This window comes from Sorex fumeus, unplaced genomic scaffold (assembly GCF_029834395.1).
Source record: "Sorex fumeus unplaced genomic scaffold, SorFum_2.1 ptg000086l, whole genome shotgun sequence".
NCBI classification, from domain to species: Eukaryota; Metazoa; Chordata; class Mammalia; order Eulipotyphla; family Soricidae; genus Sorex; species Sorex fumeus.
In genome coordinates, this window is record NW_026606143.1 from 20,184,846 (window position 1) to 20,329,024 (window position 144,179).

The 144,179-nt window shown below is 40.8% G+C and overlaps 1 protein-coding gene across 3 annotated transcripts; it reads right to left on the reverse strand.

Moving 5' to 3' along the window:
• Nucleotides 1–15,302: 15,302 nt before the first annotated feature.
• Nucleotides 15,303–99,148, reverse strand: GK (glycerol kinase). Of its 3 annotated transcripts, none has more exons than XM_056131240.1 (21): nucleotides 98,939–99,148; nucleotides 87,063–87,136; nucleotides 84,507–84,613; nucleotides 72,970–73,047; nucleotides 58,331–58,407; nucleotides 53,365–53,502; nucleotides 51,166–51,275; nucleotides 50,110–50,176; nucleotides 48,652–48,669; nucleotides 46,239–46,274; nucleotides 45,587–45,654; nucleotides 38,818–38,860; nucleotides 38,299–38,379; nucleotides 31,553–31,631; nucleotides 30,579–30,675; nucleotides 29,339–29,423; nucleotides 28,532–28,652; nucleotides 28,270–28,413; nucleotides 24,696–24,776; nucleotides 20,405–20,491; nucleotides 15,303–18,459 (listed from the first exon to the last, which is right to left on the reverse strand). In XM_056131240.1, exons 1-21 carry the CDS (start codon nucleotides 99,014–99,016, stop codon nucleotides 18,449–18,451), a joined length of 1,680 nt encoding a protein of 559 aa, XP_055987215.1. In that variant the 5' UTR covers nucleotides 99,017–99,148; the 3' UTR covers nucleotides 15,303–18,448. The 3 variants fall into 3 exon arrangements, with proteins under 3 accessions (XP_055987215.1, XP_055987214.1, XP_055987217.1); XM_056131239.1 differs by lacking the exon at nucleotides 48,652–48,669 and adding an exon at nucleotides 62,577–62,660; XM_056131242.1 differs by lacking the exon at nucleotides 48,652–48,669.
• Between the last annotated feature and the right edge of the window lie 45,031 nt (nucleotides 99,149–144,179).

The window sequence follows — 144,179 nt, forward strand, 5'->3', positions numbered from 1 at the left end:
AGAATTTACTAGAAGAAAAAATTCTTCCACAGTTGATGGGATTTCGTGAGGCAGGGTGGGGGTGGTCACTTAGGTTCACTTATGTATGCTTTGTGGATTAATACTGAATATTGATGGCAAAGGCTACAGAGTGAGAAAATTAAAGGTCGGTATTTAAATCTGCTTGCAAAGATTCATCATGGCCATTTTTCTGAACGAAAGCAAAGAATGCAGATTTCATGTTAGATGACTGTACTTTACAAAACCATCTGCTGTCCCATGGTCATTTCTTGGTAACCTTTCAGAAAGTATCCATCCAGCTTTGGGCCCCAGAAATGCCTAAGGCTAGACAACTATTACTCTGAATCAGAAAAGAGTGACTTAGGAAGACAGAAAAGAGTCAATAATGACAGCAGGTAGCTGGTGAGTGAGGGCAAAATAAGGGCCTTCCTTTGGAATCTGCCCTGCTGGACTTAACTCTCAGTTCTGTTCCTCAGCTGCTTTTTTTCTTTTGGGCGGGGGATGGGGAGGGGAGGGGTTGATTTCTGGACCACACACAGAGGTACTCAGGACTTACTCCTGGGACTGTGTTCAGGAGTAACTCAGGGAAGGCTCAGAGATCACTCCTGAGAGACTACGTGGTGGGGGAGGTGGTCAGGAGGATGCCAAAGATTGAACCCACGTCAGCCACGAACGAGGCAGATATCCTACCCAGGTATTCAACAAGACTCACCTGTCCTTTGACCTGGGGCAAATTGCTCAACTTCTCTAAGGCACTTCTAGGGATTGTTTGTTCTTAGTCTTAGGATCATCAACCTTGAGCTCCACAGCCCCATGGCTAATCACAGTTCCTGACCACTCCCATGACTCTGAAGTTCCTTCCACCCTGCAGGAAGTAGAACTGAGTGGCCCCTCATGGGAAGGATTGGAGCTCTGAATCCTGTCTTGCCTCACTCTCTGCCTTCTTTCTCCTCCTGTAGCATAGCACTGTCCTCCCATTGTTCATCGATTTCCTCGAGCGAGCACCAGTAACATCTCCATTGTGAGACTTGTTGTCACTGTTTTTGGCATATCGAATACGCCACAGGGAGCTTGCCAGGCTCTGCCATGTGGGTGGGATACTCTCGGTAGCTTGCCGGGCTCTCCGAGAGGAATGGACGAATCGAACCCAGATCAGCTGTGTGAAAGGCAAACGCCCTACCCGCTGGGCTATTTCTCCTCCTCCCAAACATAAAACCCTTCAAGTGTTAAAAGTATGTATGGGGTTCGAAACCCTCAGCTAGGAACAAAACAACAACAAAACCAATACAATATCTTGTCATTATGAAACAGTGGGGCCAGCGAGATAGTACAGTTCAGAGGGTCCAACCAGGTTGGTTGCAAGCAAGGCAAACATGTGCCTTGACTTCTACATTGGCTCCTGAAAATGCCTCCTACAAAAATTTTTATAGCTTAGATGATCAATCATTTTCTAAATTAGTTAAATCATATATTGTTGGAATGATAAAATGGTTGTAATGCTTAGAACATGATCAAAATGCTGGAAGATCACAGTAGTAATGAATATTTGCTTGGGTCAGAGATAACACAGGGGTTAATATGCTTGCCTTGCATCTCAGAGACCACAGTTTGATCCCAAGCACAGGATATGGTCTCTAGAACACCTGCAGGGGTCACTACTGAGTACAGAGCCAGGAATAGGCCCTAAGCACAGGCAGCTGTGGCCCAAAACCTGTTGTCCCCACAAAAAAAGCCAATACTTTCTAATAACCTTGTACATTTCAATATGTAAGAAGTTAATGATAAAATAATACTTTTTTTTTGCTTTTTGGGTCACACCCAGAGATGCACAGGGGTTACTCCTGGCTCAGGCACTCAGGAATTAGTCCTGGCAGTGCTTGGGGGACTATATGGGATGCTAGGAATTGAACCTGGGTCAGCCTCTTGCAAGGCAAATGCCCTACCCACTGTGCTATCACTCCACCCCCTAATAAAATCTTTAAAGATTTGCTTATTTTTGAGCCATTAATGATAGTACCAAAATAAGGTATCATGATCAGAATTATCTCCTGATTGGTTATTTATGGGTAGTTATAAAAAAAGATCATTTCATTATAGTTTTCTAGAACCAAATAGGAAAAAGGCCAAAATATTAAAACAAGAAAGCAAAAAAATAATTTTGTTGGTATTCAGAAAATAGTTGGAGGGGGCCTCAATTTTGCCTTGGAATTTGTTGGCTCTGTTATGTCATCCCTGGAGTCAACTAGGAATGGAGGTGGTTGTGTTTGTTTGGTTTGCGGGCCACACCTGGCAATGCTCAGGGGTTACTCCTGGCTCTGTACTCAGGGACTACTCCTGCTGAGGTTTGGGGGACTGTTTGTAGTACTTGGTATTGAACCAGGGTCAGCCACGTGCATTAGCCATTGTACTGTCTCTCCATCCCTAGAAAAAGTGTTTTTTAACAGCACTTCACAACTAGTTATGCCTAATAAATTGTTTTTGATAGAACACATTTGGAGGATAATGTGAAACTAGAAGCATCCTACTTTTGAATGTTCCACAGTCTGCCACATGAGCTAGAGGAGAAGGTAGTTGGGAAATAGAAGGTATCACTAAGTCAATGATGGTTGGAGGGATCACTCGGGAGGGAGAGGTGTGCTGAAAGTAGACAAAGGACCAAACGTGATGGCCTCTCAGTATCTGTATTGCAAAACATAATGCCCCAAAGTAGAGAGAGAGTAAAAAGGAAGATGCCTGTCACAAAGGCAGGGGGTGGGGTGGGGGTGGCAGGAGTGATACTGGGGACATTGATGATGGGAAACGTATACTGGTGGAGGGATGGGTGTTCAATCATCATATGACTGAAACTCAATCATAAAAACTTTGTAATTATATCATGGTGATTCAATAAAAAAGAAGTATCCTTTTTTTTTTTTTTGCTTTTTGGGTCACACCCGGCAATGCACAGGGGTACTCCTGGCTCTGCGCTCAGGAATTACCCCTGGCGGTGCTCAGGGGACCATATGGGATGCTGGGAATCGAACTTGGGTCAGCCGTGTGCAAGGCAAATGCCCCACCCGATGTGCTATTGCTCCAGCCCCAGAAGTATCCTATTTTTAAATAATTGTTAGATATTACAGTGGCGATTGGGAAGAGAATTGTCTATAGATTGATCTCACTTTTGTTGGTGATACTGGGAGCCAACCTGAACACTTGGCGCTTGGGTTGGCAGTGCTGGGCCACCCGGGCACACCCAGCAGGGCTCTGGGTAGACATCTGACTTTTATTTAAATGTTTTATTATAGTTTAGGTAACATAGCTATATTACTGTTAATATTAATATTCTTGGGGGGGTAGGGTGGGGTTGGCCCCTACCACCTGGCAAAGCTCAGGAGTTCCTCCTGGCTCTACTCTTAAGATTCACTCCTATGGTCCCCTGTGCATTGCCAGGTGTGACCCAAAAAGCAAAAAACAAAACCAAACCAAACAAAGATTCACTCCTACTGGTGCTCAGAGGACCCTATGAGATGCCAGGGGCTGAACTCTGGTGGGCTGTTTGCAAGGCAAACGCCCTACTTACTCTACTATCTTTCATGTCCCAGTATTATTATTTACTTTTTGGACACACAAAGTTCCTGCACCCCCATCACTACCAAAGTGTGGAAGATCCTTCACCATTGTTCTTATATCACTAAAATCTGACATTTAAGAAAGAAGCAAACTAAGCTGAAAGAAAAATGTAAATGATCTGACAGCTTCAGTTAAGCCTTAGGGGATTTGGGAGGTGAGGTGGGTATTGGCTCACACTCAGCGGTGCTCACAGTCTATTCATGGCTCTGAATTCAAGGGCACTCCAGGCAGTGTGTGTAGTGTGTGTGTGTGTGTGTGTGTGTGTGTGTGTGTGTGTGGCGGGGGGTGGTAGGGAGTGTGAGGGGGGGGGAATGTGGTTTTGGGGGGATCTAACCGGGATCTCCCACCTGCCTTTACCCCTGTCCTGTCCCTTTGTGTCCCAAACCTTAAGAGCTTATTCTCCTGACATGAAAGCATCCTGTACATCACCCACGGTCACTACAGTGCTATCATGTCGTTACTAAATGACATTACTAAAGGCAAGGCTACTCGAATCTTCTGCAGTGAGGCTGGAAGACAGAAAAGCCTGACCGTGGAAAGCAGCGCCACCTAGCGACCAAATTTGTTTCTAACAAGAAACCGGATTTTCACAAGGTTACCATTCTGTTCTACATGAATCTTTCACAAGCTGATAAAATATTTCAGACCCACAAGTGATGGACATTGAAAAGATAGGGACTCCTGTCTGTCACACACTACATAGTAAATTACTATTTGATGTTTTTGACGTAGCAGAAAATGTTCCATGTATATCTGTATTATAGGGAATACTGATGTTACGTTGTTTAAAATATAACTCAGAGAAAAAGCAGTACGGAATGGCAGACCTCAGGCTGGAGGCAGTTCCTAACCAGTGCCACAAGCTGCAAGGACTTAATATCTGAAATCATAGGTCAGAGGACCGGGAAGAGTGGCTTCCTGAGCAGTGGCAGCTAGTGCAGTCCCCCTCCCCCCCAATATCCCATAAGAACCAAAACTTTGCTTCCCATATGGAAGTCTCGCTAGAGCAGTCTGACCACCCCAACCACATTAGGATAATAGTCCAATAGCCCCTACTCCAATGAACATTACATCAAAAACACAAAAGCAATGGTGAGTGCGAGCATCCAAACTGCAAAGGTCACAACTAAAGCAACACAGAAACCCACCAGACTTAGATGACCCAACCAGTAATAATGAGCTAAATAACCTGTCTGATAAGGAATTCAGAATGGAGCTGTAAGGATGCATAAAGAGCTCAAAGAAACAATGGAACACACCACCAATAAAATACAAGAGGAGAGGATATGAGAGCAGAAATGAGGAAAAGACAAACTAAAATATAGACAGAAGTGACAAACCTGCATACCCTGGTAAGTGAAATGAAAAACTCACTGGAAGGCCTCACAAGGAGAGTAATAGCAGCTGAGGACAGAATCAGTGAGGTCCAAGATGAGGTGCAGAGAATCTCCAGATAACAGCAGAAAATGGGAAAGAAGCTCAAAATAAACCAGCAGATGACAAAAGACTACCTGGACGAGTTCAAGAAGGAAAACATAAGAATAAAGGGGGTACCAGAGTGGCAGGAAGAAAACCCTACTAAAGAAGCAACTGTCAAAGACATCTGAGAAGTTCCCAAAAAGCTGAATACACACTCTTCTCCAGATTACACATGGGACATTCTTGAAGATAGAATATATGCTGGGTCACAAAACATACCTCCATAAAATTAAATGGGTAGAAATTGCATCAACTACCTTTTCAGACAATGATGCACTGAACATAGAACTGTATCAACACACAAATGGAGAATCAAATCAAACACCTTGATATTAAACAGCTTGCTACTTAATAACCAGTTGCTTAGAGAGGAAATCAAAGAGGAAATAGAAGATTTCTGGAAACATACAAGAATGATGACATGAGATACCAGAACTTGTGGGACACAGTAAAAGCAGTGTTAAGAGGAAAGTTTATAGCTCTGCGAGCATTCATCAAGAAGGGAAAAAAGAGCTCACAGAAATAACTTAACCTCACAGATTAAGATCTTGGAAAATGACCAACAAAAGGACCCCAACCAGAGAGGAGGAAGGAAGTAATAAAACTTACGGCAGAAATTAATGAGCTGGAAGCAAAAAAAATCCAAAAGATCAACAAAACCAAGAGCTGATTCTTTGAGAAAATAAACAAGATCAATAAACCACTAACAAGACTAACAAAGAAAGAAAGAAAGAGAGAGAGAAAACCCTAATAAACAGAATCAGAAATGAATGGGAGACATCACAAGAGAAACCACAGAAATTCAAAGGATCATCAGATTTTACTCTAAGAATATTTATGCCTTTAAACAAGAGAACTTCTATTAAAAATAAATAAACAAGAGAACCTCTAAGAAATGGATAAACTCCTGGATTCTTATAAATAACCAAGGCTGAACTATGAAGATTTGGAATACCTTAACAGACCTATCACTATTGAGGAAATTGAAATAATAATCAAAATTCTCCCCCCAAACCAAAACCCTGGCATAAATGGATTTATTAGTGAATTCTTCCAAACCTTTAAAGAGGACCTACTTCCAATCCTTTGAAAGCTTTTCCAGAAACTTGAAGAAACAGAAACAATTTCAGTTTTTATGAGGCAAATATCACCCTGATACCAAAAGCAGAGAGAGACACCACAAAAACAGAGAATTACAGACTGATATCCCTGATGAACACAGATGCAAAGATCCTCAACAAAATACTAGCATGTAGAATCCAGCAACTCATGAAATCCAACACCACCATGAAATAGGACTCATCCTGGATATGCAAGGATGGATTAACATTCACAAGTCAAAAAACATAATACACCATATTAATAAAAGAAAAGATAAAATGTATGTTAATATCAAATGTATAGAAAGCAACTGACAAGATCCAGCACCCATTTATGGTAATAAAAACTCGCAACAGAATGAGAGTTAAAGAAACGTTCCTCGCTATAGTCAAAACCATTTACCACAGCCAACAGTAAACATTACTCTCAATAGGAAAAAAATTTCTTTTCGGGAACAAGAAAAGGTTACCCACTCTTGCCATTTATTTTCAATATAGTACTAGAAGTACTTGACATAGCAATTAGGCAATAAAATTTTTCTAGGACATACACATAGGAAAGGAAGAAGTCAAGCTCTCACTATTTGCAGATGACATAATACTATACTTAGAAAATCCTTTGATAAAGGAGTAAGAAATGTGAAATGGAGCAAAGAAATCCTCTTCAACAAATGGTGCTAAAAAACTAAACTGCTACACGCTAAAAATGAACTCAGACCTCTAACAGGCACAAAAGTCAGGTCAAAAGGGATTAAAGATGTCAGTGTCGTACTGGAATTCAGAAGGTATATAGAGGAAAATGTAGGCAGAACCTTCCATGACAATGAAGCTGAAGGCATCTTTAAAAAGGAAACACCACTGGGGCTGAAGCAATAGCACAGCAGGTAGGGCGTTTGCCTTGCATGCATGCGGCTGACCCGGGTTCAAATTCCAGCATTTCATATAGTTCCCCAGGCACCACCAGAAGTAATTCCTGAGTGCATTAGCCAGGAGTAACCCCTGTGCATCACCGAATGTGACCCAAAAACCAAAAGAAAAAAAAAGGAAACACCACTGACCAAGCAAGTAGAAGCAAAGATAAACAAATGGGACTACATTAAGCTAAGAAGCTTCTGCACCTCAAAAGAAACAGTGAGCAAGAAAAAGAATGGGAAAATTCTTTTACCCAATATCCATCAGATAAGGAGTTTATATTCAAGATATGCAAGACACTGGTAGAGCATTATAAGATAAAACCTCTAACCCCAATCAAAAAATGGGAAGAAGAAATAAACAGAAACTTCTTCAAAAAAGAAATACAAATGGCCAAAAGGCACATGAAAAAATGCTCCGCATCTCTAATCATTAAGGAGATGTAAATCAAAACAACAATGAGATACCATCTCATACCACAGAGACCGGCACATATCGAAAAGAACAGTAACAACCAGTGGTGGCAAAGATGCAGGGGGAAATGGACTCATTAACTGTTAATGCGAATGCCAACTGATCCAGCCTTTTTGGAAAAGAACATGGGCATTCCTCAAAAAAATAGAAATTGAGCTTCCGTATGATCAAGAAATACCAATTCTGGGAGTATTCCCCCAGGTATGCAAATACACAAACACACACACAGAGCAGAAATGACAACTGCACTTGTATGTACATTGCAGCACTATTCACAATACCCAGAATTTGGAAATAACCCAAGTGCCTGAGAACAGTCGACTATTTAAAGAAACTATGATGCATCTACACAATGGAACATTATACAGCTGTTAAGGGAAAAAGGAAGTCATTAAATTTTCTTATAAACGAAGAGTATCATGCTGATCAAATGAATCAGAAAGAGCGGAACATACATAGAATGACTGCACTCATCTGTAGGATATAGAGAAACATAATATGAGACTAATACCCAAGGACACTAGAAACAAAGGCTAGGATGATTGATTCATGGTCGAAAGCCTGCCTCAAGCGCTGGAGGAGAGGGCAGTTGGGATAGGAAAGGGATCACTATGACAACGATGGTTGGAGGGATCACTCTGGATGGTAGATGTGTACTGAAAGTGAGTAAAGGACCAAAAATGATGACCTTTTAGTGCACACACTAGGGGAAAAGGCAGCTCAGATAGAGAAGGGAGCACAAAATAAAGGGTGTTGGGAGGATCCTCCCAGGATGGGAGATGCATGCTGAAAGTAGACTATAGACCAAACATGATTGCCACTCAATGCCTCTTTTGCAAACCAAAGCACCCAAAAGGAGAGAGAGAAGAAAAGGGAATGCCCTGCCACAGAGGCATGGTGGGATAAGGGGATGGGGGGATGGGAGGGATACTGGGATCAATGGTGGTGGAGAATGGGCACTGGTGGACGGATGGGTACTAGATCACTGTATAACTGAAACCCAAGCACAAAAATTTGTAAGTCTCCAACTGTACCTCATGGTGTTTCACTAATAAATTTTTTTAAAAAATGATGGCCTCTTAGTATCTGTATTGTAAACCATAAAACCCAAAAGTAGAGACAGAGAAAGAAAAGTGCCTGCCATCGAGGCACATTCACAATTATGAATCACAGTGATTCAATAAAGATTTTAAAAAAAGAAAGAGAAGGTTGTGGGGGTAAATTAGGAGGGAGAGAAACTGAGGGCAAAACTGGAGGGAAGTTGACACTGGTGATGTGATTGGTCTTGGAGCATTGTATGCCTGACACACAGTCATGAATAACTTTGTAAATCATGGTGCCAAAACAGAAACAAAAACACATAATTGTTTGGGGGAGTTTTTTTGTTTTGTTTTAACATCCAGCAATGCTCAGGAGTTACTCATGGGTTCGCACTCAGGAATTACTACTGGCGGTGCTAGGGGGACCATATGAGATGTCAGGGATCAAACCCAGCTTGTCTGCATGCAAGGCAAACATCCTATCCACTCTACTGTCTTTATTATACCTCCCCCAATAAAACGTGCATTGCAAAAAATAGAATAAAATATAACTCAATGAAAAAGTATAACTATAAAACTTGAAAGAACACCTACTATGATCAGATGAAGGAAACCTATTTAGCTTCACCAGTTATTTTTACAAACGGGGGACATATATTATTTTCTTGGACTATCCAGTTACTTGGCTTAAGTCAAAGATCAAGGGATGGAGAGTCATACTGGGTTTTCTAGTCTGCAATGGCAACCAGTGAATTTAATTCAACTACCCAAACACAAGCTTTGAGTTAAATAGCAACCAGCGGTAAGAAGCTTCAGGCTTCCAAATCTGAACAAACCGTGCTATTCTAAACATACATACTTAATAGAAAACAGTAAGAATTTTTCTTATACTCATATATTAGGCTGAAACATAGGTACTATGTCGACTCAGATCTTGCAGGATTCACCCCTGAATAACAGAATTAGAGAGAGAAGCCAATCTATAGATAGCCACATTGAGGTGTCATGGAACAGACAAACTGTTTAGTTGAGATTTTGGTTTTTGGGCCACACTAGGCGTTGCTCAGCGTTTACACCCAGCTCTGCAATCAAGAATTATTCCTGTACGGGCTCAGTGGACCATATGGGATGCTGGGGATTGAACCCAGGTCAGAACCTGCAAGGCAAGCACCCTAACCACTGTACTATCATTCCAGCCCCTAGTATCGATGTTGTCTCTTCCTTTAAAATCTATTAACTAAAGAGACTAAAGCAACATTTGAGTTAATATGAACAAAGGGAAGTGAAATATCCAGCCAGAAAACTAAATTAATAGCAGATGTGTCAAATCTTAAATCCTGGCTATATTTTATTTAGTTCTGTGGAGAGAGGTGGATGTACCACACCCAGCAGCGCTCAGAGTATTCCTGATTCTGTGCTCAGTGGTGACCCCTGGTGGTGTTCAGGGGGACCAGATGTGGTGCTAGGGATTAAACTACTGTAAGATGCACTGCCAGTCAGGTGCCTTGACCCCTGAACTTTCTCCTCAGATTTAGCTCTTGATTTTTTTTTCTGGCAGGTAAAGAACAGAGCCAAACATGGATGACAGTGCTCAGAGCCTATTACTGGTTCTGTGCTTAGGGGTCACTTCTGACACTCTAAGCAGTGCCAAAGATCAAACCAGGGCTGGCCGCTTGCAAGGCAACTACTTTAATCCCTGTACTATCTCTCCAGACCAAGCTCTTTTTAGTTTTTTCAAGAAACAGAACTTCTCAGGTTCCAGATAAAACCCATTCCCAGATTCTGTCCTTTTCACTTAAAGAGAATCCACAGCTTAAACTGAATTTATCATTGCCTGTGAGTTTCATGCTTCGACTTCACCTGCATGCGACCATGTTTGATATCCGGTATTGTTTTGGGGGATGTCATAATTTGTATGTAATTCTGATGAACATTGAAGATGTATTAAAATACCTAAAATTTGTGGAAACCCAAATAACCAACAGGCGTTCTTCTAGAATTATAGATTATTTTCTAATTTTCTTTCTCTATTCTACTCTTCCTTTATTTTCCTATTTTCTAAGAGCCATATTGCTCCTATTACCAAAAAAAACCCAATTTAACCTGACATTTTTTTAGAAAGAACAGCAATGTCCCTTTGAAAGTGTTCCCTTCACAGAGTGTAAACTTGCAATTATTCACTGTCATTGGGTTAGATTAATTAAGAGGCAGAATACAAACAGACTGCCATTATTTCCTACAAAGATTTGTAGTAAAGAAAAAAATCTATGGTGACAAATTAAACAAAGATAAAGGTTTAAGTTGATTTTTTGGGAGGGGGGTAATGAAAAGCAAGAATTAATTCTCCAAGAAAAAAAGGAAAGGAAGGAGAGATAGTATGGAGCTTTACTTGCATGCAGCCAAGCAGGGTTCAATCCCTTGCACTCCATAAGGTCCTTTGAGTTCCACCAAGAATGAACCCTGAGCACAGAGCCAGCAGTAAGCCCGAGCACTGCCAGGAGTGGCCCCCTTCTAAAATAAATCGGTAATAAATTAGAAAGTAAAAACAACCCTGCTTTATTTTTGTTTTGTTTTGGTTTGAGGCCACAATCAGCGATGCTGAGGATTTACTCTTAGCTCTGTCCTTAGGAATCACTCATGGCAGTGCTCAGGGCACCATATGGGATGCTGGGGATTGAACCCAGATGAGTCGCCTGCAAGGCAAGCGCCCTACCTGCTATAATAGCGCTCCAGATCAAAAAATAATCCTGATTTAAACAAACACATGGTTGGAGTTTGACCTGTGGGTTACTGTCACCTCTGAATTTTTGAAATTCCATTTTTAAAGTTATAACAAAAGCCAGAAACACATCCCTTAATAGTCGGAACCAGATCCATAGCTCAAAGGGGTAGAGCACATAACTTACATGCATAAGGCACCCAGTTTGATTCCTGGAACCAAATGCCCTGCCCCCAGCACCACTTCACACCTCCCAGCACCAAGTCATCACTCCTGCATCACTGAGTGAGCATCACAAAGGTGGACTTGTGACCTCCACGACCGCTCAGTAGGCCCTAGAGTATACAATTCTATATTATTCAATGATAATATACACTGTAGTCGCGTATACTATACAAAGTACACAATTCAGTGGTAGTCATGGTGGCATGCAATCACCACCACTACCTTCATAGTCACCAACCCCAAAGAAACTCTCCACTGATGAGCTGTCATGGCCCATCACCTGAGCCCCAGATTCCAGTCACTAGCAACCATGAATCTACATTCCATCCCACTGGATGTGTCTAGTCTGTACATGTCATGTGAATGATACCACAGACTCATCTGTGTTGGAGCATGGATCAGTAATATGTTCATTTTTATGATGTTTCTGTTGCTCATCACCTTTAACTAATCCACTCATCAGTTGATATTCTGTTTTCTTGGGGGATTCTAAACCTGTCACAAATATTTCTGTACAATGACCTCTAAATTTAAGTCCAAATATTTAAAATGTTTTGTAAATACATTAATATGCTTAAATATCACATACACTAACATGATTCACACACTATGTATTTTTTCCTACACCATTCTCTCCTAGAAACAGTAATGGCAGCTTCTGTAATTTCCCTCCAGCATAGCCAAGTATCTGAGACACTTTTATCTCAATGTGATTATACCGCTTCCAACCTACATGCATATTAAGAAAACTCTCTTTCCATCCTAGCTTGCTGAATTCCTTTGTTTTTAAGGTGCAATGGGGTTTTGAGGTCCGTGCAAGGCAAGTGGCTTAATGCCTGTATTATCTATCTGCCCCCCTATTCTGTTTATTTTATTGTGCCCGGGACTTTACAAACACTAAACATGTTGCTCTCCTGCTAACCACAGCCCTGGTTTCTCTGCTTTAAATGAAAAGGGAACGAAGTGCAAAAGACACAGCTTCATAGAACAACTTCCTGGTTTGCATGCAAGAAACCTGGGCTCCGATGGTTGGCACTACATGGTACTTCTACACCCCCACAACTGCTCGGTAGAACACCTATGCTGAGTGGGACACAGCCTCTGAGCACCACTGGGGGCTCAAAAAGGCAACTTTTTAAAAAAGGCAACTTTTTTAAAAAGGCAACATACTTAGGTGCCTTGCACAAAGCTTTTACCCATAACTAGGGTATGTTTTCATGGTTCTAGAGTGTCCTATTCTTTTTAAAAGCTACACCCCCTCCCTTTTATTGGAGGGGACATGTGACCTTACAGCAGTTTTTGGAGGGATACTCCTGGCTGTATTGGTGGTCACTCTCAGTGGTGCTTGAGGGATATTGTAGCTCTGGGGACCTAGTGGGAATCTACTAGGCCTTAGCCTTTCCTCCAGCCCTTAGCAATATTTTCTGCTCATTGTGGTTTTAGTGTTGAGATCATAACTGGCAGTTCCCAGGGCTTACTTCTGGAGGTCTACTTAATCTCTACAGTCCTACAAATTTCCTACTGTCTGTTCCAGTTTATTTAACTAGTCTTCCCCTGATGTGTGTTCAAGCTGTTTAGTAAATCTATATGAAACATAAAAAGCAACCAATAGGGTAAATGTCAGATTATGTAATGATTTAGTATGACTGCCTAATTTTATTACTAATCAGGAAAATGTAAAGACCAGAGATTCAAGTTAGTTTGGAAAAATAGAATGGGACTCAATTGATCCCAGGAACCACGTGATTCCGTGAGGACCACCAGGATGGATCCCTGAGCAGAATGAGGAGCAAGCCACAGTATCACTGGTATGCCCCAACCCTTGCCTCCCTGACAGTACGAATTTGTGAGATAAGCTGAAAATGGACCCACATTGGTTTCATTATGGAATTTGTCTTCAACCTCTTTGTTTTGCAGACTATCATACTCCTGGAATCTATGCATTTTTAGTATATCTGACAATCCTTGAGGTTTTTTATGGTCAAGGTAATCTAGCTCTCAAGTTTTATCACAGGGAAAGAAGAAAATTATGTATCTAAACGTATAAAGTAGTAATGAAAGTGATTTTAGTCAGTTTTCTGTCCTTAATGTAGATGTTATGAACATTTTTAGGTCGCAAGAACAAAGAAAACAGGAAACCTTATTGAAATACTATACCTTCAGAGGCCTGACATTGTGTGTAGTCACCTCAGGATTAATGGTCCCATGACCACTGGAGGATGTGGCCGGGGGTGCACTAAAAAACCCCAGGAAGGCCCAAGATATCCACAGCACCTGGGGGCCATCACATTGAATACTTAGGTTTCCTGAGTACTTCTTGGGAAACTCATTTCTCGAAACTACAATGGGTATCCTGTACACTATTGCTGGTATATAAAAAGGTAAAATCATGATGAAAGTTTTCAAGATAGAATGATCATAAGGTCAATTAAGCCCACTGCTGCATGTAGATGGCAAACAAATGAAATAAAAACCTAGAAAAGATTCTCTAGTTTCAATTCACTACATGGTTTACAACAGCAGACATGGAAAACTGCCTATCATGTTTCTTAAGGATGTAAGGATAAAGAAAATGTATTATGCAGACAATAGAGCATCTCACCCTTTATTAATTACTATTATTGTGAAGACCACACATTTGTCGGGGTAAAGTAGCTATTCCTGGCTTTTTACTCAGGTACGATCTTTGGCAGTGCTAGCGGATTATCTGTGGTACGAAGATAGAGCTGGAGTTGGCTCATGCAAGTGCCTTAACCGTGTATTATCTATCCTGCAATGTACCCAGCCATTAAAAGAGAATCAGTAACAATAATTCCATAAGGGGGGGGGGGGGAGAACAGGCACTTCATACAGATGGCCAGTAGACATTGAAAAAGTCTTCACCATTGCTATCAGGTAACTGCTAATCAAAACAATTGAGATATCCACACCAGTGAGAAAGGCATCTATCAATCAAAGACTGGAAAGAAATCAGTGCTGGCTGAGATATTGTGAAGACAGAGTCATAATTGCCCGTTAGTGGGCCTGTGACATAGTTTAGCCTCTAAGGGAAACATTATGGAATTTCATTTCCTAATACAAGTCTAATAAGTTTTTTTTTTGGCATCAAACACAAAACAGAAAGCCACTAATTTAAAAAGATCAACTCAAAACTAAATTCATTGAAGCCATTAGTATAATACTAAGGATATGGTAACACCACAAATGCTCAATGAGAAATGAATAGATCAAGATGTGGCATACAAAGTGGGGTGAGTGCAGTTAGGACCGAGAAGGGATAACTGACAATGATGGTTGGAAATAATCACTCTAGACAAGAACTGGGGGCTGAAAGGAGATAAACTAATACTCATGATAGCTTCCTTTCAGTAAAACTATTGCAAACCACACCTAAAAGGGAAAAAGTGGGGTGGAATAGAAAAAGAAAACTGTCTGCCATAGAGGGGAAACTGGGGGATATTGGTGGCAGGAAATGTGCACTGGTGAAGCAACTGATGTTGAGACATTGTAAGGGTGAAACTTAATCAAGAACAACTTTTATTTAAAAAATTTTTATTGAATCACCATGATCTAGTTACAAAAGTTTCATATTTGAGTTTCAGTCATACAATGGTTGATCGCCCACCCCTCCAACATTTTCCACCACCGATATCCCAAGCATCCCTCCCACCCCGTCCCACTCCTCCCCCTGCCTCTATGGCAGACAATTTCCTTCTTATTCTTATACTGTATCTCAGTGATTAAAAAAATTTAATAATATTTAAGTTGTGGAATATGTGCACAATGGAATACTAAGCAGCAAGAAAAGATGAAATCTTGCAGTTTTTTACAATTTAAATGGAAATAGAGGACATCTTGTTAAGCAAAATAAGTCAAAAGGCGAAAAACTAACCCTGGATGATCTCACACATCTGTGGACAACAGAGAAACAAAACAAGGGAACAGACAGTATCAAATATGACAGATCATTGGCATTGGACTATAAAAGCGATTCAAAACCAGTGGGAGAATGAAGATCAGACAAGAGGCTATAGAAGGGTGAAGAGTCCTGGGCACTTTGGTGATGAGGTACAGTAACTTCGTACTTTAACAGTACTGTAGCCATATTGCCTAAACTACAATAAGAAAGGGGTGAATCCTACCATTTTTGACAATGGAAACAGACCTGAATGATGTGAATTAAAATAGCCTAGATACAAGAAGAAAATTACTGCATGAACTCACTCATATTTGGAATCTACAAAAGTCACTCGTAGAACAGTTAGCCAACAGGGATTTGGGAGAGAAAAATTTTTTTCAACAGAAAAAAAATCCTGTCATACATAATGAATAATTTAACCATCTTCAAAACAGCGCCTATAGCTAACAATATGATATTCTGCACTTAAACATCTTGTTGTTCTTGGGCCACATCCGGTAGTCTTCAGGTATTTTCTCCAGGATCTGTGCTCAAGGACCATTCCTGATGGGCTCGGTGGAACCTATGGGGTGCTGGGGCAGTGCTCAGGGAATCATATGGTGCAAGGGAATCCCACTTGAGCCTCTTGCATGCAAAGCAGGAGGTGCAGTCGATTGAGTTGTTTCTCCAGTCCCGCTAGGAGCATTGGGAGGTTATGGATAAGTCCATTATCTTTACTCCCTGATTGTATCGTGGTGAATGTGTATGTTCGTGCTCATCATGTATATTAATTAGATGCAGTTTCTTTTCAATTGACGATGGTTCCGGCTATCAACTTAGGAGAACAATGATGTTGTTGACCCCGACAATTAAAACAGAGAGAAACTGAGTGAATAGAACAAAATAGTGAGCTATGAAGGACCCCAGTGAAAAATGGCTGTTAATTTTGCCAATATGATTTTCTAGCTGCTGAGATAGGAAACTGAAGTCTGTTTTTAATAAAATGATTCAGGTGCTCAACATTTCATAAATGATGATTATGGCAGTGATTAACTCTTTAGAGTACACCTAATAAAATGAGTTTCTGTTTCCTGTACCATTTTCCTTATTTAATTTTCCTCTAATTTCTACCCTAAAAATGAGAATCCAAGAAAGAATAAGGGGTCAATTTATTTTAAGTAAATTTATCATTAAATAGCAACAAGTAACAATTTCAAATATTTATAAATATTGTGATTTATAGAAAATTAGTATAATCTAAAAGTTATTTGAACAGTGAGATTCACAATTATTTACAATTCACCCAATCATCACAGAAATAATATTTCTAGAAATAATCTCCCCTTCCCAAAAAGTAGTAATTCCACAGAACCATTCTATACTGTCATTAAAGTAGCAGCTGCATCAATAAAACCCAGCAAATTCAATTTAGAGGTGACCACTAATTTCAAACAAAATTAATCTCCTTATACTATTTATACATGTTCCCATTTTCAGCATGGAAGAAAATAGTTAGGAAGCAACAAATCCTTATGCATAAGAAACAGGAAGTTTTAAATATTTAAAATGACATCAAGAAGATATACTAGGTTATCTTTAGAGTGTGCCATACTAAATCTCAAAAATAAGTGGAATCATTAAAAGACATTCTAATGGAAAAATGATTTTTAGTTCTGATTCTGTATCATTAACCATAGATAATTTCCTGTCTTCTCAAACAGATTTTATAATTGCATATCAGCAATAGCCATATTTGAAAAGAGCACTCGAAGTTTTTCTCAATTTAGGATTTTAACTCTTTTGATATACCCTAACAAGGATCACACAGATATGCAACAGTATGAACACAGGATAGTGATTGAGTTTCAAATCAACATATACTGTAGTATTCCTTCCATATTTTTAGGGTGTCTATTAAGCTAAAACAAAAGAAAAGCTAAGGTATAACAAATATAGTTGAAGACAAAGTACATTTTTCTCTTATTGACATAGAACATTTAGCTAAAATTTAAATATTGGCTCGTTAAAGTTGTTCATGGTAAATAATCTGGATAACCATTACAAAAAAAAATGTACAGTGGTTCCCCCCCAAATTAATGTATGCACAAAGTGGTGTATTTAAGACCAGCCTCAATATAACCAGCTGAAAACAGTATATTCTTAATTTATAAATGGGATACTCCAGTACAAAATATGTGCATGTTATACAAAGTAAGGAATATTAAAAGGTTAAATGAAAAGAAAAAAAATGTTGTCACTGTGAGACCCAAACAATTGAATGTAATTAGTGAGCCTTGTAAATTGTACTCAATTTATAAACGGCTACCATTGTATATAAATTGTATAGACACATATGAAAACAGATAAAGTAAAAAATACAAAAAGATGGAAATAAAAGGAAAAGTATGTTTCACATAAGATACAGACAGCAATTCAGTATAATTAGCAAGATTGTACAGTAAAATGCCTCAATAATTTCAGTTTTGGCAAAGAATTTTCAAAAAATTATATACTTTGTGTGGGTTCTAAATTTTCACTTAAAAATTTAGTGCATATACTGTGTTATATCTAATAAGCTGAAAAGAGAGCTTTCAGGGTCTCTTAAAAAAGAAACAAAAGTGGCTTTTAACTATGTGTAGTGTGGAGAACCAAATCCTGACCCTTCTGTGATTAACAGACAAAATATTGATGGGACAGGATACAAATTCTTCCTTAGAGAAAATGGGACCAAAATTATGAGGAGGGGTCACCCTCAAAATGGCTGGTCCAATCTTGGCTTAATGTTAAAAAACACACCAAATGTTGTTGTATTATTCGTTCTCCTGCATTTTATTTCAAGCCACAAGTCTCTTTGGAAGATAGATCATGCAGCACGTGGCTTAAAAATAAAATCAGAGTCTATGTATAGTGTTCTCACATACAGAAATAGAATTGCTGAATTCTCCCATTACATAAAAAGCTCCAATCTTTGTTATCGATGAACTGGTACTATTTACCGGGTACCTGAAAAGGGAGGACAAAAATCATATACATCAATACAGTGTGCAATTGAGGAGTACAAGCAATGAAGACCTATTCTCTTAATGAAACCAAAGTTCCCTTTGATTTCAAAATATTGTTTTACAGTAAAATTTTAATATAGTGAATATTATATTTACCAAGGCAAACAATTCTCACTATTCTGAAATCTCAGCATGTTACCAAGATAAAAAATAAAGATGTAAACCATATTAATTAATGATGTCTATAAATTTGTATACTTAATGTAGCCTCTGTGTTAGAGAAATGCTACATGCCATACTACCACATCTTTCCACTGTTATTTAACAAGGGAAAACACAGGAAAAATAAAATTGGATCATTTCATACCCCATGAAATTTTCTTTCATTGTCCAGACCATAATTATGCAACAACAAAAGACTGGGGATAATGAAAAAAATTATTATTTCCTAAAATGGATTTAAAACTTAAATTTTAAACTTAAATCACAGTGTCATTCTGACATTCCCAAGAAGCCAAAATAAAAGACTTCTGCTGATTTATGCAAACAGAAGTGCTTTTCTAATGTATAAAGCACGAAGATCAATATAAAGTATAATTATTATGGACGCGTTTATGGAAACAAGACATGTTTGTCATAAATATGAAGGATATAGAACACAGAAAAGAGGTATGGCCAGGATATAGCTCAACCGTCTTAGAGTATTTTTTTTTGATGCCCTGAGCCTAGGCTCAATTCCTAGCACCACATGGTTCCCGAGCAACACTATATGAGTAACCCCAAGCCAGTAAACCACTGAGCACTGCTGGGAATGGTGCAAAAGACAGGAAAATTAAAAGGTGATCAATTCTTAAATTCTTCTGCAAGTAACCTAAATTCTATCATTACTGAGATATAATTCAATGTTATTTTGATACAAATAATTTCCATTCTCTTATCTATATATATCAGTAAATGGACAAAGTCAAGCTCAATACAGACTGGTCAGATATTTACAAAGTTGTTGCCACATATCACAAACTTTAAATTGTACATTTTAATTCCAGAATACGATTTATAATTCGGGAAGAGTGGAACTTTCTGCCTAATTATGAAGATGTATTTTTGTATTTTCTTGGTAACATGTGGAATAAGAAGTTGTTTGCACATTTGTTATTAATTTGATGAAAATTATCTATATTTAAAAATATTTAATAAAATGTTTTCAAAATATGGCCAAAAGTTTTCAAAATTTTACCATATTTAAATTAACACAATTTAACAATATGTCCCCAAACATGCTAAACAACTTTACGTTTACAAGAATACTCAGTTGAATTCAAAGTATATTGACTCAGCTGAAGTTAATATTGACTCAGTTGAAGTCAATAACTCAGTTTCATATTCACATCCAATTTAAATAATCATTTAAAGAAAACTCAGCACACAGAATGTATTCTTTATGTTAAACAAATGTGACTATACATCTCTGGTAGTTATGTGCTTTATAGGAACTTTGCTAAGATGTTCTGGCAAAAACTTACCAGAATTGAAATATTTATATAGAATTACTTAGCAAACTTTCATAAATACGGAAAACACAATGCATGAATTTCAAAGTCAACTGAAAGCATGTCAAAAATGCCACTTTCATCCATCACTCTGAAAGTCATTTCCATTCAAATGTTAGCATTAGCACGTTTGACTTTTCTGCCTCTTGACAGGCCAGCAAATGTAGCCCAGCAAGAAATTGTCATCGACTGAAAATAAAAAGTGGTTAAGCAGAGCAACAGTGCTTAACTCGGCTTGCTTCCAAACATTGTCGAACTAATTAGACTTTTCATTGATTTTCATGTGCTTAAACATAGGCAGAACAAAATAAAACACTGTAAACTATCTGCTGCTGAGTTATACACAAACACATTATAGCTAACTAATACAATTGTCTAATTTAAAGAGTAACTGACCTGAGATGTACCTTGCTCCGATTAACATTATCATGCTACTCACTATAAAAAAGCCCAGGGGCAGACTACAGAAGATACTAGGGTCACCTGTAGCAATCCAAGCAGAAGGGAATTCCAGTCAAGCAAACCAAAAGAGAGACACAGAATTATAATATTTGTGTTAAGAATCACATGATAGCAAAACAAAATAAGTTACAAAAGTATATTCACAAAAGCTGGCAAAGAGTTATTATTCAAATCAATAAAATAATCAATATTGAAGACTTACAGCAGTTAAACAATACAGCTAGCAGGCCACAAATGAAGAGCATAATACACAGGTCAACATAAGCCTTCGGTTGGCAAGAGAAAGCTTATGGAGAACTTTTTGGGAGGCTGTTGCTTTTAGCTCTCTGAATGTTGCCTCAAAGACATTAAATCCACTCTCCAGTGTTTAACTTAGAGACTTTCTGGCTATGCTAAGCATCATTTCAGCGCACGGAATATGAAGCTTAACCCTATTTTTTCCTAAAATATTGGTTGTTTCCTCTTATTGTTTGGGGGCCACACCTGGCAGTGCCTAGGGTTGGAACTGGGTAAGTCGCTTGCAAGGCATGTGCCTCAATCCCTCTGCTCTTTCTGACACTTTTTCTTTTTTTAAAATTGAAACATGGATAACAAAATGGACCTGATACTCTCACTCAAAAATTTTTAACCACCTAAGTTGGAGATGTTGGGGAAGTACCCCAGCGGAACAACCTGTTTCTCTATTGTGAGATGGCCTGGGTTTCATTCCCAACACTGTAAATAAGCCATATTAACAAATTTCTGAGAATATGGTTGTCTAGGTATTTTCTAACCTGAATTCTCTGGAGATTCTCTCTGATACGTAAAAGTCCAATATAGGCTTTTCTTGAATGATAGCATTATGTATGCAAAATACTCGAATATTTTTAAAAGCACATTTAAAATATGTACTAGATTATGAAAATGCCACCATTAGATGAAAGGATTTCTGTAAAAAACAGTTAAGAATTTATGACAATATAGTTGGCAATAAAATAAATGGATGATAGTCATTTCTTTGGCCATTTTAGAGGATTTTACCCTTTCACAACGTAGTTCTCTTACAAAGATTTTCATTAAAGCACTGTAGCACTGTCCTCGCATTATTAAAGAGGGATAGAAATTATTTGTCTCATTTTACTAGTGTTGGCAATTTTTCAAAAGAAACAAAGTTACTACATTCAAAGAAATGATAATTAAACTTAATTTTGGAAAAGGAAACATTTGCCACATCTTTAGCACCGACAAACATAATGACCTGTACATACTAATTATCACTTTTCTATGACACTACAGTGAGTTGTAATTTAAGATAATTCTGAGGTTTACCTTTATTCACACTTCTCAATTTAGGTGCCATACCCTGATAATGAAAAAAATTTGCCTATTTTGGGATATGGTAACACATACATATAATATGTATATAAATAATAATAATTAATAGCTGTTTAATTCATTTTAAACCAATGTGACATATCTCCAAAATGTAATCTGGGGAAGATTTTTGATTACAATAAATGAGAAATCATTATGCATGATGGATTTTTCTCCAAAATAGGCTAGAGATAGAGTACATGGGATAAAGTGCTTGTCATGCACTGTGAGCAACCCCAGGTCAATCTCTGGTACCATAAATGATCCTCTGAGCACAGAGCCAGGAGTTAAGACTTTAGCATGAGATGTAACACAAACAAAAAAAAATTGCAGCTTATATTGCTAAAAGGAATACAACTAGCATTTTAGTAAATGGATATTGTTACTGTATTATAAGCTTAGAAACTACAGTTATACATGAGATGGCTTTTAATAAACCTCCTCAGAATTTCACTTAAATCACCAGGAGCCTAATAGAAACAAAAACAAAATTTAAAAAAGTTTAAAAATATAAAATTTCTTTTATTATTAACACTGGAGGAAAACTCAAACAATTATTTCCATTTTCTTTCACCTACTTTTCCTGGCATTTAACAAATTCCCTGACAGTAAAGTACTGAAAGTGAAAGGGAAAGCAATCAATTGGTTTTCTGGAGATTTTGTAATTAAAATTATTTCCTCAAGTACTAGTGAGAAGTGTGTGTTTGCTGATGTGTGACATAGAGCAGGTCAGAGGAAAACAGGGAGGATGTGTTATTTAAAAAATCTCAGGTCCAGGGGCTGGAGCGATAGCACAAGGGTGAGGGCGTCTGTCTGACGCACTGCTAACCAGGCTTCAGTCCCCGGAATCCCATATGGTCCCCCAAGCACTGCCAAGAATGATTCTTGAATGCAAAACCAGGAGTAAGCCGTGAGCATCGCTGGGTGTTACCGAAAAAGCAAAAACACCTCAGGTACAGAGAAAGGTTGCTTCCTTGAATACATCCAACCCATATTCAATCACTGGCACCATATATGCACCCCTCCCACAGCTAAGCACTGCTGAGGGTGGCCCAAAAGAATCTTAAAAAAATAATTAGTCAAAGAAATTAGATTACTCAGTGTATCATTAGCTATTAAGGGCAACTAGAAATAAATTGGGGTATATGTGTGTTATGGGCTGGAGCGATAGCACAGCAGTAGCGCGTTTGCCTTGCATGCAGCCGGCCCAGCACAGCCGGGTTCGATTCTTCCGCCCCTCTCGGAGAGCCTGGCAAGCTACCGACAGTATCTCGCCTGCACGGGAAAGCCTGGCAAGCTACCCGTGACGTAGTCGATATGCCAAACAAAGTAACAAGTCTCAAAATGGAGATGTTACTGGGCCCACTCAAGCAAATCGATGAACAATGGGAGGACTCTATTTCTATATGTCTGTTATATCTTACAAAACTAGCACTGTGCTAGAAAAATACTTGTAATTGAGAAGTTTCAAAACTGTAGTCTTAGCCAATAAAAATACCTGGCCAAAAACAAAAAGTCTGTTGCATTTTTGAAAGCAAGTGGGAGCAAACTCAACTGATATAGAAGAAAACTAGAAACTCCAAGTAGAAAAATCTAGGGAAATAAAGATAATAGAAATAGGTAGTAACGAATACTTTATCTAGACATCAGATTTTTAAAAGTGGCTCTAAACTCACTTTAGTGGATGGATAAATTTAATAATTCAGGGATTAAGACATTTGCCTTAACAGTTGACAAAGCCCAGTTTGATTTCAGACACCACATAGGGTGGCCAGAGACTCACCGTGAATGATCCTTGAGCTTACAGCTGCCAGCAATATAGTGCTGAGCACAAGCTGGGTGCGCCCCCACCAAAATACAACTCGCTTCTAAATAATTTAAGATTAAAATTCCGCTTATAAATGTTTCTCTATTAAAGTACACGCTTTAATACATTATTGTCCATTGTTTCCTTTACTTCTATGTGTTCAAAATTTTACAGTTAGCAAATAATTAAAGGTATCATTTAAAATCAAAGTCTTATTAAAAGAGCTTAGTTTAAAACCACTGACTGCCAAATGATTTAAACTTAACCCATTTCTAGGATTGGTGAGAGCACAGGCATAGGAGTTGGGGTACTGGCACACCACTGACAAGGCTTTGATACTTGGCATCTCATGTGGTCCCCCAAACACTACTAAAAGGGATTTCTGTATGCAGAGCCAGGACTTAAACCGTCATGAATGGGGGGATGAAACTAAATACATTTCTATCTGATTTTTTAACAAATTCCTTTATCGTCTCTATTTTCAAAAACTTTTCAATCCGTATGTTTAATACATTTTCTTCCTCTCTAATGCTAATGAATTTCCAGAACACATGTTTTGCCACAAACTCGAAATCAACTTAGGAAGTAGCAAAAACGTTTCTGAAACTAATATAGCCTTCATATGGTTTGAGTCATAATTACAGCCTCCTAAAAAGGTAAAGTAGGAAATTAGAGGGAAAAGATTCTAGCATTTTTGTCATGAAGAAGAAAGTGGAAATAATTTTATTTTTAGAAAACCAATTAATTGAAGCACCAGGAATAAAATAAGAAGAAAGGTATGGCAGGCGTAAAAAGTATGCTGAGCAACCTGATCATTTATATTTGCTAATATTTGATGGATCAAACTTTAACCACATTGATGCTGGTGCACACAACCCGTGGCTCACACTTGAATAAGGCTTGATTAACACAACTTGTGGAGCCCACATCAATGCGCTAAAGTGTTTTCAAACTGATAGGCACTCAGGGGATGCTTTACTTTGAAGAAGCCTTACTAAATATAAATGGTCAGACATTTTAAAAAGCATTTAAACAAAGTGACGATAACTTAAAAACAAAATTTACCACTTGCTGGAGTCTGAGTTGTACACCAACCCATTGATTTCATCACAGCTTTCTTCCACGTAGAATAACGGATTTCACTTTCTAGAATGAAATGAAAAACACACAAAAGAAAGGCAATTTACAGAGATGACCATACTTATGTTCACCCAGCATTCTTGACAAAATACTACACACGGTACACAGAAGTGGGTTCCGTTAGGACTCGGATTGGGGCAAGTACGGTTGCTAGCAATTGAGGGAGATGTGATAGCACAGTAGTAGGGTGTTTGCCTTGCACGCAGCAAGCCCGGCCTACCCAGGTTCGATTCCTCGCCCCTCTCGGAGAGCCCAGCAAGCTACCGAGAGTTCCTCGCCCACACAGCAAAGCCTGGCAAGTTACCCATGATTTATTCAATATGCCAAACACAGTAACAAAGTCTCACGATGGAGACATTGCTAGGACTGATCGAGCAGATCAATGAACAATGGGAGGACAGTGCTACAGCGCTACAGTGCTTGCTTAGAAGGTGGAGGAATGACATATCATAGATGTGCAGGTGACCAGAGAGCTAGAGAGGCAGCGCACGATGACAGGAGTCATTTCCAGCCGGTGGTGTTGAACCTACAAGAAGGAACTGCAACTGCTATGTTCTCTCTTAAGGTCACGTTAAAATTGAGGAGTGGTAGGTGATGATGTGGGAAAGCTCAAAAGACAAATTTTTTATTCAGCTAAAATATATTTAAAAAATTGGGGTATTTTTAAAAATATTACAATATTCCTGTGAGACAGGATTTCTTAAAGAAAGCAATCAGGAACAGGAAAGAGCACTGAAGCAGGAGAGCACATGTACAGCATGAATTCCTAACATCCCCAGGACCTCATATCTTTAAATGTGGCTGAATAGTCACTTTCATGGCCCGGAAGTGTCACTGAGTATGAGACTTTTCTAGAAAGTTAAGCAGCATGAAGATCAAACAAAATGGGGAACTAGTATATGCACGCACTGTATTCCTTGTAAGGATACTGAAGTACGCATGGGGATAACCTTCTTTCAAGTTTCCAAGCCTTTTCCACAGAAAGCTTTTGGACTTTCCACTGCACTGAATGTACGTCTCACCACACCAGCTACCTTAGTGTATTTTCTTTGTGCTTTGAACTTCTTGCAATATGCTTGAGTCTCCAGGTGAGTAAAGAGTTACTCACCTCGATAGACTCATCAGTACAGTTTCTGACCATTGATATTCTAAACAAATGTCTGTTACAGGGTGACTGCACCTTAGCAGCTATTTCTGTCTGACTGTAAGGTATCTGGTTCTGGTGAAGGGAGTGACTCACAAATCGAAGCACACTGATAGAACTAACCAATGATCTATGTGCCTTTGGAGATAACAAAGAGGGCCTGAAATAAGTAGTACAGGGCATAGGGCATATGCCTTCCACACAGATGACCCAAGTTAGATCCTTGGCACCATACACTGTCCACCAAGCTACCAGGAGTGATGCCGAGACACAGAACCAGCAGAAAGCCCTCAGCACTGCCAAGTGAGGCTCGAAAACTAAAAGAAAAGAAAGTCACAGTTTGGAGCCAGAGCACAGCAGGTAGGGACTTTGCCTTTTACAGTCAAAGATGGTTCAATCCCCAGCACTGCATCCCCAGTCCCCAGAGCCCAAGAGGCACCCCTGGGTGCAGAGTCTGGAGTAAGCCCTACCTGCTATGGCCCCAAAAAATGAAAATAAAAAATTTAAATATAAAGAAAATAAAGACATGGCATTTGTTGAAAAGGACAACGATGGCTTTTCTCAGAAAATAGGAATCCAGGAATTGGGTGAAGGCACTTATCTTGCAGTGAGGTTGATCCTAGGCACCTCATATTTCATTTCACTTCATTTTATTTTTTTCTTTATGGGTCACACCTGGCGATGCACAGGGGTTAATCCTGGCTCTTCACTCAGGAATTACTCCTGACGATGCTTAGGGGACCATATGGGATGCTGGGAATCAAACCAGAGTCACCACGAGCAAGGCAAATGCCATACCCGCTGTGCTATCTCTCCAGCCCCCCTCCCCCCCCAGCACATCATACATTCTCCAAAGTACCACTAGGGGTAAGAGACTAGACCCTAAGAATTGTTGTGTGTATCCCCAAACTCAAAACAAAAAGAAACCAAATTGCAGTGTAGAATTAGCAGCTGGAGATCATATAAATTGCTTTGAACATACTTTTCTTCCTAAAAATATATTTTTCAGAAGTAGAAATGCTTTTTGAACTACTTATTTTTTTATCCAACATTGCAAAAGTTAAAAGGTACAGCTGGAATATCAGTTTTTGAAACATTTTCACACCATGGCACATACATGGGCTAGATAATGAGATAAAATGACTGGCAATACAATTCATTTTCTTGCATATTGTAATAAATAAAATTTAGGCATTATTAGATATTGTATTGTCTTCCAGAAATTTTAACAAAAGTGGATGTGAAAATTTATTTCCTAATAGCTAAAAATCCACTTGAAGGCTAGTTAGGCATGGGTTTTTAAAAAGCTAAAAGCCCAAAATTCAAATTATGAAATCTTATTTTTGTACTCACGTTCATTTCAATTTAAGAGATAGATCACAGGGGCCGGAGTGATAGTACAGCAGGTAAGGCACTTGCCTTGCACGCGGCAAAGCTGGGTTCGATCCCCGGCACCATATATGGTCCCCCAGGAGGAATGCAGAGCCAGGAATAAGCCCTGAGCACCACCGGGTGTGGACCAAAAAAACATAAAAAAACAAAAACAAACAAAAAAAAAAGAGATAGATCACTATATTTTAATATAGGTGTTGGTTAGAACTTGTGGTTTAGCTTAGTTTGTTAGGAAATGAATGACATATTTAATTGTTATTGGTTTAAATTTTTAATTAATTTTAAATATGTTTTAGTCAAGTTGATTCTACCACCCTTATCAGTTACCAGAGTTGGAGTGGGATGAGAGATCAAGGGGCTAGAGTGCATTTTGCATGCAGGAGACCAGGGATTAACGTGCCCCAACAGTGTATGGGTTCATGTTAACAATGAAGAGTAGCCCCTGAGCACTTCTGGGTGAGATCCTAAATCACCCTCCCATCATGAAAAAAATTATTAATGTTCCTCAGTCTTACAGCCAGGCCATTGGCATCAAAGGTGATCAGGTGACTAGGGGTGGATGGCCTATCTCTGTCCATCTCTGTCTCTCCCTCACCCCTTCTCTCCCTGGGGTGCCAGGCAGGGATTGGACTCTAGGGTCTCACAACTGCAAGACATGTGTCTCTCCACTTGAATCATATTCCTGGCCCTTCTCATTGTATCAAGCTTGAAACAACAGTGGCAGTGTTATCCTTCCATAAGAGGGCTGTAAACGGCTGAAAGCAATGATATAACCATGATTTTAGGATTTTGAAAAACAAAACTCATTCAATGCAGGCAAATATGCCTAAGAGCTGAATCTGAAACCTCATACTTATATTTCTTCCAATTCCTTAACCTGTCAATCAAAAGATAGGCCATGTCTTTCTCACTAGGGTCCTTTGGTCACAGGCTACCAGAAAAAGTTATATTCTTCAACTTTACCCTCAGCATTGATCTGGGGTTCGAAACGCTCCACCGTAACTGCTGATAAATCCTCAGGGTCAAGGCTCCACACGCCGACTCCTTCTGCAGCACCCGCCGCCATGGCAGCTCCCAGGGCAGTCGTTTCAGGCATGGAGGGCTTCACTGAGGGGGAGGCAGAGACATCAGCAACTTTGCAGGGACACCAGCATTCCCCCCCAAAAAAACCCCAGCTCTTCTGGGGGGTGGGAAAAACTTCTCATAGTTAAAAGGATTTACTAACCTACTGGAATATACAGAATATCTGCTTGTAGTTGCATAAGAATTTTATTGTTGGTCATTCCTCCATCTACCTGCAAATGACTGAGTGGAATTCCACAGTCGCGGTTCATGGCATCCAAAATCTTCAACAAAACAATACAATGAAACATGATTTGAGTACTTTATTGAACCATCTTGGAAAGGGGCATTCTTCTACTTACAAACCCTGAATAGAAACAGCCCAGTGATGGGGCTGTAGCGATAATACAAAGGGTAGCGTGTTTGCCTTGCACGTGGCCAACCTGGGGTCGATCCCCGGCATCCCAGATGGTAGGTACCCTCAGCACAGGAGTAATTACTGAGTGCAGAGCCAGGAGTAACCCCTGAGCATTGCTGGTTGTGAATCAAAAAGCAAAAAGCAAATAAAGAAAAAAAAAGAAGAAGAAGAAACAGCCCAGTGCTTACTGGATACCATTTAGACTTCTCTTTGAGATCTTCCAAGATCTCCTTGATCTGGTCACCGTCAACCTTTTCTCTTTTATACCTCTGCACTCCATTCATAACTGCTTTATTTCTTGCTTCCAGGCCCCAAAAGCTAAGCATGCACAACTCCATTCCCTGATATACCCCCTCCCCACATCCTCACAGCTACAAGAATCCCAGAATTTGGCAGATAATAGAAAGTTAGCTGGAAAGGACAGGAACTTCAAATTATTAGATTTAATGTTTAGGCAACCTTTAGCTTTTAATTGCGTACAAGGAAAGTACTTAATACACTTGTAAAGACTGGTAAAATTGGACTCATACTTTTAAGGCCTATGTTTGTTACCTCTCGGGTTTGGAAACAAACAGCTTCTAATGCAGCAAAAGCAACGTGGCACTTATTGGTAAATTGAGTGAGCCCACAGATGATCCTAAAATGACACACAGAAATTTGAAGATTAGATGTAAATTGATAAGTGGTTGGTATGAAATGGTCAAAAAATTATGTGAAGTGAATTTTGTAGATTAAATATACCCCAAAGCATGACAAAAAGTTTCTTTTGGAGACATACCCAGGAGTACACAGTGGTTACAACTGACTCTGCACTCGGGAATCACTCCCTGACAGTGCTCAGGGAACCGAATGGTAGGGCCAAGAATTGAACCCAGGTTGACTATGTGCAAGACAAATGTCTTACCTGCTATACTATTGCTCGGGCCCCAAAAGGATGAAAATTTACACAAATAATCATGCCCAAAAGCTAGATGCACACATAAATAACTTAGAAAGTGCTAGTTTCCAACATTGCAATGACATATGAAAAACCTCCCTCATGATCCATCTGGTTAGATGGCAGGAATCAAAATCCAAATTAATATTCACCTAGACGATGCCCTTTGCTCTGACAACATATAGACACAATAAAGGTAAAGATAATACCACTGGGACCTTAGACATAGTAAAGCAGATAAGGTAGGTCATTGCATACATTTAACCTGTGATTAGCCCCAGGCACTACATATGATCCCCTGAACACCTGTAAGAGAGATCCCTGAGCAGAGGCAGAAGCAAGCCTAGTTTACACTTTTAAGAGGTGACACACTACTGAGTATGGCCAATTCTCCCAGTATAAATACTAGGATTAATATAAATTTCCTGGGTTTATTTTCAAAGCACTTATTACTTCTTAATGTTAAAAGGTTTTGAAAGTATACTCTCCAAATAGGAAAGGTTCTCGAACACCCTAGCATCAAAATATAAAACGAATGAAATGAAATAATTTGAAAACAGGGGTTGCAGTGATAGTACAGCAGGCAAGACATTTATCTCGTAGGTGGCAAAACAAGTTTGATCCCTGTCATTCCATAAGGTTCCCCGAGACCTCCAGTATTCCCAAGTTCAGATCCAGGAATAACCCCTGAGCATGAATGTGGCCCAAAAGAGAAAACAAGAACAGTAATAATAACAATAACAATATTAGTAGTAGTAGTAATAATAATGAGAAAAGACAGAAAACTACTCATTCATAAGGTATAAGCTATTGAATTCAAGATTCACAAAAGCATACCTTATTTCCAATCCTTACCCTCTTGCACTGGGCTCCCAATAAGGTGCATATAACCCTGAAAATGCTGGCACAAAGTAGCAGCCATAAGAAGTACCTACTTCTTTAGCAAGTTTTTCTACCATGAAAAAATGAAACAAAACAAAAAACACAATTAACTGTAATAAGCTCACTTATAATAAGTTTATATACATTATGTCTAAATCATCAACATGGGGCTTTTGACCTCTTATTCATTAGAAGAGAAAAACTGTCCCAATTACAGCAGTGTGCTAAGAGCAATGCAAAATATTTCCTTACATCCATGAAAATGTAATATCCCCATCACAAGAAATAAAGGAAGTGGATTAGTTTTGATTAAGGTCTATTAGTGCGCAATGAGCTACTTTTAAGATTGTATCCACGGTATCACCAATCAAAATGTGTTTGAAGGTCTCGTTCTCAGCAACTTAAACATATATCAGAAAGAAATGAGTCCAAATGATTATCCACCAACTGAAAATAATTTTATTAATAAAGTACAGAGGCTGGAATTTTACTATTAAGCCAATCAAAGGGTAAAAGCTCTTGGTTATCTAATAAATTCAGGAGACTAGGCTTTCTTTACTCAGAAAATCTGGTAATCTTCAGTATTCAATTTTACACTGGTATTTTTCATGCCCTATCTTATAGGTGCATTAATAACCACCTGTATGTCAATTTACTGTTTTATAAATATATTTACACAGAAGTATTAACAGGTGGCAAAGACAAATGTCAAAATTTCTATCATTCATATTTGAACCATTTGGGCTGGAAAGATGGTTCAATGGACTGGAGAACATTCTTGACACAAAGAAGGCCCAGATTTATTGCCTGGCTCTGCAAATGGCCCCTGAGCACTGCCAGGAGTGAGAGCTAAGCACCAAGCCAGGAATCACTCCTGAGCGCCTCTAGCTGTGGCCCCCACAAACAAAAATAACAACACATTTCACCCTTTGCTAGAATGTACTCACCAATTTCATCTGAGGTATTTATAATTCCAAGGTTGTCTCTTAACCAGCGAATAACAGCACCAGCTATGGCGACAGACCCCTATAAAAAATACATCCATGAATATACGCTATCCTGATATACACGTTTCTGACTATATCCTTTCTGTGAATCACTCAACATAGAAAAATTTCAAAAGCTTGCAGTTGGAAAGTCTACAAGAGTCATAAACCAGGACTTTAGAAGAAATGATTAAGTTTGATCTAGATTAAGGGATTTTCATGAGATAGGCAAAGAACTGTGTTCTCCAGCATCAGCATGACCCTTTTCCTATAGGTGGTAACAACATGCTCCGTGGTTTGCCTTATGCAGGTTTTTCTGTTTATGCTCAAACTACTGGGTATCTTATCACTAAAAAGACACTTTTGATTACAGGAATGTTTTATTATGCTGATAATTCTTTCCTAATTATTCTAACAACTCTAATAGAATACTCTTCTGCTTATTTTTTTATATTTTTTATTAGTGAATCACCGTGAGGTACAGTAACAAGCTTACAAACTTCCATGCTTGCATTTCAGTCATACAATGATCAGTACCCATCGTCTACCAATGCCCATTTTCCACTACCAATGGTCCCAGCATCCCTCCCACCACCCCCACCCTGTAGCCTCTACACTACTCGCATCTGTGGCAGGGTATTCCCTTTTGCTCTCTCTTTTTTGGCTGGTATGGTTTGCAATAGAGGTATTAAGTGGCCATCATGTTTGGTCTATACTTTCAGCCCACATCTCTCATCCCAATCGCTTCCTCCTAGCACCCTTTGCTTGGTGGTCCCTTCTCTATCTGAGCTGCATTTCCCCCTATCCTATTACTATCAGGAAAGTCTGATTAAATACTAAGTGCATTTCCTGCATCTGAGAGCTCATGAAATGACTTACTAAACAAAGAAGTGAATGAACAAAGCTATTTTTTGCGACAAACATCACCAAGTGGTTGGGGCTGGAGCAATAGCACAGTGGATAGGGTGTTTGCCTTGCATGTGGCCGACCCAGGTTTGATTCCCAGCACCCCATATGGTCCCCAGCGCACCACCAGGAGTAATTCCTGAGTGCAGATCCAGGCGTAATCACTGTGAATCACCAGGTGTGACCCAAAAAGACAAAAAAATCATCAAGTATGAGAAAATAAGGATGAAAACATAGGACTTGAGTCAGGGTTTTAGGTATGTGTTTTTTCTTAATTTTCGGGACACACCTACCTGGCTTTGCTCAGGGCATATTCATAACTTTGTGAATGTCTTGGTGATGCTCAGGCTATGTGCATGGTTGTATGCAAGGCTAGCAAGTGTGTTAACCCATAGACTATATCTATGGCCCAGTACTTCAGTTATTACAAACTAAAATTGCTGTTATCTTTGCCAAACCGAGCCTTTAAATGTTTATCACTAAAATGTGGCACTGATATCCTAAACCAACTACAATGAGGGTCAGAAAATTATGAGGTTCTAAGAGCAATCAAACAGCAGGTAGGGTGTTTTCTAGATTTGCCTCTGATCCAAGTTCAAAGCCCAGAATTTCATTGTTCTCCAGAGCCTGCCCGGAGTAATTACTGAGTGCAGAGCCAGGAGTAAGCGAACAGCACCCCCAGGGATGTCACCAGAACAAAACTCAAAGAAGGAAATAAAAATATAACTCACGCTGTGGTCCCAGAAGATGTAAATTTTTGCAAAAGGACTGTTTTGTCACTAGTGAAGTGGAAGGTTATTAGAAAACAAAAGACTTATCTGAGAGAAATATTTTAATATTGGTGTATCAGTTAACCTTTGAAAAATTAATAAAAGAAAAGGAAGGCCTCAAATTCACAGATGACAAGATGGTCTCAATTCTGAGGCAAGAAAGAGTGGAAAATGGTCAACTTCAGCTTTGAAGATGGGCAGGAAACTGAAAAGAAAAGCAACCTTAAAAGATAGAAGGGCACTCTACCTACTTTCAATCACATCCTCCGGAGAAAGACCTAACTCCTCAGTGAATCAACTACAAGTATGACTGGATCCTTGTTTTTAAGTCACTGCCCACCGGGAAAGCTATGCTGAAGCTATATAGTTATACTCTAAGAAAGAAAGACATAACCAAAATGAGAGCATACAAACAAGTAAACAATGAATAGATAAGTGGAATGAATTGTTTGAAATCTAGATAAATAGGGGGCGAGATATCAAAGAATGGGTAGATCTCATTGGGGTGGGGAGGACAGGACCGGCTCCACTCCCATCCCGTGAGGCCCAAAATGTATTGTCACTGCGGGCCCAAACCTGACTGTCCAATGGCCTCTGGAGGATGACAGCCACCGAGCCACCAGGGAGAAGCAGGCAGAGGGGCAACACCCTTTCCCCCCCCGGGGGTGGCCCGGCGACAGTAACCTACTGTAGGGTCCAGATGCATTTCAGACTTGAGCAGATTTTGGCAGAAATCCCTCCAGATTTAAGTGTTAAAATTTCAAATTTCAAAATCGCACGGCCACTACTGCAGGCATGCGACATCATATGTTATTCTTAATCAGCAATAGAAAACTGTTGCCTTTTCAGCAGATCTGAGTGTTTGGGTAAAATCCCAAATAATAAAGGTGGGTCTGGTGTGAAAATATTGAATGTGATCAAAGTAGAGAGAGAGTAATGTGAAAATCATCTGCCCCAGGTAGGGGGAGGGTGTGGGATGGGAGTATACTGGGGTTGTTGGGGGTGGAGAATGGGCACTGGTGAAGGTACGGGTGTTTCATTGGATGAACAAGACTTAGGCCCAAAAGCTTTGTAACTGCTCTCACGGTGATCCAATAAATAAAATTATAAAAAAGGAAAAAAAAATAGGGTGGAGTTCATGCACAAATCAATCAGCTAATCAGTGGCTGAATAAAAAGCAGTACTCCTACATTAAAAAAAAATGGGCGCCCACTCCTCTCTGGAAAGAAAGATGGCAGCCGCATGGGAGCCTTGTGGACAGCAGATATGAGCCAGGGGTGGGGGGCGACAAAAACCTTATGGGAAGGGGGGCGTTCCAGCCCGTCGTTCATGCCCTACCTAGGTCACCAGTTGCCCCCCATGAGCGGCTCTCTGGCACGGCCATGACTCCAGAGCACAGAAACCAATCTCTTAATTATCTGACTTTTAGTAGAAATACTTCCAGGGTTAATAAGTAAAATAGCAGAAATCCAAAACCGCGCGGCCATAATAGCGGCCGCACGACAACATTTAATTCTTGAACCCAGCTGTAGAAAGCAAATCATTTCACAACGCTTTTTCAGTATTTCTGATTTCGGGGGGGGGGGGGGGGAACTCTAAATAATAATGGTACATCTTTTATCGAAACAATGAATCTAGTCAAAGTAGATAGAGTGTTAACTAGAACTCATCTGCCTCACAGGAATTGGGAGGGGTGGGAGGTGGGGTTCTATTGGGGTTCGTGGTAAAAAATAAGTATTGGTAAAGGGAAATGTGTTTGATATTTACATGACTGAGACCTAAACCTGAAAGCTCTGTAACTTTTCCCACAGTGATTCAATAAATAAATTATTAAAAAAAAGAATGGGTAGGATGCATCCTTCATGTGGTCCACCCGGGTTTCAATCCCCACATCCCATGTTCTTCTAGGAAGAGACAGGACAAATCCTTAGGTGTGTCACCCAGATGTGACACACCCTTTACCCCTGAGAAAAAATAAAGAAAACCTAGACAAATCATGAAGCAAATGAACGGCAAAGAAAAAAGTTATGGGGAGATGATATTATGAATAAGTTAGTAGTGCCACAGAGATATAGTGCCGGGGACCGAACGTGGGTCTCTCACATGTAGGACAAGTTGCTCTACTCACACAGTACTATCTCTCTGGGGAAACTCTCTCTTAAAATAATTTATTTTTGTTTTCTAATAACAGGTTATGTTTTTATTCTCTTTTTTGTTTTGCATCAAGCACTATTTCTATATTATTTTTACAATCAGTAGGTTTTTTACTTCCAGAATCCTTAAAAATGGTCTATACTTGTGAGTCTTATTATTTCATAAAAATTTTTTTCTTTGTTTCAAGGAGGTAATGTGGAAATGCACAGTACAAAATGTGGGAGGCAGCATAGAGAAACAGATCTGAAAGTGTTAGGGTACAGGAATGAGCCCATGTTTCATATATATATATGAAGCCTGGGGTTCAATCCATAACACCAAAATAAATTCTAAAAAAACATAAACAAAATTATTTTAAAATGTCAAAAGGTTAACTAACAAAAAAATAAAGAAAATTTCAAAAGGCAATTTAAAAAGTATTTAAAATACAATGTGTGAGTTTTTTAAACACTAAAATACTTTTGAAGTGAATTACACATATATTTAAATTAGGATAAAAAATGCATTGAGGGTGAGTGTGAAGTTTTCAGTAAGCATAAAATAGCCATTTCAGAGATAATGGAAATAATGATAAAGAAGCAGTGCTTGAAGAAAAAGAGGCTGAAAGTTTTCTAGATAATAGACATACCTGTATTCAAGTAAATATAGGGTAAGTGAAAATAAATCCAAACCCGGATAAATCATAAAAAGTGATGGAATATCAATGGTAAAGTAATCATATTAAAACAAGCCAAATTATCTACAAAGAACCTATATTTAGATCACAGAATCAGAGGTCTCATCAGCATCAAAACTGGCCAACAGAGATGTGGGAAAAACAGTTAGCTCGGATTCGAAACTTAACTCTCAAATAGCCCTCCACTCCCACCCCACTAAGAGGGCAAAATAAAGACAAAATAGGCTTCCTATAGAAGACTATCCGTAAGAAAACAAATGATATCTCTCAAAAAGAGAAAATAGGGATGGGACATAAAAGGCCTGGGACCAAAGTTAATAAAATCTGACTATCGACTGAGAAGGAAACAGTACTAATAACTGTTTAGTGAGTACAAGAAGAAAATGAAGATCATACACGCAACAACATGATAGATGGTGGAAATGATGGGGTTAATAAAGCAATTGAGTCCTCATGTAATTTCATTACAAATACCTATGCTGGGAATGTGACTCAATGGTTAAGCACATGCCTTGCATGAACCCTTGATATTACCTCCCACCAAAATAAGACAAGAAAATTAAAAAATGAGAGATGCACAAAAGTGCTGAAAAATATAAATTTTGTTAGTAAAATACATATGGTTAGCCAATATTTTCAATATGCAATCTTGTCCATGGGCTGGAGTAATAGCACAGCCAGTAGGGCATTTGCCTTGCACACGGGGGACCCGGTCGAGCTGAGTTCAATTCCTCTGTCCCTCTCAGAGAGCCCGGGCAAGCTACTGAGAGTAACTTGCCTGCATGGCAAAGCCAGGCAAGCTCCCTGTAAAATATTCGATATGTCAAACACATTAACAACAAGTCTCACAATATTACTAGGCCCGCTCAAACAAATTGATGAACAACGGGAGGACAGTAACAATGAATCGTATCCACAAGAACAAAACAAAAAAAAAGAATTTCTGTTCATTCCAACGCAGATGAAAAATGAAAGACTTTAAGAGGAAGATAAGTGAGCTGGAGTGATAGTATAGGCATGTGCCTTACATCTAGCTACTCGAAGTTCACTCCCTGGCATCCCATATGATCCCCCAAACACCAACAGGAGTAATTTCTGAGTGCAGAGCCAAGAGAAAGCCCTGAGCATTGCTGGGTGTTACTAAAAAGAAAAAAAAAAGGAGGAAGATAAGTTATACTTTCAGTTTTTATTGGCTACAAAATAAAAAATTATTTCAGGTTTCTAAATTAAACAGCAGCATGTTAAAATACAGAAAACAGGGATCATTTAGGGCATTGGTCTTCTATGCAACCAATAATGGTTAGATCCCTGATACCACATATAGTCCCACCAGCCTCAGAGGAGTTGATTACTGAGTGCAGTGTCAGGAGAAACTAAGCACCACAGAGAAAGAAAGAAATAGGGATATGATCCATAGTACAACAGGGTGGCTGGAATCTCATAAGATCCACTGAGCACTGCCATGAAGATTTCCTTAGTGTAGACCCAGGAGTAACCGGTGAGCATTGCCAGGTGTGACCCAAAAAGCAAACTAAGGAAGGAAGTTAGTTCGAGAAAATAAAGAAAATATTAAACATGTTCAGGGAGCAACATGATTAGTAGAATTACTATGAATTTACTGCATAAAGTATTATCAATGAGGCCTGAGTGCTAATACAACAGGTAAGGTATTGCCTTACATGTGGCTGAACCAGGTTCAATCCCTGGGAGCCTATATAGTTCCCAGAGTGATCCATGGTAAAGCCCAAATACATACAGACACAAAAAAACTACTTGGGATCAGAGAAATTCTTCAGCAGGAAGGGAACTTGCCTTGCACACAGCTGTCACAAGTTCAATAACCGTCACTGTCACTGAGGACTGCCAGGGGTGATCCCTGAGCACAGAGTGGCAAGTAAGCCCTGAGCACCACGAGGTGTGTTCCCCAAAACAAGAAGAGTATTACAAATCTACTTTTATATTATGCCCACTTTTATGGTTTAATTTTTATAGTTCACTAACAATTAAAATTAGAAAATATAAAGTATTCAACCTCTCTTGGGTGTCCCTATTTCCAGAGTGGTCCCAAGATTTTTTCCACACAAATACCAAGAAGAAGACTGAGTTTTTTGAGTCTTATCAGGAAAGGGGTTAGAAGACAGTGGAATTTTCATTAGCTTTGGGTATTTGAAAATTAATTCATACTGCCTTAAAGAACATACCTCCAATGCATAATATACTGGTTTGTCTCTACCAAGTTTGTAAGCAACTGTCGTTAGTAGGCCATGTTCAGAAAATACACACTGTAGGAAGGAGAAAAAAGGATTTCAACATTAAAGATATGACAATTGCTTTTAAATTTATAATAATTTAGGTAAAAGAATACACAAGAAATAAATCTTGATGGCCAAAATCTGCAGTGTTAAAATATATTTAAACTGCATCAAAAGTTCAAACATGATCCAGATTAGATTTGCATTGAAAATCTGATGATCCTCTTTTATATTATTGCAAAGATGTAATTACAGTCAATATTCAAAGAACCTATCTAAACTGGATCTTTCCAGAACCATTTAAATTTGATGCCTTTTGCCCCTTACATTAAGATATAATTTAAACACTAGATATTATTAAAAGCTGCATTCTGAAGTATGATTAGTAGCAAATTATGCTCAAAAACTATTTATACAAAGTTAAAGACTTTAAATAATGTTTTAATTTGGAATAAAAAAAAAACCAACCTTGCGGCCTGTATTACATAGTAAGAAACAGCCAGTTCCATACCTATAGTTGGAGGAAGAAGAATAAACAGGATGAGTTTTATTGAAAAGTAAACAATGGAATATTAATAATACAAAATGATGTCAACTGACATTTAAATAACAAGTCATATAAAATTTTAGAAATTTCCAAAGGTAACAAATTTCAAAATTTTAACAGGTAACGAGAAATTGAAGATAACAATTCTCTTTTTGGAATATGTTTGAAAGGCAAGAAAGAAAAACATTTACTGCAATCTTCTTAGGAAAATACAGGTACAGGGATACCTCCTCTTATTTGCCCTTTAACTTTACTGCACTTAACAGATGTGTTTTTTATACATCTCTCCTATAGAGAAAAATGATGACTCTTTGAAGCCTCAAGTGATTATCATTTTTAGCAATAAAGCGTGTGTAAATTAATGGATGTACATTGTTTAAAAGACATATTTCATACATAATAAACTAATGGAGAGGTAAACATAGGTTTCATATGTTCTAGGAAAGGAAAACCTTTATGTTACTTGATTACAGAGTTCTGGAATTAAACCTACCCTATCTCAGAGGTGTGCCTGAAAAGTATTTCATGCTCAGTCATAAGCATGACATCAGGGCTGTCTCTTAAAGACTGAATTAGAACACATCCTACATTAAAGTGACTGTTATTAACCTATATGACAGGAAACATCATGATTAAAAATCACCCACTGACAACTGAGCAGGTAAATGCTGTCACTATAAAGTAATCAAAGAAACATTGTAAGTTTTCCAGCCTGGAGGAGGCTGGGGTGAGAGTGCAGACAGTGAACCTCATGGGGACAAGCCTCGGACACTGGGGAGGGTTAATAAAAACCTCGCTTCCCAATGCTCTGTAGAACAGGGCACAGAGAATGCCAACAGTGATGGGTGCCAGACAGTAACAGCGAACATGGGGCCGCTGGGTTCTTCAGTAGTAGCCTTATCAGCATAAGCTTCAAACTCTGCAACAAATCTGGCACTTGGACACTGGCCGAGAGGACTTTTGACCTGTGCCAGGCAGATAAATGGCCAAAACTGATACCAGTAAGGGTCACAGGGAAATATTTTTCAGCTGAGTTGACCGCTACCCTTAACTCTTCTCAAGCTCTTTAGCCCTGTCTAGGGCAGGGGTGCCTTTCCTTTGTGCCAGCTCTACTTCCTGCAATGCACCACATCCCCAGCCCATTCTGTGCGCTGAGACATTGTGGATATGGCAAGAGTGGGACCCCTCAGTTCAGAGCCAGGCAGACGACACCTCGCAAATGCTGCTCAGCAGCCAAATTGTTTTATGGCGCAAATCGAAATCAAGTGCAAGCTCTGCTCATGAGCTTTCAGCTACATCCGTTGTGCGTTGAAAATTAGTTTGAGCCTTTCATTCTCCTTGCCCCAATGTAACTCAGTGTGCTTAAAAGAGCAATGACACGAAAACTAGTTGCAGGTCTTAAATGAGTCAGAAAGAGAGGGACAGACATAGAAAGATTGCATTCATCTGGCTAACATAAAGTAACAAAATAAGAGACTAACACCCGAGAACAGCTGTGATAAATACCAGGTTGTTCACTCCATGGCTTAGAGGCCAGCCACACACTCCAGGGGTAAAGGCAGCTCAGATAGAAAAGGGAGAACCAAATAAAGGGTGCCAGGAAGATCTGCCTAGGATGGGAGATGCCTGCTGAAAGTAATCTATGGACCTAAAATGATTGCCACCCAATGTCTCTTCTGCAGAACACAGCACCCAAAAGGAGAGATAGAACAAAAGGGAGTGCCCTGACAGAGGCAGTGTGGGATGGGGGGGTGGGAGGGATACTGGGATTGTTGGGGGTGGAGAATGGGCATCGGTGGTGAGATGGGTACTCGATCATTGCATAACTGAAACCCAAGCACAACAACTTGTAAGTCTACAACTGTACCTCATGGTGTTTCACAAAAAAAAAAAAAAGAACAACCGCAAAAAAAAAAACAAACCCCTAGTTGCAGGTCTTAATCCATGTGTTTACAAATTATAACACATAATTCTACTATTTTCTTCCACAAAGCTGAAAAAATTACGTATTTAAGTTAATCTCCATGACTATTGGTAAAAATTAACTTTATCCTGTTTCATACTTCAAAAGTAAATATTGGTACCCATTTAGCGGCTCTATGAAACTCTGTACACCAGGTGGTGTCATTTCCTTCTTAAAGTAGAAATTGACACAAAGGCTCAAGGAACTTAGTAAAACCAAATTCTCAATTTAGTATACGTAATAAGTGACTCAGGCATATTCTTGGTACAGTCAGAGATTCTCTTGCTATATTTTGGGCACAGTTTTTAAACTTTCAGTTTTTAAACTGACAGTTTTCACTCTTAATATGTATTACTACCCCTGCCAGTTAGCAATCATCTGGGGAGCTTGCAGCACTAAGAAGCATATTAGTCTTCATCACGGTTGTACTGGGGCCAGGGAGATAATAAGCGGGTAAAAGCATTGCATTGATAGCAGCTGAACAGATTTGAAGTCCTAAGACCACATAAGGCTCCTGTGAGCACTACCAGGGGTGAATCCTGAGTGTCTTCAGCTAGGAATCACCCAGGAGCACTGCTGTCTGTGATGCAACCCTTCACCCCTAGCCCCTAAAAATGACATCCTATGTTCAAACATCCATAAAGGTGTCCAAATTTTCTAACCTCACTAAAGATTGCTTACTGCTTTTTCATTGCAAATGGACAAAAATGGTGTAATGGGAGAGGGTGGGGACATTTACTGGAGTGAGAAAAGCCCTAGGACGTTGTTATACTCCTCTGTACCTCTAGTGGGTATAAATAAAGATCCGTAGGCAACAAGATGAAAAACTGCATATGATGTAAACTATTATTTGGCAGGGACACAAGTTAATGTCTTCTGAGTTGTCTATTAATGATAGTTAATGCTGGAGTCATAGCACAGCAGGTATGGCTTTTGTCTTGTAGGTGGCTGATCCGGGTTCGATTCTTCATCCCTCTCAGAGAGCCCAGAAAGCTACCAAGAGTACCCCAGTACCCCACCTGCATGACAGAGCCTGGCAAGCTCCCCGTGGTATATTCTATATGGTGAAAATAGTAACAAGTCTCAAAATGGAGATGTTACTGGTGCCCGGTCAATGAAAAAGTAGAGAACAGTGCTACACTGCTATTTAATTTTTTAATTAATTTTTTAAAAAAATTTTCGATAGCTATTTAATTTTGTTTTCCAATTTCCCCATACCTTGTGGAAATCAGAAGTAGAAGTGTCTCCTACTTCTCTTAAATACCTGCTTTTCCTCCCCCCTCCCTTGGCAATTCCAAACATTCCTGTTTCTTCAGAATCTTGTCTGGGGCCCAAGAGATAATACAGTATGCAGGGAGCTTGTCTTACAGACAGCTGACCCAAGGTCAATCTGTGTGCTGCTCTGAGCCCTAAAGGCCTAATCCTCAGTGCACAGCCAGAAGTAAGCCCTGAGCACTGGCAGGTGTGTCCCTGTTCCCAAGCCAACCCCCCCAAAAAAAACCCCAACAAATAAAGCCCAATCTATAGAAATATGGAAAATGAATCACATCTCCTTTTACACAAAACTCGATCCTCTTTTCCAAATGTAAAAGGTAAAAGGTAAAGGCCCTCCCGTTGATCGTTGATTTTGCTTGAGAGGGCCCAGTGACGTCTCCATTGGAGACTTTGTTGTTACTGTGTTTGGCATATCGAATACTCTTGGTAGCTTGCTGGGCTCTCCGAGAGGGGCGGAGGAATCGAACTCGGGTTGGTCATGTTGGCCGCTTGTAAGGCGAACACCCTACCGCTGTGCTATCACTCCAGCTGTATGTAATATATTATACGTTACCAGTACTCCAAACAGAACCCAAGCAGAAATTTTCCTACTCAGAGGAATTCGAATTTTTGCTTAAGTCTGACCACTGCAGCTAGGTGACTCAACTCCTTATCTCTGCCTTTCTCTATTTTGCCTACAGTGCCAGGGACATCCAGCCACAACTTGCACTGTACTCTGACCCTGTCCCTTTAGTCTTTGCCCCTGTTACCCTGATGCTGTAAGTGAGCCCTTCCCCATGGCCTTGTCTTAGTCCCCTCCCTCTGCCTTAATCTCCTCACTTTGCCCCAAGATTATCATATGATTAACATACAGGTCAGTTACTTTTGAACCCCAGCTCACACATCTTCAGAAGATTCCCTCTACCTATCAAGAAAAAACCTTGCTAGTACGAGGGCTGGAGAGACAGTACGGTCGGTAAGGCTCTTGCCTTACACACTGAAGCATGACAGAGGGTCCTCCAAGTCTTGGAAGAAATTATCTCCAAGCACAGAGCCAGGAGTGATCCATGAGCAATACTGACTGGGTTTGGGTCCCAAATAACCAGACACAAAAACCTAGTCAGTTTTAAAAAATCACAGCTTGACAACACAGTTCTAGCTTTATTTTCTACCACTTGCCACCCAAAGAGCCTCGGTATTCTCTACACCAAGTTTTGGATTTTTTTTTTTTTGCTTTTTGGGTCACACACTGTGATGCTCAGGGGTTACTCCCAGCAGTGCTTGGGGGACCAGATGGGATGCCGGGGACTTAACTTACGTCAGTGCAAGGCAAATCTCCTACCCACTGTACTATTGCTCTGGCCCCAAGTTTTGGATTTCTTTATTTGGATTTTAGAGTTCTCTGCACCTGCATTACTGCTCAGGTTTCAAAGCATTTCATTACTGCCCGACGCATGCTTCACTCTCTGCTCTGGTTTAAATTTGGTTAAAAGGATTTGTGATCTTTTCCAATAATCTTAGACCTTGCTATTTCCCTACTTCAATGTGGAAGGTTGGCTGTAGATGAACTCACCCGAATGTCCAAACTAAAAAGTCATCACTTTAGGACTTTGCAGCTGCATACTTAAGCGGAGGGTAAAGAAGGAAAATGAGGCACTTGTATTTGGTACATCTCCTTGTGCTATGTTCCTGTCAAGTACATGACAAATAGATCCCACACTTGATTTACTTAGCACTAGTGTCCTGGGCAGGGAGGAAACGATGGATAGTTTTTTGTCATTTCTCTTGACTGAATTTAACCACCTAAGAACGAAAATTCAAAGAATGTTTCCAGACTCACACTAACCCAGATCTCTTGATCTTCACCTTAGATATGAACATCTGCAAAGAATTTTCCTAGCTCCTCTCCTCCCCCTCACCACCTCTCACACAAATAGCATCTCACTCTTGCATAGGACCATGACCCCATTAATTGACAAGAGCATCTACTTCGCAATGCTCGGCATTCCTTTATTCACAACAGAGAAACAGCCACTAAGATTAAAATGAATCAGAGAATAAGACGGCCTCAAGATTGACTGTATTATAGGAGCAGAGTATATGGAAGTCATTGAGAAACCTGGCTAAGGTAAAGGAGACAAATATGAATGCAAACACTGTTCAATCTATCTTAGGAGCAGTTTTCTCACCTGACAGTGAATACTACTTTAGAAGCGGGGCTTTATGGGCTGGAGTGATAGCACAGCGGGTAGGGTATTTGCCTTGCATGGGGCCAACAAGGGTTTGATTCCGAGTATCCCATATAGTCCCCAAAGCACCCCCAGGAGTAATTCCAGAGAGCAGAGCCAGGAGTAACCCGTGTGTATTGCCAGGTGTGACCCAAAAAGCAAAACAAAAAAAGGGGGGGCGCTTTTTACAGGCTGTGTGTGTTGTAAGAACAGATTAGGAGAGAAAATAAACTACTTCCATCATTCTACTTTCAGGACAAAAAAAGTGGCATAAAACTTGTATATTTGAGCTGAGAGAACAAAATCAAGAATAATATGGAAGTGAGCTGGAGCGATAGCACAGTGGGTAGGGCATTTGCCTTGCATGTGACCAACCGAGGTTTGATTCACAGAATCCCATATGGACCCCTGAGCACTAGCAGGAGTAATTCCCGAGTGCACAGCAGTAACCCCTGTGCATTACTGGGTGAGACCCAAAAACAGAAAAAAGAATAATATGAAAAAGGTGTGGGACAGATACAGTAGAGAAGGGATGGCAATTGCCTTTCATCTGGCTGACCCATGTTCGATTCCTGGCACCCCATATTGTCACCTAAGCCCTACCAGTAATGCTTTCTAAATGCAGAGCCAAGAATAAGCCCTGGGTACTACCAGGTATGGCCCCAAAACAAAGAAAATGAAAAGAGAAAAATAATATGTCAAAACTTAAGGCTGTTCCCTCCACTCAGATATGGCCTCTCCTGAAGCAACCTCTCTCCAAATAGCACCAATATAATGAACTTTTGTTTATTTTCTGGATGGAAAAGTACTGACTTTTGTAAATGAAAATCTTTACTAGGTGGATTGCTGTGAACACAGGGCATAGTGTTTTGCATTTGAAAATGATTTTCGGTAATTAAGACACACTCAAGTTTGAGCCAGTGGTGGTAAGTGCCAATATTAACATGTCGTATATTTGAACTGAGAGAATATAATCAAGAATAATATGGGCCAGAGTGGAAGACCTCTGTTCAATCCTGGGTAACCTCTATGGTCCCCTGAGCCATACCAGGAGTGATCCCTGAATGCTAAGTCAGAAGTAAGAAGCCCTGAGCACTGCTGGGTGTGGCCCCCAAACCAAAAAAAAAAAAAAAAAGCTAGTGACCTTTATCATGGATGAATTTCAAAAGCTTTACTTCATTCAAAATAAAATAAGGGAAAAATATACAAAAAAAATTGTGTTTTAGGTCAATTTTTAAAACTCACGTGTTTTTGGCTTGTCCATCCTGGAAACACATCTGTCCCACCAATGCAGCAGACTGGTCCCCCAAACACTTAAAGTGACAAATAAAGAACATGATGTGAGATATTAGTGTTCATTTTTGTTTTTCGTTTTAAAATAAGCAGGGTTAATTTTTTCTGTTTAATTTATCAAGGAATTGTCTCTATTTCTTGCATTCCCTCCTTTATTAATATTGTCTCTATGTGATAACAGACATGCAAAGGGAGTTGGAATTAATGTAATCAAAGGATTCACTGGCCCGCACTGGGATACCTAAGAGAAAGAACTAGCCAGTGATCCTGCTTGACTTGTATTCAATAGTTTAAGACTTTGGAATAGTGTGGTTGAAGAAAATACAGCATCTAAGGTGCTTGCCCAACATGTAGCCAACTCGGATTGAATCCTTGGCACCCCACAGTGTCCCTACCCCCAGTCCAAGCCTATCAGGAGTGATTCTGGAGTGCGGAGCCAGAAATACACCCCGAGAACCATGGGGTGTGACAAAAACATTTTAAAAAAATTGTATAATTAAAGATTGTTTAATAGACAAAAATACGATTTTGGTGAAGAGTCATATAAAATAGGAGAGGATGGCAGGAAGGAGAGCAGAAAACAGTTGCGGAGGAGGAAACTTACCCCAGATATCGGCACACCTTCCAAGGCTCCAGCTTTCTAATAAAATTTTGAAAAAGGATTATGAATAATGATAAGTGCTCGGTCCTTCTAACATAACTACAACAATGAACACATAGCACCAAGCCAGAACTTGAGGACAGACAAGACGAAGCAAGTGTTTCGATTACATGAGGGGCTTAGAGACAGATACTAAGAGGATTCCTAGAATGACAAAATGAAACATGGCATTGGAGAATGGACCCACAACACAGGACTGTGAAATCAGGAGACATGGATGATATATTCCTGGTTAGTGCTGATTCACTGTGCTGAAGCTACCCTGTGCCTCACTTTATTGAAATATAGAATCAGGACCAGACATGATTGCCAAAGTTGATTACACGTTGCTATTATTGCAGTAACTAAAAAAAAGACAAACACATCCTTTAAAATGAACATTCCAATAGCCATCAAGGCAGCATGGAACATAATTATTTTGAAAGGCTTTATTTTACCAATTATTCTTTTTTTTATCTCAATAGCTCTTAAGATCAGTAAGAAAGTGGCTGGAGAGATAGATTGCTCAATGGGGTAAAGCACATGTTTTGCATGCAGAAGTCCCAGATTCAATCCCCCAAATAGGACCAGGAGTAGCCGCTGAACAACGCTGGGTGTACCCCAAAACAAAGTATCTGTAAGATACACAAAACTTATTTAGTGTTATTATTTGTTTATGCAAGCTTCACTCTTCAATATTAGATAGGCAAGAGGAAAGCATTTTACATCACACATAGTGCTTTTTATTTTCATTAACTATGGCAACATTCTAAGATTAAAAAATGGCATTTAAGGAGTTACTACTTCAATGAAATTTTAAAGCATACATTTGCACAAAACCAGTTTTAAAAGGCTATTTAGCAATGAATTATAGTTCTGATGTCCATATCTCTTAAAATCTGGTATAATTTATTAGATGTTGCAGCCACACCTGGTGGGTTTCAGGGGACAACCAACAGGGGCACTCAGAGAAAGATGTAGTTCCAGCGATTGGACAAGCTGCCTGGGAATCAAACCAGGGAAGCTGCCATGGAAGACAAGTGTTTTAGCCCCTGTATTCTATCTCTCCAGCTCCCATAAAGCAGTTTGCACTTTGCATAAAAGATCCAGAGGAAAGAAAGAAAATCCTTGAAATGTGTGTGATAGAAGCCCTCGAAAAAAACACAGCAATAGAATTTTGGACGCAGCTCTGTTAGAATAAGTATAAGAAGAAAGCAATCTCAAATGGCTACTATGATGAAATAGAAATAGACATTGAGCATAGATATGTTAACCATTTACAAAACAGAAACTCTTTTAGAGAGCAGATATTCTTTCTTTCATGCTTTCTGCTTAATTTAAGATCCGATAGTTTTATTGAATATATGTGCAAATAGGAACTTGCAGGTGTATGTTGACGTCACTGGATTCATTTTAAATTGGGGTAGTTAGTACACGTAGGGATAGAAAATGACCATTGGTTGCCTCCTCAAAACTGAGTTTGACCTTCCAGGATGCCAAGCAAGAAACAGTATCTACTTTGAAGGACTGATCAGGAGAACTTTCTACTTCACTTTACCTTATGATTCCTTCATCTGACCATAACTTCAGCCTTTTCCCCCAGTCTGAGAAACCATCAACCCTTGTGTCCATATTCCAAACACATTTCAGGTTCCTAACCAGAATCTGGGCTCCCCAAGTTGCTGTTTCTACTACTTCCAAATTCATTTGGGTACTGCACTCCTCTCTCAGTTTTCTTATTTAAGCTTGACTGGATCATATTTCACAAAGTGCAACAAGTGATTCAAAAGAAACTCTAAATGGTAAACATGTATCGAAATACCAAAAGCTTTTGCTCGCTACTGAAATAACAACCCGAAAGCTCTTCTAGTGCTTTGCTGCCTGCAAACTGTTCCTCTTACTTCACAGGAAGGGGATTTCTGGAGAATCCCTGGGAATTTCCTCTGGTCAAGCATGCAGAAAAAGTGACAGTGCATTTCCAACTAAGTGGTCTGAAAGATTGATCAAGTTACATTTAAGATGTGTGTTTTGAACATTCTAAAACTACTTGATTTCCCTTTTATGCTAAAAGTCCAAAGTACATTGCAAAAGTACTTTATAATAGGGAACATCAGAATTTCTCGTTTTTGGTAAACTACCTCATTGGTTTTTTTTGAAACATTTTCAGTCTTAATGAAAAACTAGAAGATGAACAAAGATTAAGTTATAAAATCAATTCTAAACCTTGAGTAGAACTTATCTTTAATTTGGATGTGTCATGGAGATTCTAGGTAAATCTGTATATTTAAGGGGACTTCTGCTTGCTTCAACTAAATGGAAATGCACTGTTCTCTTTTCCAAATGAATAAGTAGTATAATTGGTGGGCAACCTACTCACCAGCCTATGAGAGATTTTCTATAGTCAGCAAAGGGGAAAAGGGGGACAGAAGGATAATATTTTAAATGCAAGAGCAAAGTAGGCCAGTTAAATGCTTTTTTTTAACCATTCAATAAAATTATGTTTCGCGAAAACTTTTTCCTCTGACCCTGTTTTAATAATAACTATAAAAGTGACCAAAACTCGGGTCTGGAGCAATAGTACAGCGGGTAGGGCTTCTGTCTTGTACACGGCTGACCCGAGTTTGATTCCCAGCATCCCATATGGTCTGCTGAGCACTGCCAGGAGTGATTCCTGAGTGCAAAGCCAGGAGTAACCCCTGAGAATCACAGGGTGTGACCCCAAAAGACAAAAAAAGTGACCAAAACCCTTCTCATATACAGTGATTGTTTCAGTTGAGGGAAAAAATCCATGTTCTCTCAAAAGAAATGATTATAAAAGAAATACTTAAGAATCGGTGTGCATACTTTAGAGAATTTACTATTTAAAAACCTATTATTAACTATAGAGTTTCTGATATCTTTCAGAAAATTTCTCATCCAGCAGTCTTCTATCACAGGGCCCTAGACTGAGCTGGTCTGCAGATGCAAGGTCAAAAATCTCTGGTCTAAACAAAATTTGTTTTACAACTCACCAGACTCATTCTTAAATTGTACCATAAATTTCAGATTTTTTGTGTGCTCCAGCTCCAGTAAGCCTCTTAGAGCAGAAGTTTACAAACTTGTTTGGGCTACTAAACACTTTTCAGGGGAATTTAAAAAAATATCACTCAGTGCCCGTTGGATATCTAACTTCTTTAAGGAACAAACAGCAAGTGACCCCTCACAGCACCTGGTTATTACTGGCTCCACGCATCTGGCGGCCCCTCACCCCAGGGTGCAGCATAGCTCATTTTAGAAGACACTCTTCATTTCTAAAGTGTAACCAGTACTAAACTAAGCATACTTCTTTTTCCTAAATTCCCTATTCTCATATTTCAGTGAAAGCAACCATCAAAATACCTATTTATGGACAACAATTACTAATCCCAAATCTGAAACAGTCTTTGCCTTCAGTTCATTTCTCATATTTTGCCAAGGTGAAAACATTTGCTATAATGAACAAATTGGACATTAAGAGGAATTTAACAGAAAAAATGAAATCAATAGATTGCAGAATACTTCCTGTAAATTTATACAGATTTTATCTACTAGGTTTATTTTGAAAAGAACAAAATGGTAAAAATATAACTATGCCTTACTAGCTTCTTAGACTATAGTCAAAAGATAAAGAATACTCCTCCCAAAAAAAGCCAATTAGAGTTCATAGAATACAAAATCAACAGTAAGGACTAAAATTTTTAAGTTATAAACTTTATAATACCAAACATTTAGTTTATATACTACCTACATTCTACATGCTACAATGCTCACATCCTACAATGCAACAAAATCGGCACTTTGAATTCTAGATAGTTACCATTAGGCCATAAATCTCAGAAGAACTCCGGACATTTGGGAGAATTTTCTGTGGAACTCCAAAAAACCTGAAAAACATTAAGTTAAGAGGGTACATCAGGGGGGCTGGAGTGACAGGCAGCTGACCCAAGGTTTGATTCCCAGCATCCCATATGGTCCCCCAAGCACTGCCAGGAGTAATTCCTGAGTGCATGAGCCAGGAGTAACCCCTGTGCAATGCCAGATGTGAACCAAAAGACCCCCCTAAAAGGGTACAAAGTACTATAAATAAGCATGGAAAATATGTATTATATAAATGCCCAAATATGTATGGAAATATCTGGAAGATAAATAGTCAAAGACATTACAAACAATTAGAAAATGACTGCATTTGAGAGTTAAATAACGCAGCATAATAATCACACTTTGATATTTAATATGCTAATCTAACTTAAAAAGTTAAAATAAAAAATAGCCAGAAGTGAAAGAACCTAAACTTCCATGAAGAATAAGCAAGACAGTTACATAATTTGGCCTACTTATTATATGCAACAACAACCACTCTTTAAAAAATTCACAGTAAGGGCTGGAGAGACAGCACAGGCTTCAGGTGCTTGCTTTGTACAGACCCGACCCAGGTTTGATCTCTTTTATTTATTTATTTAATTAGTGAAACACCATAAGGTACAGTTGTAGACTTACAAACTTTCGTGCTTGGGTTTCAGTAATACAATGATCAAATACTCATCCCTCCATCAGTGCCTGTTCTCTCAGGCAACATATGGGCCCCTACTCCCCTATAGCAGAGATCCTTCAGCAGAGAGCTAAGAATAGTCCCTAAGCACTGCCAGGTGTGGCCCCCAAACATTACATAGATCTGTGTACTGCAGGTCTATTTTAAATATATGATCAATTAATAGGCCTGTATTAAGAACATTATTATTTAATAAGACCTGCGTACTGCAGTTGAAATACCAATGAAAATTTGGCAGACCATTGACATCTGAAGGTAGTAGTACTAGATTAGATAGATGTTAATAAATCTCTGAACATCTTCTTAGGGCAAAACACAACTTACTCGCAAAGCTCTTTATCCCATTCCAAAGAGTGAATGTTGAAAAGCATCGTCCTACTTGCATTTGTTACATCCGTGCAATGGACGCCTCCATTCACTCCTCCGGTCAAACACTGATTGGAACAAAAAGGACATGTGAAATTTGCACTTATTTGCAATTAAGATAACATGTTTTTCAAGGGCAATAAAGAGCATCTAAGCATATAAAGTTAGAGAAAGGAACATCATATTTCATTTTCCAGTTTTCAGTAGGGTTTAATAGAAATCTAATGTGACCTATATTTGGAATTTTAATTTTCCTAGTAGTTACATTTCAAAAGTGTAAAGAAGGTGAAATTAATTTTAATGATACCATGCATACTAACCTATTTCACCTAAAATAGTCTTTCAATACAATAATTACTGACATTTATCTTCTTTTTTTGTACCAACCCTTCAGAATACTGTAACACTCGCAGCTCATCCTAATTCAGGATAGTCAAATAGCGACTACATTAGACAGCATAGTTCTAACTGATATGTAAATGAAAGAATCAGTTTTGCTTTGTAGGATCTGTTTCCCCAAAATAATCAGCTACATTTTTATTTTTATTTATCTTGATTTTGGCATCATACCTCGCAGAGTTCAGATGTTACTCGTAGCTCTGCACTCAGGAATAGCTCTTGAAAGTGCTCAGGGGACCATATGGGAGGACATCCTTTCCTTAATATGCTCAGAGAAGGCCCTTCTGGGGACATGTTTGGCATTGTGAACTAAGTTTCAATAAATTTTGAGGGCCACGGGTGTCACTCAGCAGCGCACATAGGTAAGCTTTCCTTGAAGCACCCTTGCATGCTGAAATTGATAATCATTTATATACCTAGTGAAGTATTTGCAATGATATCCCTGGGATATGTTCTAAGATTATCTATGGGGAGAAAAAGTATGTGAGTGTAGTTGTAAGAACTATAGTTTAAAAAACATGGCAGCTGATGCTTAAAGCTTACTGTTGCGGGTTCACGGTTGCAGAGATACACTATACTATTATGCCTTTGCTTCAAAACATACTTGAAAAGACAACAATAAAATTAACACCAAAAAGGGGGCAGAAGAGATAATACTATGAGTAGAGCACTTGGATAACTGACTAGCCTGGACAGGGTTGATCCCCAACACCCAATATGATGCCCCAAGTCTTCAGACTGATCCCTGAGCACAGAGCCAGGAGTAATTCCTGACCATTAACAATAAGAGAGAGAAATAAAGAACCCGTATGTTTAAGATATAGCTGGGAGGAACTTCAGCAATAGTACAGAGGTTATTTTCCCTTCATGCAGATGACCTGGGTTCAATCTCAGGCCCATATGGTCCCCAAGATACCAGGAGTGATCCTGGAATACAGAGCCAGGAGTAAGCCCAGAGCACCACCAGGTGTTTTACCCTTAATTCCTCCGATACATACACACACACACACACACACACACACACACACACACACACACACACAGACATCACTACGAATTGTTTGAAATGCTTGGTTAGCTGGGAAATAGTCAAATTGTTTGGTTATACTTGTTCATGTTTGGCTTAGACAAAAAAAGAATGTCAGCAATTTCCACTAGAATTACAGTTTACTTTTATTAGACAATAGTGTAACATTGAAAGTAACTAATGTTTTAAAAGTCTATGGGACATGTTAACTAGTTATTTCTTTCCCAAAAAATAGCTACTAGAAAGAAAGTACACTAAAGGTAAGAAAAGAAAAGCTACCTGAATTACTAGTTTCCAAAGTAACTAATAAAAATGATAGAAAATATGCTTTTATCATGACAGGAAATATGGTTTGGTGATCATCCTTCATTTTTTTTACTTAAGCAAGGAAGTACTTTAAAACTGCCTCTCTACTGGAGGCCAAAATATTTGCTGTATTCGTAATGTTGCTGCCAAATAATAGATTGAATTTGTAGTAGAAAACAGACAGGTGGGGGAAGCAATAGTACAGCAGGGCTTATACACAGCTGACCTGGATTCAATCCCTGGCATCCTGTATGGACTCCCGAGCTCTGCCAGGAATAAATTCTGAGTGCAGAGCCAGGAGGAACCCCCAACCGTCGCTAGGTATAACAAAAAAAAAAACCCTTTTTTTAAAAAGCAGACAATGGGGAAGGCAGTCTAAAATTTTAATGAAAATATCCTCCATGCACACATTGTATTATACATACCCAAATAAGCCAGGAGTCGACAGTCCCAAATAGTGCTCTATCTTCCTGTACAGCCTTCTGAACAGTTTCCACATTGTCTAGAAGCCAGCGAAGTTTCACAGCACTGAAGTAAGTGCTAAGTGGAAGGCCAGTCTTGGACTGAAAATAGAAATTTTAGCCCGCAAATTAAATTCAGAGTTTAAAAATAAAAGACAATCGGACCTCTTCCATTAAAAAGTCAATAAACTACAAAATATTCAATGGTCATAGTAATTCCACACTATTGTGGGGAAAATCAGATTCCTATCTCAATGCATGGGGATGTATGTTTATGAACAAAGATCAGACCAATATGTTTGTAGGTCAAAGGGCAACCACGAGTTTGGAGCTTGGAGCGAAAGTACAGTGGGTAGGGCATTAGCCTTGCACGTGGCAGACCTGGGTTCAATCCCAGGTATCCCATATGGTCCCCGAGCACTGCCAGGATTAATTCCTCAGTGCAGAGCCAGGAGAAACCCCTGAGCATCTCTGAGAATGACACAAAAAGCCAAAAAAGTAGAGCAGCCACATAGAAAGGTAAGAGAAAATTACATGACAGAGCAGAACAGCCTAGGATACAGTGAAGATGTCGAGTTTAATTTTTGTGCCATTAGCATTATCTGCAAAGCTGAATGACAAAACTCTCCTCTTTCTCTTATTGTGTTCCAGGAAACAGTAGTTAAACTATTTAAAGTCGGAGTATATAAAATCATGAACGTATGATCACTAAGAAATTTTTGTTTTAAAACGCATAAGGTTTAACAGCAACAGTATGTGGAGATAAATATTATCACACATATGTGTAAACATTATAAATTAGTGGAAAACAAAATCGAGCTCAAAGAATAAATTAAAACAGAACACTGTTTTACAAAATAAATCTATGGCCCAAATGCAGCTGAACTAAGGGAAGGTGGATTGAATAAATTTAAAAAGAAACAAAGGGAATGCCCTGCCACAGAGGCAGGTTGGGATGTGGGGGGGACGGGGGACGGATACTGGGACCCGTGGTGGTGGAAAATGGGCACTGGTGGAGGGATGGGTATTTGATCATTGTATAATTGAAATCCAAGCACAAAAATTTGTAAGTCACAACTGTACCTCATGGTATTTCGCTAATAAAAATTTTTTAAAAAAGAAATATACATGATAACTTTTCAGTACCTGTATACAAACACATAGTTACCAAAAGAAGAGAGACAGAGACATATACAGAGAGAAAGAGAGCGCAAGGGAGAGAGAAAAAGAAAAGTGCCTTCTGTAGAGGCAGTCTGGGGTGGGATGAGGGGTGAAAGGAGAGAAAGAGGGGACATCGGTGGTGAATAATGTACACTGATAAAGAAACAGGTGTTGGAACATTGTAAGGCTAAAATCCAATCGTGAATAACTTTGCAACTAGGTATCTCTTGGTAATTTAATAAAATAAAGACATTTAGAAAATTAAATTTAAAAAATAAAAAGAAACAGGCTTACAAATTTTGCTTGAGAAATGATACCATCTACCTACTATTTGTTGTTGGATTTTAAATACCAAATTTATTGACATGAGCTGAAAAGTTAAAAATATCAACACAGAAATAATACAATTAATTTTATAATGCTCTGGTCTCTAGTTTATTCCTTACCTAAATATAGAAAATGACCTAATTTGAAGCCTCAGCCCCCCCCCCAAAAAAAAAGCCTCAAGTGCCTGAGAACAGACCACCGGTTAATAATTTAATGCAGAAAAAAAAGCTTATCAGGACAAAAGATATTATGTACAGAGCTTCATTAAAGTGCACGCCCTGCATATGGATGAACCTAGTTTGTTCCCTGCCACTGCATATAGTCTCCTGAGCCAGAACCAGAAGTAGCCCCTCAGCACTGCTGGGAGTGATCCAAATGCACTCCAGGTAAAAAAGGAAAATAAGAAAAAGAAATAAGATTCTGATTTTGTTGAATTAAGACTTTTAGTTTTCCCAGAAAAAAAATAAAGACCAATTCTCCAAAATGTGAACAAGACATAACTTGTGGGAAAGTACTCTGATTTGAAAGACCAACGATGATTAAAAATGAGATCTCTTCTACCAAGTCCCCACAAATTCTATGGAGACTTAATACAAAATATCTCATTTCCATGGTGAGCACAAATGTTCCTACTGCTTAAAATGCAGACTAACGGAAATGTTCAATCTGCTTAAAATGCAAATGAACTGAAGTGATAGAAAAGATGGAAATTAGATTGTGCTGGTGGTTGTACACATCTAATAAAAAAATCGCAACAGTTGCATTTTATGGTATGCAATCACATCTCAAGAAAAGTGCTTATTTTCAGGGCTAGAGAAACAGCTAAAATTTTAGAGTACATGTTTGGCATGAGTAAGGCCTTGATGAATTTAACACCTGTCAGTGCAGTTCCCCTGTTGTTCTTGAGGACTGCGTTGTCACGTGCTCACTACCTGAAGGTGAGCCCTATTTTGAAAGGGAGGGATTTTTTTAAAAGTGAAAAGTGACCTGGTACTGGTAGAATGAAAGTACAGATGGCATCCCTGGTTCAGGAAAAAACCTCCAACCCTATCAAAAAAGGTGGAAGAAAAAAAAAAACTTCCTCAAAACAGAAATACAAATGGCCAAAAGGTACCTGAAAAAAAAAACGCACTACTTGCTTATAATCAGGGAGATGCAAATCAAAACAACAGCGAAATACCATCTTATACCACAGAGACTGGCACACATAGGAAAAAATAACCAGTGGTGGCACGGATGTGAGGAGAAAGGGACTATCCTTCATTGTGGGTGGGAATGGCAACTGTTGCAGCCTTTTTGAAAAACAATATGGGCATTCCTCAAAAAAATAGAAATTGAGCTCCCATTGGACCTAGCAATACCACTTCTGGGATTAACCCCAGGGGATGTAAACCCAAACAGCAGAAATGACATCTGCACTTGTATGCTCATTGCACCACTGTTCACAATAGTCAGAATCTGAAAACAACCCAAGTGCCTAAGAACAGTGAACTGGTTAAAGAAACTATGGTGCATCTACACCATGGAATATTATACATCTATTAGAAAAGGGCTGGAGCGATAGCACAGCGGGTAGGGCATTCGCCTTACAAGCGGCCAATATGGCCGACCCGAGTTCGATTCCTCCACCCCTCTCGGAGAGCCCGGCAAGCTACCGAGAGTATTCGATATGCCAGACACAGTAACAACAAAGTCTCCAATGGAGACGTTACTGGGCCCGCTCGAGCAAATCGACGATCAACGGGAGGGCCTTTACCTTTACCTTTTACCATTAGAAAAAAAGAAGTCATAAAATTCTCTTATAAATGGAGAGTATCATGTGGCGTAAATGAGACAGAGATAGTGGGACATACATAGAATTACTGTACTCATTTGTAGGATAGAGAAACATAGTATGAGGCTAATCCCCAAGGACATTAGAAATAAGGGCCAGGAGGATTGGTCCACAGTTGGAAGGCTGTGAAGTTGAAGGTCTGGGAGATAGGACAGTTGGAATAGAGAAGGCACCACTATGTCAAAGATGGTTGAAAGGGATTGCTCTGGCTGGGAGATGTGTGCTGAAAGTTGGTAAAGGACCAAACATGACGGCCTCTCAATATCCGTATTGCAAACAATAATGCCCAAAATGAGAGAGCGAGAGAGCGAGAGAGAGATTGGGATAAAAGTACCTGCCATAGAAGCAGATTGTGGGAATGCGGGGGGGGGGGGGCGGGGGGAGGGAGTGAAACTAGGTACATTGGTGGTTGGAAATGTACACTTGTGATGGGATGGGCACTGGAACATTGTATGACTGAAACCTGATTATGAAAGCCTTGTAACTGTATCTCATGGTGAATATATATATATATATATATATATATATATATATATATATATATTTGCTTTTTGGGTCACACTCGGCGATGCACAGGAGTTGCTCCTGCTTCATGCACTCAGGAATTACTCCTGGCGGTGCTTGGGGGACCATATGGGATGCTGGGAATGAAACCTAGGTTGGCTGCGCACAAGGCAAATGCCCTACCGGATGTGCTATTGCTCCAGCCACTCTGGTGATTATATTTTTTTTTAAAAAAAATGATAGTATAGCAGGTAGGACGATTGCTTTGTACGCAGAGGACCTGGGTTCAATACCTGGCATCTAATAGTCTCCTAAACACTGCCGAGACTAATTCCTGATTTCAGAGTTAAGAGTAACTGATAAGCATTGCCAAGTGTGGCTTCCCCCCTCCCCCCCCAAAAAATGGGAGATCGCCGGGGCACTGTCCTCCCGCTGTTCATCAATTTGCTAGAGTGGGCACCAGTAATGTCTCCATTATGAGACTTGTTGTTACTGTTTTTGGCATATCGAATACACCACGGGGAGCTCGCTGGCTCTGCCATGTGGGCGGAACACTGTTGGTAGCTTGCTGGGCTCTCCGAGAGATGGAGGAATTGAACCCGGGTCGGCCACATGCAAGACAAAGGTCCTACCTACTGTGCTATAATCCACTCCCCCCCAATTTGGGGATAAGTGACCTAAATAGGCATTGGAGGGTCTGAGAGTTAGCATAAGGTTTATATGCTTCTTACTTTGCACACGGCGAAACTTCTTTCCATTCCTGGCACTACATAAGCTCACCTAGAGCCCTACCAGTACTCCTGGAGGGCAGAGCCAGAAGTAAGCCTGGAGCACTGCCAGGTGTTGTCGAAAACCTTCCTGCCACAAATAGCACTGGAGAGAAAATTATGCACTCTTTACACAAGTGGACTGGAGGCTAGGGTGAGGGTTGGAGAAGGTGCTGAATAGAATAAATTAAGAAATAGGTAAAGGCATACTCTGGACAACTCTAAGGATAAGTTGGTGGATGACGACACTAAATGGTTAGTCAAACATTTGAGGAAATGAATACTAGTTTCAGATCCCAGAACTACAAGAAAACACAATTTTGAAGATATCTCTTACCTTCACAAAGTTATTATTTCCTGGAATTCTTTTACTGAGACTTTCAACTGTAGACTGTGTTCTTAGATCAAGCCACACTAGAGACAAAAATATAATAATACACATGAAAAATGTCACTAAAGAGACCAGAGCCTTGTGAAATCAATAAGGACTAGCAATCAATGATTAGTTTCTACAAGCAATTTCAAATGTTGCTCTCAAAAGACGGAAATTAGGAAATTAGATATGAATAGGCATATTGTTAGAGTAAATTTATGATAATTTTAAGCTTCTTTGCAAAATTATAATACAAGTTAGAAGACCAATACAAACCTTAGAGTTTATTTTACACCCTTCTCATTGCAAGAAAACAATTAAAATTCTTTGGACATGAATTTTTTAAGCATACGTGAGTGCAGAGAAAAATCTAAATGCTAGGTCGACCAACAGTAGTGCAGAATGGATAACTGAGGGACACATTGCTACATTCAAAGTATGTATCTTAGAATCTTGGGAACAATTTGTGACAATGTGTGACAATACATATCATTGTCTCTGCATGTATAAAGTGTCCCTTCAAAAAAGTCCTCCAAATCTAGGTAGAGCTTGGAATTCTTAAGAGAATTATTTCAATTAATTCTTAAGAGAATTCTTTCTCCCTGATTATCAAAAAAATCCACCCTTTTTTAATAGACATTATCTTAATATTAAGTACCACTATTAGTAACTGTGGCTGGAGTGATAGCACAGCGGTAGGGCGTTTGTCTTACGTGCAGCCAGCCTGGCCGAACCAGGTTCAATTCCTCCGCCCCTCTTGCACAGCCTGGCAAGCTACCGGGAGTATTCAATATGCCAAACACAGTAACAAGAAATCTCATAATGGAGACGTTACTGGGCCTGCTCCAGCAAATAGATGAACAACGGGAGGACAGCAGCATTATTTAGTAACTAGGAACTAAGGAGCATAACTTTTTTGCTATTTTTGTAGCTTAAAAAGCACCACTATTTGGGAACACTAAATTGATAGTAACTTTTCTTAATTATGTATCATTTTCTGGCTCTTTCTTTCTGTACTGCTTCCTGCAGAGGGAAAGTGAACATATTGAAAATAGACACAACACAGGAGTATACAGGGAAAGACAATGAGGATCATCAGTGCCTTGCCTGCCAAATTTAAGTCTGTACTCAACTTTCCTATCTTTTCATCTTTCTGGGCTGCCTTGATCGTTTTAGCCCAGCTGTGCACAGCAACTTCCTGTGGAGACTCAGATGTGGACACTATTAAAAGCCACCGTGGCCATCTATCCAAGCTGGCCCACCATGCCTTGGAATTATGGGCCTAGTTTTACTCACCATTAACAATGTAGCCTTTCCTTTGCTTCACTGAAAAAACAAATATCCCCTTTTATGAGTCTATCTATACATTCTTTCCAATTCTATTAAATGCCCCATTGCCCTCTCAAAGGCCAACTGAGCTTGATTTTTGACTGGCTACTGCACACTCAAATTAGGACCTTTAGAACCCTATACTGGTCTCAACAGGTGTGCCAACCAGTCAGACAAGGCCCACCGCAACCAAGGAAATGGAAGGACAAAGTGAAAGTTGAGGGACTCCAAACGTAGGGCACTCGTCTAGCAGGCAGCCAATTTAAGCTGGATTCCTTGCATCTCATATGGTCCCCTCAAGCACTGCCAGGAGTAATTATTGAGGGCAGAGCCAGGAGTAACCCCTGAACACTGGATGTGACTTCAAATCAAAAAATTTCAGGGACATAAAAAGCCTATGAGATGATGGACATCTGCTTTTGCAGTTGTGCATTCTGAAGCTGATCACCCCTCGCTTGTGATCCATCACAAATCCAATACTGTGCCCCGGCCCAATAGATAGGTCTGGGCATGAATGAGCAGGGGGTCTAAGCGGTCCAGTAGTCTTCCAAGCTATGCTTGGGAGAGCTCACGTGACCATATAGGTAGCCAGCCCAGAAAAGACAAACATGGGGTGGGGGGTGTCCAGAGAGACAAAATCCAAGTACACAATCCAATGTCCTGGTATCCTTGGCTCTAATCTGCAGCTTGAAATGGAGTTTACTGTAATTTTCTATTAAGTTCCACTGCAATGGAGACTAACCACTGGCCAAGTCATCACACACTTGACAGTATTTCTCCTGTTCCAGGAACGAGGGTAGTCCCCTCGGCCTGCTGCAGGATTCTCGCTCTCACCAATGGACTTTCCTGACAAGCAGCAACCACAGCACTTGGGAGAGGCCTAAGAGAAGTAACCAGGGAAAGGCAAGGGCTTTGAGAAGGGACTTTTCATATCTGTGATGGGTAAAAGTCACAAGCACATCACAACACCTGGGAGTTTCAACCTCAAGTTGGACAGAGGCTACAATGTTTTCATTTAGTAAACTTTTATTAGGGTGGGGCTAGAGAGATAGTACAGTGGTTAGGGCACTTGCCTCGCATCCAGATGACCCAGGTTTGATCCTAGGTACCACATACTGTCCTCCCAAGCCCAGAAGTGATCCCTGAGCGCCAGGAGGAAGCTCTGAACACTGCCAGGAGTGGCCCCAAAACAGGCTGCAGTGGTAGTTATTTTGGGTAGGCCCAAAAATGGGCCAGAAAGTCCCCAGCATCCCATATGGTCCAAGTACCACCAGCAGTTGAACCTGAGTGCTGAAAGAGAATAATCCCTAAATACTCCAGGATGTGGCAAAAACAAAAAGAATGAGAGAAAAGTCAGTGCAGGTATGGACTAAAAACAAAGAAAAACTTCTTAAAAATTGCTTAGGATAGGGGCTGGAGTGATAGCACAGCGGTAGGGCGTTTGCCTTGCACGCAGCCAACATGGCCAACACAGGTTAGATTCCCAGCATCCCATATGGTCCCCCCCAGCACTGACAGGAGTAATTCCTGAGTGCATGAGCCAGGAGTAACCCCTGAGCATGGACAGGTGTGACCCAAAAAGCAAAAAAAAATTGCTTAGGATAAAAGAAAATATGACGAGGATGGAGAATAGATTTTGTAAAATTTCTGTTTACATGTGTTTTTCAGAAACATGATGCTCAATGTGTTGTTTTATTTTAGTTTGCAGGCCACACCCAGTAACGTAAAGGGTTTACTCCTGGCTCTGCACTTGGGACCATATGGGATGCTACAGATAGAGCCCAGGTTTGCCACAAGCAAGGCAAGCATCTTACCCACTGTACAGTCTTTCGAGCCCTGATATGTATTTTTTTTTAAAAAAAAGAGACATGAAGATTCATTATAAAGGACATGAACATTATAGAATTTTTATGCAATTTCTCAGGGTTTTCCTACATTTTAATGCAACACAAATCACTTGGGATCCGTGGGTCAAACTCATTCCCAGAAATACTAGGATTGTAGACCTGGGGATAATAGGACTCTTTAATGGGCCCCCTACTCAAACTCACAGACTGACACACAGCAATGCCTAAGACCTAGAAATTACACCAGAACCACCCAGAAAATTTGGAAGAACACAGTCCGGGCCCATCTTGCAGACTTGGTTGATGGGTCTAAGTAAAGGATGTCTGAGATCCAGTGACTTGGTTACTCCACTCTTCAGAAGGACCACTTTGGTAATTTGGGCCCTTTCTTTTTCTCCTAAAAACTTGCTGCTATCCACACAGTTAAGGGGTACTCACAGATTGTCCTACTACAACTCCCAGTACACAAAAAACAATCAAAATACCTGACTCACATGAATTGAGGAGACCTAATTTCTAATCTGTCTTTCAAACCAATGAACTATGTGACTCCAGAAAGCCACAGTGACCTTCAGGGCTAGATTTCCTGCATGTAAAATAAGGGAGTTTCACTAGGTCTTGTCTAAAAATTCTTCTCTTTCCATTCACTATTGCATGATCACAGAGGCTGTCATAATATTTACTTTGTTTTCATAGCCTAAAAGTTTAAGGCAATTATAATACATGGAATGAATTAGTGCAACTGCAATGGGGAAAAAATGTCAGTGGTTCGTACACTACTAAGCAATTCACAAATACTCAAAATTAATTGAATTAAGAGCAAAAAAAAAAACCCAGAGAACTCATTAAAGAAGTTAAGATGACAGAATTAGATTTGCAGAATAAAAGACCAAAAGCCAAGAAGATGCCCAAGCAGAAAGACTATGACCCTAGTGGAGGGAATTTCTGAGAATGATCATCACAAGTGTCAGATGCAGCTCTAGTAGCAGCGGTCATGTCTGAAGTGACAGGCTGGAGAGCCAGAGCACCAATACCTGAGTAAGGGCCAGCAGCTGGATCTGAAGCGCCAGAGGGAACAACGGCAACTGGAACTGAAGGGTCAGGAATAACTGGAGCAGCTGGAGTATTAGGAGAAATAATGGGAATTCATGCTAGGGATGGCCAGAGTCAAGGTCTGTGTTTTCCTGCTGACTACTTAAGGAAACAGTAGATCCCTTGAGACAGTTCCTCGGCATGAAAAATGTTCTCTATAATTTGAGCATTTAAAGAAAGTGAAGGGAAGAGGGGCCAGAGCAATAGCACAGTGGCTAGGGCGTTTGCCTTGCATGCGGCTGGCCCAGGTTCGATTCCTCTACCCCTCTTAGAGAGCCCAGCAAGCTACCGAGAGTATCTCACCTGCACGGCAAAGCCTGGAAAGCTTTGAGATGTATTCGTTATGCCAAAAACAGTAAAAACACGTCTCACGGTTTGTTGTGAGCCATTACTGGTGCCCACTCGCGCAAATTGATGAAAAACAGGAGGACAGTACTACAGTGCTACTTAGGAAATGGTAGATCCCTTGGTACAGTTCCTCGGCATGAAAAATGTTCTCTAATTGAGAATTTAAAGAAAATGAAGGGGAAGAGGGGCCGGAGCAATAGCACAGCAGCTAGGGCATTTGCCTTGCATGCGGCCAACCTGGGTTCGATTCCCAACATCCCATGTGGTCCCCCAAAGCACCACCAGGAGTAATTCCTGAGTGCAGAGCCAGGAGTCATCCCCTGAGCATCACTGGGTGTGACCCAAAATGAAAGGAAGAGGCAGAGAGTGGAAAAGGAGGAGGCTGTCCTATTGGAGTCTCTGCTTCAGTAGTATTTTCATTTCGACAGAGGTCAGGCAAATGCTTATTTCCTGCTTAGGATTGTGCTTTCCAGGTTGGCCATGGTTGGGAAAGCAGCTCGACTGGTTAAGGGACGGTTCATTCAGCTCTTGAATGCAAAGGCTCTGTGAACGAGTGAGTGAGCACATACCTGGGGCATGTGACAAAGAAACCCTATGGGATGTGACCAGCCCTGCCTGGGGTCATCCACAGGAAGACTTTGCTTTGTGAAGACAAGGCCCCAAGAGAGCACTTTCCTGGATTGGTATCGGGGAAGTTAAGGCAGCCTCTCCAAAAACCAAGAGCGGGTCCAAAGGAACAAAGTTTCTAAGTTCTGAAATGATTTGGAAAATTAAGATGCTAGGGGTGTACCAAATACAGAATAGAAGGGTTCTAACAAGGCATGTCCCTTATACAGACCAAACAAGTCAGGTTTAAATGGTCCTGGGCATGGGGCCGGAGCAATAGCACAGCGGGCAGGGCATTTGCCTTGCATGCAGCCAACCTAGGTTCGATTCCCAGCATCCCATATGGTCCCCCGAGCACTGCCAAGAGTAATTCCTGAGTGCATGATCCAGGTGTAACTCCTGTGAATCACCAGATGTGACCCAAAAAGCAAAAAAAAAAAAAAAAAAAAAAAAAAGGTCCCTGGCATTCAATAAATAGGTGACAACAATATAAACCTTGGATGATCTGAGATTTTCACTTGCATTAAACAAAGTCACATCCAATTAATATCTGGTAGTTTAACTCTTAAAAGCAAAGCCTTAAGAGTGAAGATAAAGGGGCTGGAGCTATAGTACAGCAGGGAGGGTGTCTGCTTTGCACACAGTTGACCTGGTTTTGACTCCCAATATCACATATGGTCCCCCGAGCACCGCCAGGAGGAATCATAGGATTCGAGCTCCGCCAGGAGGAATCTCTGGATTCTTGAGAGCAGAGTCAGGAGTAACCACTGTGCATTGCTGGGTTTAACCCAAAAACAGAAAAAAAAGGGGGGAGGGAACAGCAAAAAAAAAAAGGAGTGAAGATATATACACATGCTACCATGTCCCTGTACCAGAGTTAAATTAGTAGTGAAATAAAAGTGCTGAGGAAGAAAAATTTGCGCGTGTGTCTTGAGTCTTGGTCAAATCTGTTTTGGTTAGCCAAATTAAGTTTCACCTCTAAGGAAGAAAAAATTAAGGACAAAACGAGACTCAAGTTTACTAGAGAAAACTAAAATTATGTTCAATTGACCAGAAGCAAAGGCAAATAATAAATCTCCCCTGATGTGTCTTGTTACGTGGAGCTTCTGATCTTACAGGAAGTGAGAGGAAGTTGAGGTTGCAGGCTCCAGAACACACCCTAAACAAGGACTGCTGACAGTCATACAAAGTGTTATTTGAGTTGCCCACAAGAAACAACAGTGGTACGAGTTATTTGCTCTGAGCTACCAGTTGCCAAAAGTTAAGCTATTAATTAAGCTGGGCAGAGGACATTGGCAAAGGCGATGAGATTGCAAATGTAACTACCTCATCTGATGACACTTTTAGAAATCAGATAAGGGCAATGGAAAAAATGGGGTGTAGGATGCATTAAAATTATGCCTATACTGTTGTATGCAGACATACGCACACAAAAAAATACACGTTATATGTGTGTATGTATACGCGTACATGTATTTCAGCTCTTGGCGAATAAATGCTAATGGTGGCCAGAAGTGTATCCTTTTAGGTAGGCACTGCATTTCCCATAGTAATACCTTTTGGATAGCAACCAATCCTTTCACTAGTCATTCCCAGATTTAAAAGGCCATCAGCCAATTCAGAACAGTGTCAGAGTTTACACTGACTAAGACATCTCCAGGCACTGTTTGAAGGGCCCTACATGGATTCATCAATCTCTTGTCTCAAGCCTTTAAGGACTGTAATTTCTCTTTGAACTATCAAAAGCATAGGCACTGAATGAATAAGTAGAAAAGCCAAGACTTCATCTAGAGTCTGAACAAAAACCTAAACCTCAAAGACACAGGTCGAGTTAGGATGGATTCACGTATTTAACCAGAATATGAAGAAATCTGAAAAACTAGAATCCTCAAAGTCGAAATAGAATTTACTTTGTTTTGATATACCTGGCCAGGTGGAAGAATTGAATCATCGCCCACTCATAGCACTCCTCTACCCAGAGATATCGGTCTTCAAAGATTTTCGAAGAATCGTGTAACAAAAGACTGGTACTAATGAAAAATAAGCTCAATATTCTAGATTAAGGAAAGGGAAAAAACCTATTTCTTCTTAGAGTAAAACCAGAAAAGCAGAATCATGCTTTGTTGTGAAAGGGGAAATGTTTCAGATTTTTAGATGTTTTGATGCCATGAAACACTACTCAGTTACAACAAAGACAGATATGCTCAAGTTCTTTCAGATAGCAAATGATGAATACAGTTTTAATCACTGGTCCAGGGTTAAGTAGTAGGGAGAAAAAGTAAAAGCAAAAAGATGATGAGCAATATTAAAATTGTAAGGGTCAGAGAGGTAGTACAGCAAGTAAAGCACTTGCCTTGCACATGACCAACCGGGGTTTGTTCAAGGCATCCCTTATTGTCTGCTGAGCACTGCCAGGAGTAACTCATGAGTGCAGAGTCAGGAGAACCTCCTGAGCATTACCTGGTGTGGCCAAAGGCCAAAAGTAAAAAAAAGAAACTTGCAATACTCTATATGAGTTGCATGTCATAAATAATTTTCATCCATCGTCTCAGAAAAGTAAAACTCTTCAATACGGGGCCAGAAAGTTAGTACAACAGGTAGGGTGTTTGCCTTGCATGCAGCCAATTCCAGGATAGATTCCTGGCATTTCATATACTCCCTGGAGCACCACCAAAAGTAATTTTCTAGTGCCGAGCCAGTAGTAACCCCTGGGCATTGTTGGGTGTGGCCCAAACATCCCCCACCCAAAAAAATTCTTCAGTACCACTTACCTACAGAAAAATAGATCAAACACACTTATTTTTTAAATCAGGGGTCTTTTTTCATATGCAAAAAGTCCTCTCCCAGGGCACAGTGGGTAAAGTACTTGCCTTGCATGTGGCTGACCTAGGTTTGATCCCCAGCACGACATATGTTACCCCAGCCTATCAGGAGTGATCCCTGAGGACAGAACCATGAGTAAGCCTGAGCATTGCTGGGTTTGGTCCCATAATACAAAAAAAATTAATATTCCTACCAGCATGCCTAAAACTGATACACGCCTTCCCCTGCTCTATATTTAACATATTTGGGTTATTATGTGTTTATGAATTTGGCCTGTTAGTATAGTAGACTCAATCTACTTTTAACAGCACTGAGAATCTAACCAAGGATCCCACACGTCAGGCATGCTCTCTACCACTGAGTCACTTCTGGCCTTTCACATCTATTTTTAATAATTCTTAGAAGATACCAAAGGTATGTTATATTGATTGCTAATAAAGGATAGAAGATTTGGGACAGAAAACACTTTGGAAAACGGAATGGCAGGTGGTGGAGGTGGAGGGAACCTATTCAAAAAAGAATACTGATGAAGATGATGCTAAATAAAACAGAGAGAGAAAAGTACTAGATAGAGGAAGACAAAAGGAATCCGACTCAGGCCCAAAAAGCACCTGGAATCTACCGGGAAACTCTAAAGATAGCTGTGTCCTGGGCACAGTAATTGGGAACGAGCAAGGGAAAGCGATACTTTATCCAGCACATCATACCAATTTTTACACTGCCCTTCATAGAATTAACACATATGCTCCCAAACTGTGAAACCTTTCAAACAAGTTACTTTATCTCTAGCGATCCATTGAAATTACTTTCCTAAGCTTAAAATTTACCTGTTTTATCAAAGATGCTAGTAAAAGTATATTCATAGCAAGCAAAAATAAATACCCTTTCTCAGCCTTCCACTTCTTCAGCAAGCCTATTTTCATATCCAACAAACACTATCCCAAACCTATACTCTTTCTGTCCTGGGGTGAGTAAGGGACCTGAATGCTTTAAAAAGACCCCTCCAGGGTCCAGAGTAGCAGGTAGTACTGCGGGGAGGTCGTTTGCCTTGCACGGGACTGACCCGGGATTCATCCCAGGATCTCATATAGTCCCCCAAGCACCACTAGGAGTAATTCCTGAGTTCAGAGCCAGGAGTAACCCCTGAGCATCAGCACCTATAGGTGTGACCCAAAAAAGCAAAAAAACTAAAACAAAAACAAGACCCCTCCATTCTAAAAGAGGCCATACAGACATTTTGAAAAGGAAAATGTAAACTATTTTCTTTCTCTGGTATATTACTAATACTGACTATAATTAGAAGGCAAAGAAAGAAAAATGAAGACAGGTCTAGCCTGACAAGAGAAGAAAATCAATGAGAGATAAAAATGTACAAACCAAGAAATTGATATTAACCAAGAAGCTTTAGACAAGTTTGCGTGAAAATGATTTTCTGTGTCTATTAACCCCACCATCCTGTGTTGTTTTAAGATAAGGCTGTTAAAGATTTACTATAATGACATTCTCAACCGAAGACTTCCATGGAGATGACACTGTACTGTTTTCCTGTATAAAAGTCAAATTGGAGGCTGAATTTATTCATGTTATTACTCCATGGTTTCTCTTCCCACTGTCTTTTCTCCTCTCTCCTCTTTAATTCCCTTTTCTCCAGAATCCCAAATTCCTACCCTCAACCTATTGTGTCACAGAGAAAGCCTGGCTAGTTTGTCAGGATATGCCTCAGGTCATCATTGAACTTGACAAATCAAGATACTTACACTTATATTAGATTGATTTTACTCACTTTTAGGGTGAATTAATTTATAAAAAGAGACCATTTTTATGTTATTATTAACTTGCCTCATTTTGAGCAATGTCTCCGTAAAGGAATCATATATTTTTAATTGCCAAGAAAAGAACTTAGATGATAAGCCCAACACTCACTTCGTCCAAAACAAAAAAGCTGGTTTTTTCTCCCAGGTTGGCACCCTTAAGCAATGCTTCATTTCTTTCTGTTCTTTCAGGCTAAGCATCTTGCAGCCCTATAATGTGTTTTGTCATCCAAGCAACTATCCACCTATAGAAACATGCAGCGAGGTTGGAAGAGAGGATATGGTGCTTGCATTGCAAGTTGCAGCCTACTACCTCATACGGGCCCCAATAACAGTGCCAGAAGTGATCCCTGAGCAGATTCAGGCATAAGTCATGAGTGAGCACTGCCAGTTGTGCCCCTAAGCCCCCCCAAAATGGAACAAAAGTTCTATGCAGGTTGTACCTATCCTATGAGGACTCCTATTTTCCTCTTCTGCTTCTAATAGTCTCCATGCACTAAACTCATCAAATCCTTAACATTCTCACTTAACATCATTGCTATATGATACTCTGAAGAGATTAATTCATGACCTGTTCTTTTAAATATAATTCCTTACATGTTTGGATTTTAATGCTTTGTTTCCTTTCTTCTTTCAGGCTTCTTTCCTTTTTAGACTTCTAAAATCACTCCATTCCGGAGCCTGGAGCAATAACACAGTGGGTAGGGAATTTGCCTTGCATGCGACTGACCCAGATTTGATTCCCAGCATCCCTGAGCACCGCCATGGGTAATTCCTGAGTACGGTCAGGAGTAACCTCTGTGCATTGCTGGGTGTGACCCAAAAAGAAAAAGAAAAAAGAAAAAAATAACTCCATTCCCCCTTTAAAATTGTGTTAATTAAACATTGATCCTTACTTATCCTAGAAATTACAACATGCATTGTTGACAACACAAGAATATCAAAACACTAACTCCACGTACCCCATCCCATACACCTAATGTGGACTCCAGTTGATATATCATTGTCATTTGCTATAGTATTGTCATTCTTTACTTTGAACATTACAATGCTTTATTTTTATTCATAAAAATCATTTAGATTGACCTACAAATTACTTATACTTGGGTTGTGTGTTTCTTCCTGCGTTGCAGAATTTCTGAGAACATTTTCCTTGTTTCTGAAAAGCAGTGGAGCTTTACTAAGGGTTTGTAAATAACTATTCTGAATCAAAGAGGCCTCAGATTTAACACCTAAGTCAATTTGGAGCACCACTGAGTTCCTCAAAACACTGCCTGAAGAAACCTCCATACACTGATTGCTAGTAGCCCCTGGGCACTAGATGGTGGGAGCCCCAATCAAAATAAAATAAGTCTTAGTTCCAGGAAGGTTGGATCTGCCCCCTATGGTTTGGTTCATTTTTTTTTGTTTTGTTTTGTTTGTGTTTGTTTTATTTTGCTCTTTGGGTCACACCCGGCAATGCACAGGGGTTACTCCTGGCTCTGGACTCAGGAATTACTCCTGGCAGTGCTCGGGGACCCATATGGGATGCTGGGAACCCAGGTCAGCCACATGCAAGGCAAACGCCCTACATGCTGCGCTATCACTCCAGCCCCATGGTTTGTTTTGTTTACTACAGTGAGTTGGCACACTTTGTGATCTTCAGGGTTTAGTCATGGCTCTGCAATCCAGAATTGCTCCGTGCATTAGCTAGGGGACCACATGGGATTCTAGGGATGGAACCTGGGTCAGTCAAGGCTCTACCTACTATTCTATCAATGAAGCCCCAAAACGTTTCTTTTTATCTTGATTTTACTATACATAAGATTTTCTGTTTATCTTGATGGGCTCATAGTATTTTTCACTTTGTAGGATTATTTCTTTCATCAATTCCTCCAATCTTGCTATCTTCCCTGTTATAATGGCATTCTAATTGCACACATGATGAACTTTCATGTTATCCCAGGTTCCTCATGAATCCTTTTATTTTATAAACTGTTGTCACACAATCTAATGTACTTTTTTGCCTTCTTCCAATTTAATAATTCATCTTCCAGGGTCACCTACATGCAATGCATGTTATCTCAATCCCTGTACTATCTCATGGGCCCTAGGATCTTCATTTTTAAGTGTCTAGTTTATTACTAAGGCACTATACTATGTCAATCAATTCCTTACCCTGATTATAATTCTTTAAACTATCTGATTACTCTAGTATGAAGATTTTTTGAGCCTTGTTTATATTATCATTGTTTCTGTTGTTTTATTGTATTTTATTTTATATATCTGGTTATTGTTATTACTTTCAGGACTATACCCAGGAGTGCTTAGGGGTCAAACCCAGGCCTCCTGCATAAAAAGCACACCTCATAATTTTTAGAGATGCTATACATTGTATATTAAAAGCTCGTGTATTTTTCTATATACTCACTCCTTTATAGTCCAATATATCTAATACTAGAATAATTTTCCTTCAGAACAATCTTCTTGGGCTGGGATGTATCTCAATGGTAGAGTATTTGTCTTTCCTGTGTGAGGCCTTAGGTTTGATACATGGACAAACACACACACACACACACACACACACACATATAAAACAAATCCTGGAAACAGTTCTTACTTTTGTCTCTGAAAGGAAGATAAGGTAGGAGCATTAACAATTTCAGATCACCTTAGACGAGTCAGAGTGAAAATTCTTTGAAACTAAGGTGGATTCCTGTGGGATTACTATGTTTATGGTTACTATATTTCCAATTTACCTTAATTCCAGTATTGGCCCTTCATGATCTCGATTTTATATCTGGGATTTGCACTAGTCACTTTCTGAAAGTGGAACTAATGTAGTCAACATTATCTCGTGAACAGAGAAACAGAAAAGGAAATGAGGAAATAATCAGAAGTTCGCTAAAATGTTTACTCGCATCCTTCACTATAAGCATATCTTAAAGTAATCTACTTGCATTATTTAAAAAAGGCAAATCAAAGTCCAAAGTTGTAATTTTTACAATTCAAAGTTTAGTGTTTAACAAGAAATTTCTGTTCCCTTGAGTAGGCCCTTCCCTTCACAAGGGAAAAAAAACCCTTACTAGAACAAGAAATTGGCTCACATTGATGATCTTTTAAATAAAACTCTCCTAGAAACTAGTTTAATTGTAGTACTCATATTATCAAAACAAGCTTGTCATGAGTATGAGTATAAAATGAAGTTTTAAGAGACATACATTGTTATAATAAAACCTTTGGTCACTGTTCTTTGACATTTCTTAAATCTAATTTCCGTATCACCAATACAGCAGACATAAATTCTTTCTAATAATATAATCACTAAATTCCTTAATTTTTGTTATTTTTAAAAATTTCATGCTACTTTGTCACTCTGATGCTTCTATATACCCACAGGAGATCTGATGGTGGTATATTTACAATTTTGAGTTCCTGAACCCTTGCTTGAACAGCCAGAGTAGCAGCAGGTGCTAACATGAGATCTCATTTTCATGAACTCAGAAGAATCCGTTCACTGTGTGAAGAATACATACACCAACTCTTTAGAGACACCTGACTCTTAAGTTTGATTTTTGAGGTAAAAAAAAAATTTGAGGTAAAAATTTTTGAGAAAGAAGTAAAATCCGGGGCTGGAGCGATTGCACAGCAGGTAGGGCGTTTGCCTTGCACATGGCTGACCCAGATTCCATCCCCAACATCCCATATGATCCCCTGAACACCACCAGGAGTAATTCCTGAGAGCATGAGCCAGGAGTAACTCCTGTGCATTGCCGGGTATTACCAAAAAGGAAAAATAAAAGGCCCTCCCGTTGATCGTCGATTTGCTCGAGCGGGCCCAGTAACGTCTCCATTGGAGACTTTGTTGTTACTGTGTCTGGCATATCGAGTACTCTCGGTAGCTTGCCGGGCTCTCCGAGAGGGGCGGAGGAATCGAACTCGGGTCGGCCATATTGGCCGCTTGTAAGGCGAACGCCCTACCCTCTGTGCTATCGCTCCAGCCCGCTCAAGCAAAAAGGAAAAATAAAACAGAGGTAAAATCTGTTTTAGTCAGAAATATTAAGGGCTATTAAAAAATTCAGACAACTTTCACCCATTTTGATAATACAAATAATAAAGAGAAGGGGCCACTTGAGCAAACCGAGCAAACCGATGAACAACGGGAGTGACAGTGACAGTAATAGAGAAGGGGAGTGCTTGAGAAAGCCCTAATTTGAGTAAATGGATGGGACTGGTCAATACAAAACCACTGATTTGGTGCTGGAGCGATAATATAGCAGGTAGGGCATTTGCCATACATGCATCTGACCAGGGTTTGATTCGCAGCATCCCATATGGTCCCCTGAGCACCTCCAGGAGTAATTCCTGAATGCATGATCGAGGAGTAACCCCTGTGCATTGCTGGGTGTGACCCAAGAAGAGAAAAAAAAACTGATTATTTTTTTTTTTAAAAAACTCATGTTCCCAGACCATATAATTACAGAAACTATGACTGCATTCATTTAAAGGCAGGTATCTGGGGCCAGTGCAATAGTGCGATGAGGAGGCTGCTTGAGCCGCACACGGCCAGATCGGGTTCATTCCCTTGCATTCCAAATGGTCACCGAGCACTGTCATGAGTAATTCCTAAGTGCAGAACCAGGAGAAACCAACTCCTGAACCTCACTGGGCATGGCCCCCAAACAAACAAAATGGTCAAGTCAAATCTCTTACTAACATTCCTAAGTGAATGAGGTCTTGCCCTTGAAACACATGCATGGCAACTTACCCACAGCATTGTAGAGTGGTTCTCCAGTCACTTTGTCCCAGACTAAGGTCGTTTCCCTCTGGTTACTGACACCGATCGCTTTAAAAAGAGAAGGAAGTAGGAAATTAAACAATCAGAAGACTACTTCACAACAGTTCTGTGTATTTTATGTGGTTTTCCCCTCATCGGCCTCCCACAGGCAAAGCTAAACATATTTTGAAAACTTTTTGGGAACCTCTGGAGTGCTGTTGTGCTTTGAGTGACCATTAGATAAAGGAACACCCAATGTCAAGTGTTTCATTTTATTTCCAGAGATTCCTTCTCACTTGCCTACCAGCACAATGACAAGTATCCAGGCCAAATATATCCATTGAAAGGCTCCCAGGTAGCCTAACACAAGGGACAGGCAAGAACTTTCCAAATAGCTACTTTTATTTTGGGGACCAACAATACAATGGCTTTAGATGCTATTGGCTTATAAGCTAATCGACAAATTAGAGCTTGTCAACAAAATGCTAAATCATACCATCTTCGTCAAACCATCTAGGTCACACTTCATCAGAAGTTCTCAGACCTGGCTGCATATTAGAATCAATTGTTGAGATTCAGAAGGAAAATACCACAGCTGGGCCCTGGCCCAAACACTCCAGTTTAACTAACCTGAGTTTGGTATTTTTCATTAAAATTCTCAGGTAAATTTTTTGTAGAGTTGAGGGTGAATACTATGAACTAAAGGAGTGAGCTTGTCCAGAATTCCAGAATAGGGACTGGAGCAATAGCACCGTGAGTAGGGCGTTTGCCTAGCACACAGCCAACCCAGGTTCGATTGTCAGCATTCAATATGGTCCCCCAAGCACCACCAAGAGTGATTCTTGAGTGTATGAACCAGGAGTAACTCCTGTGCATTGCTGGGTGTGATCCAAAAAAGCCAAAAAAAAATTTCAGATTAAAACAGAAATATTTAGCATCGGCTCTTGGGCTCAATCATCTTGGTCATTACTTGCCATTTGACTACTGAGACAGCATTTCTAATGACAAGATCCTACTACTTGTCATGGCAGACAAATCTCTATTTAATAACCTCAGATTTAAGAGAAAAATTATTTGCAGGGCCTGGGGTCAGCCCAGTGGTTGAGTACCTATTCTATTGCCATGAAGCCTGGAGTTTGATCTCCAGCATGACACCAATTGCCAGGTACAATCCTGGTGGTACTATCTGTGACTTCCAGTGCTACAAAAAAGTGTGCTATTGCTAGTGAGCGCCACTATCACAATGTAACTGGGAGCAATCACTGCAACTAGAAGTGTGGTATGTGATTACCACAAGTTAACTCTATGACTCTGTGAGCAGCTATCTGTATGCCTTGGTCATTGTGGGGAGAAGTGGAGGGAGGAGACATTCTTTTCTTTAGTTTGCACATGTAGATCTAAGCTATATTCTTTAGTAATACATAGAATATTATTTTTTCTTACACCAGTCTTTCGCTATCTTCCATTATTTTGTCTCTTTAGCCTTTGTTATTATTGGATAGGCTAAACAGTCCAGTTTCCTTCAACTGTCCCTGATTTTCTTTTCAAAGGTGTGTTTGAGTCATACCCATCCATGCTCAGGGATTAGTCCTGGCTCTGCACTCAGGAATCACTCCTGGTGGTGCTCAGGTGACCACATGGAATGCCCGAGATTGAACCTGAGTCATCCTCGTGTGCAAGGCAAATGCACAACTCAAGCAAAATTTCAAGTCTTCTCACTGGCTCTTTTTTCTGTTGTTCACAAGATTTATTTTATTTAAGCTCCTGCAAGCATGTGAGAGAGATTCTAGTTTATGTTTGCTTCACAAATGAGAAATCAGAAGCTTAGCTGAGGTCGAGCCAAAGTTTGAAGTAAGGTTTTTCAATTTTCAGAAGAAATCAAGAATGCCACATAACTGGATGGCAGTTAGCTAGATGATTATTATACCTGTCTTATCTATCCATCCATCATCTTATTTATTATTTTTTATTGAATCACTGAGATAGACCCTTACAGAGTTGTTCATAAGGTTTCAGTGATAGTTTTCCAACACCCAACCCTCCACCAGTGTACTTTTCCCAGCATCAGTGTTCCCAGTTTCCTTCCCATGATGCCCCAGCCCCCAGTATAGCAGATGCCTCTCTCTCTCTCTCTCTCTCTCTCTCTGACTCTTAAGAACATGCAGCTCTCTGTCCTTATCAACCAGAAAGAAACACAATAGGTCTATTCTTACAAACAACATATGAGGGGGATGAGCATCTCTCCTATTCTATAGGCTATCTATTCATTGCATTTATCCATTGTGTGCTTACTAATTTTACTAAATACCTTTTCTAAAGGCACAGAGCTAAATGTGTGTCCACTCCAAGGAAACTTGTAGTATTGGGTAAAAGGAAAACATTAGGAGATGTTTCAAGACAGAAGATGCGCGTGCATTTGTAGGGATAAAGTAGAAGAGGAAAGAAGACTGTCGAGTGACTGGTGGCTGGGACTCAAGAACACAGTCTTGATCCTGGTCAAGAGAGGAGAGGGTGGGGTTAATACACAGCTGATAGAAGCTGCTTCCAGCAAGGCCAAGGACTATGACTTCCCTAATCATAGGGAGATAAGATAGATACCAGATCCAGACAGAGGCCTGAAAGACTGGTTAAGGTGGTTGCCTCGACCACTGGTAAAGTCCCCAGTACCTCCTGTGCGGTCCCCCCCAGAACCACCAGAAATCACTGTGAAATCACAGGGCCAGAATTAAGCCTGAGCACTTCTGGATGTGGCGGACAAATGAGAAGGGGAAAGAGAGACAAGGAAGGGATATTATAGATATACATAGAGAATAAGAGAGACAGAGAGAGGAGGAATCCAGACATGAAATGTTGGAACAGGAAGCTAAGCAATGAGGGCCCCAGTGCCTCAATCTTCTCTATAAAGTAGTACACAAGGTTGTTTGCTAGAATGAGGACAAGCAAGTATGTGAATGGGATATAGGCGTTCAAGTGAAACTGCTGGAGATCAAATTCTGATCTCTCTGCCTCTTAGCAGTGTGAGTCTTGGTTTTATCATCCACAGAATGCAGAATCATGCAGTGAGGAGTTCCTGACTTATTTCATATTGCGAAATGCGTGGCCCATGCGAAGTACCCTGTATATGTTATTTACTTGCTGCCACTGTTACCGCTGAGGAAGAAAGTGGAATCAGAGTTGCAGAGAATGGTACTGAGCTAAGCAGATCAGAGAATAATTTCTCACTCTGGGCATAATAGAGACCTGAGACCTCAGTGGAACCTCATCAAGGAGTTGCTAAAACAATGTCAGGGGAAACAACCCAGAGTAATAGTGCTGGGACTTAAAGTAACTGCCTAGCATGCATATGGTCATGAGTTCAAACCCCTGATGTCTCACATGTGATCCCAAATCTTGCAAGCAATTTCTGACTGCATCAAGTCAGGTGGCATGAGCACCCCCAAGAGATGTGACCCCGCACTGTAACTAAAAAGAATACTAAGTGTTAGATCCTTGCCGTGTAAGGGGGACCTTGTGTACATAGTGTGTGCAGAAGTATGTACCACAAGAACCCACCAGTGACTTGTATGCTTCGATGATGAGTGCAAGCACTGGCTAGTTTAAGTGCAAACTTTGGTACCCCCTGTGGCTAACTTCAAGCACCACAGCAGGTGTCACAACCACATCTTCAACAAACAACACCAAAGGCGAGAAACATAAAGCAGAGTACTGGGGAGAGAACTTAGTGTACTGAGCACATGGCAGGTGCTGGTTCCTAAGCACCGCCAGAGGCAACCGCCACAGGGCCTGAAGTAGCCCCAGAGCGCCCGCAGATCTGACCCGAAACCCACAAATACATAAAGTGCAGTACCATAAACACTGGTAACTTTAGTGAAACTACAGGGTGGGTTCATAATCAATTCATAGTCCCCCACATCTCCTGTTCCACACTATTCCATTAATTCTCCAGCCATCAGCACTTGGCCTGCCAAGATGCAACCCCTTAAGCCCCTATTTTATACTCCTCCTACTCCACTTCCTTATTGGGTGATTTGAACTCTGATTTACAATGGAATCCAGAGCTATTTCGAGCAGATTCTTTGGTCACAGGTTCCTCTCTGACCACTCCTTTCTTTCCCCTTGACTTTAGTGTCATTCCCTTCATACCGAGTACACTTGCTAATCTCGCAGATGACCAAAGTTCAGTGAAAGAGCTTCTCAAATTATCCTCTAGGCATAATATAGCTAGTTCTCTCCTCGGGATCACAGGTCTCCGGCCTGGCCTCTGACCTTTTTCTATGTTCTAGCTTCTCATTATTTTCACCCTGCAATTCTCTATAGGGGTGGGGGAACATCCAGGAGTTCTCAGGCAAACCATGCAGTACCAGGATCAAACACAGGCCTCATTTGCCTGCAAGGGTTGTGCTTGGCCTGATGAACTATCTCTGCAGTCCTGGAAATTCTCTAGGCTTTCTAAAGAAACCTTGTCTGACTTCCTCTGGCACATATTAGTAAGTCCTAATTTTAATTCCCTCCTTTCTCAAAATAACATAGGCTTTTCTGCCCTTTTCCACCAGCCCTCTTCAGGAATATATACCAGTTACATGCATAAATGGGGGAGTATGTATTCCTGTACTCAGTGTTCAAGTTACCAATGTTATAACCACCAACATAAATAAAACTCAATGTATTGATCTTGTATATGGCAGGTTTTGATATTTCACTTATGTATTTTCTAGGGGGTGGTGTTCCTCTTCATTGTTAATTGCAAAATAATCCATTTAAATTTCACCTTCAAAATCTGAGTTGCTGAATATTGAGGCAAGAGTGATAGTATAGTGGAATTCATACCCAATTCAATCAGCCTAATCAGTGGCTGAATAAGTAGCAGTTCTCCTACATTTAAAAAAGAGTGATAGGGGGGTGACTAAAACCTCATGGGAAGGGGGGCGTTCCGGTCCGTCCTTCACGCCCTACCAGGGTCACTAGTTGCCCCCCGCGAGCGGCTCTCCAGCACGGCCACGGCCCCAGAAGCACAAGGACTTAATGCAGAACCCAGCAGCTTGGAGCAGAAAAGTGAATGGACTATGCGTTAATCCAGGCCATCAGGTCTGTCCGGAGGGGAAAGGGTGTTGCCCCAGTCGCCTTCTCCTCTCTGGAAAGAAAGATGGCGGCCACATGGGAGCCTTGTGGACAGCAGGTATGAGCCAGGGGACTGGGGGTGACTAAAACCTCATGGGAAGGGGGGCGTTTCGGTTCGCCCTTCACGCCCTACCGAGGCCAACAGTTGCCCCCCACTAGCGGCTCTCCAGCACGGCCACGACTCCAGAGCACAGAAACCAATTTCTTAACTATCTGACTTTCAGTAGAAATACTTCCAGGGTCAATAAGTAAAATAGCAGAAATCCAAAACCAACATATAATCCTTGAACCCAGCTGTAGAAAGCAAATCACTTCACAATGCTTTGTCAGCATGTCTGATTTGGGGGGGGGGGGGGTAAACTCTAAATAATAGTGGTGAATCTTTTATTGAAGCAATGAATCTAATCAAAGTAGATAGAGTGTTAACTAGAATTCATCTGCCCCACAGGGACTGGGAGGGGTGGGGGGTGGGGTTTTATTGGGGTTCTTCATGGTAAAAAATAAGTTTTGGTAAAGGGAAATGTGCTTGATATTTGCATGACTGAGACCTAAACCTGAAAGCTTTGTAACCTTTCCCATGGTGATTCAATAAATAAATAAATTAAAAAAAATAGTATACAAAAAAAAAGAGTGATAGTAGAGTGGGCAAGTCACGACCCTTGCACACTGCCAACCCAGGTTTGATTCCTGGCACACATATGGTCCCCTGAGCGCTTCCCAGAGTGATTTCTGAGTGTAGAGACTAGAGTAATCCCCAAGCATCACTGGATTTGGCCAAAAATCAAACCCCAATTTGAAAAAAAAAAACAGAAGAAAGTGCATGTAGAGGAGCTAGAGATAGAACAGCCAGTGCTTGCCTTGCAAAAGGCCAACTCCAGTTCAATGTCTGGTACTGCAATATGGTCCCTCAGCATCACCAGGAGTGATGCCTGAGCAGTCAGGAGCCATCCCTGTTTATCAATGGATGTGATCCCCCAAAAACAAAACCTGTGAAATTGTTTTGGGTCAGAGAGATAGTAGAGTGGGTAAGGAACTTGCCTTGCACACTCCCAGTGCCAATTCAGTACCGGGTACTGCACATGGTTCCCTGAGCAGAACCATGAGTGATACCTGCATGTAGTCAGATATGGCCCACTCACTCCTGCTACCCAAGAATACGCATGTAGAAAACGTCTTTTGGAAATATTTCCTGAGGCTAATTATTGTCTTGGTAGAATTATGTATCTTAGACTGGAGATAGTACAACAGGTAATGCTCTTGAGAGAAGGGGGTGGGGGGGAGAAAGGGAAAGAGAGAGAGAATGAGAGAAGCTGGAGGTTGGGTGGGGGTGACAGGATGAAAGTTGGGGACACTGGTGCTGGGTAATGTACAATGGAAGGGATGGGTGATAGAACACTTTATGACTGAAACCTAATCATGAACAGCTTTGTGAGGGTCTATCTCACACTGATTCAATTAAAAAAAAGAAGTTAGTTGTAATTGGGGGTAAAAAAATCCTTGAGCCACATATGCTTGCTGGGCACCAGCAAGGTTTACTCCTGACCACAGAGCCAGGTATAGCCCCTGAACACTTGCTGGTGTGACCCAAAACCATAAACCCGTCAAAAAAATTGCCTTGTGTGAACTGATATGGGTTTTTTGTTTTTTTTTCTTTTTGGGTCACACTGGCAATGCACAGGGGTTACTCCTGGCGGTGCTTAGGGGACCATATGGGATGCTGGGAATCGAACCCGGGTCGGCCGTGTGCAAGGCAAAGGCCCTACCCGCTGTGCTATTTCTCCAGCCCCATCGATAGGTTTTTTTGAGTAGTCATTGATAACACTAAGTTTAAGACATTAGCCTTACAGAAGGCTACAGCCCTAATAATTATTCAAATCCTGGCATCTCACATATGAGCACTGTCAGGGGTGAACCAAAAAACATGAAAAAAATAAAGACAAAGAAAACCTCCTCTATGAAAGCTTACACTCCCTTATAACGATCGCAAATGAGATGTGGATCCCACTCCAAAGCTACCTGGGGTACGGGTGCTTTTCTGAGAACCCTGAGAAAAGAAGTCTGAATTTATTGGGTTAGAAAAAGCGGACAAGGAAGGAATGTTGGGGCTCCCCTTTTCTCTAACACCGAGATAACTACTTTTGGTAAACAAAGTAGTAATAATGGAGAAATTGATAACTCAGCTTTGCACACTTGTGTTGCAATTTCCTTGAATCACATGTGAAAGGATGGAGCAGAGAATGTAGTATTCTTGGTATTTTGTAGTTCCTCCCAGCCAAGAACTGACCTACCCTCTTTAAACCCACTAGAAACGCAGCAGCCTGTTAAATTTAGCTTGGCCTCTTGTGAAGTTTAGAAGCACTGCTGCTCACGGGCTTCTATTCAACCAGCTTTCCAATGGATAAGGACAGTTTGAATCGAACATCACGAATAAGTGCTCAAACACTTGGCCCCAATACTCAGTGTTTGCACATGTGCTTGCCAGGGTTTCTACTCTGTCACCTAAGCACATGAATTGGAATTTCTTGAAAGATCTACCGGCTATGAATAACTCTGTTAAGGTTGACCAGATAAAAGTAAAAATGAATCACTCTTTGGAGGAAAAAGCTCTTGGAAGTAAAAGTTGACGTGGTTTGTGGGGTTATCAGTATGCTCAAGTAAAAAGGATGTAAGGGGGGAACGGGCTTCAATGGTATCTAACCAGTGATAAATCCCTTTCATTTATAACTAAGACTAGATGATGAAAAATTCCTTGCAGATTGTTTCTCAATATTTTTCTCACAGTGCCCCCCATTATTTGTGGTTCTTTTTGTTTTTTCATTTTGGGTCACGCCTGGTGATGATTGGGGGGTTTCTCCTGCTTTGCACTCAGGCATCACTCCTGGAGGTGCTCAGGGGACCATATGGGATGCTGGGAATCGAACCCGGGTCGGCCACGTACATGGCAAACAACCTCCCTGCTATGCTATCGCTCCAGCCCCTGTGGGCCCATTTTCACTTTATTTCCTCAGCATTAGCAGTCAGTGCTCTATAACAAAATAAAAGCTTGGCCCTTGGCAGTACCAACTCAACAAATTATCTGGGAAAAATTTCAGCACTCCTGCTCTGGTTTATCAGAATTTATGGAATGTTCTCATCCTGGCTCAGAGGACGCCAGTTGTTGGCAAGAACGTGCTAGGTCACCTTGACGCAGGTACAGGTTTCCTAATAATCAGGTAGAGAGAAGTGAAGAGAAGAGATCTGTGCTCATTAGTCTTACAGACCATATAGTATGAGTAGAAGTCAGGATAGAACCTGTGGGTCTACCGTACAGACACCACAAAACAGAAGAAAAATAAGTAGAAACTGAGTAGGTCCAGAAAGCCACCACACTGCAGTCTACCTTACCTGTAAGAGGCAGAAATTATGTCAAAATTAGTTATTACAGAAACTACACTCTATGCATGGCTAGACTATTCTAGTCTAGAACATAAACTATTTGTGTCCTTGGCAATGGATGTTTTGACCAAAGAGTGTGCTACTGAGTGCCACTTAGTATGTTCCTGCTGTTTAGGTTGTTAAAGCTGAAAGAACAGCTCCAGGAAAGAGCAATTACTCTGCCATGGAACTTCTAAAAATTGGTGTGTGCAACTCTGAAAGAAGTTTGAAGTACTTCTACTTTAGAGTTAGAAATAAATGGTCTGATATGAAGAAGCTGATAATGAACTACCAAATCATATGGGATTGTCTTTCTCTTCTTAAAATCTACAATATGAGGCCAGAGTAATTAGTACAATGGGTAGGGTGCTTGCCTTACATGCTGTTGTCAACTCAGGTTTGATCCCTGGCATGCCATATCATCCAAGAACCATAAGGATTGACTGGCAAGTGCAGAGTCAGGACTAGTTTATGAGCATGGCCCAAAAACAACAACTAATATTTTTAAAGAAACTGAAATGATAGAACAACCATCTCACTTCTACAATTTCACATTCACTTGTGACCCTAGATGAATAATGTGATTGTTACTCACACAACTTTAGCACACCTCGCAATTATGTCATATCATTATTCCTATGCTGAATGATGTGATTGTGAGTAGTCTTTTTAATAGGGCTAGAGCGATGGTACAGTGGGTAAGACATTTGCCTTACATACGACAGACCCGGTTGGCCCAGGTTCGCTTCCTCTGACCCTCTCGGAGAGCCCGGCAAGCTACGAGAGTATCCCACCCACACGGCAGAACCTGGCAAGCTCCCCGTTGCATATTCAATATGCCCAAAACAGTAACAACAAGTCTCACAATGGAGATGTTACTGGGCCCGCTCGAGCAAATCGATGAACAACGGGAGGAACAGTGCTACAGTACTACCTTATTTATATAAATAGAAAAAACAGGTTCAATGCAGGATTGAAGGTAAGCCTGCAAGCCAAGATGTATATCAAGGTACTTCCTTCCCACAACAGTTGCTGGTTTATTTAAGATGGATTATCTAATCTAAAGCCAAACTAAGGAAGATGAAAATTGCCCTCGTATGATGAACTTGTAAATTCTTAACTATAAAAAGACGACAATTACCACAGTAGATTTCACCCTAACAGTGATCTTAGATGACTGTATTATCCTTTATTTCCTGTAAAATTGATGTCACTGTCACTGTTCTCCAGTTGTTCGTTGATTTGCTGAGTGGGCCCAGTAACGTCTCCATTGTGACAATTGTTACTGTGTTTTTGCATATCGAATACATCACGGGTAGCTTGCCAGGCTTTGCCTTGTGGGCAAGATACTCTCAGTAGCTTGCCAGGCTCTCTGAGAGGGGCAGAGGAATCGAACTCGATCAAACTCAGGTCGGCCATGTTGGCCACATGCAAGGCAAACACCATACCCGCTGTGCTATTGCTCCAGCCCTGTAAAATTGATGAAAAGTCAAATTTAGATATCCTACTAAAATAAAATGATAGGCATTCCGAGACCTGTAGTAATCTAATACTTGCCACGATGATATCTGCAAGTGTTTTGATTCCAAATAATCCCATGTTATTTTTCTAGTCTTTCCTAGTAAAAAGCATCCCTCATCTTACCTAGGAGCTTCTGAAAAACCCCCATTCCTTGTCTTGGACACCTGTTGCCCCCAGCCCCACATCACTCTGTTACCAAGATGCACAATCAATCCATCACCAACTTTGAATTTTTCCTTCCACTTCTACAGCAACCAGTATCTGTCAAGCCACTGCTCACTCATCCAAGGATTTCAATGGTGGCCCCTTCAGTGGCTCCCTCTCTCTACATTTAGTCAGAAAGATGTCTTTAAATTCAATTGGAGGGGCTGTAGCAATAGCACAGTGGGTAGGGTGCTTGCCTTGCATGCGGGCAACCTGGGTTCGATACCCAGCATCCCGTATGGTCCCCTGAGCGCTTCCAGGGGTGATTCCTGAGTGTAAAACCAGGAGCAACCCGTGTGCATCACCAGGTATGACCCAAAAAGAAAAATAAATAAATAAATAAATAAATTCTATTGGAAACCATCATATCCCCTATAGCCTTGCTTAAAACCATCTCTAGGCTCCCAGTTGCACTAAGAATCGCATCCAAATGCCAAACTACACCTGACAAGGCCCTATTCACTTCCGTGATTTCAGCTCTTCCTGAAATCCCTCACCATCCTCTTTCACTCTCCTCTTAAAATGCTAACTTTCTTCTGATTCAGGAGCTAGTAAGTGTACTCGTCCCAGCTTAAGGACAAGGATATATGCCGCTTTATTCTTCAAATATTCTTTCCTCAGGCATTTGCTCCCTTTGCCCTTCCTGGCCTTTGAATACTCAGCAGAAATGTCACCTCTTCACAGAATCCCTCTTTAGCCACCCAATCTAACATAAGCCCCTGGGGGGATGGGGGACAGAAAGGCAGCACAGTAGATAGGGTGCTTGCCTTACACACAGTTGGACCAGGGTTCAATCCCTGGCACCCTTTATGGTTCCCAAGTCCGCCGGAAGTGATCCCTAAAATACAGAGCCAGGAGTAAGGCCTGAGCATAGACAAGTATGGCCCAAGACCCAAAAATCAAAATATTTTCATTTAAAAGTAAGTTCCGGTGGAGTTCATGCCAAATTCAATCAGCCTAATCAGTGGCTGAATAAATAGCAGTACTCCTACGTAAAAAAGTAAATTCCCATAAGCATACTCATCACATAACTCAGATTTAGTTTTCTGCATGTGACTTAACATTCTCCTGAAATTACCTTATGTGTCTATTCCTTTTGTTGGTTTCAGGCCCACCAAAAAAAAAAAAAAAAAAAAAACTTTATAAACCCTTCATGAGAACATCCTTGGTTCTCAGAGAAATGCTTACTATGGTACAAAATTTTAAATATGTGCTGAGTGAACAAATGATCATGTCTATGAGAATCACATCACAAAGTCTATTTAAAATACCTTTTATGTTGGAAATGTCAATATTGAGCTGTCCGAGTTTCTCACACGTTTTCTCTATACATTCGTAGACAGACTGAAGAATTTCCTTAGGATCTTGTTCCACCCATCTTTGAATAAAAGAATATATTTAGTTAGTACACAAGAAATCAATACCAATGTAACCAATTTCCTTAGAAATTATCGTTTCTAAGAGTATGGCTGGTACATAAATTAAACGAAGTCAAATAAACTAAAACTTATCTAACATTCTAAATAAATGATTAAAATCCAGTCCTCTTACATTTTTACTATCCTTCACATACTAATCATTTAAAATTAAATAATAATAGGCCTCAAGCAGCAAATAGTCTATCTACTTTAAAATATTTTTTTCAATTCCAATAAGTTAGTTTCCAAATTGTTTATAGCCTCATGTGGGTTTGATCAGTATTAATAAACTATATATAAGTATCAGTAGTCTTTGTTTTTACTAAATAAATGTATTAATCTACATATTTTACATATTTTAGGTTTTTCATATTCAGATATTATACTTACTTATCCAAAGAAATCCTATAAAGTCAAATAAGCATACTGATTTATTTTGTTATTTCCTCCCATTGTGTTAGAATTTGGGGGAAAAAATGAAATTTGTTCTAGTACAGTAGATAAGGCTCTTTCTTTACGTACCGCTGCTCTGGGTTTGATCCTGGCACTACATATGGTCCTCTGAGCCCTATTAGGAGTGACTTGAACACAAAGCCAATAACCCAAGAGCACAGCTGGATGTGACCCCCCCAAAAAGTTTCAACAACTATTTCATGTAAAAGACGATTTTAGTCCAAATTTTCATGTCAAATCCTAATACAATTTTGGTGAGGCACTTGGGCCTCAGTAGAGGGAAAGTCTATAATAAGTGACCAAAAAAGAAACGTAGAAGAAACAAACAGCAATGAGAGGAAATTCAAAAGTATAAATAAGAGCCAGAGAGAGCACAGGGCCCCTTGCATGTGACCAACCCATTTGATCTCCAGTACCCCAACAGGGAACCCCAAAGCACAAAGCTAGAAGTAGCTCCCCAGAACTACTGGGTGTGCCCCCCCAAAAAAAAACCCAAAAGTGAACAAATAAGAAAGTAGAAACAAAACAACCTAAAAGTACCCTAACTTAGCATCTGGAATTATCAAAAGATTTATTTCCTATTGGCTTTCTTCTCTGCCTTAATCAGGCCTGCCTGGCTAAATACTTCCCTTTCCTGAGCTTGGACTTGTCTCTTAACCCAATCTTTTCCACATATTTCTTATTTTCCTTCCTCCAAGACCCAGGTATCCTTTCTTCAAACTGCAATGAGATCAGGCTGCAGACAGTCATTCATAGGCTGGTAACATAGCAAAAGCTTTTATTATGAAACGAAGGAATTTGAAAGAAAACAATAAAACAACATCCCACTTAAAAGATTTCCTCATTCCAGAAAGTCTTTTTATGTCTTTTTCACATCAATCATACACCCCAAAGGGAGCTATTTTTCTGATTTCTAGCTTCCTATACTCGTGTAGTCAGGTTTTAAAATAAAAACAGAATTAGATTACATCAAATATACAATTAATTTTTATAATTAATTTTAGAATTAAACATAGAATTAAATTTAGTAGAATGAGAACCATGGGCAATTTTTTCCCCACTTTCCATTATTAGTGAGACACATGCATATTCCATATATCGTTTTTTTAAAAGTTACTGAATATCCTTCAATGTGATTCATTCTATGGATGAGAGGCATTAGGGTTGTTTCAAGATTTGGGCTATTATGAAGTATTTATAAACAGTCAAGTATAAATATTTTACTGACATATTTTCATAGTTCCTATACATTAATGAGTGGTATATTAATTTAATTAAAATAATTTATTTAAAGTGCTTCTACCATAAATATTATTGAACCTTATGGGACTGGAGAGATAGTACAGCAGGTAGGGTGCTTGCTTTGCATGCGGCTGATGTGGGTTCAATTCCAGGCATCCCAGATAGTCTCCCCAATCCCAAGTACTACCAGGATTAATTCCTGAGCACAGAGTCAGGAGTAACCACTGAGTATCAATGGGTCTGTCCCCCCCAAAAAATAACTGATCTTTTAATAATAAACTTAACATTATATTTAATTATGACCATTATATTATTCAAAAAGAATCACTGGAGATAAGATAGTGATTTAAAAAATACATTCTAATGTAAGCAAAAGAATCTTAACATTCAAATTAGCAAAGCAGTAGTCTGACGATGGAGACAGAACAAAATGACTGCAAATTCAATGCTGAGTTTTTAATATTTAATACTCCTACATTTGCTTCATTACCTTCTCATTCCCTCATTTTTGCTGAGAGAATTCCTGGCCACCATTTACCCACATCTTTTTGCTGAGCTACCAAGGTATCAATTACTTCTTTTTTCACTAATGCCTATCCTTCAGGCCTTTTTCAGAAGACTGTTTCGGCACATTTACTTTAAGAAATCATAGGGCACGTGGTTTGAGACAGACTAAGAAACGTGATGAAGTTTTTATACTAATGATTTACATACCCTTCCTTTGGGAACTCTTGTTTTATTTCTACTTGATGATGACTAAGCAGTTCGGCGGTTTTTGAATTGAAAACCTGAAAAATATATTGCAATATTTGGGTGAAAATACAAGTAAAAAGAGCGAAGGTGTATACAGTCATTCAGCAACCAAAATTCTTCCTCAATTGGACTTCAAAGTCAAATCAGGTGAAATGCTATGCAAGATATTCCACTTTCTAGAACCCTGAAACTTGTAAGGTAACTTAATAACTTCTCTTTAGAAAATAAAAAATCTAGGGACTGGGAGATAGTACAGCATGTTAACCTTTAAGGAATTGCCTTGCGGGTCACTGAGATTGATCCCAAGCACCACATGAGGTCTCCCAGCACTGCCAGAAGTGATCCCTAAACACAGAATACCACCTTGTGTGGCCTAAACCTCATCTCCCATCCCTCCAAAAAGAGAAAAGAAAAATCAGACAATGCTAATGCTAACGACAAAATGGTTTTTCTTTGAAAAAAAAATGCTTGCATATGTAGGTAAGTTTAAATACTAAACACTTAATATGGATTTCTTATCAGAGAATAGTAAGAACAAGGAGAGAGCTGGTAAAATGTTGTAGTGATGGCCTAACGTTCCCTTCCTACATTATCGGATGTGAGGGTCACAGGAACCCAGATAGGAAACTAGTCTGCAAATTCCTTCAAAGGGAAGTATAAAGATACAGTGAGTTTTAGAAAAGGTGGGTAGAATTCTGGAGGAAAAAAATGGGCCCTGGCACCCAGCTGAAAGTACTTTCATGAATTGTTGACATCTGAGATAAAACATTAAAATCCATAGATCAAAGTCACCGAAAACAAAAAAATCGGTCAGTGCATATGCGCAGCTTGCACCCACGTGGCCAAGCACATGTATCACCCGCATCTCGGCTCTTGAGATGTGTACTCTCAATGCGTACTCAATGCTTTCGTGTCTACTGTTAGGATGTGTGTAGGGGCTCTCTCCGCCCTTGAAGAAGCCCGTGTTCTCTCTTGGGTACTCTCTTGGGTACATTACTCTCTCCCCTTCCACACCTTAAAAATCCTCCAAATAAAATCTATTTCAAAAAAAGAAAATCAGTCAGTATATAAACCTCTGTTGTGGAGAAGCCTGCACACCTAGGCTCTCTGGGCTTGCCTGGTTGTCAGTAACATTTTTATTTTCACACCTAATGTTTTTCACCTGGAATTACTTACAATTGAGTACCAAAGTACTTAGTATCATAGGCTAAGGATTTATAATTCCTTAATTAAAACCAGTTTCTAAAACAATCATCATTGCAACAGTCAAGTCACATCCAATCAGTTAAGGAACAACTTACATGCTTAAGTTTCCTGGAGGAAAACATGGCTTGCCCAATGCAGATCAAGAGAAACTATTCATGTGAAAACACACCACTGAGCTGCTGTTACACACATACACCACACGTATACATGCACCCCCCCTTTTTTTTGCTTTTTGGGTCACACCCGGCAATGCACAGGGGTTACTCCTGGCTCTGCACTCAGGAGTAACTCCTGGCAGTGCTCAGGGAACCATATATGATGCTGGGAATCGAACCTGGGTCAGCCATGTGCAAGGCAAATGCCCTACCGCTGTGCTATCTCTCCAGTCCGTACCCCCTTTTTAAGGCAGAAGTTAGAAACACGAATGAACAAATGAAAGAATATTGTCTAGTAGTTCTTTAAGGTGATAAAATATCTGACAGAGCAGCGAGCAAAGATGATTTCGGCACATCATAAATTAGTACTAATTAGGGTATGTCTCAAAGATGTTTGCCACATTTGTCCTGTTTTAATCACTGAAGTATCTCTAGAGTCTAGAGCAGTGCCCTGCACAAAGCTAAAACTCAGCATTTGTTGAATGTCTGTCAAATGCAGCCTATCTAGAGAAAAAAATGATCAAATAAATAAAAAAGTTATGCATCAGAAAAACTAGCAAGGAACCACATTACTTCCACTGAAACTACTGATACTCCTACAATCTCCTCAAATCAAAAGACCTTGGGATATGAAAGGTGTCTTTGGTTAGTTGGGTTCACAAAGATCCCCACAGTAGACCTTAAAATTAAGTAATGAATGGAGCAGTATCTGTGCTTTATCATCTTCTAACTTTCATCAGGCTGGCTTCAGAACTCTCGTGATAAAAATGGATTTATATGGCTGGAATATTCCACTGGGTGGAAAAGCTTGCCTAGCACACGGACAACCTGTTTTTGATCCCCAGTACTCCATATGGTTCAGCCCAAAGCCTGCCAGGAGTGATCCCTGAATGCAGAGCCTAGAGTAAGCCCTGAGCAACACTGGGTGTAACCAAAAATCAGGCAAACCATGGAGTTATAAAGTCTTTGGAAGAGGCACTGGAAAGGGAAGAAATTTGTTAAGTTCTATGTGTCATATACCAACTGACCATGTGACTGTGACAGGATGGATTAAGCACGAACGCTTTAGCTTAGGTGTTTAGGATGTGACGGCACCACCGTGTTTCAGACACTTTGTTTGCTTATTTATTTGGGGTGACCATACCCAGCTCTACTCAGGACTTAGTGCTGGCTCTGTTCTCAGGGATGACTTCTTGATGGGCCTTCAGGGACCATATGTGGTGTGATAGATGGAACCCAGTTGGCAGCATGCAGGGTAAGTGTCCTACCTGCTGTATTTCTCCAGCTCATTATGGGACACTTTTAAAACTGGAGACCCCCTATTTGGAATCTGCTACTTTTGTGAAACTCTGTTCCATACAAATATAATGTAAATCACAAATGTAAGTCATATATAACAGAATTTTAGTTCTTATAAAAATAAAAGGGAAAATAAAATTAATTTTGAGAACACATTTTATTCAACCAGTACATATATAAGTTAGATTTCAACCTGTGACATTATAAAATCATTTTGTTTGGGAGTCCATGCCTAGCAGTGCTCAGAAGCTACTCCTGACTCCTTAACTCAAGATAGAACCCTGGAGTACTATCCAAGGGACCATTTAAGGTATTGGGGATTTGAAACAGGATCAGCTGCATGCAACTCAAATGCCTTTCCTCCTGTATTAGCTCTCTGCCCTCCCTAAAATTATTTGTGATCTCTTATAATATTTAGTACGGTCTTTAAAAAAAGAGTATTCTCAAATTCTACCTCAATTTTGACTAGACATATTTATTGGCGTGGGGCGGGGAGGGAATCTTCCACAACTAGTAGAATCTTCCACAACTGGCAGTGCTCAGAGTTTCCTTCTGGCTCTGTGCTCAGGGATCATTACTAGTGGGACACCATATGTGGTGCCGGAGGAATGAAACCTGCATTGGGGGCTGAAGTGATAGCACAGCAGGTAGGGTGTTTGCCTTGCACACAGCAGACCGGTGTTCGATTCCCAGCATCCCATAAGGTCCCAAGCACCGCCAGGAGTAATTCCTGAATTCATGAGCCAGGAGTAACCCCTGCGCATTGCTGGGTGTGACCCAAAAAGAAAATGAAACCTGGGTTGGTTGTGTGCAAGACAAGCACCCTACACACTGTACTATCGCTACAATCTACAGACTAGCCACATTTAAAGCAATCAACAGCTACAGGTGGCTAGTGACTATCATATTGGACAGTGAAGGTCGAGTCCATTCTTCTCATTCATCTTGCTTGGCTCATGTGAAAAATTATGGTGATGCCTCTTTGCCCATGTGTGGGCTTAGGGGCAAGTGAACAAAAAATAAATTGTGTTGTCTCCACAGACAATACCCTTTAGCTAGAGGACAACTAACCTCACTGCATTTAGCTTTAACTGCAATTAAGAACACTACCTAGTGGCAAGAAAGCTATTCAAGTAGTTAAAAGTACCTGGTGGGATCCACCTAGAATGCAGGACAGTGGAATACTGGGGTAGGGAGGTGCTGAATGGAGAAATTACCAGGGCATGCATGGGGAGGCCCTGAAGGCAAAGGGGGACACTTACCCAAGGATGACTGACAGCTTAGGGTGGGTGGGGCTTACAACCTGGAGAGGCAGCTGCAGTCCAGAAAGAGGTTAGAGAGATTACAAATCCCACCAGAGTTAATGTATGTTTGAGATGTTGCTCAGACACATATGGGGAGGGGCCCAGCAATCAGTTGCTATATTTAAGGACAAAACCTTAAAGAAAGAGCTCCATTAAAGGTGCAAACCCAGAACCGGTACATAAACAAATCCTAGAGAGCTAATGCACAGCACAGTGATTAGTGTCTCAATACCATAGTATAAACCTCAAAGTTGCTAAGAGACTTGCACTTAATTGTTCCCACCACGGAAAAAAAAAGGAAATGATAATTATGGGACTGGAGGAGGTGTTAGCTAACTCTATGGCAATAATCATATTACGATCTAGAAATGTACCAAACCCAAGCTTGGCATAACTTAAACTTATACAATATGATGTCAATTACATTTCAATTAAAGAGACGTGGGGGCAGGGTGGAGGGAGCCCAGCGGGCTGCAGTGCCATATTTTATGCAGGAGGTCTGGGTTTGCCCCTCAGTACCATCATCCCCTGAGCAGTTCTAGGAGGGGGGAACCCTGCAGATCAAACCAGTAGTAACCCCGGAGCACCAATGGGTGTGATCTAAAAATCAAAAAAAAGGGAGAACAACATTACAGTGGGCAGGGCATTTGCCTTACAAGCAACTGACCCAGGTTCTATCCCTGCCATCTGACATGGTCCCCTGAGCACCACCTGGAGTTAATTCCTGAGTGTGCCCTGAGCATTGGTGAATGTGGCCCCAACAAAGAGAAAGAGAGGGAAAGGGAGATGAGCGCTGGTCTCCTGGTTGTGTGCAGTGAACTGCAGATGAGAACTTTAAGTTCTGCATATTACAGAGGCAAGGAGTACAGACTTGTGGGAACTTAGAGGCATGCAGACCTGGGGGTGGGAGGCTAAGAAGCAGCATGCATGCCAACTGTTTCCTTTAGACTATTTTTTTTTGGCCTGGACTTCTCCATCTGCAAAAGGATCAAATAAAAATAATTCATGAAGTCATTTTTGCATAGGTCAGGAAGACCTGATGCCTTGCCTCCATTACCACTAGAGCCCCTTAGCGGTTGAAATCACCAGTCCCATATTCATACAAAGCCCAAATCGTGCCTCGGTTCCTAATTTTGTGTGGGGGCTGTATATTTAAAACTACAGAAACAAGGGGCTGGGGTGATAGCACAGCAGGTAGTGCGTTTGCCTTACATGCGACCAACCCGGGTTCGATTCCCAGCATCCCATATGGTCCCCCAAGCATGGCCAGGAGTAATTCCTGAGTGCATGAACCAGGAGTAACCCTTGTGCATCGCTGGGTGTGACCCAAAAGAGCAAAAAAAAAACCTACAGAAACAAGGGAAAGTAATGGTGGGCAATCCCTGAATACAGTACAGGCACTTTCAGAGACAGAAGATACTCTTCCTCCTTCTCACTACTGCACCCCCCCACCTGCAAATTGGATTAGAATCTGATAATGGCCAGCTCTACCTTCACCCCTGTGTCTAATTCATGATGCAGCTTCACTTTGGGAGTATGGGGATGGTTTTGGAAAATGGAAGAATCTGTCTTAGGGAATGGCTCAAAGACCTGGAGTGAACACTGTGTCTGCATAGGCCCTGGGCACCATGACCATGAGGCCCGGCTGGGAGGGCCCTTCCCTCAACCCTGGGCAAAGAAGGAGCAAACAGAGATGCAAAACCAAAAATAAAACGGGGGGGGGGGGGACTGGAGTGATAGTACAGTGGGTAGGACATTTGCCTTGCACGCGACCGAACTAGGTTCGATCCTAGGCATCCCATATGGTCCCAAGCACTGCCAGGAGTAATTCCTGAATGCAGAGCCAGGAGCAATAAATCCCTGAGCATTGCCAACAAAAGCAATCAACTAAATAAATAAATAGAAACTGGGTGGGTAGAAGAGAGATAGTACAGCTGGTAAGGTGCTTGCCTTGCATGCGTCCCACCGGTTTGACCCCGGATATCACATCTGGTCTCCTGAACCCAGTCAGGAGTGATCTCTGAGTGCAGAGCCAGAGGTAAGCCTGAGCACAGCCAGGTGAGGCCCAAAACAACTTGTAAAATTAAACAAAATTTGAAGGATCCGAAGACAGTGATTTTTATTTTATTTTTTTTTTTAATGTGGCTAGAGAACAGGTACAATGCATAGGGGACTTGAATGCCATTGACCTGAGTTCAATCCCCAGCATCCCATATGGTCCCCTGAATCTGCCGGAAATGTCTCCTGAGTATAGAAGCAGGAGTAAGCCCTGAATGCAGAGCCAGTATGCTCCAATGCCACCCTGAAACAATGCCTACAATGGACAATTTGACAAGGAAACAGTGGAGAGATGAAATAACTGAACAAAGTCAAGTCCCTTGGATGTGCTCACTTATCATGAGGAAGGAATTCAACAGGCCACCATAATTATGCACATTCATTTCTTTTCTCACGTGATTTCCCCCAGGAAATCTTTTTGCCACTCAAGTTCATTCTCCGATAAGCCATTTTTCAGGAAAAAAAACTCTCTTTCAAGAGTGCTGCTTTGCTAAATATATTTCAATGACCTCATGAAAAAAAAGGACTCACTAAAAATATGTTGCTTTACAAACTTGAGCTCAGAAGGCACAATGACATTCCAACAGAAATCCAGAAAACATAGCAAATGGCATTATGCTTTCCTAAAAATAAAATTGTGCTAAATAGCATGCGCATACACCTGACAAGAGCATGTTAGCAAATTCACGTGTTTGTTTTTTCTCGAAATCCCCAACTTCCATCTTCCCATCAAAGAGTTCTAGCCAAGACATCTGAGACCCACAGGTCCCTCTCTGCTGTCTGTACTTAGTTAAGACCTATCACAGGTTAGAGGCTCTTAAACTTTTGGAGAGAAAAAGGGATACTGCTCTTCTCAGAGCCCAAAATCGAAAGTTCTAGGTATAATCCTTAAGAGAAATAAGAGGGGCTGGAGTGATAGCATAGTGGGTAAGGCGTTTGGCTTGCAGGAGGCCAACCCGGGGTTGATTCCCTGCATCCCATCTGGTCCCCCAGCACTGCCAGGAGTAATTCCTGAGTGCATAAGCCAAGAGTAACCCCTGTGCATCTCTGGGTGTGACTCAAAAAGAAAAAAAAGATAAACAAGAGGAAGAGTGGGTGGAGAGCTCTGAAAACGTGTTCTTAAAGCAGGATCTATAGTACAAGGGTTAATGTGCTTGTCTTGCACATAGCCACTCCAGGTTTGATCCCCATATAGTCCCCTGGGCACAGCCAAGTATGCTTGTCCCCCCAAAGCAAATGTGCTCTTTTTCATTTGTGTCATGTGATGGGCAAGAACACGAACTCAATGGAAGGGGGTGGGGGCGGAACCTGCCAGAGAATCACAACTCTAGTAATCACTAGAGTTGCCTCATTCTAACGATGAGCCAAGTTAGCTCTACCAAATTCACTGGTCATTTAGTCCCCTGACATCTAAAAGCGTCTTAATATGGGTTGTGTAAACATATGGAGGGAAGCAGAAATTCACCCCTAAGCCTTATGCGATCTCTAAGTTCTCTGAGACAACCAGGGCCAATGGAGTGTTTTCTGCCAAAACAATCCTGCCCAAGGTTCTCTGACACTGGCTACTGAACAAAGTGTTTTACACCCACTATCTCTGATGTGCCACTTGGGACCTGTCTGAGGACCCGCTGAATCTGAGTCAGAAGATGATCAAAACCAGCAGGACTTACTCAGAGGCAACATTTTTCCCCTCTTGCAAAAGCAACATGTCGGTATGTTTTCCTTGGTAAAGGTTCCTCTTCGACCAGAATCAGGACAGACACTGGAAGGAAAGGTGAGTAAGCAGCCCTGGGGAGCCTCGGGCAGGGGTGAGGAGCAGAGAGTGACAAATCTGGACTTGAAACCTGGTTGCACCAGTTACTCTGTGATCTTGGGCACAAATCTCACCAATCTAACTGCCATAAAATGAAAACTACCTCCATCGCTGTCCTTAGAGGACTTAAGAAGATAACCCTGGGACATCCGCAAAGCAGGTTGGCACAGTTCAAACCAAAAAACATTTCAGCACTTTTCTCAAGCCTTCTTTTATTTTTATTTTTACTTTTATTTTTATTTTTTTGCTTGTTGGGTCACACCCAGCGATGCTCAGGGGTTACTCCTGGCTCTGCACTTATGCAACTCAGGAATTAGTCCTGGCGGTGCTTGGGGGACCATATGGGATGCTGGGAATTGAACCTGGGTTGGCCGCGTGCAAGTCAAACACCCTACCTGCACACTATCACTCCAGCCCCAAGCCTTCATTATTATTTTCTTTGGGGCCACATCCAGCGGTGCCCAGAGCTTACTCCTGGCTCTGACTTAGTTACCCCTAGCAAGGATGCTAGGGATCAAACCCAGGTCAAGGTCAGCCTCATGTACGGGGAGCGCTGTACCCACTGTAATATATATATATATATATATATATATATATATATATATATATATTTCAAGTCCTCCAAGCCTGTAAATCTCCCCCTCATCCCCATCCCAAGGAGAGCAGAGCCAGCTATCAAACCCAGAGACTCACATGTATTGAGTGCCTGAGCTTCCCACCCCAACCCCAGCCAAGTTTTGCTTTGCAACATTTGACTTCATCTTAAGGGGAAGAGGGAAACAAAGTTGACAGAGGAGAAAGCTACTCTGTAAGCTGATACTGTGTCTAGTGGGAAAAAAAAAACCATCCCCAAGCCAGAGCTATAGTATTCCGGAAAGGGCTGCTCTTGCCTTGCAGATGGTTAACCAAGGTTCTATACCCAGGATCCCATATGGCCCCTCTGAGTGATTCCTCAGTGCAGAGCCAGGAGGAACCTCTGAGCATTGCTAGGTATGCCCCACCCCCCCCAAAAAAGAAAAAAAATGCCCCTCCTTCAAACCTAATCAAATCAATTCTCTTTCAAGAAGTTCCTCTCCGCAACCTGAGTAAATGTGTGAAATGTGTGCCACAACCCCACTCCCTTCATTCCTTAACAAGTTAGACATTTCCTGGCAGTACAAAACACATGTGGGGGGGGGGGGGTTCCAAGGTTCACTCTCTGACAAATGAAGTGACTGTGGGGTGAAAGTGCAGGTTTGCCAGTGAAACAGAAGGAACCCCGCGTATCCAAGTCAGAAAGTTTCGAGTGTTTTTGACAAGGGAAAAAGAACCAGTAACTGCATCGCTGGGTGTGATCGAAAAAGAAAAAAAAAAGATGGTACTTGTGTCACCATTTGGAGGAAGTGGAACATGTTAGGGGTATTTTTTGGGGGGAATTTGAGCTCACGCCTGGTGAGGCTCAGGGGTTACTCCTGGCTCTGCTCTCAGGAATTTCTCCTGGTGGTGTTCAGGGGACCATCTGGGATGCAGGTTATCGAACCTGGGACAGCTGAATGCAAGGCAAATGCCCTCCCCGCTGTACTATGGCTCCAGACCGGTCATGGAAAACTTTAGAAAGAAGACATGGGTATAAGGAAAGATACATCAAGAAATCATATGTCCCTTTTGGCAAAAAACTACGGATGGCAGGAGAAAAAGGAGAAGTTTAGAGGTTACTGTTCTTGGAAAAGTGGAAATGCAAATCTAATAAACAATGGCCAGGAAATTACTTAAATACCTTCAAATTTATATGCTTCCTTTAGGACAGTTTTTATCTACTGTACTCTTTCCGGGGACAGTAGGCTGTTATTTTTGAGTCATAATTACAACATGGGACAGTATGACTGGAACAATTCCTGGGAATCACTGTGACAGAAGAACTTATTCAGCAAATCTATTATCTGCATTCTGCAGGGAGTGGTTTAGAAACTTTTCCTTATAGCCGAAGTGGGGGAAACACCTTGTTGAACCATTCCTAAGATTTTTTCCCCCTAATTTCACACAGGATCTCTAAAGTCCTTATCTGCTTTGGGAGCATCCCTGGATTCTACATTACAGAACCCAACAAACGAACCCATGTTGTCTGTGTCACACAGGGAAAAAACGATTGTGATCGTGTGAAGTAAATTCTCCATCAACAGAAAGAAGCCTCCTGAGAAACAAATCAATGGGTCCGAAACAACCTGTGGTACACACAGAAGACTGGCAGACTACATGTACAACAACACGCAAGAGTCAGGAAGAGAAACACAGCAAGTTGGACTTCACTAAAGAAAGTCTACAATGGTAGGAAACTTTACCCACATTTGCAAGGCCTGAGGGCTGTATAAACTTGAGGACAATTGCCATGCTGCGTTTGGTCTGGGCCCCAGAGTTTTACAACCTAGTTGTCTGCATTAAAGAATAGAAAAGCTTCAGGAAGACTCTACCACCAGCTTTTCTTCAAGAATGTGAATGCTAAATTTGTGTTCCTGCTTGACAGCTATAGGGCATCCCGTTGGCCAGAATCTGTTCTCTACCAATCTGGCCCCTGTGGACATTTATTTGTGTGGGCAATCTTGAATATGGCTTCAGAAAGGTACTCTGCAAGGATCTTGAGGGTCACTCTTAATTCGGGAAGTTGGTAATATTCTCTGTGTAATTTACATAGGAATCAAATCCAGTTAGGCGGACTTAAGTATGATTCAGGATTATTTTAGAAACACTGACGTGAAAATAAGACAAAGTAAAACCTGCCCTGGGTGATCAAAAGATAAACACTTAAGAGATGGTAGAGCTGCCTTGGCAGCCCAAGCCAGAGTAAGTCATTAGATCAGGCCCAAACTAAAAATGAACTGAAAAAGAAAGCTCTGCACTTTCAGGGGACTAGTATCAAAATTAAGGCAAAAAGGCAGCTTTCAGTCAAGAGGTCCGCTAAAGAGAACTTTAGGAAAATCCTCTGCATATGCACTATTCCATTTGTCTAGGGTACCTACATATAATTTACATACATAAAATGCATGGAAATGATTTGTGATTGCAAAAATAAGAAACTAATCAACCACTAAAAATTTACATCACCTTACCAGGTTTGTCAAATACCCACTGAATGCACAGGCTCTGCAACTGCAATTGCTTATCTAAAGCGCTTTATTAGATTGAAACGACTTTTACGTTATATCACTTTAAGCACAAGTTTTCCTAATAGACAAAACAAATTGATCAGCTGAGAGTCACTTAAATACCATCCCGTTAGGCTAGAACTCTGTTCTAATGCACGGAAATAAAGAAGTAAAATTTCCCTGCCACTTTATACAGGGAAAGGGGTGGGGGGAGAGAAGAGTAGACTCATCTGCTAGAAAGTAACACAACTGCAATTTACAAGTCTTGGAAATGAAAGATTCGGGTTAAAGCAATGTCGTGTGGCTGTCTCCCCAATAGGTTCTGCCACTTCCCCGACCCTTAGCATTCTACCTTCTGCAATTTCTAGGGGAAAGGATGACAATGCATCGTCAAGCTGACGCTTTGCTGCCCCAAAGGACGCCCGTGTTATGCTAGCACAGCTGTGACACAGCTCCTCCATCCAAGGACGTCCTGCGCCCCGCAGGCCAACTGCTCCCAAAGAAGACCGCAGTTGCGGTCACTGCTGCCACCTGTCCCTGCTGGGGGCTGCCCGGTCTATACGGATGCTCGGCGATCCGAGCTCCCTTTGGAGGAGGAGTCCCCCCGATTACGAGGTGACCCGGCTTCACCGCCCGGCCAGGGCTGCTCAGCATTGCCGCGAGGGTCGCATGAGCTCGAGCTCCTCCAGGCCCGCGTGCGGAACAGCCCCAGCGTGGCCGACCACGCTCCGGGGGCCTTGGCCTGTTTCTCATGACAGCACGGGGTATGGGGAGTCTGGGTTCGGGGACCGCGGGAGACGCGAGATGGGGACGGACACCCAGACCTGGGACTCTTAAGGCTCCCGTCCCGGCTAAATGCTTCCTCAAATGTCACCCGGCTCACCAAAAATCGCGTAGAGCTGGTGCCTTGGTCCACTGCTCCCACCAAAGGGCCCAAAACAGCTTTCTTCGGTGCTGCCATGAAACCAGCTTCGGGTCGGCTGGCAGGCGCAGTCCGTATCCCGGGTGACTGCGACAGGCGAGGGAGGGGCCGGCTCTCCGGAGGGCGAGGTGGCGGCAACCGCAGAACGCCGGGACCGCGCTCTGGATTGCCCCTTTAGCCGCGCGGAACCTTCTCACCCCGCCCCTTCGGTGGAGGCTCCGCCCCCGGGCTGCGCTCTCCTCCAGTCGGAGGCCGGGCTCGGAAGAGGCGGGGTGCGCTCCAGCCAGCCAGCCAATTAGCTCCCCCGTAAAGAGGCGGACCGTTCAAACAATCGAAGGCATTGGGACGTCACGGAGGCGGGGCCTGGGCGCGGCGGAGGTGGTGGCCCGCGCGACGAGTCACGTGGGAACCCGGGAACCTAGAGGCTGAGCCAGCCTGCTGCAGAGTCGGGGGCGGGGACCAATGTCGCCCCTTGGCAATGTGCGCCACCGGTTCGTGGAAAGGGCACCACCCCACGCATGCCCTGGGGCTCCTGCCGGAGGATGAGTCCGAAAGTGCAGAACTGCTTGTTCTCCGGTGGGATGTTCAGAGATGGCGTGAAGCTGACTTTGGAGCGACCTTTTCCCTTGGACTGCCCGCCTCCCCCGCTTCTTACCTCGGGCATCAATAATACTAAAATGATCCTCAGACCTCTAGGAGAGTCACCTTTCCCGAGCGACGCGAATTCTACACTCTTGTAGGCTTCCGGGACCAGGCAGACTGTTCTTTCGGTTTGGTATTTAAGAGACGCGCTCTGAAACAGTCTTTCCAGCTCCCTCAATTGACTCTGAACAGAACGCACCAGGAACCTTCCCGTTCCAAGGCACCCTTGTTCCTTGTTTGTCTTCACTCTGGTGACCGCATGCTTTCTTTTTTGCTCTTTAACTGCTGTGGACGGCAAAGGAGAAACCGGACTCTCCCGTTTGACCTTTTTGACCTTGAGCTCACCTTGCCAGGATCCTTTTGGAGCCTTTGTGCTCAGACTGTCAAACTTGGGCTCAACAACAGCTGTGAGAAGTAGTTTGCAAAACAACCCCGGTGTGTGTGTGTGCACATGCATTTATTTCCAGTATATTTTGCAGCTACACGAATAAATGCATTTTCAATGTTTCCAATACAATATTCTGCACAGTTTTATTGGATTGCATATCACTTTTGAAAAATGCTGGTTGAATACTCAATTGATTGTAAATCACCATGTGCTTGTCAATTTCAAAAGCATTCTACAATTTCCACACTCTTGTTTCCGTCCACCCCTTTCCTTCTAGTGTTCTGGAATATACGTTGTTTTTGCCCTCTTCTGCCCTTACTCTTTACGACCTCACTTCTCCATCTCTGCTTAAAGGTGCAGTTTTAGTTCTATCACACTGGTTCTGGAAACAGTTTTTCCTATACTCTGTCTAGAAATAAGTTCTGGTGTTCCAGATAAAGCCTGCTAATAGAGATACCTGGACCAGATAACTATCGATAAACTGCTTTAGAAGAAAAGGTGATGAATGGGAATTTCTGAATTTCCTGGAAGAGGAAAAGACAGATATGAAGGCAAATGTAAAGGAACTAACTAGGTTGACTTTCCCCTAAGCACTTGGAAAGGCATAACTAAAAGGTAAGGATTTCCTTAATTCCAGAAAGCAGTAAAATGAAAGCCACCAAACCTACCACATCCGTCCATTAAAACCAAAAATAGAGGGGGTTTTTTTGCCATGTTTGAACTTCCACGCATTTTTGACTGAAATTCTCACAGCTTTTTGGTTTAACAGTATAATGAGGTCAGAATCCAGACATTTCAGAGCAAGCAGTATGAATTCTACATGAAAGACTTAAATAGAATCAACCTGTTATTCCCATGGTCTATAGTCTAGATCTTCATTCCTTTTAACAAAATTGAAATGCCCAAGTATTAGAACTAAATATATTTCTCTCTCTTTTTTTTTTTTGCTTTTTTGGGTGACACCCGGGCGTTGCTTCGGGGTTACTCCTAGTTCTAGCACTCAGGAATTACTCCTGGGGGTAACTTGGAGGACCGAACCCAGGCCATCCACATGCAAGACAAACACCCTCCCAGCTGTACTATCGCTCTGTAACCAGAGCTAGATGCATCTTAATCCACCTCTTAGAGATCAGGGAAAGTCAAAGAGGAAGGTCTTACATGGAAGTTTGGCTGAGCCTATCTCAAACTCCAACCTCAAATATTGACTTGGTTGCTCATTGATCTGTTTTCCCTTATCCTTTTGGAATTGCTCCCGTTTGCCTGCCCTTTCACATCCCTTCAAGCAGTGTGAAAATGCAAATCTATAAAAATGCAAAAAAAATCAACCCCCAAAGTTTTTATTTGTTCATGAAAACAAATGTGGAAGAAACCATGGGAACTTGGAGTGTATGTGGCTGGCCGAAGACTGCCAGCTCTCTTGGTAGATCAGGACTAGAACTGAATTCTTCCAGCATAGAGCCTAACCTTTCCAATAGCCTGAGGGGATGGAAGCTGTGCTAAACAGGAAGGAAATGCATGAAAAGGAATTCCCTGAGGGATCTCACCACCACCCATCCCAGAACTGAAAGGAAATAGTGGAAGAAACCATAGATTGAAAAGCTAAGAATTCTGGTCTGATTATGGCTTGGCCAGTAAATATTTAATTTTTTGACCTTGAGTACTCATTTCCCATTGCTTCCTTCCACTCCGTTGTAAAATGTCATAGACTGGAGGCATTGTTGTGAGACTTAAAGCCCAGGAAAGCATTCTGTGAGCAGCCCATAGTTAATCCTGAAAGGCAAGGTGCAGTTAGCAAGTCTACTTTTTGAGGGGGGTAGGGGGTTGGGGGTCACACCTGGCAATGCTCAGGGGTTACTCCTGATACTGCATCCAGATATCATTCCTGAAAGTGCTCCAGAGACCTTATGGTATGCCAAGGATTGAACCTGGATTTACCACGCACAAGGCCTTACCTCCTGTGCTATCGCTCCAGCCCCACTTCTGGTTTTCTTATATTTGCCTGGTTTATTTTCTCTGATGTAACCTATTTGGAAAGCTAGCCTTGCCTTGCCTTGCCTTTCTCCTCTTTTCCTTCCCCCTTTCCCTTCAGGGACAAGCATGTGCTCAGCCCTTTGAGCTATACCTCTCCATCCTTTCTTGCTAGTTTCTCCCCTGTGCTCCTCTCCTTGTTTCCCCTCTTCTCCCCCTCTCCTCCCTCTCCTCTGTTCTTTGTTTTGGGACCACACCCAGTAGTTCTCAGAGACTATTAATTCTGTGCTGGAGAACAAGGTCATACCCAGCTGTACTCAAGAGGACCAGACAGTGCAAAGTGTGACCTCAGCCGTTCCAGCTCTCTCCAACCTCATTGATAGTTTCTAATGATTGCTTCGATATGGATTGATACGGCTATGGAAAACAGGACATGGAAAGTCAATGTTAGAAAGGCTTATAATAAATACTGACACTTCAGCTTATGTGTCGGATAAGAGATGATTTAAGTAACTATCCAAGGTAATTTGCCTAAGAGAGCTGAGTGAGTTGAAGACAGATTTCTAATTAAATATACTTGATACAAATCACTGAAGTGAGAGACTCCCTGCCCCCACCCTACATGCCCCAACTGGAGAATCTACTTACAAGAATGTTAACCTAAACTCAACAATCACTTTAAGCAATGCTGCAGCTGTAATAGATTTAATACAGGTGATAGGCAGTGAGTCTCTTGACTTTACCTAGGCTCCAACCCCCAGACTTTGTGGTTTGGCAGGTAAGACCTGAGAATTTGCATATTTTTTTTGTATTTTTTTTTCTTTTTTTCTTTTTTTCTTTTTTTATTAGTGAAAAACCATGAGGCACAGTTATAGGCCCACAAATTTTGTGCTTGGGTTTCAGTTATACAATGATCAAGTGCCCATCCCTCCACCAGTGCCCGTCATCCATCACCACGGGTCCCAGCACCCCCCCCCTCATCCCCCCCTCCCCCCCCCCCCCCCCCCCCGTCCCATCCTGCCTCTGTGGCAGGGTATTCCCCCTTGTTCTCTCTCTCTTCTTTTGGGTACTGTGTTTTGCAAGAGAGGAATTGAGTGGCAATCATGTTTGGTCTATAGACTACTTTCAGCGTGATTCTCCCACCCTGGGAGGGTCCTCACAACATCCTTTATTTGGTGCTCTCTTCTCTATCTGAGCTTCCTTTTCACCTAGAGCCTGTGGCTGGCCTTCCATTCATGGAGCAAATTCCTGAGAATTTGCATTTTTAACAAGTTCTCAGATGACACAGATGCCAGATGCCACTGATATAGGGACCCCATGATGAGAAACACTGGACTATGTGTATCCTGGAATCTCTGCGTTTTTAGGAGTGGGTAGAACACTAGCTGAGTCGAGATAAGTCTGAGTTTCCTTTAGTACCCTTTTTTTCTCAAATACTTATATCCCTAGGAATTATTTACTTGGTAATTAATAGATAAACACTTAAAGCAGAAGTTCTCTAGCATCACTGTTTCCCAATCACCAAGAGGTGGTAGAGAGTTAGTACAGAGATTAAGGCATTTCTCTTGCATGTGTTCAAGCCTGGATTGATCCCCAGAACTGCTTATGACCCCTGAGCACTTCCAGGTGTGGTCCAAACCCCTTCTCCCAAAAAAATCACTTAGGATTCTTGATAACAACGTAGACTGCCACCTTATAACTACCCCATCCCTTCAAATACAATGAGGTTTGTGATGCAGGGATTTCCCTGATTATAATAGCTCTTATAAATAAGTATTTTGTGATTGTTATAGGAATCGTTAGTCATTGTTAGATGAATCAATCCAGGTAGTAGACTTTGTTATACATAGGTGGCTACTAATAAATCTTCTGGTAACAAAACCCTTGTACTATACCTTCCAACATTAAAAAATGGGGCTGGGGATGGGGTGGAGAGATAATACAGTGGGCAGGGTTCTTGCCTTGCATTAGGCTGGTTCAGATTTGATCCATGACACCCTATATAGTCCCCCAAGTACTGCCATGAGTGAACCCTGACTGCAGAACCAGGAGTAAGTTCTGAGTACTGCTGGCTGTGGCATAAAAAAAATCCAGAAATTTTATGTTAAATTGTAGGCTTTCCTGCGTAAATAATAAAGGTGTACAAGTGTCCCAAGTAAAACAGTATATGTGAAAAGTCTAATATGTAAAAACCAGTTACAATTGTTTAAACTCATTTTCGGAATACATTGTGTTAAAGTTTGCTTATAATAATACTTTTGGTATAAAATGCTAATTTCCCTAAGGTCCAACATCTCCTTGTAACTTTAAGTCCCTTTCCACACCTTCACATCTTGTAACTACTAATCTGTATTAGTCACAATTTACTCCTGTACCTTCACAAGCACAGGGGAGGCTGGGTTTGGAGTCATAATTTGCATGACCAAGAGGATAGTGACAGGCATAAAATTGTAAGCACTTATACAAAAAGTAGGCCTTGGGGCTAGAGAGGGAGCACAGGAGTTAAATGCTTGTCTTGCATATGGCCAAGGGTGGTTCTATTCATCTCTGGCACTGCAGGACCTGAGGATGAATCACTGTGGCCTTGGGCCTTCACAGCTCAGCACTGCTTGGTTAGCCAAGAATACCTGGGAGAGGGCCCTGGGCCTCGTGAGCATTGTTTGGGAGTCACCCTCCCAAATAAATAAAATGGGGCCTTCCTCAAATCCAACTACCAAGCTATCAGAAAGACAAATAGATGAGAGACCACATGGAGAGCTTTGGCACTCTAACTTACAAACACCAACTTTGAGATATGTGAATAAAAGTATCTTGGCTATCTGAGTTGTGGTAGAATGTTGAGATGGGGGCCCCTGAATGAGTGACCCAGTGGCCCAGCTGATCATGGTCACTATCACTTAAAACAGGAAACCACCCAGCTGAGCTCAGCTTGTTCACAGTATCATGCAAAATAAATGTTTTAAGCCACTTGGTTTGGGTTTGTAATTTTTTTTTACACACCAACAGATGCATGACACAATAAGTACATTAGGTGTGACCACTATTTATCACAAAATTGAATTCTTGGTAATATTTAATTACCAACAAGACACTGGGGCCTTTAGAAGAATCAAAGCGAAACAAAAACTTGTAAGCATACAGAAGTTTCTGAACAGGTTTGAAAAAGCAAGTTGAGAGCATTTCAGCTAGAACATCCATTAATGATAAGGTCCAGGGTAAGGACTATCACTACAATACCCTGGAGTTCTCAGTTGAATCTGTTAAAGGGAAAGTGATTCTTAATTTGGTTATTTATTTTGATTTGGTAGCCACACTAGGAGTGCTCAGGGCGTACTATTTGTTCTATACTTAGGAAATCATATGAGGAACCACATGAGGTGCCAGTAATTGATCCCATGTCAGCTGCATGCAAGACAAATACTTTACCCACTGTACTATCTCTCTGACCACTGTTTATTATCTTTTAAATGGGTAACTGACTCCTTTTGAAAACCTCCCACTAAAATTGCAGTTGTCTTTAGGGGCATTTCTTAGTTTGAAGGTACATATCTGTTTAATTTTCTTGAGTATTGGAAAGAACTTTACAGACTCTCTAGCTCAGTTTCAATTATTAGAGCTGAAAGTAGACCCGTGTTAAATCCACAGCTCTAAATGACTCACTGTAAATCACAGCTCTAAATGACTCACTATCAGGGTAGCTTTGGTAGTCCCCAGCATTGCTGGACCCACATGGTCTGAGTATAGTTAGTAGTGGTCCTCAGATCCTCCTTGAAAGGTTTCTTCTAAAAAAAAGCCAATCTGAAAAGTCTATACCTGTAGTATTTCAACTATATGATAGTCTGGAAAGAACAAAACTATGGAGATAGTAAGAAGATTGGTAGTTGCCAGAGTTTGGGATGGGCATAAGAGCTCAGAAGATCTTTATGGCAGTGCAACTGCATTGTTTGATAGTTTAATGGCAAATATAACTCACCACACATTGTTCTAAACCCCTAGAATATGAACACCAAGAGGGAGCCTAAATGTACTTATTCTGGGTGATAATTATTTGTATATGGGCTCAATGATAGTAACACATATACCACTTTCGTGGTGATAGGGGAGGGGTTGATCAAGGAAGAGGCGACTCAAGTTGGTTAGAGGATTCAGTATGGGGGTTCTTTCACTTTTCCAATCAATTTTATCATGAACCTAGAACTGCTCTAAAAATGAAGATCTAAGGGGGAAAAGAGGCAAAAGCAAAACAAAATTAAAAAATTCAAAATACATTAAATATCTATGTAGAAATCCTTATGCATATTTTGGGGGGAAGGGGTGTTGGGTAACACCCATCTATGCTCAGGGCTTACTTCTGGCTCTGAGCTCAGAGATCACTCCTGGTGGTGCTAGGAATTGAACTGGGATTGACTGTGTGCAAGGTCCCCTTATAGGTAGTTTTGATAGATGTGATAGTTTTGTTTCTTACTCATATAACTGGTTGAGAGCACATTACTGGGAAATCATTACCTTGGAGAGAAATCATAACTCTTTGCATTGGTATATTTCCTTGCTTATGATATAATAATTTAAATTCTTTTAGATAAGCTTATGGATTTAATACTTCTGGTATGCTGTCTTAAACATGTACTTTAAATATAAATGCATGAAGTTACTGATTTATGGATAGAGGATTTATCAATTTCCATTGAAAATCAGCTGGCCCCAAATCCTTTCTATTCAGGAAAATTTCAAGTGCATGTGGTACATGCATCCTTAAATATACCTTCACTTCTCTACTCCACTTAGTGCCCTTTTCCCTATTTGCTAATTAATGAGATTACAGTCTTTGGAAATTTTCTCTTTAAAGTTTGTATCTAGCTGTCTGGAAATGGTGGTGATGTCACAATCATTGGTTCACAGTTAAGCAATATAGCAAGAGGAACCTGGTTAAAGGGGAAATAACGTCTATTTATAAATTAGTATTTGTACAATGAGGAAATTGTAAGTTAATAAGACTCTCCTCTCATAAACCCTTCTGGATGGAGTGAGATAGCATCTTTGTCTATGAAAGAGAACTTGCTTTGATTTAATGCCTTTGGGATACCTGCATAGTCCACAGGTGACAGAGTTAATATTTATTTGACCCTTGGATATCTCTAGTCAAGCAATGTCAGAGATAGGGACCCAACCAGTATATGTATTCAGGAATATGGAACAGAGTTAACAACACTTTTAACTTATGATTCACAGTTTTGTGATTATGAAACATAAATGAACAAGTCCTATTTCAAGTAAGTGTTTGGATGCCTTCTGTGATATCACCTTTTGTGGTGAAGTGTTTTGCAGCAAATCTAGGATTTCCTGCCTGCATTTATGTTTATTATTTGGGAGACTTCTCTGCTATCTAGAATAAGAAAGCATTTTTATGTGCCTTGTATTTATGAAAGACATTATTTTCATTTTTAAAAGTTTCCCATTGGGGCTGGAGCAATAGCACACCGGGTAGGGCATTTGCCTTGCATGCGGCCGACCCAGGTTCAATTCCCAGCATCCCATGTAGTCCCCTGAGCACTGCCAGGGGTAATTCCTGAGTGCAGAGCCAGGAATAACCCCTGTGCATCTCCAGATGTGACCCAAAAAAGCAAAAATAAAAGGAAGTTTCCCATTAATTGAAAGTTATTTTTTCCTAAAGAAAGGTAGATTTTATATTCAATGAGAATGAAAATGCTACAGATACTTACAGCATAATTTAGAACTATTTAGACCAGTGTTTCTAGAGCTGTATTTTAAATTTTTTAACTTAATTTTAAACACTGTAGCACTGTCCTCCTGTTGTTCATCCATCAATTTGCTCAAGTAGGCACAAGTAATGTCTTCATTGTGAAACTTGTTGTTACTATATCAAATACACCACGGGGAGCTTGCCAGGCTCTGCCGTGCAGGCGGGATACTCTTGGTAGCTTGCCAGGCTCTCGAAGAGGGACGGAGTAATCGAACCTGGGTTGGCCGCGTGCAAGGCAAATGCCCTTCGCGCTGTGCGATCGCACCAGCCCATTTTAAACACTAAGGTTTACAAATTATTAGTAGCATGCTTTCACACATGAAATATTCCAGCACCACAACCTTCACCTTCCCTCCACCACAGTTCCAATGTCCCTAACTCCCCCCACCTGCACCTGGTTACCACCACCTCACCATGGTAAGCATCCTGTTAAAGACTAATTCTCAGAATTTGTTGTCTTTCGGTATTTGTTATTCCCCTACAATGATTCTTTATATCCAACATATGAGAGATCATCTTGTGTCCATCCCTCTTTTCTCTGACTACCTTCACTCAGCATGATATTCTCTTGATCCATTCATATAGAAGCAAAATTCATGATTTCCTTTTTGCGGGGGGGGGGGGGTATTGGGCCACACCCTGTGGTGCTCAGTGCCTACTCCTTGTTCTGTGCTCAGAGATCACTCCTGGTTGGCTTGGGAGATATGATATGGGGTTCTGGATATTCAACCTGGGTCCCCTGCAGCAAACTCCCTATCCACTGTACTATCACTTCAGCCCCGCACGATTTCACCTTTTCTTAAAGCTAAGTAGTGTTTCTTTGTGTATATGTAGATAGTTACTTACATCACCTGTTCTGGGCCACTTGGTTTGTTTTCAGATTTTGGCTATTATGAATAATACTGCAATGAACATAGGACTACAAGTGTCTTTTATGATTAGAAGTTTGGGGGCCCTTGGGGTATATGTTCATAAGTGGAATTGCTGGGTCTTATGGAAGCACAATTTCTAGTTGTTTTTTTCAATAAGTATTAATATTTATTTCAAAAAAGGTGGTACCAGTTTTCATTTCTACCAGAAGTGAAGAGGGTTACTTTTCCCCCACAACCATGCCAACATTGTTTTTTGGGTTTTGTTGGGGTGTTTTGTGTGTGTGTTGCCTAGAATCACATAAAGCATATAAATCACACAAAGGGCTATTTTCAGATGGCAGAGCTACCACAATTGTTCTGAGTGCATATGGGACATTGGGGATTTGAACTCATGAGTATATGCTAGCTAAGTTTAAAGGCAGGTGTTCTCAGCCACTGGGATATTCTTCCAGGCTAAACATATGTTGTTTTCATTGGTGTGAGATATCTCACTGTTGTTTTTGATTTGCATATCCCTAATGATAAGTTACTCGGTACATTTTTCATATACATTTTGGCCTTCTGTGTGTACTCTCTGAGCAGATTTCTGTTCATCTCTTTACTTCATTTTTGATGGTGTTGGTAGACATTCTAGACTTGTGCTTTATAGTCACAAGTTTCTGAATAAAAATCTTGTACTCTATCAAAGATATGTAGATCAAGGTATAGCAAATTGGAGCTTTTCTTACTTCTTAAAAAGTTTGTTTTCCTGGCCTGTACCCTTTGCTTCTTCTAAGGGTCCTCCTTTAGCAGTATTTGACTCTTCTGCATCTTTTGTAGTCTGCAGTATATTGTTGCAACAATGAATTCCAGTGTTCCAGTAATAGTCTTTATATCCAACCCCTTGTTTGTTTAATATGCATGCACCCTGAGTCTTCACTTGACCAGATGACTTGTTTTTGGCTAAGGGGCATGACATGAACAGAGACTTAAAACAAGTTTCACAAGTTTCTTCATCTGTACTATAGCTCCTTTGTTGTTCCTTTGATAATGCTCAAACCAAAATCTGAAAGGCTTAATTTTCCTGCTACAGAGTAAGAAACAGAACAAAGACAAGTCACTACCACTGAGGTGCTTCTAGAAAAGACAACTTGATCACCAAGCATGTGATCAAAGCCATCCTATAACATCTAGTCTTAGTCTAGCCAGCAAAACCTAGAACAATCACAAACATCTCAAATGTCTCAGCCGTCACACATAATCCAGAGAAATTGAGCTTAATGAAATATTTTGTTGTTCTAAATTTCTAGAGGGGAACCAGAGAGATTTTACAGGGGGGAAGGCAAGTTGCTTTCCTTGATTATGGCTGAACCTGACCCCTCATATAGTCCCTCAACCCCCACAAAGAGTGAGTCCCTTAGTGTAGAGTCAGGAATAAACCCTGAGCACAGTCACATGTGTCCCATAGCCCAATAAAAATTTCTAGATGGTCTCTAAATTTCAACATGGTTAATTATGCAGTAAAAGCTATGTGATACATCATTCTATATGCAATTTGGATTTCTATCATATGAGCAAATACCAACCACATCACTGGTTGACTCTTTTTACTCTTTTTTTTCAATTTGGGAAGATAGCTTTAAGTATAAGAAAAACCCATTTAACTTAGCTAAAATATAATTTTGGTTGTGCACGTGTACATTCTAAGAGGATAAGAAATAATTTTCACGACAAAATATACTTCTCAGAAGACATTTAGTGGAGTCAGTTTTCATATTTGTTGGCTCTGATAAGCCTTTTAGAAAGGAGTTTATTCTTTTCATCTTTTATTTTCTTTTTTGTGTCACACCCGGCGATGCACAAGGGTTACTACTGGCTCTGCACTCAGGAAATACTCCTGTAGGTGCTCAGGGGACCATATGGGATGCTGGAAATTGAACCTGGGTCAGCCGCATGCATGCAAGGCAAATGCCCTACCCACTGTGCCCCTTCATCTATTTTTCTTTCTTTGACAATCTGTCCTATTTTCCTAGGTCATTTGAAGAATGACTTTCTTTGTTGATTTATCAAGTTTCATAGGGCCCAATAAAACCTTCAGTGTCCAAGTCTTGAAGACCTCATCCCTTATTTATTACAATCTGTTTTCAGATGAAAAACCTCAAAACATCTGATTGGATCAACTTCATTGTTTATTGCCCATAAGTAAAATTCCCTCCAATCAAGTGATCACCTCAACTGATCAACGGTGGTGACAGATTGACTTTGTGGGTAAAAAGACTTTGTGCATCTGCTGATATAGATTGAACTCTGTAAAGTGCCACTGCTTCAGTCTGTGGCAACTGGGACCCTTTTTCTCACTGCAAGTTGTATATTAGAGAGGTTTGCTCTGTCCAAGTATGTTCTTATGAATATGTGTCAGTCATGCAATCTCAGACATTTCCCCTTTTAAAGTTTTGTTATCTCATTTTTGGACCAACAGAGATGGTAGTGGTAACTTGTCTATAATGATCTTGTTATATACTAGTTCAGAACTAGACTTTCTACAGGAATACGTTACAAGTTTGTTGGCAGTTAAAGTGATGGAGTTTAAAGGGACACAATAGGTATGGGATCTCTCTGAATTCATGCTATTATTCTAGGAGATCCAATATGGTGCCTATAATTTCTAGGCTGCAACATGGCCCTGGAGTGGAGAGGTAAATGCTTTATGGTTCAGGAAACAGCTGTACTCCTGGAAAATAGATTGCACATCAAAAAAGCAACACAGACACACAATCGTATATCTTACTTAAAAAGTAAAGGTGGGGGGCTGGAGCGATAGCACAGCGGGGAGGGCGTTTGCCTTGTACATGGCCAACCCGGGTTCGATTCCCAGTATCCCATATGGTCCCCTGAGCACCGCCAGGGATAATTCCTGAATGCAGAGCCAGGAGTAACCCCTGTGCATTGCCAGGTGTGGCCCAAAAAGCAAAAAAGAAAAAAAAAAAGAAAGAAAGAAAAGTAAAGGTCGGAGGCTATGTGTGAGTATGAGAGCAAATGTTGCCCCAGGGTAAATAAGGCAAGACAACTAGAGGCCCAAGAAAGTTATCATTGATCAGATCTGACTGACTAGGGGCAGAGATTCAAAGTTATTGAGTAAATGGGAAGAAAAGAAACAATAGGTTTATTTGCTAGTTCACATACTTTCTGTCTTATAAGACAGATTTTCAGGGGTTGGAGCAATACTACAATGGGTATAGTGCTCGCCTTGCACAAGGTGATCTGGGTTAGATTCCCCAACATCCCACATAGGTCCTGATCCCTGAGTAGAGTCAGCCACGAGCTCTGCCAGGTGCAGCCCCCAAGGCAAAAAAGGGCAGATTTTCAAATCCACTACTTCCTGTCAGTACTCCAATTTGCTACACTACTTGTGATACCATTGGCAATTTATCATGCTTCACTGCATTTGTTTATTTTATTTCACATGCGTGGGTCATGTGAAAAATCACGGATTTTGAAGATAAAATCCAGAGTAGACCCTTGCCCATATTGTGGATTCCTATAGTTTAAGCAGTAGAACTGAGAGTCACAAAATCAGAAGACACAATAATAATAAAATGACAGTCAGAGGGGCTGGAGTGATAGCACAACGTGTAGGGTGTTTGCCTTGCATGCGGCCGACCAGGGTTCAACTCCCAGCATCCCATATGGTACCCTGAGCACCGCCAGGAGTAATTCCTGTACAGAACCAGGAGTAACCCCTGTGCATTGCCGGATGTGACCCAAAAAGCAAAAACAAATAAATAAAATAAAATAAAATGACAGTCAGAGAAAAAGGCAGTAATGCCATGGGCGTATACTGTAGTAATCCCAGAAGAGGCTCCTAATGTAAAAAGTTGGCCACGGCTTAACTAAACATTAGAAGAAATGGGGGTGGAACTTGCTCCAAGTGCTTAGAAGAAATGGGCATATGCCAAGCAACAGTGAGAACCCTTGAAACTTCCTCGTGTCTGAGTTCAGAGTAAGCTCCTGGTTACCTTTTCAACCTCATAGGCCACAACTTCCCTATCTGTACTCTATGCACTGCCAAAGAGCGTGCTTTCCAGTCCCTAGAGACAGCCTCCTCTTTCCCTAGTCTATGCCTGAGCATAGTCTTCCTTCCATCTAGGATGCTAGCCCTCTATTTTGTCTGATCGTCTGATCCTTCCATGACGAGTCTCCTATTCCTGATCCTTCCATGACCACTTAATTCAAGTGAGCATGGCCTATTTCTACTTTTTTTTCTTTTTGCTTTTCGGGTCACACTTGGTGATGCAGAGGGGTCACTCCTGGCTCTGCACTTAGGAATTAGCCCTGGCAGTGCTCAGGGGATCATGTGAGATGCTGGGATTCGTACCCGGGTCGGCCGCGTGCAAGGCAAACACCCTACCCGCTGTGCTATCACTCCAGCCCCTTATTTCTACTTTAACTTCCACAGTCTTATAGTCTGTCTTGTGTTATCATTTTCTGTATATTTGTTTCACTGCTCCTTTCCCTCACCTTCCCTCTGTACTTGGTATCTATTACATTTTCTTTTGTTTTTTTTTGCTTTTTGGATCACACCCAGCGATGCACAGGGGTTACTCCTGGTTCATGCACTCAGGAATTACTCCTGGCCGTGCTCAGGGGACATATGGGATGCTGGGAATTGAACCTGGGTCGGGCTGCATGCAAGGCAAACACCCTACCCTCTGTGCTATCACTCCAGCCCCCATATTTTCTATATTATTTGGGTCCATTAAGACATAGGTCTTCGGGGCTGGAGTGATAGCACAGCGGGTAGGGCATTTGCCTTGCATGTGGCTGACCCGGGTTCAATTCCCAACATCCCATATGGTCCGCTGAGCACCGCCAGGAGTAACTTCTGAGTGCAGAGCCAGGAGTTTCACCCTGTGCATCACTGGGTGTGACCCAAAAAGCAAAAAAGAAAGACATGGGTCTTCACAGTCTCTGCTCTCAAAGGCTCCATTTAGTCCAGAGGGAGATGCAGACATATACATGGGTCTGGCAGCAGATGGTAAGAAGTAAACATGAGTTATACAAGAGTCTAAAAGAAGATACTCAAAACAGCTTTCCATAGTCAGAGTCCATAGTTTAAAGGGCAGAAGAAATTTCAGCAGAATCAGCAGCATAGGCCAAGACCCTGGGGTTATCCATAAATAGTTGTAAAGAAGAATCCATTTGATATCAATGTTTAGAGATCATGGGTATGAATAACTTCAAAAATGTGTAAATTATATAAATACTTCTATCTCTGGCAACCATGAATAGGGTATCATTAACTTGAGTTTATACATGAGGAAATCAGGCTCAGGGTTCAAAGGATTAATCTGGAGTCAATGATATTCAAAGGACCAGAGTAAGCATGACGACATAGACTTTCTGATGCCAAAGCCGTGCTCTTTCCACTACATTCTGCCTCTCAGATCTGGCTCCTCCTGATAGGAGAGATCCGGGCAAAAGGTCAAGGAAAGGCTACAGGATTAAAAAAAAACAAGGAGCTTGAGAATAAATAACACCGCTGCCAGAGAGTTTGCCCAGGATGAACAACTCTGCTTAATAAAAATGTACAGAAATCCAAAGTCTACTAAGCATGCTGGAATGCGTCAGTTCTTTCCCATGGACTCCTCTGTTTTCAATGCCTGATGCTGATACTAAGAACCGGGGAAGGGGGGGGGAGGAGGGAGAGCACAGGATGACCTGTAACCTACTTAAGAACGGACACGGATGCAGTGACAGCAGCCAGCAGGGCTGTCATAATATTCGAGTATAAAGAACTGGCTTGCAGTTACACACATCCCCTGACAGAAAATTTAACGTCAGTACTAGTGACGTCCCAGAGGAGTACCTTTTCCAAAAAGGTACTGTGTTCTAACTCAACAGGGAGTTTAATGTCATTTTCATTTAAAAAGCTACACGTGGCATTTACAACTTTACAAATGAGGCAATAAGGGTTTTGTAAAATCGAACAAAGATGAGTGGAACTTGAAAACGTCTCGTCTCCACAGAGATGAGCACAGCCACTCTGTGTAAAAGGTAGAAATGACAGCTATCAAGTAAACATATTGCTCCCCTAAATTGCAGCCTTGAAGGACCTTGGAGCTAGCTTTTTTTTTCCATGTTAAAATTAGACAAAGAGGTTGTTATCGCTCAAACGTAGAGCACTTGCTTACATGTGTGAGGCTCTGGGTTTGATCACTGGCACCACAAAAGGGATTAAGAGAAATGTGATGATACTGCCAAAACAACATTTCTTGGAAGTTTTCATAAATATGATGTCACTGAATTTTTGAAACTTTTTGATGCAGACATGCATCAAAATGCATTGAAGATACAGTCTGACTGTACAGATAAGAAAACAAATCTGGAGCCGGAGCGATAGCACAGTGTGGAAGGTGTGTGCCTTGTATGTGGATGCCCTGGCTTTGATCCCCGACACCCCATGTGGTCTCCTGAGCACCACCAGGAGTAATTCCTGAACATAGAGCCAGGAGTAACCCCTGAGCATCGCTGGGTGTGACCCCCCCCAAAAAAAGCCTGAATAAATATTTTTTATAAAAAAAGAAAACAAATCTGAAGGAGTTAAAACCTTGTGTTTTTTTTTGGGGGGGGATGACTATGCCAGGATTTTTGTTCCCTCCCTCCCCCTCCCTCCCTCCCTCCCTCCCTCCCTCCCTCCCTCCCTCCCTCCCTTCCTTCCTTCCTTCCTTCCTTCCTTCCTTCCTTCCTTCCTTCCTTCCTTCCTTCTTTCCTTCCTTCCTTTCCCACCCCTGGTGGTACACAGGGATTACTCCTGGCTCTGTACTAAAGGGTCACACCTGGCAGAGATCAGGGGACCACATGTGATGCTGGCAATTGAAACCAGGTCAGCTACATGCAAGATCCCTGCTGGACTATCAATCCGTCCCTTTTTTGTGCATTTTGTGGTATTCATGTGAAATTAATTTTTGTTGATCTGAAGGAACTGATAGGTATTTAACAATGAAGGAACAATTGACATTTCACTGTACTTTTTTTATGTAGTCTACTAAGGAGATGGAAAATGTTCTTGATGGAAGCTTGAAATTAATTTCAGTAGTGACTCTGGGTTAAGTTTTCTCGATTTTTCTGGTTTTTTTTGGGGGGGTACACACCCAGTAATGCTCAGGGCTTACTCCTGGCTCTGTACTCAGGAATTATTCCTGGCAGTACTTGGGGGACCATATGGGATGCTGGGGATGGAACCTGGGTTAGCCATGTACAAGGCAAAGGCCCTTTCCCTGTACTGTGACTTGGCCCCTGGGTTAACTTTTTACATTTATTCATCTCTACAGTCACAAGCCTGGAATTTGACCTGACTTGCAGGTTGGTGTTAGGTTAAAATGAGGTAATGGATGAGAAAGTGCTGAGAAAACAATAAAATATTAAGTGATTAGATGGTGAAAACAAATGTGGAATTTTGGGGACAATAATAACATTAATTATTTAGGTACTAATTCGAGGGATTATCACACTCAGCTCCTGGGAGAAAACAAGGCAGAGTCTCCTACCCTGTGCCTGACTGTCTCCACCAGGGCCCAATAGCTGAAGACCACCGGGGCCCAGCCAAGGCCATGCTGGGACCACTCTCCACACACTTGGATGAGCCTCACGCATAAAAGAACTGGCAGAGGAACCTAGGTGTATGAGACCCGGGGCTGAGATCTCCAAGCCTGCACGGTTTGGGACTGGACCTGCCAGTAACTAGACAGTTACACCCACCAACTGCCGTGTAACTCCAACAACGGCCACGCGACATCTTATCATCTCATTCCTACTTTGGACAAACTGGCAGGCTACCAAATGTAACCTACCCACACGGCAGAGTCTGGCAAACTCCCCGTGGTATATCCAATATGCCAAATACCAGTAACAATGATAGGTCTCATTCTCCTAACCCTGAAAATGCCTTGAATATGGCACTTTTAAAAAAAATCTCAGGGCTAGGACAAAGAAGACGTTATTGGCACCTGCTCGAGGCAATCGACAAACAACAGGGTGGTCGTGATCATGAATTTGAGGGTCATATGTACCATTAGTCACTGTCACTGATCACTGAACTCCCGTTGTTCATCGATTTGCTCGAGCAGGCCCAGTAACATTGTGAGACATATAAAAGAAACTTGACAACTTTAAAGGAAGAAGTGATTGACCTAAACACAAGAAGAATATATGTTCTTCGGGAAGAAAAATCAATTTAATAAAGAAGCTAATTCACAACTTAATTTAGAGATTCAACGCCAATTGGGGCTGGAGTGATAGCACAGCTATAGGGTGTTTGCCTTGCATGCAGCCGATATGGCCAACCCAAGTTTGATTCCTCAGCTCCTCTCGGAGAGCCCAGCAAGCTACCAAGAGTATCTCACCCGCACAGCAAAGCCTGGCATGCTACCCATAATGTATTTGATATGCCAAACACAGTAACAAGTGTCACAATGGAGACTTTACTGGGCCCACTTGAGCAAATCGATGAACAATGGGAGGACAGTGGCCAGTGACAATACCAATTACCAATTCAATCCCAATTAAAAATCTTTTGATAATTAGTATTGAATCTACAAATGAACTTGCAAAATTGGCTCTTTATTAAAATCATAAAGGCGATCAGATAAAAAGAGTATGGGGGGAAGGTGCTTATTTTGTATATAGCTAACCTTGGTTCAATCCCTGTCACCACACATGGTCCTCTCTGCAGAGTAAGGAGTGATGACTGATTATAGAACCAGGAATAACTCCTGAGACCACCGGGTGTGCCCTCCCCCCAAATAAATAACATTAAAGCCCAGAGGACCTCACAGAACAAGATATGTGAGTAGACCATTTATGGAAAACATGCCACCATGTAAAATTTAGGAGAAAAAAATAAGTGTAAATTTTATTGAGTTCTAGAATATTGTCATGAGTTTTTAAGGGGAGGTCTTTTGGGGCTACATGGTTAGAGCTGGGGACTTCTCTCATTTTAGTGCTGGGTGGTTACTCCCAGTAGTGCTCAGAGGATTGAACTTGGGGCCCCCACATACAAAGGTAAGTACTAGCTTTGAGCTGGTTTCCTGAGCCCTACTGACAAAATTCTATAATACTATCATTGACATTGACAACGTAACTTGCAAGTGACACAAGTAATAAAAACGTATCGCAGATAAATGTGTCGAAGAAAACATACATGAGAATGAAGAAAAAATTATAGAAATATCCTGTATCATATGAAACATGAAACATATATTTATAATTAAATAATTTCAGCTAGAAAGCTAGAAAAAAATGGAAACATATTTTTTTTACTTTTTGGGGCATACCCAGTGATGTTCATGGGTTACTCCTGGCTCTGCACTCAGGAATTACTTCTGGCAGTCCTCTGGGGACCATATAAGATGCCAGGAATAGAACCCAGGTGAACATGTTCAAGGCAAACACCCTACCTGCTGTGCTGTCTCTCTGGCCTCTGAATCAGAGATCTTTAATGCGATGTGGGAGATAATTTCTTGATAATGAAAGTAATAAAAATATCTGTGGCAGACACACCCAAAAGGAGAGAGAGAACAAAAGGGTATGCCCTGCCACAGAGGCAGGGTGGGATGGGGGTATGGGGTGTGGGAGGGATACTTGGATCTGTGGTGGTGGGAAATGGGCACTGGTGGAGGGATGGGTATTTGATCATTGTGTAATTGAAACCCAAGCACAAAAATTTGTAAGTCTACAACTGTACCTCATGGTGTCTCACTAATAAAAAAAGCATTTGCTTGCAGCTGGAGTGATAGCACAGCAGATAGGGCATTTGTCTTGCATGCAGCAGACCCAGGTTCGATTCCCAGCATCCCATATGGTCCCCAGAGCATGGCCAGGAATAATTCCTGAGTACAGAGCCAGGAGTAACCCATGAGCATTGCTGGGTGTGACCCAGAAAGTATTAATTAATTAATTAATTAAAAATATCTGTGGCAGAATGAAATTAAGTATTTGCTCATACAAAGAGTAAGAAAATAAAAACAACTGAGCAATAAAGATATTTAAAATTGATACTGAGAAACAGAAATTTTATCCGCAAAATATGAGTTACTTACTAGTTTATGAACAACTAATTTCTAATGAAAGTAGAATCAAGGAGTACAAATTTATAATTATATAAAAGGAAATTCATGGAGTGTACAAGCATTATTTGAAACTTAAATGTCCAGAAGAAGTAAAAATTTGTGAATTAAAGCAACTGTTAGATGTCATCTGAATTATATGTGATTAATTATTGTAAGAAAAACGTTATTCTTAATATATTGTTCATAGAACTTATTATCATTACCAAGGAATTATTTCGACAGAAAAGGAAATTACCAACCTGCACAAACAGTTTTAAATTTGCATATCATATTCCCAGCTAAACTGTCAAATATTTGAAATCTGCTCTGAAGAAATTGCTAGCAAACTGTGACATACTTGGACAATAGATTGATATTTCCCTTAGAAGTGACAAATGGGGGCTGGAGTGATACCACAGCGGGTAGGGCGTTTGCCTTGCACACAGTCGACCCGGGTTCAATTCCCAGCATACCATATGGTCTCCTGAGCATCTCCAGGAGTAATTCCTGAGTGCAGAGACAGGAGTAACCCCTGTGCATCGCCGGGTGTGACCCAAAAAGCCAAAAAATAAAGTTAGGTAGGACTATATAAATATGTGAAAATAAACATATAAAATAATGAAACAGCATATGTAAGTTGATATTAACATTATAATATTCGATGGTGAATATTTGCACCACTCCTGGTAGTGCTCAGGAACAATTCCTGACTTTGTCTTCAGGAGGGACCCTGGTGGTGCTCATAGGACCATATACAGTGACAGGGATCATCCAAACCACGATTGGCCACATGCAGGGCAAGCACCTTGGTCCCTGTACTGTCCCCAACCCCCCACTTTATAAAATTCATAGTATAAGCAGTAGATGAAAAGGGATTCTTGCAAACTAGCATTGATATTAAAGTTCTATCTCCTAATTTCAATTATTTGGGTTTGATTCTATTTTGTAACATGGAATGAAAATGTTCAAACAAAAATGTGAAAACACATAAAATAGAGATCGAGTTTTAAAAATAAGAAGAAAATCAAACAAAAACAAAAAAAAGAGAGATATACAAAATTTCTTCTTGCTTATGCATGGACATTTCCTTAAAAGGTTTTTTTTTTCACATCCACACACTTAACAACTCTACTAGAGCTCCATGCTTGTGTTCCCCTCCCCCCTCTCCCTACCTGGCTTGGTCCCATTAATACGTTGAAACTTAATCCCCAGTGTCCTGGAGTTTGGAGGTGGGACCATTGGGAAGTGATTCATTCAGGGAGGTAGAACTCACAGGAATGGGGTTAGGGTCTTATTAAAGTCCGGGAGAGCATCTTTGTTCTACCTGCCATGTAAGATTACACTACGAAGATGGCCCTGTGAACCAGGAAGTGGGTCCTCACCAGACATGAGTCAGCTGGCAGCCTTATCTGAGACTTCACAGCCTCTAAGACTATAAGGAAGAAATTTCTGTTGTTTAAGAACCACCTAGTCTGGTATTTTTTTTATAACAGCCTAAATGAATGAGACATGTACTATTTATAATTGTAATACCCTTTGATCTTTGTTCTTTAGAAATGAATACAATCAGAAGTTATCCAAGACAACCTCCTCATTTTTTACGAATGGGGAACTGAGATCCGGGGATGAAAGGATTGCTCAAAGTCACAGCATTTATCCATTGCAAATACAAAAGTATTCTTTTTATTTTACCTCTTGGCCACATCAAGAAGAGTTTAGGGGCTATTTCCAGGTCTCTGCCCTAGGGATCATGATACTTAGAGGAATCAAATCCGTTCTCAGAAAAAAATAATCCATCCTCAGGGATCAAGCATGCAAGACATGTAGTCAGTCTTTTGAGCTACCACCCCAGGCACACTATTTATTTTCTATAAACTGATTTGTCAAACATCCAAATGAGCATGTAATTCCAGTATTTATTACCTTATTAACTGATTTCTCAAACCTCCAAATGAACATGTAACTTAATGTCATAAGTATGATTACTTCAACCTGGCCAATAATGAAATCAAACTGAAATAATATGTATCACTTAAAAGATTAATAATAAAATTACAATATACTATGATACCTAGTGCTGATGATAATTTGGGAAAATAGACATTCTCATCGTGTGTTGGAGGGAGTGTTAATTGATAGAGTGATTATTGAGGGGAAATAATCATTATTATTTTAATAATAATTATTATTTGTCCAAGAGCAATCAATTATTAAATATACTTTTTTCTTTCTTTTTATTTATTTTTTTACTTTTTGGGTCACACCCATCAGTGCTCAGGGGTTACTCCTGACTCTGCACTCATAAATTACTCCTGGCTGTGCTTGGGGGACCATATGGGATGCTGGGAATCTAAACCAGGTCCGCTGCATGCAAGGCAAGTGCCCTACCCACTATACTATTGCTCCAGTCCCTAAAGATACTTTTTCATCTAGAAATTCTGAGTTCTAGAAAGTTGCCCTAGAGATATACTTGCAAAAAATCTTCAGCATCTGTTAACTGTATTGGAAGAAGAAATCAGTAAGACTTTGATAAATGGAAATTGCTTAATCAAATTGAGAATAGAACTCAGGTGCAATATTATATAACCACTAAAAACGAGAGTGTGTATTTCAAGTTAGTAAAGGTCTACCAGATAATCATTTTGAGGGGGCTGGAGCAATAGTGCAGCAGGCAGAGCATTTGCCTTGAACGTGGCCAACCTGGGTTCCATCCCTGGCATCTTATATGGTGCCCTGAGACTGCCAGGAATGATCCCTGAGCACAGAGCCAGGAGTTAGTCCTGAGCAGCACTTGGTGTGGCCCTCCCTAAAAGATATTTTTTTCTTTGGGGGTGGGGTTTATACTCAATGGTGCTCAGGGAATAATTCTTTAGGAGTGACCCCTGGACCACTCATGGTCCCCCAAGCACCGTCAGGAGAGACCCCTGAGCACAGAGCCTGGAATAAACCCTGAGCATAGCCAGGTGTGGACCATCTGCCCCACTCCATGCCCAAAAATAAAGCCTTGGGGTAGGGTAGCTATTAGGTAATAACTTTAGACGAATGGGAGTATGAGAAAGGACAGAAAATATTCTTTAAACTAAAAATGTGATAAAATAAAAATAAGTTTAAAATATCACCAAGAAGGTATATATAGGGTGAATATATAATCATATGGGATGCTGGGAATTGAACCCCGGTAGACCGCATACAAGGCAAACACCCTACCCGCTGCACTATTGCTGCAGCCCCGACATTTACTTTCTTAAAGTTTAAAGTTAGATTTCACATTTCAAAGCTAAATCCTTTCTGAAGGCTCCAGAGGGAAATCTGTTTTCTTGCCTTTTTCTCATCTAGATGCTGCTCCCATTCTTGATTTAGGCCCTCTCTCGAGTAAACAACGGCCAGGAAAGTCTCTTTCACATCACACACTGTGACTCACTCCTATTGCTAAGAAGCTTGTGCTATATACTGTGGCCCCCTTTCATATAATGAGTCTGTTTTCAAAGCCCTTTCCCAGTGTGGAAGTGTTGCTCCAGCCAAACAGGTTAACAGGTTTCCTGAGAGGGAAGGTTATAAATGCCCTTTGCTGCTGTGCCATTTTGAGTAGCCTGCCTCCTGTCTCAGTGGGTGGTTCTGGTTTCTTTCTTGCTCAACGTGTTAGGTTCCCCTTGGCATGGAGTAATAACTGGCTTTTTGTACAGTCTGCACTGTCACATAATCCTTTTTCATGTCAAGAGCAAGAACCCATTAGTCATGGAAATCTTCCCACTAACAATTGGATTTGGCTTGTTGAATAATCTAGGAAAATGTTCCTTCATAAGGGGTAATGTTTAGTGATCTTGGGCCAGAGCGATAGTACAGCGGGTAGTATTTGCGTTGCACACAGCCGACCTGGATTTGATTCCCAGCATCCCATATGGTCCCCTGAGCACTGGCAGGAGTAATTCCTGAGTGCAAAGCCAGGAGTAACCCCTGTGCATCATCCGGTGTGACCCAAAAAGCCAAAAAAATGCTTAGTGATCTTAATTTAACCTGCAACCTTATGTCCTTTGGTATATCAAGGTACATTAATTTGCCTACCATAGGAAGTGAAGACAATAGCCTCTTCTGGGACCACCTAGGCTCATTTTCAACAAAAGAAGAGTCAGGAATGCTAGGAAGCATCTGAAATGGCTGAGTGTGTCTTAATTATCTCAGACTGACAATCCCTCAGTTTCCTGGATCTTGAACAGAAACCTGCTATGCTAGTTTTGTACCTAATGAAACCAGAGAAGTAAATAGGACTTTCAATCGCTTAGTTCCTTTATTTCTTCTACCCTCTTTAAAAATTTAAAACGTACTTGCTGGCCCTATGTCTGAGTCGGTGCTTTTTAACCTTTTGCTGAGTCCTTCATCCACCACATTCTCACTGTGAAATACGATTCTCTTTCCTTGCTAGACTCTCTGAGAAAGTTCCACTACTCACTGAATGCCCTTGTGAACCCTTACTGTGTTATCACTCTTCATTGACAAAAGGCATGCATTAGCAAAGCTTATTTGAGGAATGTATGTCTCTCTCTCTCACTGTGTCTCTGTAACATACACACACAAACACACATGCACACACATACACATACCTGATTTACGAATTTTATCTGGGAAAACAAAAGCATGCAATTTTGCTTAAAACAGAAACTCCATGCATAATTCAAATGTATAACTTAATTTGAAGACAAAAAGAAACTACCTCTATAGTGCAACAGAAATCACACTTCTGAGGAATATTACTTTCTTTGTTCTTTGGGTCATTACCTGACGATGCTCATGGGTTACTTCTGGCTCTGCACTCAGGAATTACTCCCGGTGGTGCTCAGGGGACTGTATGGGATGCTGGAAATTGAACCTGGGTCAGCCTTGTGCAAGGCAATTGCCCTACCCACAGTATTATCACTCCATCCCTTTTACTTCCTTTCTAATCTCCCCAGAGTACAATTTTTGTTAATAATTATGTAGTCTTCCCCAAACTTAATCTTCCTTTCTCATTTTATGACATTAGGGGTATCCAACCCAGAATTGAAAATAAGGCCAGAAAAAAATGGAAATGGATTTAATATTAGGGGTATCCGACCCAGAATTGAAAATAAGGCCAAAAAAATGGAAATGGATTTAATATGAATTAGAGAGAAATGAGTCATGAATAAGAGTTGGCCCACAAGGAAACAAAGTCAAAACATAAGAGGAGGTCTGTGACTTTCAATTCTCACTAACTACCTAGAAAGGACCCTGGACACAGAGTCAGATAGGTATGGCCCCACCCCCCCAAAATAAATAAATAGATTAAATGGGCCAGGAATAAAAATCAGTAGTAGATCACTTGATTTGCATGTGTGAGTTCCTGGATTCAGTCCACCAGTGCAAAAATTCAAAACCCAAAAACCCTAATAGAGACAAAGTGCTGATGTGTTGCATTTCAAAGTGATATGCAAGACTTCATTCAAGGCTAAGGTGGCTGTCCATATTGGAGGCTATTTTGTGCTGACAGAGGACAGGGCAAAGACTTCTACTTTGAAGGACATTTCCTTTATTTGGTCTTCCTGGTACAAGGCGAAGCTGTGGGTTTATAACAGAGGCTGTTGGTGATGAGCCAACTGATCCTTGACATGGGTTTGTTCTCCTTGTACGTGACTGGCCCAGGTTCAATCTATGGCACCCCATATGTCCCCTGAGTCTGCCAGGACCGACTTCTGAGCATGGCTCGGTGTGACCCAAAAGCAAAACAACACTGAGTGGCAGCCTCTACAGAGGCTGATTCACAGGGAAATGATGTTAAGGGACTGTAGGTGGGTTGAGATAAGGGGTGGAAATTATGCATGACTTTGAGCATGTAAATCCAGGGAAAGGTTTATGGGAGACACACAATCACTGTACCATTATTAAAATAATACATAATGGGCTGCTTTCATATTAATGAGGCTTACATGTAATGGGGGGTTTCTGCATTGAGGGGAAGAAGAGGGAACGAACACACATGTGCTTTTCTCTAAGTCAACATACAAGAATATCCCTGCCTCTCTCTCTTATTTCCTAGCCACCAAGAAGAAGAAAAGGAAATACCAGAGTCTACTTCAAAGTCCACTTACTAAAAAGCAAGTTGCAGGGGACCAAAGCAATGGTACAGTGTGTAGGGCATTTGCCTCGCACATGACCAACCAGTGTTCAATCCTCAGCATCCCATTATGGTTCCCTAGGCACCGCCAGGAGTGATTCCTGAGTGCAGAACCAGGAGTAGCCCCTGAGCATCTTCAGGTGTGGCCTCCCAAAAGAAAAAAATTAAACAAAACCAAAAAGCAAATTTCCCTTGAGTACTTACATATGTTATTTAAGTATATTGCTGCTACTAAGGTAGGGTTGAAAGGGTTGTGTAATCAGCTCCTGAAAGGTACCACAAAGAATGGCAATGTCTTTATTAGCAGTTGTTTATAATCCACACAACTATTTTCACCCACTCCTTTCTCTCAAAAACTGATTTGATATCAACTTGTGAATCTAGGGGTGGAAAGGCACACCAGCTGTGCCTTTTTTATTCTGTGAAAGAGTTTTTTTATTCTGTAAAAAATCCAAAGGAGGTCAATCCTAGTGACTTTATTTTTTGGCTTTTTGGGTCATACCCGGTGATGCTCAGGGATAACTCCTGGCTCTCCACTCAGGAATTACTCCTGGTGGTGCTTGGGGGACTATAAGGAATGCCAGGGATCAAACTCAGGTGGCCCAGGTGCAAGGCAAAAACCATACTATTACTCTGGCCCCAAGCCTAGTGACTTTTATAAAGCTGTATTTCTGAATTAGTTGGCAAAAAAATCTTTGCCATTAGAAATTTCATGGTCTCATGCTTACTTATCTCTTTTTCAACTTATGTTCTATGTCATGTATTAGCTTTCCTGTCTCCCTTTAAGTTCAACTTAAAGGAAACTTTAGGTTTATACTATTTATCCTGTTGATAGATAAGAACTAGTTCAATGTCCTTTAGCAAGGAAGAACATATTGAGAAATCACTAATCACTGGTCTATTTACATTCAAGGGCTAAATATTTATTTTAAGTAAAAGATTGTTACTTTCAGTCACCTTTTAAATACAGTCATATAATTTGGGAGGGCACACCTGGTAATACTTGGGGGTGCTTCTCCTGAGTTTGCGCTTCGGGATCACTTCCATTGGTGCTCAGGGAATCTTGTAGTGACAGAGACTGAACCCAGACCTCTTGTATAAAAAAACGCACACTCCATCTGCTGAGCTATCACTCCAACCTCATAAAGTCATATAATGAAGTCACTTCAAAGTTATGAGATCATGGGAATGCCTTTCTCTATTTTACTTGCAGGACTCAATGTTTGGCCAATGTTCCAGCTTACGGAGATACCTAACTTAAATGAGTAAAGAATTAGATTTCGAGGGGTTGCAGTTTTAATGTGTTGAGAAATACTTATACATTTGTCAATTTTTCTTTGTAAATCAAGAGGTAGTACAGGGTCAGAGAGGCAGGTTAAGGTGCTTTTCTTGTATGCAGCTGACCCTGGTTTGATCTTGACACTGCATGGTCACCTGAGCACCATAGCAAGCCACCTCAGAGTATAGAGATGGGATTAGCCTCAGTCCTACCAGGTGTGGCCCACTCCCATCCCCAATACAGGTAGCTACACAGATGAAGTGGGGGTAGGGTGAGGAAGATAATTACTCAGGTAAAGTTCTATGGTCAGAACTTATTAACTCAGATAGTGCATTGAGTTGATTTGACTCACCTCTAGTGATCTGAATTGTATCACTTGCACATGAATGGAAAGAATGGTCACTGGACATCCCTAACATGGGCTAATTAGTACACTAATCAAATTCTGAGAAAGGACTCTGGAGTCAGACGGCCTGGGTTCAAATTCCAGTTCAGTTGTCTTATGCACTGTGACTTGGAGTGAGTTACTGAACTGTTCTGCCTCTATATTATTCCACCATCTATAAAATGTGGATAAAGTCAGAGATATGGCTCAGTAGTAGATCATTTGCCTTGTATGTATGAGGCCCTGTGGTTGATTCCCAGCACTACATCCTCCCCAGAGCCACAGAGAACACCCCAACCCCCACCCTCCAGAAATAAGCCCCTGAGCAAATGTGTAAGGGACCCCAAGGGACAGCTCAACAGGCTGAGCAAACACATGCTTTGTATACAGAAGACCCAAAGTACTGCCTGGAGCAACCACCGAGTTCAGAACCAGGAAGAACCCTGAGCGATGCTGGCTGTGGCCCCCAAACAAAAAGAAATATGGTTTAAAGTAGACCCAAACTCACAGAATTGTTTTGGTAATTGAGTGAACCTATATAACACTGAAAATACATAAGTTATTTTGCTAAGCATAATCTTAATATTAGAATTGGTTAATGTGTCCCACAAATTGTTTGAATTTGTTGAATGATGAATAAACAAACAAACACTGTCCTCCCGTTGTTCATCGATTTGCTCGAGCGGGCCCAGTAACGTCTCCATTGTGAGACTTCTTGTTACTGTGTTTGGCATATTGAATACTCTTGGTAACTTGCCAGGCTCTCTGAGAGGGGCGGAGGAATCAAACCCGGCTCGGCCGGGCTGGTTGCGTGCAAGGTAAACGCCCTACTGCTGTACTATTAAAAACCAATTATGGATCGCAATCAAAACTTTACATTTACAGAAGTGACTATAGTCATTAATGTAACTTTACTATCCATACTCCACTATCTTCATCATTATTTACTCTCAGAAGACTCTTACTCAAGAAGATAACAGTTGCAAAGAATTTCTTTTCTCTTTCTAGGAAATTCCTGAATGGTATATCAACTCTTAGACAGCATCAACTAGCCATTTATACCCCTACCCTCTATGGATTCCTTGCCTTAAAGTCCAATCTTTGCCTGGTTCACCAATACTAAACTATTATAGCATTATTCTTCCCTTGTTCTAACCAAGACTCTTCATTGAAAGACCTTCCATGAGCTTGCTATATCTCTTAAATATTCTGACATTTCTTTCTCTACCAAAGAGTCTGCAACTCTTCCTTTTTTTGTTACTGTGAAAGTAAATTCAAATTTGTCTTATCCTGCCATTTAGGTGACGTTTGTGGAAGTCTGCATTCCACATGGATCAGTAAAATGAATACTGCAAACTGAAACTAGAGGATAAAAGTTAATGTCACAATTCTGCCACTTGGACAAGCCACTAACTTTCAGATACCTCTTTTGTAAAATGTATGTATATAAAATCTATACTGACACATATAAAGTATATAAAAGTGCCTAGCATAGTGAGGAGAATTGGGTTGAGGATATAGCTCAGTGGTAAAGCACTTGCACTGAATGTGTGCAGTATGGGTTTGGTTCTCAACACTGCAAAATAAAAGTGCCTGATCTAGTATTGTTAGTGAGAAGCATTAGAGATTCCAGCTTGTCCCTCATCTAGGTACTTTTTAGAATCTCTCATCCTTCCATTTCCTGACTTTTCCCTATCTCTTAATCCTAAGAGAAGTTCTCAGGCACAGCGTGTTTAATGTTATGGGGTCCAGTTATGGAAAGAGGGAGAAATAGCAAATACCAGGCCTCTGGGAAAGCCTGTTGAAGGGTACTATGCACATCTAGAGATGAATAACTGTTTAACCACCTTATCTCAGTTTTACAAAGAACAGACTACCATGTCTTAGGATTTATTAACCACTGATGACAGTGTACTTCCTTCTGCTCTGCTCATGAATAGACATTACTTTATTCTACTCTGTTTATGAACATAAACTTCTAACTTACTTTCCCAACTAGCCCTATATAACCCCCCAGACCCAAATTTGCAATAAAATGGATTTTGTGTGGGGGGGGGTTGCTACACTTGGCAAGCACACTACCCCTGATACTATCTCTCTGGCCCCAAGATATTTTTTAAGGGCAAGTAATCCACCAGCTTCTGAGATTGCTAGCAGTTGAATAGCCCCCTTCCCCCTCCACATCAACCAGGGTCTCTTTAATGATTGGTATAGCACACACCTGACATTGGGTGTTGGAACTTTAGGTGGTAAACAACAGCAGGGTTGGGTGGGCGGAAACAGCACCTTCAACTTTGAGCTTCAGGGTCCTATGGTAAAGAATGAAAGACACAATGGAGTGCCCGGGGGCTAACTAGATACCATAGCTCCTACAAGGGAATGGGCTGGCTAGGAATTGAATGCTCCCATTCCCACATGAACTGCTCCCCATCCTGGCTCCCAGGCTCCAGATAGTGAGCCATTAATAGAAGATAGCAGGTACATTTGAAAGCAAAGGCTGGAATATTTACATAACTCTGAGCCTAAGGTGATAAATAATCAGCAACTACATTTAATGTATAGCATTGAAGTCAAGTCAATCTCCTATTCTATTTCTGCCTAGGACATATTTTTAGCCCTCATTGTCAAAACTAAACTTTTATTTACCCAGGGGACTAGACTGAATTTGGGGTTACTATTAAGGGGGGCAGCGATTTCCCACAACAGCACATACATTTTTTCTTACCCATTCCTTTTGTTTTGCCCATCCCTTTCATGTTGGTTGCCTGCTGAGAAACAGTAGATTAAGGAAATGTCTATACTGTCAATCTGTTTAAGCCATCATCTTCGGGTAAGCTTTTCTTAACCCCCAATAAACCGTATTATATCCAACCAGGACTGGTTGATGGACAGTGAAGGATGGGGGTACTTTTTCCTTAGCCACTATAGATTTCTTTTGTAAAATTAACTTTTTTTTGTCATGCTCAGGGGTTCCTCCTGGATCTGCACTCAGGAGTTTTTCCTGGCTGTGCTCAAGGGAACATATAGAATGCCAGGGATTGAACCTGAGTAGGTCACATGCAAGGCAAACACCCTACATTCTGTTCTATTGCTCCGGGCCCTGTAAAAGTTAACTTTTAATGAAGTGATATTGTTTCATAACTGTATATAATTTCCAGGTGCATAGCATTATAATTTGAGTGCTCGCCACGAAAAGTCTAGTTTCCACACACTTACCCACCAGTTGACTCTGTTTTATCAGTTCCACCTACTCATGCACTCCCCATTTAGTCAAAATCTAATTTGTTGACACAATCTAATTTGTTGACACAATCTAATTTGCTCATTTGCTTGTTTCATGTGAATGAAATGATATGGCATTTGCTTTTCTTCACTCTTTTCTTTTCGAATATTATCCCATTATTTCACTTTGCATAATCTTCTCCAGATTCCCCCATTTTGTTGCACATGGGAGAATTTTATATTTCTTTTTAATGGTGCATCTAGATTCATTCCATTGTTTGTATATGCCTATATACTACATTTTATGATCATGTAGGTTGACTACTGACACTACAGATTTTCTTTTTCTTTTTAAAATTGAGGTAACAGTAAATTGAGCTTTACAAGAATGTTAAATGTTTTCAGTTTTAGTGGTACAATGTTTAAATGTATCATGCCCACTACAAAAGTGCCAATATCAATCCAGCACATTCTACTGGATAATGTTTCAGCCCACTCCTTCCTTGGTAATTTCAGTTCTTTGGCTAGAAATGAAAGATTGGCTTTTTCATGTTCTCCTTCCTTCCTTCCTTCCTTCCTTCCTTCCTTCCTTCCTTCCTTCCTTCCTTCCTTCCTTCGTTCCTTCCTTCCTAGAAATGACAGATTGGTTTTATCATTTTCTCCTTCCTTCCTTCCTTCCTTCCTTCCTTCCTTCCTTCCTTCCTTCCTTCCTTCCTTCCTTCCTTCCTCCCTTCTTCCCTTCCTTTCTTTTTATCAGACACAATTGGCAGTGCTCAGGGGTTATTCCTGGCTCTGCACTCAGGAATATCACTCCTGGTATTGATTCATTGACCATATGGGTACAGGGAATCAAACCCAGGTCAGCCTTGTGCAAGGCAAGCACTTTACCTACTGTACTATCTCTCCAGCCCTTTGCTTTTTTTCTTGATATGCCACAAATGAGAGATGTCATATAGTATTTGTCTTCCTAACTCTATTCATGCTGCAGCAAAAATTCATTTCTGATGATTGAGTAGTATTCAACTGTGTCTATTTCCCAATATCTTCTTTATTCAGTCATTCACCTGCCACTAAGGCATTTGGATTGTTTTCAGATCTTGGCTATTATAAATAGCACAGCAATCAACATAGGTGTACATATGTCTTTTTCAAGAGTCTTTTAGTGTTCTTTGAATGGATATGGGGAGTTGAATTACAGCTAACTGGGCCCGAAGGAGCCACTGACCCCAAATTTGCTGTTACCAGTGAACAGGGAACAGACAGGACATGGAGAACTAAATTTTCACTGCAGATTCCCATTTTTGTGATCGGGGAATTTGTCTCAGGGCATGCATGTCCCAAACCCTCGGCGGGGTGCTTATCATTAAGAAATGGAGGGGGGTGGCTCTTCAGAAGACAATTGGATCAAACCAGTATTTTTGGAAAGTGGAAAAGTTTATTGAAAAGTAGACGTGAAAAGAAAAGGAGCTCCCCAATTGGAGAGTTAAATTTGAGTTAAGTTGGGACCCTGCACTGCCCTTTCACTGACTAGACCCCTCATTTTATTTATTTATTTATGTATGTATGTATGTATGTATGTAGGAGTACTGCTATTTATTCAGCCACTTATTAGGCTGATTGAATTGTGCATGAACTCCACTAGACCCCTCATTTTAATACTAAAAGTCATGTCTAGGGTGGAAATTCAACACGCACATAAAATATGCTATGCTATTTATGTCAGGCTACCGATTCACTCTATGTGCCATGCATGTACCAGAGAAATGCAGTTCTAGGCCACCTGCACTGAGATGCCTGTGCAAGCGGGCCGTTTACTGGCTGCTGTACTAAAAGTGAAACAAAAAGCAGACTGCGTTTCATGGCTATCACCCTGTAGGCTTCTAAAATACTATTATTTTTCTTAACTGAAGGCAAATGGCATTTCCCTCCCAATTTCCATTTGAGAGGGCTAGTGGCCAATGACAGACTCGCTGGAGGGTTGTTGATAGTTCTATTGTTAGTGTTTTTGAGAAACTATGCAGTTCTCCATAAAGGTAGGACTGGTTTACATTCCCAACATTGAATGGGGGTTCCTTTTTCTTCCTGCCCTGCCGGGTACTTGCTTCAGGTCTCTTTGATATGCAGCATTCTCCCAGATGTGAGGAGATAAAGCCTTGTCATTTGTATGCACATTTCCCTAATAATCAGTGATGGTAAATATTTTTCCATATCCTCTTGGCCATCTTCTTTAGAAAAGTGTCTGCTCAGCTCTTCTCCTGACTTTTTGATGGTTTGTTGTTGCTGAGATTTGTGGGTACATTATATCTCTTAGATATTATCAGTATTTTGTCAGACATATAGTGTGCAAATATTTTCTCCCCTTTAGTAGGAACATCTATTTTTTAAAAATATTGTTCTTTATGCTGTGCAGAAACTTTATATTTTGTATAATCATATTTGATTATTTTTGCTTCTGTGCTCTTTGCTGATTGAATCAAATCCCCAAAGACACTACTAAAGCCAACATGAGAAAGTGTTTTGTTTTTTTTTAATCTGCAATGTATTTTATGGATTCAGGACTAATAGTCAAGTGTCAATCCATTTTGAGTTAACTTCTGTGTATGATGGGGGTGACCCAATTTCATTCTTCTTATGTATTTATTTATTTTGCTTTTTGGGTCACACCCGGCGATGCACAGGGATTACTCCTGGCTCTGAACTCCGGAATTACTCTTGGCGGTGTTGGGGGACCATATGGGATGCTGGGGATGGAACCCGGGTCTGCCATGTGCAAGGCAAATGCCCTACCCACTGTGCTATTGCTCCAGACCCCCCCCCCCACAGTTTCATTCTTGTGGTATGGCTAGTCAGCTTTTCCCAGCACCATTTGTTAGAGAGTTTTGCTTTTCTCCATTTCATGCTCTTGTTCCTTTGTTCTAATTTAGCTATCCAAATATGTGAAGTATGTGAAGACTTTTTTTTGCGTTCTCAATTCTACTCCATTGGTTCCAGAGAAGATACTCCATTTTTTAACTCTAGAGAGCTAGAAGGTGACTCAGAAACTTAAGGATATGAAAAGAAATGGTCTGCCTCACTTATCATCAGGAAAATGGAAACCAAAACAAGAAGATATCATCTCACGCCTGTTAGGCTGGCACACTTCACAAAGAACAAAAATAATCAGTGTTGTATTGGATGAGGGAGGAGAAGGACCCTCAGTCACTGCTCCTGGGAGTGATGACTGGTCTAGTCTTCTTGGAAGACAATTTGGACACTCCTTAAAAAACTACCAATTAAGCTTCCATTTGACCTAGCAATTCCACTTCTGAACATCTGCCCCAACAACCCAGAAACTATGCAGAAAAGATGTTTGTGCTTCTATGTTCATTGCAGCACTATTCACAATAGACAGAATATGGAAACAACTTACATGTCCAAGAATAGATGACTGGATGAAGAAATTATGGTACATATCCATAATAGAACACTATTTGGCTATAAGAAGAGATGAAATGATGCACTTTACTGCCAAGTGGATCAATCAGAATATCATTCTGAGTAAAGAAGGAGAGGAAGAGACACAATGATCCCCCTTGTATGTGGGATGTAAAGACACATGGTAAGGAATTAACAGATTCCCAAAGGCCACAGAAATTGAGAATTCGTCTTCTGTAGGAACCGTACTTTGACAGGGAGAAAGGAAGTGATAGGAGAGGGAGTAATTCAGCTGGGCATTTAAACACAGGTATAGGGAAATGGACACCAGGATAGGGGGTGATGGTGCTGGAATATTTTATATATGAAACCATACCAGCAACAGCATTGTAAATCTCAGTGCCTAAAGTTAAATCAAATAAACCCTTATAGGCATAGGGTTAAGGAGAACAATCACCCGGCTTATCTGTAGAAACAAGATCCTTGTGGGTATGTGGAAACTGTTCTATGTGGAGATTCTCATTCTCTATGTCATCATCACCTTGCTTACCAGATTCTCATTTTCTGTGCCAGTTTCACTGATGCTCAGATCCAGATTCACCCTTTTTTGCTTGCTATGGGTAAATAGGTCTGGACCCTCTCTTTAAATCTTCATTATTTGCAGGGGTGCACACGACTAACTGTGCCCAGGGCTTACTCCTGACTGTTTGCTTACGGATTTCTCCTGGGGATGGGGTACCAGGGATGGGACCTGGGTTGATCATGTGCAAAACAAGCACCCTACCAGCTGTACTATCTTCCCAGTCCCCAAATCTTCTTTAGCCAGCTATCTAATGTTGGAGAGATATCAGGAGGACACTGACATATCATAGCCGATATGCATATTTAGCAGGCTTCTTTAAGATGTGGATTTCATCAGCCCAACTTCTCCAGCGCTCATCTGCGTCTTTACAGAAAGAAGCCAGCTGCTGAGCTGAGAGGTCCCTCCCCTGGCACCCAGCCTGAGTGGTGTTACAGCACATGCCTATCAGGATATGCTGCACTTGGTTCCCAGAAATCCTAGAGGGGTAGATTTGCCGCAGTCAGTCCCAGAGTGGATTTCCAGCAAGCTTTATTGGCATGACACCATGTGGACTTTTATGTCAATCATGACTTATCCACACGGTCCAGATTTCAGTCTTTGGAGGAGGGGTAACTTCTTTGGGTTCACTATTTTAGGTTTAGGGGTGGAATGGCTGTTTCTATACATTTTATTCTGATATCCTGTAAACTTCTTACGTTTTACTAACAGTTTCTCATTGGTCCAACTTCCTGTAAAATATAATTTTTTTAAAATAAAATTTAGATATTCTTTCTTTCTTTGTGCCTATTTACTTTGCCTGTTTAGAATTACACTTCTTTTTGTAGTCAGACAGACAAAAAGCTGTGTATATTTAATATGGTCAAGTTAATGCATTTGGAGGTAAACCTACTATGACCAGAAATAAATTCATCACTTCCCAAAGTTTTCTCAGGTGTTTCTATTAATAGCATTATGCTCTTTTGTGATAAGAATACTTAACCTCAACTCTCATTTTAGCAAATCTTTAAGCACACAGTAGAGTACTGCTAACTGCAGGCATTATGATGCTCAGAACACGACTTACATAACTAGAAGTCTGCCTTCTCATGCTAATCTCTTTTCCCTTCCCTAAGCCCCTAGGGTTGCATTTCATCATTTCAATTCTATGAGTTTACAATTTTATAAATCTTACATAAGTGAAAGCATATGTTGTTTATCTTTCTGTCTGTGGCTTATTTCACTCATCATGATGTTCTGCAGAATCATCCATGCTGTCACAAACAGCAGACTTTCTACTTTTTAAAAGTTGAATAGGGGGTGGAGTGATAGTATAGTGGGTAGGGAGTTTGCATCGTTTGCTCCTGACTAGGGTTCCATATCCGTCCCCTCTTATGGTCTCCTGAGCCAACCAAGAGTGAGACTTGAGCACTAAACCAGGAGTAACCCTTGAGTTCCAACCGGGTGTATCCCAAAAACCAAAAAAAAAAAAAAAGAAAACAAATTAAAAATTGAATAATTTACAATGTCTCTTCTCCTTTCTTGTGTTACCTATTTGAGTTTACTCTCTTATTTCTTAGTCAAACTTAGTTATGTCAATTTGTTTATCATGTAAAATCTGGCTCTAGGTTTCTTACTCTTTTCTTTCCTCCCTCCCTTCCTTCCTTCCTTCCTTCCTTCCTTCCTTCCTTCCTTCCTTCCTTCCTTTCTTTCTTTCTTTCTTTCTTTCTTTCTTTCTTTCTTTCTTTCTTTCTTGGTATTTGGGCCACACCCAGCTCTGCTCAGGCTTTACTCTCCAGCTCTATGTTTCATCATTCCAATGTCATTCAAGTTTTCATTGTTTATTTTTGTTCTGTTCTGATCTTTGGGTTTGTTTTTGTTTTTGTGTGCACCTAGTGGTGCACATTAAGGGCTAACTCCTGACTCTGTGCTTAGGGATCACTTCTGGCGGTGCTCAGGGAATCATATGGGGTGCTGTGGATTGAACCCTGAGTCAGCCACATGCAAAGCAAACACCCTATCTACTGTACTATATCTGTGACCCTCTGTTATGATACTTGTGTTGGCCTTTCTTCTAGTAACTTTGAGCTTTGTTTGTGTGTTGGGGTGGAGGATGGTTCTTCCCAGCAGTGCTTGGGAACCAAGGATGGGTTGACAGGCAATGTGAAACTTTTCTTCCCCATTTACTACATCTGTTCTTGTTTCTGTGCTCTATCTACATGCTGTGACAACTCACTAGCAATCTGGAACTCCCATAAATGTTTTTTTGTGTGCAATGAATCGTTGTTAAACCAGTGTTTTAGTGGAGGCCTGAGATTGGCATTTCCAAGTGTGTTATCTAATACCATCACTTGGTACTAATTCCGTATGTCAAACTTCCTCTGTGTAGTTTTTCTTTCCTGATTGGACTCGAATGAGAGTCTTCCCAAACCATTTCTCTCTTTATTCCATTCCCTATTGGGTTTAGAGAGTGGAGCTGTCGTTGCATTTTTTTTCTATTTTCTTAAAAAAAATTTACAACTAAGTATTTGCTGTAGCACTGCAGCACTGTCCTCCTATTATTCATCAATTTGCTTGAGCGGGCACCAGTAACGTCTCCATTGTGAGACCTGTTGTTACTGTTTTTGGCATATTGAATACGCCACGGGGAGTTTGCTAGGCTCTGCCGTGCGGGTGGGAAACTCTCGGTAGCATGCCAGGCTCTCCGAGAGGGATGGAGGAATCAAACCCGGGCTGGCTGCGTGCAAGGCAAACACCCTACCTGCTGTGCTATCGCTCTAGCCCAGTATTCGCTCTAGTTGTAAAAATTTATATTATCTTAAAATATTTTCCATGAATGTCAATAAAATTAATTAAGTTATAAATTACCTTCAAAATACTTGACTTTCCTTTTTTGGCGGAGGGAGTCCCTGAGGCATTTAGGGGTTCCAGGGCCCATTCTCTCTGATACCCAACTAACCAGGCCAGATGGTTAAATGTTCTAATCTGGACAGGTGCTGGGGGTCCCCAGGGCTATACTGGGTGGTGTTCCAGGTTCCATGTGATGTGGGGATCAAATTCAGGGCCTCATGCCTGCAAAGCATGTGCTCTAGTCCCCTGAGATATCACCCTGGCCCTTTGTATGTTATCTCAATTTAACCCACTGACATTGAAAGTCTGTTAAGCCTATTTTACTCTAGAAGAAACTACTTCCAGGATTGTGCTCACTGAAAATTTTTGGTATTTTCTTTTAGGCTATACCTGCCAGAAGTTTACTTGGGAGATATCTGGCATGCACCAGAATGAAGTTGAAAATGACAAAAAGTTCTACTACTCAATTCAATACCAGCTAATGATGGAAGTTATGTTCAAAGATCTGGTCCAGAGATGATGCTGAAAACCAATTTATTTTTAATTTTTATGTGTTTGGGAGCCATACCCAGAGGTGTTCAGGGCTTACTCCTGGCTCTGCACTCAGAGATCACTCCTGTGGACTTGGAGGGTCATAGGGGTGATGGGGATCAAACCTGGGTCTGCCATGTGCAAGGCATGTGCGTTACCCATTATACTATTGCTCTTAACCTTCTATTTTTTATTAGGATTATGTTGACCCATTTCCTGTCCTTCTCCTTTTTATGTTATGATTGTTGCCATGTCTGAGACTAGCACAGTTATTGCAGAACTGGTACTAGCACACGTGGCTGTGTTGCTTGCCTGGGATCACAGTAGCATTGCTGGAGATATCACTTGTCAATAGAGAGAAATGCTCAAGATCTAACTTGTGAACTCAGTTTTGTGAGAGAGGTCCTCCACCACTGAGTTACATCTCAGAAACGATCTTGTTCCATTTTTATAATGGAGGGTTTTGGGTCACATCCAGTGGTGTTCAGGGTTTACTCCGGATTTTGTGCTGAAAGTCACTCTTGGTGCTGCTTGGGGTACTATTTGGGGTGCTGGGAATTGATGTAGGATAAACCACATGCAAGCAAACAACTTAATCCCAGTACACACACCCCCTGCCTCATTTTTATTGACAAAAGCAATGTATTTGAATGCATCAGGTTGCATTGCTTGCACATATGCTCATGAAGGTGGCACTCTTATAAATACACATCTAATGTATAATTAGATGTGTAATTTTGTTATAAGGAATATATATTTATGTCTGAAAAAATACAACCAGCCCTATATATAATCAGGCTATTTCCAGTAAAAAAGCAAGTAAGAGATCAACGTATTGCATTTTCATAACTAATGCTTTGTAATTTAGACTCTTAAATTTTTATTTTGTTTGGTTTCCTTTCTTTATATTCCACATATTAAAGAAATATCACATTTGCTTTTCTCTACCTGATTTATTTCACTCATTTAGCTTAATACCTATAAAGTCCATCTGTACTGTCAAAAATGGTGAGATTTCTTCTTCTTTTTGTAATAAAAAGTAGCTAAGTAGTTTTTTTAAAAAGCGAGTTTTGTGTCTGCTCTTTTAAAGGGCTCCTGGCATTCCTGATTGGTTGGCAATTATTTAAAAATGATGCCAGAAAATTACAATTAATGTCTGGCTGGCCTAAATCTCTTCAGGCATAATTGCCCATTATCTTAATTTCCCTGTCAGCCTAGGATCCAGGGTAGAGTTTCTGTTCCTAGGAAACCCGGGGAATGCTGAGACAGAACCTTGGGGGTGGAATATGTGTCAGGTTGATAGGGAGAGATGGAACATCTGGAGAGAGAACACTGTGACTTCCTCTTCTCACTGGCAAGGGAAAACTGAGGCTTCCTCTTTCACCAGGGGTCACACTTCCTGGGTGAAGTGTTTGCATACCTATTCGGTCGTGTTGTTTGCTGGGGGTTGCACCCTTTTGTTGTGATGCTCAGACACGCTTAGCTGTGGTAAAGCTTAAAATCCCTGTAGTGCTAGGGATCACAGAGAGCAGAATTGTCAGGATCTCATCATGCTTGGTTCATGTGGTGGCACTAGGGTTTAAATTCAAAACCTTATGCAGATTCTAAATCATTGACTTCGAAGAAGTTTTTCATTTGTTCTGTCCTCTTTTTTTTTCTTAAACTTCCTTTCTCTTTTGTTGTGATGAGTCAGGAAGTCACAGACTTGGTTGTGGAGCTTGCAAATTTAGCCATGCTGCCTACCAGAGGTTTGTTAATCTGGTGGCACTGCTTGTTCATGAATTCCCCCACCCCTTTTTTGTTAGTTGTGAAGGTCCACACCTGACACAGCTCGGGGGAGACCATGCATGTTTGGGAACTGTACCGAGGGCTTCACACACATAAGGTAATTGCTCTAATACACGAACCACATTGCTGGCCCCTAAAAATGTATTTTTATTTGCATCTATATCTGTGCGATGTTGAGTATTTTAAGCTATGAATGTGATGTGTTTATTTTTTATATAGGTCATCTTCACTTCCTCCCAGAAATCTTTTTTTAGTTTTCAGTATACAGTATACAGGTATCAACTCTTTTGTCAGGTTTGAAGCAGGCCGGTGTCCCTGGAGTTCCAGGATGTCACAAAACTAAAATGCAATCTAGTGAATTTGCTCTGCCAAAGTCCCAAAGTAGCCCCAAGATGAAGGCTGGATCCCCTTGGGAGATTGTAGGAAATGACCGTGTACTGATAAGGCTCTAATTTGCACCAGTGCCAGCCCCAAGAAGTCTGGAGCCTGCAGGGTAAGAGACATTTCAGCAGGAACAAAGGACCCTCAAAAGGTGAAATTGAAAGAAGCCCATCAAAAGTTTTCTTCCTTTGAAAACACAGGCTCTTCTCTATGGAAAGCCCCAAGCTAGGGAAGTTTTGGGGACATGCTATAAACATTATCTTTGCAACTTTGTACTGTCTAGTTCAGGGTGATTCAATACAAAATTAAAAAATAAACTTTGCAAAAGCAAGTTGTGCTCACCTCCCTCAGCATCCACCCACCACCCCAGTTTGTGTTCTTTCTCTAATACATTAGCCTTTCTCCCACTCTTTTCCTACTCCCTTAATACAACTATTTTACTTCACTATTCATCTCCTCCTTAATTTTTATTTTGTTTTTAGGGTCACTCCCGTCGATGCACAGGGGTTACTCCTGGCTTTGCACTCAGGAATTACTCCTGGCCGTGCTTGAAGGACCATATGGGATGCTGGAAATTGAACCCAGGTGGGCCACGTGCAGGGCAAACGCCCTACCCGCTGTACTATCACTCCAGCCCCCTTAAATTTTTATTTATTTAAAATTTGGGGGTTGCATTGAGGATTGAACTTGGGTCAGCCTATATGGAAAGACAAGGAGCACCTTATCTGCTGTACTATGTCTTTAGTGCATAGCTATAGGTTTTCAATAGCTGTAGGTTTTTCATAGGTGGTAGATTTCTCTTCTATTCCTTGTTTGTTTGAGGGCCTTTGTTGATTACTTTTCTCTGGGTAGTTTGGCCCATACCTGCCAGAGTTACTCCTGGCTCTGTGCTCAGCGATCACTCCTGGCAGTGCTATAGGGATCATAATGTAGTGCTAGGGATTGAATCAGGATTCCCTGTGTGCCGTCCCAATGTTTGAACTCCGACACTATGTCTCCAGCCCATGTTGATTAATTGTTAAAATATTAAAGCAATCATGCATTCCGGGGTGAACCCAATTAGATCATGAGGTAGTTCTATTTTTATGGGGTATCCACAGGGCTTACCTAGTACATTGCCTTTATTTAAAGATTTTATCTGTCACACCCTGATATTCAATATTTGGAAAAGTTTAAAATTTTGCTTCTTTAAGTTCTGATCCCCTTATTCCATCCGGGCTAAAAAAGACACCAAATGTTGCACTCTTAGCATGATTCTGAAGGGATTATGGTAAAAATATCTCTTTTGGAATGCGAGCCAAAACCAAGTGTATCACTCCATATTCGTCAGCAATAACAGAGATTTGGAAATGCAGTGAAGGGAAACAGACACTCAAGATTCAGGAGAAATCGCCTGGTGTAAGAACATTAGATTTTTTTTCTTTTTATTAGTGAGACACCATGAGGTATAGTTGTAGACTTACAAATTTTGTGCTTGGGTTTCAATTATACAGTGATCAAATACCCATCCCTCCACCAGTGCCCATTTCCCACCACCACGGAACCCAGTATCCCTCCCACCCTCCATCCCCCCCAGAGGCAGAGAGATACATGCTTGCCTTGCATGAGGCTGACCTGGATTCGATTTCTGACTTCCAGAGAGTCCCTGGAGCTTCTCCAGGAATGATCCCTGAGTGCTGAGTCAGGAGTAAGATCTAGGCATTCATGGGTGTGGCCCCGAAACAAAAATAAACGAACAAAAAGATGAGCAGTATTTCAGTTCTGAGTACATTGCAATTGCTGTAATTCTTTATAAAAGTATTTTAGCAATTGTAATTTCTACTAAATTGTAAAGGAAAGTTAAAACTTCCTAGAAACAATGTTTCCATAAATAATTTTATATACAGAAGGTTATGGGTGAAGATCATGTCTCCTAATCTGTCAAAAATTTAGTCCTGTAGTAAGGGACAAACTGGAGTGGCCTAAAACCCAGAATGTAAAGAATTTTGATTGCATAATGTAGATATGGACTGGAGCGATAGCACAGCGGTAGGTCGTTTGCCTTGCACGCAGCCAACATGGCCGACCCGAGTTCGATTCCTCCGCCCTTCTCGGAGGGCCCGGCAAGCTACCGAGAGTATCTTGCCCGCACGGCAGAGCCTGGCAAGCTACCTGTGACGTATTCAATATGCCAAACACAGTAACAACAAGTCTCATGATGGAGACATTACTGGGCCCCTCGAGCAAATCGATGAACAATGGGAGGACCGTGACCGTGAATGTAGATATGAAGTCATTGTTTTACGTATTTCTTCTTTCTTTCTTTCTTTCTTTCTTTCTTTTGATTTTGGTCACACACAGCAATGCTCATTGTTTTCTTCTGACTTTGGGCTCAGAGAACACTTCTGGTGGTGCTCAGATGACCATATGTGATGGCAGAGATCAAACCCGTGTCAGTTGCATGCAACGCTTTACTATCGTTCTGGCTGTGCATTTATTTTGCTTATTTGTTTTGGGGTCACACCCAGTAATGCTCAGGGGTTAGTCTGGCTCCAGAATTACTCCTGGTGGCATGTGGGAACCACATAGGATGATGGGGAAGGACCTGGGTTAACCCTGTGCAAGGCAAGCCCTCTACCCACTGTACTATCGCTGCAGCCCCTGGTATTTATTTTTCTTAAGATGCTTAACTTAGTTCGGTTTGCCTTTGCAATGACTTGTTCATTCATATAATAGTGTCTTTAGAAAAATCATATTTTAGAAAAATCTTGAAGTACTCTCTCAGTTAACAAATCTCATAATGTTACTGGGCCCGCTCAAGCAAATCATTGAACAACAGGAGGAGAGTGACAGTGACAGTGACTCTCTCAGTATCAGCTAGAAGAGCTCAGGCCCAGCAGAAAGGAGTCATTACCATATACTCTGGCTTTCTCCAATGTAGTGCTTTTCTTCTCTGCCTCAATTCAGTCCTTTAAAGGAAATATGGAAATTCATTTTGCTCAGGTCACAGTTGACTATTTCATAGGGCACAAACCAAGTGTAGGTTATAACTATGATCTTTTTTAATCTGAAATTTCATCGCCTTTGAATGAAGTGAAGTTGCAGCTACCAGAGCACATTAGTTAATTAGTTACTTAATATGGCAATTTATCTAAATCACAGCTGCCTATGTCAGTCTGAGCTCTTCACACTGACATTTTCTTTCTCTGGATTGAAAAATGCTATTTGTGGATCAGCTTAATTTCTCTGCTCTAAAGACCATTAGTCAAATAACAACATAGTTTAAGGAGGTATTAGGTTGGCATACTTTGAGCTTTGGCTTAAGATTGACCTGAATTTGAATATTTGGCATATTTGTTACCACATGTACAACTGTGTATTTGCCTTCTCGTTAAAAAAAGTGTAATATTACCAGTATCTAATTCACAGATACATTATATAGAATGTATAAATGAAATAAAACATGTAAAGGGCTTAGTACTGTCTCCAACACAAAGCATGTACTTCAGGAATTATGTTTTTACCTCACATTAAAATCAGAACACAGGAATGTTTTCTTTTTCTTTTTGTTGCTTTTTGGGTCACACCCGGCGATGCTCAGAGGTTACTCCTGGCTCTGCACTCAGGAATGATTCCTGGTGGTGCTCGGGGGACCACAAGAGATGCTGGGAATCGAACCTGGGTCAGCCACGTGCAAGACAAACGCCCTACCCACTGTGCTATCACTCTAGCCCCACAAGGAACGCGTTAAAGGGAGTGTATGACTTTCTTTTTAGATTCTAATTTTTTCAAGAAAGTTTTGCTGGTTTTATGCCACATCAAGCTGTAATCAGGGATATCCCAGGCTGAGCTAGGGGACCATGTGATGTTGGGGACTGAACCAGGGTCAGCCATATGCAATTCAGTGTTATAACCCCTGTATTATTATCTGGCTCACGGTAGAATTTTAAACTAATTACTTTTTTTGTTTTGGGGCCAAACTCAGTCATGCTCAAAGCTCACTTCTGGCTCTATGCTCAGAGACCACCTTTAGCAGGCTTGGTCTACCATTTGCAGTGTTGGGGGATGGAATCCCAGATGCACGCAAGGCAAGCATCTTTATGTTCTGTGCTATCTTTACGTTCTCTAGGACTTTCTTTTCTTTTTTTTTCTTTTTGGGTCACACCCGGCGATGCTCAGGAGTTACTCCTGGCTCTGCAGTCAGGAATCACTCCTGGCGGTGCTCGGGGGACCATATGGGATGCTGGGAATCAAACTCGGGTCGGCTGCGTGCAAGGCAAACGCCATACCCACTGTGCTATCACTCCAGCCCCTCTCTAGGACATTTAAAAGAGGAAAATTTCTGACTATTCTGAGGAAAAACACTAAGAAGGATACTAAAGTTTAGTGACCTTGGCCTCTGAGGATGGCCACTTTGTCTTAAACCTTAGTCTCTCTTGCTCCTTCTTATAGCCTATCCACTTTCACATGACAATCACCCATATCCACAGTGGAACTATGAGGAGTCCACAAAGATTTGTACCACAAATTAGAACGCACTTGGCATTCCTTGAATTTTTTAGCTTACCAAATTTACAAAAGTAAATCTGACTTGAATGTGGTATTTATCCCTACATTGAGTATGTGGCTCCAGGACTTGCCAGTATGTGGCATCCCTTCAGTTCTGCAATATGGTAAGCTACATTAAGTCTAATTTCATAAGGTTCCACCATCAACCTCTACATTGACCATAAGTAGAACCCAGAACAATCTCAAACATAGACAAGAAGATGACTGTCACTCTTTAAATAGTGTAGTATATCCAGCTCTAAGCTGAAACTCATTCGACCAGCATTTACTCCAGATTAGTCTAGAAATAGTCCAGAAAAATTACATGATATTTATTAGTTAGTACATGGAACCTCTTCAGATGTATAATATATTTAAATGTACAAGGGTATAAGGATAGGTTTACTTTGTGTGCTAAGTGCT

Bases quoted from the DNA above. Each gene is read 5' to 3' on its own strand.
- GK (XM_056131239.1), bottom strand. From the start codon at position 99,016: ATGGCAGCACCGAAGAAAGCTGTTTTGGGCCCTTTGGTGGGAGCAGTG. The intron at 62,661-72,969 runs GTAAGTTGCCAT...CTAATACTCCAG, and splicing joins ACCACTCTACAATGCTGTGG to CTGCTCCAGTTATTCCTGAC. The intron at 24,777-28,269 runs GTAAAGTTGAAG...ATTTCATTCTAG, and splicing joins ACCCCAGATCAATGCTGAGG to AAAGTGAAATCCGTTATTCT.